This window comes from Pogoniulus pusillus, chromosome 3, assembly GCF_015220805.1.
Source record: "Pogoniulus pusillus isolate bPogPus1 chromosome 3, bPogPus1.pri, whole genome shotgun sequence".
Taxonomy (NCBI): domain Eukaryota; kingdom Metazoa; phylum Chordata; class Aves; order Piciformes; family Lybiidae; genus Pogoniulus; species Pogoniulus pusillus.
This window is the reverse complement of record NC_087266.1, coordinates 5017959-5130517: the sequence shown is the minus strand read 5'-3', so window position 1 is coordinate 5130517 and position 112559 is coordinate 5017959. Positions and strand designations below refer to the sequence as shown.

The 112559-nt window shown below is 42.4% G+C and overlaps 3 protein-coding genes across 8 annotated transcripts; 1 reads left to right on the top strand and 2 right to left on the bottom strand.

Annotated features, from left to right (window-relative positions):
• Positions 1–3535: 3535 nt before the first annotated feature.
• On the bottom strand, positions 3536–7622 carry CREBZF (CREB/ATF bZIP transcription factor). Of its 2 annotated transcripts, XM_064169156.1 has the most exons (3): positions 6634–7622; positions 5910–5987; positions 3536–4579 (listed from the first exon to the last, which is right to left on the bottom strand). In XM_064169156.1, exons 1-2 carry the CDS (start codon positions 7548–7550, stop codon positions 5939–5941), a joined length of 966 nt encoding a protein of 321 aa, XP_064025226.1. In that variant the 5' UTR covers positions 7551–7622; the 3' UTR covers positions 3536–4579; positions 5910–5938. The 2 variants fall into 2 exon arrangements, 1 of the variants encoding a protein (XP_064025226.1); XR_010307935.1 differs by lacking the exon at positions 3536–4579 and having other exon boundaries at positions 5916–5987; positions 6552–7622.
• Positions 7623–10367: 2745 nt separating this feature from the next.
• SYTL2 (synaptotagmin like 2) lies at positions 10368–79625 on the bottom strand. Of its 5 annotated transcripts, none has more exons than XM_064169120.1 (20): positions 78908–79625; positions 59145–59595; positions 47259–47407; positions 42247–42382; positions 35516–35588; positions 34858–34957; positions 32953–33837; positions 32140–32211; positions 26701–26802; positions 24748–24801; positions 23388–23435; positions 22207–22301; positions 18854–18973; positions 17734–17903; positions 16416–16518; positions 15827–15997; positions 14276–14354; positions 12576–12675; positions 11608–11813; positions 10368–11496 (listed from the first exon to the last, which is right to left on the bottom strand). In XM_064169120.1, the coding sequence occupies exons 2-20, from the start codon at positions 59243–59245 to the stop codon at positions 11351–11353; spliced, it is 2910 nt and encodes a 969-aa protein (XP_064025190.1). In that variant the 5' UTR covers positions 59246–59595; positions 78908–79625; the 3' UTR covers positions 10368–11350. The 5 variants fall into 5 exon arrangements, with proteins under 5 accessions (XP_064025190.1, XP_064025180.1, XP_064025197.1 ...); XM_064169110.1 differs by having other exon boundaries at positions 79289–79625; XM_064169127.1 differs by lacking the exon at positions 23388–23435 and having other exon boundaries at positions 79289–79625.
• A 10221-nt stretch (positions 79626–89846) lies between these two features.
• Positions 89847–109445, top strand: CCDC83 (coiled-coil domain containing 83). The gene is made up of 10 exons (XM_064140364.1): positions 89847–89930; positions 92561–92645; positions 94709–94877; positions 95510–95677; positions 99887–99978; positions 101330–101398; positions 103807–103928; positions 104899–104984; positions 106929–107113; positions 109189–109445. Exons 1-10 carry the CDS (start codon positions 89848–89850, stop codon positions 109369–109371), a joined length of 1242 nt encoding a protein of 413 aa, XP_063996434.1. The 5' UTR covers position 89847; the 3' UTR covers positions 109372–109445.
• Positions 109446–112559: the final 3114 nt, after the last annotated feature.

Genomic DNA, 112559 nt, shown 5'->3' with positions numbered 1-112559 from the left:
AATCCCTCTCCAGCCGTCCTGTAAGCCCCCTTCAGATACTGGAAGGCCACTCTAAGACTCCTCCAAGCCTTCTCTTCTTCAGGCTGAAGAGCCTCGACTCTTATAGCCTGTCCTCACAGCAGAGGTGTTCCAGCACCATCCATAATCTCCTTATGTGTGTTCCAGTGTCTCACCCCGCTCAGTGTAAAGAATTTTTTACCATCCAGTCTAAATCTACCCTCTTCAAGCTTCAATCCATTCCCTCTTGTCCCAACACTACAAGGTCTACCAAACAGTCCCTCCCAGCTTTCTTGTAAGCCCTTTTCAGGTACTGGAAAGCCACTATAAGGTCTGCCCAGAGCCTTCTTTTCTCCAGGCTAAACAGCCTCACCTTGCACCCTTTCAAAAATGTAGCGAAGGAGTTTGGAATTTGTGTAGCTACTTTTTCCTAAAAGAAAATTGCTCACAGCTCTGTAATCATGAGCAGTAACCTGATTTGTAGAGGGAGGCAGCAAAGACATACTACCTCTGCAATAGTGGCAATGCCATCTTAGTTTAATTTTACTTAATTCAAAGTGTTGCTGTATCCTGTGGTCTTTCAGTTCTGCTCTAGACATCTTGGCCTTACCTTCTTCACCCTCACTTTAGAGGTGCAAGGATTTTACAACACTTAGAATCCTGGTATCTCAAGACATCACAAGATTTTAACCAACAGAATCACTAAGCTGTGACAATAAAGCCAAGGCTAGTATTTGCAATAGTATCTTTAAGAGAAAAACTGAACAGCTCTGCAATCATTGTGAGCATTTAGCAAGGGAATAGTTAAGATATTGTAAGCAGATTCTTGTGCCTTTTTAAAGTGTCAAGTCAAAACTATCTTCCATTTCATATCTTATTTTCATTTTGGTATCTATTCAAGTGATAATTATTTTCAGAGTAAATCAAAATGCATGCTCTGATATTTAATGATCTGACTTGGACCAATGCCATTTTGTTAGATACTAATTTCTTAAGGTGAAAGGTGGAGATTCTATGCCACAAGAAAAAAAAAAAAGTCACATTCCTCAATGCTTTTTAGTAAGGTGAAAAGACCAATACTTTTTTCCATCCTAACATTAATACTCAAGTTGCCAATACATATTCTAAGTATTTGAGGTGGGCCATGTCAGAGGTCAGTTATGCACAACCTGGGTCAGAGAGGTGTGCTTATAAAAAAGGAATTTGTCAGATGTACTTTGCATACTTATCAAACTGTAGGAGGAAAAAAAAGTTCTTGAAAGTAAGTGAAAGACTGAAACTGCTTCAAAATTCAGTAGGACACCAAGCTGCTGTCAGTAAGTTCCACCAAGCATACACAAGGAGCATCCTGAAGGAAATCTGGAATTGTTACTTCCATTCCCTATTTCTAATGAAGGTACAACATACTTCATACAACTCTCAAAGTCAAACCCCAAACTTTTACCAGTTCTTAGCCCCCTACCAGTAGTAACAAACTCCTTGCAAATGCTGCCTCCCATGTGAAAATCTTAAGTGTTGGTTGTATGCTTTCTTTAACAAAGACAAGCCAGTTTCAGATTGTATATCCCACAGCAAGAGCTTCTGCTGCAGTTATAGAAGAATGCATGAAGGATGGACTTTATATTGCTCCAAGTCTGCCTATGAATAGTGAGACTGGCTACAAAGAATCAACAGAAACACTAAAAACCCACTAGCTTTATCTTCTCTATGTACCATTTCTGATGCTGTATCAGCATTACAACCTATTCCACAGTTCCCTGCAAATGACTCCCTCATGTCCACCAAGTCTGCTCTAGTCCAGCTCCCGCATCCTCCTGGTTAATGAGTAAAGGCAGAAATACTTCTCCAAATCTGCATATTTCACTTAAACTGCGCAAAAAATCCTGTAGAATTGGCTACTGTAAATGTGCAATTTTAAACAGGGTGTTCATTAAACACAGAGCCTATTAGCACAACTGTCATACCTAGCACATCCTTCAGACATTTAGAGTCAAAGTAATAAAAAATAGAACCCTAAAATCAGTGTATTGTTGGTTCTAGCAGAAAACCTCTTTAACTAAAAATTTATATTCTCTGGAACTTTTAAGTATCAGTAAACTTACAAAGGCCTTTGTGTTCCACAAAAGATCTGTGTTTCACAGGGAAAACCGATTACAGTTTTGACAAGAGCCATGAGAAATCTAATCATCTAGAAACACCAAGAGATGCCACGTGTTGGAGAATGGTTCCCTACATTTACTTTGATGTCACATCTCTCTTTGACAGCTAGACTGCACAAACACCAGTTTGATTATTCACCCCAGATGCTGATCAGAGTGGAGTTAATTTACTAACTGTATGGTTTTACAGAGATGGGAGTTAATTTTCTAACTGTATGGTTTTACAGAGATGGCACTTCATTCTGTGGCATGTCCAGTTTAACAAATTTCAGTGCTGAACATGGTGTGTTCTACAACTGGAAGCCAAATTCTTAAGCACTGGGTTTTGTGAAATGCTGCTTTTTATCAAGCTGCAGACTACTTTCACTAGAATGCCTGGATGCTAGAAAGCCAGCTCTATACAAATAATGCATTTCAGAGTAACAGAAAACAAGGAGTATCAAGGATCACTCTGGAGCTTTAAACATGTTCTGTCCTTGCAGCGCCCTCAGAGCTTTCATTATACTCACTCCAATGTTTAGCCTGGAAATAACAATTCCTTATTTCATAGAATCATAGAATCAAGCAGGTTGGAAGAGACCTCCAAGATCAGCCAGGCCAACCTAGCACCCAGCCCTAGCCAGTCAACTAGACCATGGCACTAAGTGCCTCATCCAGTCTTTAACACCTCCAGGGACGGTGCCTCCACCACCTCCCTGGGCAGCCCATTCTAATGGGAAATCACTCTCTGTGAAGAACTTCCTCCTAACATCCAGCCTATACTTTCCCTGGCACAACTTGAGACTGTGTCCCCTTGTTCTGTTGCTGGTTGCCTGGGAGAAGAGGCCAACCCTCACCTGGCTACAATGTCCCTTCAGGTAGTTGTAGACAGTATTTAACAGCTTATTATTAACTAATCATCAAACTTCAGACCCTAAAAAATGTTACAGAAAGGAGGAAGCCAACAGACCATGGAAGCATCTATGTAAGTGTTCCCTAATCAACCACATCCATACTAATAAAATATTAAGAGAAACAACTGCAAAATACAAGGAGGTGATTCTCAGAACAACCCTTTCTCTGGCTCCACAAGCAACACCTTCCTTTTGTCTTCACAAAATTAACTTGTGGTTTGGGTGTTACACACACCCCCACATGAATTCACCACACCAGCCAGCACAACTTGACAGCCGAGTAAGACCACTTCTGCTCCATCCTGATCTTCATCCCTACATACCCTGATCCACTTCTTCTCCAACTGATGACCCACACGGATAGCAGAAGCAGCATTTTCCCTTCTGTTTCCTCATTTTGTGTAACAAACAACTCAACCAAAACAAGGCATTAATGAGAAAAAGAAAAAAAACAAAACAAAACAAAATAACATTTGACCCCATAAATTGAAAGGACAAGTCTGATTTTATTACCATATTGTATTCTCATATGGATGGCACATATAATTACAAAGAAACATTTACAATATATTTTCAAGTATTAAGTTATATCATTTCAAGGCTTCCACTTCAAAAAGCTACATTAACAATACACCATACAGATAGTACAGTCGCTTAGAGTTTCATATAACTTCCTCCCCTCTATTTGGTTTAAGTATGATTCAGTAGGCACTAGAAATGCCTGCAGCCACCTACTTCATTGGGACATGACTTTGTTCTTGTACCAGTACACATCACTTTGCATGTTAGAAAATCAGCTACTCTCAGACAAAGCTCACAGGTAGTTTCATTAGAGCAATGTGTAGGTTGACAACAGAGACCAGAACTACGTTCCTGACCTCTACTGTTTTAGCAGTGATGCAAAAGAAAGAATGCATATTTAACTTAATTCGAAAACCACTTCTACACCAAAGTAACCATAAAAAAACGCCATTGTTACATTCCCATACTTGCTAAATTCATGCTTCTCTTTTCATCAAACATGTTAGACTTCAAAACATAGCCCGTTCAACAAGTCTGAGCTAGGCAGATTGAGCCTAGGCTGAACCTAATTCAGTTATTTCCACATTGAATATAAGTCAGTATGGGTCTGGATGGTTAACTCCGACTCCTGTGGCACTGGTGTAACCCATAAGCTACAAAAGGGTTACACAAAGACAGAACCTTTGAACAGTCTTGTTGATGCCACAGTGGAGGTGTAAAGGTAACACACATCTCGCTACATCTCTTTTGTGCTGCCAATTTACCCTGAACAGGTGGAATTCTGCATACAGTGGAATAAAACCTGTTTGATAGGACACCGTCTTCTAAAAACCATCTTGGGTAACAATAAATGATCCCAGCATTCAACTTCTTTGTTTGTTTTATACCAAAGACAGCAAAAGCCCTGTTACCTCTTTATTCACATCTCTCATACTACCTTTTAAAACAAAGCAGGAAATGTGGCCAGCAGCTGGTCCCGTCTCTTCTGCCCCAACACAGCTGAATCCACTTTAGCATAAAGAAAAACAAGGATGCTAAATACACATATACTTCATCACACAGTGATGTTTCACAAAGAAACTTCAAACTCCTTTTTTACTGATGAACACCTGATGGGGTCTAGCACCAATGCAGCAAATGGCCGTGAGAAAACATCCGTATTAACTTAGCCTTAAACATGAAATTTAAGGCTTTAAGAAACAAGACTTCAGGAACACTGAATACAATCATTTTTTATTTTAAGAAGTTAATCAATGGAACTGTTTTAGAAAAATGTGTTCTTTGTGAAACCTCACTTTACATATTATCATTTTCACAATCCTTCTTCCCCCAACTGACATACATATAAACATACATATAAACATACAACTGAAAAAAACAACCCACTCTTCTGTGATGGGGATAAACACTAACTAGTACAACAAAACACTCTTATCATTTGTCAAACTATTTTTTCTCCTAGCTCACCTAATTATGGAGCATTTTTCAAATCAGTAGCCTCAAGATAAACATTTGCTTATCTCCAAACTGTGCTTAATTATGTAGTTATAGCTTTCTGGATACTGTAAGAGGCTAAATTAACAACTCTACAGTAAAATTAAGCACATGCATATACATGCAATATCTTGAAAAATCAATGCTGCTTTGAAGTAACAGAGAAATTTCAGTGTGCATGGGCACAGAGACTTACATATGGGAAACTAATGTAACAAGTTACTTGGATGCGCTGTGTTCTTCAAACCCCAATTCTCATTAGAGGTCCATGCAAAAAAAATGACTCCTCTACATTAGGACTCCACTGTACAGACAGAACCAATGTTCAGGTTCTGTTTCAACAGGCAAAATGCCACATCATGAGTTAGAGCAAGCTAGAGAAAAACTTTTTAATGGTACCCTGTAACTCTAGCAGTAGACAGTATTTTAGAGCACGTTACAATTTCTCTTTTTTTTTCATTTAAAAGCCATCTACTTACACTTTGGGGACAGTCTATGATAAAAGACTGTAAATGTCACATCCTCCTTATTAGCATATTTCCCCTTTTCAGCTCACAGTTTAATAGGAAATTCCTATTTCAAGGAGCATTTCTTTTTTTAATTCCAAACATAGCTCATGTATCAACCACTACATGCACATCAATTTAAAAAAGGAAAAGAGGAAAACAGCTAAATAGAATGACATGACTGCAATTTTCACTCCAGGATAGCATTCAGAGCTAAACATTTTGGCAGAGTAGGCCAAGGACCAGAGAAATCATTTCCTGAACCAGTCATTACAAAAGACTGGCGTAAGCAAAGCAAGCTGTCTGATACTGCATTATGGGAATATATTGATCCTTACCAGGTTGCGAGGTGGAAAACGACTGTTCTTTAACCCCTACACAACGGAGCCTGGCAGGGCAAGCACCTAAAAGAGAAACTGTCAGAGAGGTTTTAATAGTAATGTATAACTGAGATGCAGTACAATTTTACATGCATGCTTTCTTTTGCCGATCATTACTAGTTTCTTAAGTCTGTCCAGTGACGATGTCTTAATGAAGTTTTTTGTTTGGTTTTCTAAGCAAGCATTTTCGGCTCCTCAGGACAAGCAGGCTAGACATTATCTGACTCAAGACCAGGTAGTCAGCGTTATCTTTACTGGCAACTGCGAAGCAGAACCGAGCACACCTTCATGCGTCAGGTCGGCATGATCTTTTCACCCAAGTGCTGCAAACGGGCTCTGGCGGCACCTCTGCGTTTGTCAGTTTGCACAACTATCGAACTGCCGTACGCAGCTCTGCAAGACTCTTACACCAAACAAGCTGAGACCACTACGTCCACACACCAGATTTACGTGACCTGTAATCAAGGCCACCATCTGGCTCCCAATGTGCCGTTCAAGAGTTTTCTTTGTTACCCTGGTCACTTAAGTGCCAGGTTCCCCTCCTCTGCATATCCCCCAATACCACCCCATCACCACTGTATTTATTCTCTTCCTCCGCACCATCGCCTGCTTCCTCCGCCACGACGCGAGGCCCCTAGGGGCGACAACCCCACGAGTACTTGCAGCAGGTACTTGACCCTACATTTTGAAGGAGGCCGCTGCCCGCCGAGCACAGATGGAGCAAAACTCCACCGACACCTGATCCCGGTCCACGTGGAGGCAGATGCCGCCGGAGGCCGCCCACTCCTCCTCCGTCTCCGTCACCACCGCCGCGTCCTCCAAGCCAGGAGGCCGGGAGCTGGGCAGGGCGTAGTCGTGGTCGCTGCTCTCGCCGGCCGGCTGGAGATGGTGGTGATGGCGGCGAGGGCTGCCCGTGTCCCTGAAGAGGCTAGTGCTGAGCTGCAGCCCGCCGGCGCGAATCCCGGCTAAGCGGCTCAGGAGCTGCCCCAGGGCGCTCTGGTTAGCCAGCACAGCCCGCAGATAGCTGCTTTCCCGCTCCAGCTCTCGCAGGCGGCGACTCAGGCCGCGGTTGCGGTCCCGCAATTGCCGGTTCTCGGCAGCCAGGCCCTGGAGACGGCTTTCCAGCCCCAGTACGTACTGCTTCTTCTTCAGCCGGTTTAGCCGCGCCGCCGCCGCCGCCTTCAGCCGGCTCCCGGTCCCGCCGTTCCTCTGCCCGGGTGCCGCCGGCTTCTGGCCCTGGCCTGGCGCGGGCTCCTCCGGCTCCTCACAGAAGCTCAGCTCTGTGTCCAGGTCCCAGTCCGGCCGGGCGGCCTCTAGTAAGTCTCCCAACTCCAGCCCCGGGAACCAGTCTTCTTGCTCCCACACCTCCAGCGGGCCACCGGGCGCCTCCGGTTCCTTTTCCTGCCGCCGCGACTCCAAGGCGCCCGCTTCCCGCCGCGGCGGCTGTTGTTGTTTGGGCCGCTCGGGGCCCGGGTCCCCTTCCCCGCCGCCATCGCGCCCTCTCGGGGCCTGCCCCGCTCCAGTTAGCGGCCAGACGGCGCCCGATGGGCTCGCTCCGCCGGAGGAGGCCGCCAGCAGCTGCGTGAGGCTATGGCGCATGGCGGCGGCGGTGAGGGGCCCGGCGGGACAGGACGCGGCCCGAGGGCAGCGGCGGCCCGGCGCTCCCGCCGCGCTGCCTGTCGGGAAGCGGCGCCGCGCGCCGGGGCACGCGACTGCGCCCGCGCGCGGGAAAGAGGAGGCTGTGAGGGGGCACGGGAGGGGAGGGGGAGAGGCAGGCGGGAGCGGGTGTGCGGGGGTATGAGGGGAGATGGCGGGAGGAGGGATGGAAGGACGGGGGATGGCGGGAGGGAAGATGTGGGGATGGGAGGAGAGAGCTGTGGGGATGCAGGGAGGGAAGGTGGGATGGGGATCTGAGAGTGGGATGTGACAAGGAGGTGGGTGGGATGCAAGAATCACAGATCACAGGATGTTAGGGGTTGGAAAGGACCCAAGGCGATCATCGAGTCTAACCACCCCTGCCAGAGCAGGACCACAGAGTCTAGCACAGATCACAGAGGAACACATCCAGATACGTGTAATTTAGAGCACCTACACATAGAGGTGTACCCAAAGAGAACCATTCTGGGCCAAAGCAGATAGGAGTCTGTGAAGTGAATGTGAAGGGGCAAAAAGCAGGAAAAAAAGGGTTTCGTCCACTGGTTTCTCTGGGCAAGGACAGATATATACAAAGACATTCTAGGAGTATGGCTGCTTTACTGTAAAGGTGAACTGAAATTAAAAAGCAAAGCATAGCTATTTGGAATCATAGAATCACAGAAGCAGTCAGGGCTGGAAGGGAGCACAAGGATCAGCTAGTTCCAAGCCCCCTGCCACGGGCAGGGACACCCTACCCTAGATCAGACTGGCCACAGCCTCATCCAGCCTGGCCTTAAACACCTCCAGGGACAGGGCCTCAACCACCTCCCTGGGCAACCCATTCCAGGCTCTCACCACTTTCATGGTGAAGAACTTCCTCCTCACATCCAGCCTGAACCTACCCACCTCCATCTTTGCCCCATTCCCTCTACTTCTATCGCTCCCTGATACCCTGAAAAGTCCTTTCCTAGCTTTTTTTGTAGATCCCCTCCAGATACTGGCAGGCCACAAGAAGGTCACCTGGGAGCCTCCTCTTCTGCAGACTGAACAGCCCCAACTCTTTCAGTCTGCCCTCATAGCAGAGCTGCTGCAGCCCTCTGATCAACCCAGTGGCCCTTCTCTGGACACGCTCCAGCAGGTCCACATCCTTCTTGTAATGGGGACTCCAGAACTGGACACAGTACTCTAGGTGGGGTCTCACAAAGCAGAGCAGAGAGGGTCCTGCCGGTCACACTTTTAATGCATCCCAGGGTTGTCTATAAAACTCCATTTTCTGCACACACTGACAATAGGTATTAAAAAAAATGAGGCAAGGCACTGAAATTCCGTACTTCGGGGTCTGGTTGTTACTTGGCTCAGTATCTTGGTTAATCTAGATGAATATATAACCATACCAAGTTTTACCTGCACACTGCGCTTGTAATTAATCTTTATGTTCAGGCACCTTTTCAAAATCTAAACCAAGTTCTGATGTATTCATGTTAGTGGTAAGCAGTGTCTTTGAGACAGTGACAATGCTGTGTCTGTAAGCTGGTACAAGAACAGCAAGACAAAACATGTACTACTTGCTCAAAAGAAGAGGAAATGGACTCTGACAGAAGCCAAACATTTTATTTTGATGCCAATCAAGCTTAACTATCAAAATTTTGCAAGGCACAGCAGGTTACGTGTCGCTTGCAAACCTAGAGCCTCAAGACCCTTGCAATGCATTGGAGCTTCAGAGAAAGTACAGTAACAGCTTCGATACTGTAGGTCAGTTTTTCACCTGAAAAAGTAGTTGCTGTGAATATAAGTCCTATAGGCAGTGACTAGACATAAAGGAGGTACCACTTTGCTTTTCCAGAAGCATTCCTCATTCAGGAGTGTCTGTTTACAGAAGCAAAGCAGCTCCTGTACCACTGAAGTACAAACACATTGTTCTGAAGTGTTGTGCACATGTTGGAGTATCATGCCCAGTTCTGGGCTCCTGAGTTCAAGAGACAAGGAACTACTGGAGGAAGTCTAACAGAGGACTATGAGGATGATGAAGAGAGCAGAAGAGAGGGCTGAGAGGGGATCTGATCAATGCTTATGAATACCTTAAGGGGGGCACCAAGGAGCCAATCTCTTTTCACTAGTGGCCAGTGATAGGATGAAGGGCAGTGGACACAAACTGGAACACAAGAAATTCCACCTCGACATGAGGACGAACTTTTTGTGAGGGTGGCCAAGCACTGGAACAGGCTGCCCAGAGAAGCTGTGGACACTCCTCCTCTTGGAGACTTTTTGAAACCCACCTCCATGCATTCCTCAGTGGCCTACCCTATGTGATGCTGCTTCGGCAGGGAGGCTGGACTCGTATTACCTCCAGAGGTCTCTTCCATCTGTGACTCTGTTATTATTCCCTAGTCATACAGGAATGGTGTTTTGTATGTGTCAAGTACCTGAGGCAATAAGAGATCAGATTGACAGCTTCTTTTGGCATTTGTGAACTCCACAGACTGCCTGCCTAATGAGACAGAGAGTGGGTGCCCAGCAGATTGAATTACACCTTTTCCTTTTTCCATTCATAGCATGTGATAAATACCAAACAGCATTTAAATTTCTATGATTAAATTAAGTAATTTAGTTGGAGCTGTCAAGAAGCCTCTTCTAACTGAGGTGCAACATTTCACCAGCTTTAGGACCTACAAAGTTGGAGCAAATAAATGCATCTACTTTCAGAAATGTTTTCGGTCTGCATTTTATGCTGAGTGCTGGATTACCAGCATAAAGCTCTGGGGTGTAATAAACAAAGTCATATTTAGCTTTAAAAGGCTGCTTTTATTAAAAAAAAAAAAAAAGAAATCATGCATTTTATCTTTCATGCATTTATCTTTAGCATTTCTACAAGTTACAAATTTGAGTCCTGTTTCCTGTGCTGCAAAGCTTTCTGAACCCAGACCACTGTAACCCCACATCCTCTTAATGATGGTGCTGAGGCACAGACAAATTATTCTGCAAAACCTCAAACTAATAAATATAGGTACAGTTGAGTATGTTTCACAGAAGTACTCAACACACTTGTCATGACTAAAACTGACAAGTTTAGATCCTTTAGAGTGGCATTTCAATAAAACAGTTTCTCCTCTGTGCCTTGAACATTTGAGAGCATGGACTGTACACAGCAAGACAGTTAACAGGTACACAAGAAAACTTCATAGCCCTGATTTTTTTTATAGTAAACTGGAACTAAGAGTCCTCTGCACCTTGCAGAACAGGATATCAGCAGTACCACTTCATGTAATGTTTCTTTCATATCCTAAAAATAAAGGAGCTTTTAAAAATATATATTCTTTGTGTTCGTATTCCTCTCTGGAGCTTTACAATGTGGCAAAATAAGGATAAAAATGCATTCTAATCATGATCAATAAAATGCAACCTGTTTCTATAACACTTCATGAACAATCCTAGGAGTGTACTGAGTTGACTTGCTCTTATTTTTTCCTGGAAATTTAGGTTTAAGGGATCAGCAACACTTCTGTTAAGAAACACAGTCATCCTGGTACTACAGCTACCTCTGTCACTGAATTGTCTTGGATGAAGTAACTTTCAGTGAATACAAAATGAAAGAATTCCTTTACATTTACATAATAATCTGCAGTCAGAAGTTTTATTTGAAATACAGTGTGACATTTGACAACACAAAACCAACAAAGTGGAGACTGTCAGAAGAGCTGCTGTGCCCCCTCTCCAGGTTTCATTCCCAGGGTTTGTTTTTTCACACCACCCATTAAAACGCCATCCTATTTTGTTAATTTTGCAACCATCAGCATCCTGAGGGGTAACGTATCCTCTACCCATCGGTTTGGTGACTTCATCATCTTCTCCCAAAGGGCAGTTTCATCTGAAGTAGAATCCATCCAGTCTACTGTAGTTCCATAGCTTTTGCCTAGGAAAATGTCCATTTAAAAGAAACATTACTTACTATGCTACAGAGTTGAGAGCAGACAGTCAAAAATCTGCCGGTCTCCCAAGGATTAAAGTGTCAATTGCCTAGTACCTGTTCCAAGGCCTATCCTGAGGCCTCCCAGAAAGTGATTGGCAAGTTTGTTGTGGTCCCAGACTGTGAGTTCTACACAGGCTTCTTTCAAGTCTTCTGGTCTAAAGCCATCATAGACCATGGTGTGGTTAAATAATGGGTTTGCAGTTTTTGACACTGTTCTTGTTTTCTGGCGGCTTTTTCTGCTGGTATCTGGAAGAATGGTACTTCAGGAAGAAAAGGTATTGTCAGTATGCTCTTGCACAGCACAGCCTGCACTAAGCATACTGAATGGACAAGAAGTACTAATTGTCACCACCCTTTACATGTTAGAATGTGAGTGAAGATAAGATGCTCTAGCATCATGAAGTCAAAGCTTATATTCCCCAGTTTGTTCCAAGCAATACTGCCAGAGTCTGTAAGAGAAGGGGAATTCAGGTAGGGAAGGGGAACAAGTGAGTTTATTTGCTGAGTTACCACTAGTGACACAGAAACCTTTGTTGCTGCTAGAGATTTCCCAGCCATTTTCTTATTGTTGTCTCTACTTACTCTGGGCAACCTGATCTAGGTGAAGATGTCCCTCCTTAGTGCAGAGGGAGCTGGACCTGATGACCTTTAGAGGTCCCTTCCAACACAAAGCATTCTGTGATTCTATGAAATACAGCTGTGTTTCTTACTTCTGCCTTCTCCCACATTCTGCTAAGCTCAACCGTACTTTTACACAGGTGTGCTTTGCTTAAAGGTAAAATCTGGTGCAGCTTTTGGTTAGCTCTTCCACCAGGTGACTAAGCAGACAGAACAAAAGAACAGGATATTCTCCCAGTATACTTAACATGTTCAAGGTGGAAGCTCTGTAGGACAATGTGCACTACAGTAAAAGAGAATCAGGAAGTAATTAGGTGGTTTTTAGTCTGAATGTAGAAAAAAGGAAAATAAGATGACAAAGTACAACAGTCGCATTAATAGTCCATTATTTGATTACTTCTTACCACTTAATAAAGGAGTTAAGCCTGTTGCCTCTCAGGAGAGGAAGGTTATGGCACTCCTTCACCCAGATATGGACCTCACCAGTAGAGAGTGTCTTCTTTCCTGTAAAAAGAAAACATCTGATTAAGGCTTGTAGACCCCTTTTAGAAGGCAGTTTCTCTGATGCAGCAGCACCTGCCCTTTTGTAGAGGTGACATCTGTCCTAGACTCATTACCTCACGTCTTAATTCAAAAATCATCTCCATACTCTTAAAAGCTTCAATTATTATCCCAAAGTAATACATCATATCTGTATTCCTGCAATGACTTTGCTTCTGTTATAACCAAGCTGCTGGTCTTCTCTTTCCAAGCCTCCTAAAGAGATCAGCTTGTCTTCAGTCTACATGACATTAGGAATTATTGCCACTTGTACTTTCAAATAAGCTGCTTTGTGCTCTTTATATTTGTTTTTTATCAACTGACTGGATCAATTAAAGATCTGAATCATGGAATCAACCAGGTTGGAAGAGACCTCCAAGATCACCCAGTCCAACCTATCACCCAGCCCTGTCCAGTCAACTAGACCATGGCACTAAGGGCCTCAGGCAGTTGTTTTTTGAACACCTCCAAGGATGGCAGCTCTATCACATCCCTGGGCAGCCCATTCCAATGCCAATCACTCTCTCTGTGAAGAACTTCCTCCTAACATCCAGCCTAGACCTTCCTCGGCACAACTTGAGTCTGTGTCCCCTTGTTCTGTTGCTGCTTGCCTGGGAGACCAACTCTCACCTGGCTATAGCCTCCCTTCAGGTAGCAGTAGACAGCAATGAGATCACCCTGAGCCTCCTGTTCTCCAGGCTAAACAACCCCAGCTCCCTCAGCCTCAACTGAGCCTGACTTCATATGGGAATGCAATGTAAAAGGGAATAACAACAGGCAGTCTGACCATTTTGACCTTGATTTCTACAGCTTCACGATGCCTCCCACTGGGGAGGAAAGATAGTGGGACACCTGGTTAACAAGAAAAACAAGGCATGATGTATGTAAGAGACTGGATTATGCTTGCCTAGATTATGCTAATGTGTAGGTGTGTGGTCTATGCTCTATACTGAATAAATGGATTCAGAATGAACAGTAAAGGTCTCCAGTGGATTCACATTGAATCACGTGGAGTTGGTGCGGTAACCCTCATTAACAACTTCACTGTCAGATCAGCCAGGTATTAGTTGCCAGACAAGATTAAACCAAATACATTGCTGCTCTCCAAGTATTTATTGCTATTTTTCACTTCTGATTTTGCTTGAGTTCAGGAAACCACAGCACCTGCCTGATGATTTGAAATCTCTAAAATTAATAGCAAGACAGAATTTCATGACACATGTAGACTGCATTACAAATCTATGGTTATGACAGCAAGATAATTCGTTCTGTAACAATGTTAAAAACAGCAAGAGATCCCAATGTGATCTTTAGGTCATGACCAGGGTGATTTGATTTAAATCTCTAGTTAAAAAAAAGGATAAATAACTTCTACTTTCATATTAAAACAACTGGCTGAAAAAACAGTAAAGAGCTTTTCTCAAAAGAAAAACACAAAACTCCCTAACCCAACACACAAACACACCAGCCCAAACAACAAAACAAACAAACAAACAAAAACACAAGAAAAAGAAGGAAAACAACTCCCTCAAAGGCCTGACAAACCCAAAGCCACAATGCTTACCTCCAACAGGGTGTGGCACATACTGGAGGGCTAGTTTCATCTCCCCTCTGTTTTCTGGCGTAAGAGCCATTGCTGAAGTCTGAAATTTAAGGGAAAAAAACCCAGAAATCTGAAAGCCTGAAGTTCATGCATGGTTTTTCACTGAAACAAGTTTCTATGTGAGGCAAGTTTTGTTGTTTTGTTTTTTCTTGTTTCCTTATCCATTGTTCTTCCCTCAGTTTACAGGACATGAGAGATTTTAGTGCATGTTTAACCACTTGATGGCGCTTTCAGTTATATACCTCCTCCACTAAGGCTGAAAGCAAGACCCAGGAGAGGACAAAAGGCTTTGAGGGTGCATCCCGAATTACTAATGATAGGACAAGAGAAAATGGCCTCAAGTTGCGTCAGGAGAGGTTTAGGTTGGATGCTGGGAGGAAGTTCTTTTCTGAGCGGGTGGTCAGGCACTGGAACAGGCTGCACAGGGACGTGGTGGAGTTGCCATCCCTGAAGGTATTTAAAAGAGTGGATGTGGCACTTGAAGCCATGGTCTGGTAATTAAGGATGCTAGGATGAAGGTTGGACTGGATGATGCTGGTGATCCTTTCCAACCATAGCAATTCATAGTGATGAGATGTTGTGCTGAGGGATTTGGTTTAGTCAAGGACTTGTCAGTGTGAAATTAATGATTGGACTCGATAAGCTTGAAGGGCTTTTCCAGTCTAAGAAATTGTGTGATTCTGTGATCTTTTTGACACTGTTGTGCACTTAAAACTAGAGCATATGCCACTCTGTGCCACAGGAAGTACACATTCATAAGTTAGTGCTTTATCTAATTTAATACAAAGATCAAAAAAAATAATCCTCAAGAGGAGTGATTTTTTCAGAAAGGCACAAAAATATGTCACTTCTTCATAGAGAGTCACAGACCATCTGTAGGTGGAGCATGGCACCTGTTAACATTTGGTTACATTTATTTGCCCTGAGCAGTTTTAAAGTCAGCTGAATTAAACTAGTGCTGAAGGCAACCGTGACATTTGTTCCACAAATTATTAAACTTTGATACTGAGCCAAGTTTGGAATGAAGTACATTCAAGGGAAAAAGAAATAAAACAGAAGAAACCAGAACCTCTGGCAGTGGCTTGGCTAGAAGTCTAGATTTCGGCTGACACCCAATTAACAAACAATTGGCATGCAGATTTGTAAGCCATTGTTACAGCTGGTATTAAAACACTGCTGAACCTGCTCCAAATTCTCAAGGATGTTTACATCATATCCATGGAACAAGTAGTTTCAGGTATCTGTTGCAGAAACATGATGTAAGTGAAAAATAACTTGAAATTCCTACTCTTCAGACTATGAGGAAGTTTTTCATCCTATAACAGCTAGCTAATTAGTAGATTAATTGAAGCCTCAGAACCATATGTTCCATTTAGCATAAAGAGGTATATATGGTTATAGCCATCACAAAACCCACAGGGCACACAAGACCAGGCCTAAATCAATAATTACTTGATTTTACACTTACACAGTGGAAAACACAAAGCAGTTAACTCAGCCTTAGTAACTTACCCTTGGCTGGAGTGGAAACCAGTTGATCTGCTTGTTGGATTTATCATTCCAGTCCCAAGTTCCCAAATCCAGCTCCACTTCACCAAGGAAGCTATTCCTCCCAAAAGTATCATTATGCCAGACAGAGATGTTAAGGCTTTGGTTCTTTAGGAGATCCTTCTCAATTTTATACTGCCAGGAAGAAGTAACGAATGAAAAAAATATATACTTAAAAGAAGCTGGATTTGAATCAAGGCTGCGTTTGAAAGTCACAAGGTTAGAAAAAAAACTCTGCAGGTTTATACATCTGTAACTGCCCTCTTCCTCGCTTTAGAATAAAACTCTCACGTTTTACTTATTTCTACCACCTTAAGCTATTACTTAGCTTGTGTTTGCAAGAAGCATGCAACAATTTGTTTTCCCACTGCTGTATCCAGAGCACACTGCAGTTATGCAGAATCACCTATGAATGGAAGGACAGGGTACTTCAACAGAGCAACCCATCCTAACCTCTCTTTTGAGAGCATCCAGGCTACCACCCCCCAAAACTTAAGTATCTTCATACTTCCTGCATGCAGTAATTCATATATAGGATTAGTTTGATAAATACCCTCAGTATTTCATTATAGACTGGATTAAAAGTTTTCTTTTTGACAGAGGTCTTCCGCTTCCCCAGCTTGTACTTCTCTGGAAGTAGGTAGGTCTTTACATACCTAAAATTTAGACAGGCTTGTTAGAAAAGGGTTTAAAAAAAAAAAGAACCACAACAGAAAAACAAAACCACACCAGAAAACAACCCCCCAAAATCAACAAAAAAACTCAAAAACAACAACATAAAGCCAAAAGCAAATACCCAGAGACACACATACACACTTTCCATCTTCCCCTTCCAAAACACGCTTGTATTTCCTTATAAGGTAAATAAATTCACTCAACTAGCCATTACATTGTTCAGCTTCTTACATATAAGAAGTGGAACAACGCAAGTGAAGTCAAACAATAGTTTCCAAAGTGAGACCTTAACCTCCTACTACCAGGGGCAAATCTGTTGAAATGAGTCCTCAACACATACAAATACAGAAGATTTCTAATACAATATTTAGGTATACTGTAGTTAGTTTCTAAGCCTATTGAAAACTTACCAAAGCAAGCCTTACCATCTGGAAAGATCACAGAATCAACCAGGTTGGAAGAGACCTCCAAGATCACCCAATCCAACCTATCACCCAGCCATATCCAATCAACTAGACCATGGCACTAAGTGCCTCAGCCAGGCTTTTCTTCAACACCTCCAGGGACTGTGACTCCACCACCTCCTAGGGCAGCCCATTCCAATGGCAAATCACTCTCTCTGATTTTTAAAAGACAATTTCCTATTCTTCATAGATTCATAGAATAGTTTCAGTTGGACCAGACTTTGAAGATCATCTAAGTTCCAACCACTTTGGCACTGGGGGACACACCTTCCACTAGAATTGGTTCAAGGCCTCATCCAACCTGACCTTGAACCCCTCCAGGAAGGAAGCAGCCACAACCTTCCTGGGCAATCTGTTTCAGTGTCTCACCACCCTTACTGTAAAAAACTTCTTCCTAATATCTAGTCTAATTCTGCCACTCTCAAGTTTCAATCCCTCTTATTCTATCACTACAAGCCCTTGTAGTAAGTCCCTTCCCAGCTATCCTGTAGGGCCCTTTCAGGTACTGAAAGGCCGCTGTAAGTTTTGAGTTTTCTATATTAATTTGTACACCAATTTAGTAGGACAATTCTACATTCAGAGTGGAAAGCCACTAAACATATTAGAGGCTCGTTTATTTATTGGGTTGTTTACTTTAACATGCTGTAGAGAGATTGGAAAAAGCCATCAGTTTTCATTTTCAGGTTAAAGGGAAAACTTCCATTGGGAAAGAAATATATTGTCTGTACTTACGGGTCTGAACGCTGTCGCTTAACATCTGCCACTGCCAAGCCTTTACACTGGCAAATGAAAATGTGGAGCTCGTTCAGCTGTTCTACGTAATCAATAGCAAACTGAATGTTCCCCTTCACATCGACGTTGCCAAAGTCTGCACTATAGATGCTCATTAGGCTTCCACTCACCTGTATCACCCAACAGAAGAAAAAAAAGTTCCAGTCATTGCACTTCACAAGATACAGCAAGATTAGAGTAGAAGTTATGCTTAGAATTCAGACAGTAAAGAAATCAACCACATCTCTTCAGTGCCAACTGTTATACACACTTCGCAGCAAGCAGATTAACAAAAGAAAGTCATTTGTAAACCAAAAGGTGTTAGCCCAAGTTTTCTAGGGAAAAAAAGATGTTGATTGCACTGAGACAAAAGAAATAATACAATGCTGTCGATTTGGAGATCTGTGATCAGTTCCTTGAGATATTACTTATGTATCTTATCAGGTGATCTTCCTTGCAGAAGGCAGAGCTTAAGAGTTCAGGATGAAAAGCCTTCTGAAAGTAGTAACAGTACAATTAGTGATAAAATCTGTATGGTCGAATGATGTGCCCAAATAAAACACTACCAACATAGAGAGAGAAGGTTGTACAATCTTTTTGTTTGTTGTTTTTAAACCTCAAAATTCTCATTTTCCCCAGAAAGTGCATATAAATGAATGACGTTTGGTTAGCCAATTCACTAACTACATCATACACCCCATATGCCAATACTGTCCCTGGCTTTCACTTACTTCTCCCCCTGTTTTTCCTTTTCTAAATATTTAGTTTATACAAATTGTGCCTCATTTTCAGGTACAGAGGTAAAATTCTCACAGTAAAATCCACCTCTTGGTTCAGTATTTATAGAGCATGATGCACAGGGGAGTTTTGAACAGCCTGCAATATATTACTAGAAAACCTTTTAAAAAAGTAAAACTGATTTCATTTTAGCCAATTCCATGCACAGGTTCATGTAACAGACTGAGAAGGAAGGAGATAGAGTATCCAAGGGAGGAAAGGCAAGAGGAGTAAGAAGGAAGCTGAGACAATTCTGAAACAGCAAAAGCAAAGTGCCATTAGAAGAAGGCTTTGGTTTACATACAGAGGATAAGGAGGCCATGCCAGAAGAGCTGCTAAGATTGGTTAGAGAGCTGGGACTCTTCTTGATTCTGCCAATGGAATAACTGCTTTCTGATGCTGTATCTGTCTGTCTGTCATCACTCTACAAAAACACCACAGAAAGAAAGTCTGTGTAGGTTCTTTATAGTCACAAGGAACATTAAAACAAAAACAAGCACACAAAACAAACCCAAACAAAACTATAACACAGACTGAGACTCAGTGGAAGCATGAATTTACATCCCCTTTTAGTGCAACATGAATAATTAATGCTTCTTGAATTAGGTCACACACTTACAGTTGGAAGGGAATTTATCTGATGGAAAGCCTACACTGATTTTTTTTTGTTTTAAGCAGTAATGAAAATCAATCGGGGGTTTTTTGTTTGTTTTAAATCTCAAATAGCAATTGAAAAGTCAATTTTATTGGGACAATTAAATTCAGCTTCCTCCTTATCTCACACAAACTTATGCAAGTGATAAAGTAGCAAATACTGTCGATTCTGTACTCTCTGTCTTGAAAGTAGCTGGCTGGAGGATGACACACACAGCACAACAGCACTGGATGCAGTGAACGGCTCTTGCAAAATGTCTTTCTTGCACAAGGACAAGCAAGGCCCTGCTTTTCCATTAGGGAACTGCAGTTTTGGTTTACTTGGTCATTATGAGGTTCTGAGCTCACAAGCCCTTTCTGTCTCAGTGCTATCCTTCGATGCTTTACCTGCCATGTGTGCCTCGACATCATCTCCCCATTGCATTCCACATGTGAACAATCTACAAACAATCCCCTCTCCTTTACAGACAACAGTTGAGCTGCTGTCACAGATCTTCTACTAACAGGTGCAAGGTTACTACAGCAAATTTCCACACATGTTAATACAGCAAATTTCCACACATGTTAATATATTGAATATTTATAGAAATAAATACCCAGCATGTGAGCATTTTGAGTAAGGCTTTATGAAGTTCCAGTTAATTGCAGCTTCTCTGGCCTGTATCTATACTGCTAAATGACAGCAGGTCAGCATTGTTTCCCAGTTCAGAGGCCAAAAGCTAAGGACTGACTAATATCCTTCCTACCCAGGGCAAGGCTCCTTGAAAGCCACCACTTTCTGGACAGCCTGGGCTTGACAACCCTTCCAGTGAAGATTTTTTTCCTAATCTCCAACTTAAACCTCCCCTGTAACAACTTCAGGCTGTTCCTTCTCTGTGCTGATTTGAGGCTAATTGGAATATTTTACTGAGAGAAATTAAATCCTCAGCTGTGACAAGAAAGAAAATAACATTGACCTGTATCATTCATTCTTCTGCTGAGAGATGCAACTAGTCAAAATATATATAAGGCACTCACTTTTCACACACTTCTCAGTTGTTCTCTTTCTCTGTCAGTCTGTGGCTGGCTGCATCTGCCTTGGCTCCTTTGCATGAGATCTTTGTAACCCAGCCCAACTGTTTGTCCTCTAACCTCCTTGTCTTTCTGATATCTCACCTTGGATCTCTGCACATTTATCATGTGAGCTATATGGGGGTTGATCTGATTATTTCTGAGGGGAGGGAAAGAAGGGAAAGAGAGAGAGGGAGGAGTGGGGAAGGAGGTTGGTCAGAAGCCTCCTGGGTAGTTGACTGTTTAAGGAGGAATTCTGTGTTTCTGTATTACTTTTAACTTGTATATAACTGTAAATATTTTTATATTGTACACATATATGCTTGTAAATTGTGCTGAGCTGTAAATAGAGCTCCCTTAACTTCCATCTGACTGAGTCTAGTCTGGTGAATCGGGGGTGGGGGGCAGGGGGTGCTTAACTCCCAAACCATCCCACTCTCATCCTAATGCTTACTACTTCAGAGAAAAGACCAACACCCACTGTGCTACAACCTCCTGCCAGGTAGTTGTGGAAAAACAGTGAACTCTCACTTCAGCCTCCTCTTCTCCAGGCTAAACAACCCCAGCTCCCTCAGCTGCTCCTCATAAGACATGCTCTAGGCCCTTTGCTAGCTTCATTGATCTTCTTTGGACACACTTCAGTACCTCAATGTCCTTCTTGCAGAGAGGGCTCCAAAACTGAACACAATATTCTAAGTGAACCCTCAGCAATACCAAGTACAGGGGGACAATCATTTCCCAGCTTGTGCTGGTGACACTAGTTCTGACACAAGCCAGGATGCTGCTGGCCTTCTTGGCCACCTCAGCACATGCTAGCTCATATTTACCTGGCTGCCAACCAATACCCTCAGGTGCTTTTCCTCTGGGCAACTTTCTAGCTATAGAAAAAGAACCCAAAATATTGATGCTTACATTTCCATTACAGTGCTAAGGGCTGGGGTAAGCAACAATTTCTTGTTTTAGAGCACAGTCAGATATTTGTTATACCTATGTCCAAAATTCCTGTCTCCCATTTAAGCCTGTGTCCACTCATACACATCCCTCATTGATAGGACCCAGGTGTCTGCATCACCATTTGCCATACAAAGGCACTTGGACACAGAAAATAAAAACAAGAGGGTCTGTGGTGTTATCCACATTCAACAGTAGTGGATCAGGTATTTCCTATTCTCTAGAGCCTCCTGTTTCTTATGTCCAGTGGACTTATCTCTTTTAGGCATTTACAACAGGAGGTTTGTGCTTGGTGTAAAGAGTCTCCACTCGTCTCTTTGCTTACTGTTTGGGGACTCACAGTCCAGAGAGTTCAAATGACCTATCCTTGGTGTCATATTAGGAGATATGGATAAGGCCTCAGAGCCTATTCTGAGGCCCACACCATAAAGATGATGAGAACAACAACAGACTTACAGTCTATTTATTATTACAAGCACAATGTTTTGTTGGAAATTCTGCATTCTTACACAATGTTAACAACCTGGTACCTGAACCTACGTCCCTAAGCAGTGCACCAAGCTAAATATCCCTCTGAGAAGGGTTACCAGATGACAACTTTGTTATGGTCTTACATGTTCATCTTAGATTTCAGACTTTGAAGAAACGAATGTATGTATATTTATGTATGTTCTGAATATACCACCTTTTATAAGCTTAGAGATGCCCTTTTGTGAATAATACCACCAAGCATTCATTATGCTTCAAACTCCTTTATAATAACACATTCTGTAATGTTGAGCAGCATGAATAAAGCTTTGGTTACTGAACTAAGCTTCATAAAGGTTGATTACCCACTGATTGTTTGGGATCATCTCCTGACTGCTATGCCACGAGCTCAACTGCATGCCATTGTCCAACAGTAAACTGACTTGGCAGACCACAGAAAGCAGTACTTCACAAATGCAAACTACCCCAAGTAATCAAAAGTTTTAGGTACAGTATTTCAGAGATTGAATTTACCTCTTCCTGTAGGAATGATGGCACAGACTTGCTCAGTCCTTTCAGTTTGTCAGGATGGGAAAACAGTTCATCAGGCTGTGAAGGCACTGTGGAAACTGAAGAGCAGCAATTCAAAAGGCTTCCAAAATACATTTATGCACCAAAACAGTAAGATTCCATAACAGGACACGGTTAGAAACAAGCAGTTTCAGATTGAACACATGCACAACCAGTTTACAACCGGGATGAAAGGTTTGAGGTTTTCCCCCTCAGGACTCAGAGATGCTATGATTAGGAAAGGTAATTTACTTTGGTCAGCGTTACAGGAGATGTCAAAGAGCTTTGCTTGTAGGAGCAGAGGTATTTACATTGCTTGACAAGATGTACAAGCCTGGGTGCTGCAAGCAAATTCTGATCAAATCTGATGAAGGAAAACATTTTCAGTTTAACTAGAACACAGAGACATGCACTCATGCACTAACTATATCAGCACTGACTTTTAAGTCATTGTAAGGTTCTTAGTAGAAAGTTTGCACATAAGCCAAACTGTTTTATTTACTCCATCTAAATAACTGCAACTGGAATATTCATGTAAATCAAACAAATTTTTAGACCCAAACAAGGAACTTTCAAGTATTCTTAATTAGTTCTAAGATGAGTATCTCAACGCAATTTTTTGCAACCCATCTCTTCAACTTTCATGTAACTGCTGAAAGTTGTTTATGGAATTAAGCTTTTCACAGTGAAAAAGCATAAAGCCAGCCTTGCAAAAGTCAGTTTGCAGTAAGACTACAATTCTCAGGTTGTCTAACCCCACTTATATTTAATAATGCCCTAAAGCACTATATCTTTGGACTGGATACACATTGTGACATGCATCAATACTGAGTATTGCATGACAGGGAATTATTTGGCCACAAACAGCCAGCTAGAGGGGCACAAAATGCACAAAATGAAGCATGGCACACACGGCAGGAGAGTTTGCAAGATGAATCAAGGTTCAAGCTTTGGCTGTTGAAGCTCAAACAGCGCTCAGTGTATTAGCTATTGTCAGTATGCAGCTAGATGCAGTTGCCCCACTGAGCAAATATCTAGCACAGATGTATAATTTGTTAGTCGTTAAATAAAACAGCAATTGTGATGCATTAGTTCAAGTATCAGTGCAGAAGTCTCTGTCTTGTCTGCAGAACCCTATTACTCACTTCCTGCTGCATTTTCATTTCTTTCTCGATGCTGACTTGGCTTCGGACCTGCTCAGTGCAGTATTGACAACAATCACTCAGCAGCACAAACAGCTTTGCAATGTTATAAATAGCAGCAATACATTTTATGTGGGAAGTTTCTGACTTCTCCAGACCCTGTGTTTCTGCGTTTTGCATCACTGAGGAATGCAAAACAGAAGGGGCTATATTAAAACAACAGTAACGTGAGTGTCCAAGCCAAGGAAAATGAAAAGGGGAATAGTGTTTTCAAGAGAGCTTGCCTTATTCTATCTGCACAGCTGTCAGTGTGGTTGTGTTTTAGTTTCAGAACTTCGCTCATAATAAATTTCACTTGACCCACACACACATTTTTCAGATAAGTGTCTACACATTCCATACAGCATGTGAAATGTCTTTTCAGTAGGGGTCTCCATCTGAAAGCTAAGTGCAGTGCTGTGCTTTAGTCCTACTAATTTACTCATGAATCCTATTATGATAAAATGATTCTATTTATACTGTAGGCCACTAGCATGCAAAATGCTTTAAAGTATCCATACCATGATGGAAACAATGCAGCTGTGCCCAACTTTAAAACTGGTAAACACAGCAAATAAAGAAATGTGTGTTATATTCCACTATATTGAATGTTATTTGATTCTTTTCTTTTGTGTTCAGCTTGAAGTTTCATTTTGTTTTGGAATTTCTAAAGGTATATAAACAAATTTAACAGTAAGGCATCTGTAATGTGCTAGTGGGCTGATGATAACAACAGTAGCTGATCTAGCAATTAGCTCATCTATTGCTTAGAGTAATTCTGCTTCACTAAGACAGGGGTTGGAAGAGAGGCTGTCTTTCAAACCGACATAGTCATGGTACTGGTGTTTTGCACTAGGAAACGTCATCTTGTATCTTAAAATGCAACAGATGAAGTTCAGTATTTACTTTGGCCAAGTCTTTCAGAGGAGTTGATGTTCAAAGCTCAGTACCTTTTTCATAGGCTGAATGACCAAAGGCCAAAATACTACAATAAAATGTAGAGTTTCTACAGCTACAGGAGGCCATAACAGAAGAATCACCATCCCTGGAGGTGTTCAAGAAAAGGCTGAATGAGGCATTTAGTGCCATGGTCTAGATGACTGAATAGGGCTGGGTGCTAGGTTGGACTGGATGATCTTGGAGGTCTCTTCCAACCTGGCTGATTCTATGATTCTGTATTCCTTAATACAAAGTTCTACAAAAGCATTTTAGTCACACTGCAATTTATCAAATCTAAAAGTTTGCTTTGAAAAAATCCTTCACTAGGAAACAAAGGCCATTGAAAAAAACAACAATTTTCCATGCAGATGCAAAAGATATTTACCATCTTCAGCACTAAGAGCTAACTCTTCCTTTGGATTATTTATTTTTCCTTTATCTGTGCAGGAAGAAAGTAACACACAGTTAGAAATTTTGCTTTTCAGTGTGGTGAAATGGATGGCAGTGGTAGAGTTAAGAGCAACGATGACAAAAACCAACCCAAAACATAAATAAACCAGCACAGCCATGGTTAAATACAAGAGATGCTTTCTACTTCATGCACTACATCCAAGCAGCAGCTTCATGCTGACCCAGTCTCTCTCAGTGGGCTGTTACAACAGTGTTAGTGACCTGAAACCTAGAAACTAGTTAGAAGCAAGCAATGGCAAAAGTAGTATTAGAAGAATAATTTGCCAACAATAGCCAACATCTTTCAAAATCTACACCTTCATGCTTCAGCTTACAACGACAAGCTCAGTTTATCTCTTCCTCATCAGATGGGAGGTAAACATGAAAACACTCAGGGGCAGGAGGAAGTCAGACAGGAGTAGCAGTATAAAATTAACAAAAAAACCCTATGAGTCTACAGAGGGAAGTCAGGAATGAGCTTTAAGTCCAGTATTGTTTCACTGTAACTCTTAAACATAGATTGGCAGCCAGTCAATAGCAGTGCTGGGCCTAGTCCTGTTCAATATCTTTATTGATGATCTGGACCAGGAGATTCAGTCTAGAATCAGTAAGTTTGGAGATGACACCAAGCTAGGAGCAGGTGTGGATCTGCTGGAGGATAGGAGAGCCCTGCAGAGGGACCCTGACAGGCTGGATGGGTGGGCAGAGGCCAATGGGTTGAGATTTAACAAGGCCAAGTGCAGGGCTCTACACTTTGGCCACAACAACCCCAAGCAGCACTACAGGCTGGGGACTGAGTGGCTGAGAGAAGCCAGGCAGAAAGGGACCTGGGGGTACTGGTGGATAGTAGCTGAACATGAGCCAGCAGTGTGCCCAGGTGGCCAGGAGAGCCAATGGCATCCTGGCCTGGATCAGGAACAGTGTGGCCAGTATGACAATGGATGTTATTCTTCCCCTGTACTCAGCACTGGTCAGGCCACACCTTGAGTACTGTGTCCAGTTCTGGGCTCCTCAATTCAATAGAAATGTTGAGATGCTGGAATGTGTCCAGACGAGGGCAACAAAGCTGGTGAGGGGCCTGGAACACAGCCCTGTGAGGAGAGGCTGAGGGAGCTGGGGGTGTTTAGCCTGGAGAAGAGGAGGCTCAGGGGTAACCTCATTGCTGTCTACAACTACCTGAAGGGAGGCTGTAGCCAGGTGGGAGTTGGTCTCTTCTGCCAGGCAAGCGGCAACAGAACAAGGGGACACAGTCTCAAGTTATGCCAGGGGAGGTTAGGAGGAAGTTCTTCTCAGAGAGAGTGATTTGCCATTGGAATGGGCTGCCCTGGGAGGTGGTGGAGTCACAGTTCCTGAAGGTGTTGAAGAAAAGCCTGGCTGAGGCCCTTAGTGCCATGGTCTAGTTGATTTGCTACGGCTGGGTGCTAGGTTGGACTGGATGAGCTTGGAGGCCTTTTCCAATCTGACTGATTCTATGATTGGCTCTACGAAACACCACTAAACTAGGATGATCTTTTCATATTTTTACTGTCCACTAATTTAACCCAAGCAAGCAGCCAGGATACAACAGCAGTTGTTGCTCTTTACTGGTTTGGGTAGTTGCCAATACTTTCACTATTGAAAAACCAACCAAGAAGGAGTTCATCACTAATTAACACAGTGCATTTTCGGATGATGACTGCTTTGTAAACCAGTGTTGCTTCAAAATTAACACAAAGAAAAAAAATAAACCATATGAGAAAAGGTTTCAGTTCTACAGTACAAGTTCCATACAGCTTAGTGAGAACCAAAGACAAACACACCACTTGGCAAAGCTGTATGGAAGACCAGCATGAACATGCTTAAGCCAAACTGCGGGGTCATGGGAGACACACACAAGCTTTGTGCTCACTTGAGGTGGCTGACGGAATGTCCTCTAGACTTTTGGAAGGCATTTTCCTATCTGCACTCCTTTTCAAAGCCATCAAAACAGGATTTAATTGTTCTTCTGAACCTGTCACGAGACAAAACACATGAACACTGCACACACAGACCTGTCATTTTAAGTGAGTCACTAAAAAGCCAACCGTCGATTTCTCACGAGAATTTATTTGGACTGTTAGCAACAACAATGAACATTCAGTGAAAAGGCAAAGCAAAATTAGATATTTACTTTGTTTAGTTTGAATTTAAATGTCTATTTGCTCTGCCACTTCTCTCAGCCATCAGTAGCAAGAGGCAGACTGGCTCACTTCCTCTGTGTACCTATCTCTGTAGTGACTAAGAAATGGGTTTCGGGCAATTGCAGCACTTTGCTGTCTAAAAGCCACATAGGGCAGGCTCAGACTTCAGGCATTTTGTAGTTACATTGCTATGATTCAGCACAAAAAAGTTAATATCTTTAGATTTTCCCTTGAGTTTGTCAGTTGTGTTTTATTCTCAATGTAATTTTGTGTCAATGCTTGAGTAACAACCACAGAAGTCCCAGCTGTGGAGATACTTAGATTCCTGAAATCACGCAGTTGTCTTCAAAGGCAGAATCAAGACAAACTTAGTTCTCCAGAAACCTTCAAGACCTTTTCTTCTCTCTAACTCACTTCCCTCCCATCAGCCAACCAATCAGGCCTTACAGTGTTGCTGCCTGCAATCACGAGTGAAAACAAATAGTTTCAGTTTTCCTTCCTTTGTTTTGAGTTTTCACTGACTTCCAGGGAGCTGGTGGAGTCACCATCCCTGGAGGTGTTCAAGAGAGGACTGGATGAGGCACTTAGTGCCATGGTCTACTTGACTGGATAGGGCTGGGTGCTAGGTTGGACTGGATGATCTTGGAGGTCTCTTCCAACCTGGTTGATTCTATGATTCTCAAGAGTAATCTGGCGAGCCCTGGAAATTTCAGATTCTTCACTTTGCCCAGGTGAAGAAAACATTCTCAGTACCTCAGGGAGGGATTAAACTTGTTAAATCATCTCCTCTACCCTAAGCTCTTCTACGACTGTCACACTCTCTACATTGACTAGAGTTCACATTCAACCAATTATGGTAAATAAATCCACTTCATTTATATGGCCACTTTCCAAGTGCAACAGGCAGCAATGCTAAACAAAATAGAATAAGGTATTGCTCTTGTCTTTATATTCAGCCATTCCACTGAGAAGCATTTACCTTCAGAAAGTAGCTGGGCAAACTACAGAATGAACTCTCTCAGACACTGATTTTTTTTTTCCCCATCTTTTAATCCAGGATATTTAAAGGAAATACCAGATTTTGAGTGTTACTATGTTAGTAGTTTGAATATGTCACCATTGAGGAGGAAGAAAAAGGTAAATCATGAAGATTGATGTGATTGATTCATGAAGCTAAACTTCTCTTGCTGAGGAGGTTTACTCAAATGTAGTACGTGCTTGCTTTCCTATCCTTCCCAGACAAATATCCATGGCATTCAGTAAAGAAGTATCAGACAGATTTTTGGTTATCATATTTCAGATTGGCTACCAAGATAAAATAAAATAAAGGCAGCCATGTTTAACAACCCAGCACCATGAAATTTAGAAATCAAACAGCTCACGAGTTGAACTTCCAGTTCCAGAGAAGGACTCAGAGTTTTCATCTGAGAACTTGGATCCTGAATTTGAGCCATCCCCTTTCTCTTTGTCATTGCCCTCATGCTCTAAGATTAGGCAGATTTGATTTCCTTTTGGCTGGAGGGAGATGCTCTCATCTTTAATTGGTGTGCTTGCTCTTCTGCATTTCAACAGTGCCTTAAACTCTGAATGAATTTCAGAGACATCCAAGGATGTGCTTTCACCTCTTCTTCCTTTGTCATTTATCTCAAATGGCTTGATTGCAGTCCTATTGGCCTCTCCTTTGAAGGGAAGATGATCAGTTGGAGCCACGTTTCTCTTCTCTATTTTATTAACAGCTCCATTTCTTTTGGGAAGATCAGAAGCTTTAATTTCACTTACTGTAAGATTGTGTATTGAAGTGTTGCTATTTTGTTCTTCAAATGCTTCCTGAAGAAGAGCTTCTAAAGAGCTACTGAATTCACTGAGTTCTGCAATATTTGAAACAGAAGTTTTTTCTATGGTTTCTTCTATTTCTTGTGGAGGATCTCTCTCTTGTTGATGTGGAGCATGCATACTTCCACTAGTCTGCATTTTACCCTGTGGTTTCTCATCTGTATTTTCTAGCACAGAAGCTGGTGTTTCAGAGACCTCGTTCAGTAGCTTCTGCAAATTAATATCAAACATTTTGCCTTCAGCCTTGGACACCACAGACTTTTCTATGGTCTCACTGATTTCCTGCAGCAACACTCCATCATGCTGATAGGGCTTGCTTTTAAGTTTCATCTCAGCAGTTCTCTGCACTGTGCTGTCTGCAGGTTTTGATTTAGGAGGTGGCATTTCAAAGGACTCCATCAGCTTCTCTAAAGCAGAGCTCAAGTCACTGACCTTGGATGGAGCAACAGACCTTTCTACAGTCTCAGTGATCTCCTGTGGTAACTCTCCATCATGCTGATAGGTTCTGCTTTCAAATTCCACCTCAGCAATTTTCTGCACTGTACTATGGGCACGTTTTGGCTTAGGAGGTGGTGTTTCAGATGCCTCCTTCATCAGCTTCTCTAAAGCAGAACTCAAGTCACTGACCTTGGATGGGGCAACAGACTTTTCTATAGTCTCAGTGATCTCCTGTGGTAACTCTCCATCATGCTGATTGGTCCTGCTTTTAACTTCCATCTCAGCAGTTCTCTGTGCTGTGCTGTTGCCACGTTTTGTTCCAGAGGCCTCCTTCATCAGCTTCTCTAAAGCAGAACTCAGGTCACTGACCTTGGATGGGACAACAAACTTTTCTATGGTCTCAGTGATCTCCTGTGGTAACTCTCCATGATGCTCATAAGCTGTGCTACAAGCTTCCATCTCAGCAGGCCTCCATACTATGCTGTCAGCATGCTTTGTTTCAGAGGCCTCCTTTACCAGCCTCTCTAAAGCAGAACTCAAGTCATAGACTTGGGATGGGGCAACAGACTTTTCTATGCTCTCACTGATTTCATCTGGCAACTCTCCATCATGTTGATAGGTCTTGCTTTCAAATTCCACCTCAGCAATTCTTGTTGTTGCGCTATGGAGACGTTTTGGTTCAGGAGGTGGTGTTTCAGAGGCCTCCTTTACCAGCTTCCCTAAAGCAGAATTCAAGTCATTGACCTTGGATGGAGCAACAGATTTTTCTGTGGTCTCACTGAACTCTTCAAGCTGACAAGTACCTTCTTGACAGGTCGATTCTACAGTACAATTAGTCTGTGATATGCTATTTATGTAATCAGATTTTTTAATTCCCACCCTTCTATATTCAGAAGGCTGAGATGTAAATGTTTGTCTGAGCAGGTTCTGCAAAACAGCTTGAGGCCTTCGAGAACCTTCAAGAGTATCATCCCTGTCTGCTGCTTGATGCTGTAGATAAAAAGGTTTGAACTCCCTGAAGAGTCTCCTGAGGCTTTTGTTTGCATGCTCATCTGTTGATGGCACTTCCATTTCTTCTGTGCCTTTTCTTAATTCTTCTTTATGTTCAACAGAAGTGTCATGGCTATGTTCTACTGTTCTTTCAAAGGCCCTGCACTGATCTGAGTGAAAAGTTGTCTCTTTCAAAATGTTTTCTTTTAGATTCAAGATAGATGTCTCAGAGGCTTCCTTTTCTAACTTACTCAGGCCTAACTTGGATACATCAAGATCAGCTTTAGGAAGAACAACCTTATCCACAGTCTCTGCAACTTCCTCTTTAGGAAGACTGACATGTAATGGACTAGTCCTATTCTCCACTTTCTTTACAGGTAAACATAGCCACTCACCTACTGCTGTCTCCTTTGAAGCATCTTTATCCTGTGACTGGAGCAACTGCAAGGAAGCACAATGCTCTACTGATGAAACAGTATTTTTTTCTGTAGAGTCTTTGACTTCTTGCTGTGAGAGACCCATCTTTTCCTGGGGTTTTGAGGTAACTGGTTTTCTGTCCAGCTGAACAGTGTCTGTGTTTTGTGTGTGTGTCACATTCAGAGTAGGTGATCTTTGAGGCAGTTTGTATACTACAGGATCTAATTTCTGTGTTTTTTCTCTCTCAGGTGTTTCGTTTTGTTGTTGAATGAACTCTTGCTTGTTCAATTTATTGTTGCCTTTATCTTCCTTTGATTTTACTTCACAGGTTATTAAATTAGCATTATTTGGCAAAGACAGAGCTCCCCTATTGATGTTATTCTGTAACTTAACTCCGGTATCCCAGAAGTTTCTCAAACTCTGGAACTGTGAAGGATCTGAAATTTGATTCTTGGATTTCTCATTCATTTTTTCTTTTAAGGACAAAACCTGGAAATTTGGCTTCTGTTGGTGATGAGCAGCAGCTTTTTCTTTCAGTATTTCTTTCTCATCTTTGCTGTCTGGGAAATGTAAAGTGGCATCAACTCTTGGCTGCCAGTTATTGGCTTTTGGCAAGTCTGTATATTCATGAACTTTACCACCAGATGGGACTGTTCTTTCTACTTTTTCAGCTGTGTGGTGTGGTCCAAGCTCAGAAGAGTTCTGATGTTCATTTTTTGAAGCCTGGCTTGTATAACTTAGTTCAGAGCTTCTTAATGTATGCTTGTTTTGATCACCTGGTCCACTAGGTAGGTATACACCAGTGGGTCTTATTTTCTCAGTATCTCTGAGACCTTTCAATGCGTCACCACCTGACACATTAGCATTGATACTAATTTCTCTCTCCTTATGACTGGGAACAGATTTGTTCCTTTCCCAGAATTCTCTGATCTCCTTTATTCTTCTTCTTTCTTGCATTGACTTCTCTGATTCATATTTCTGAACTGGTAGCTTGTGCTCTTGATGTTCCAACAAATTTGATTTTTTATTTTCTTGCTTGATTTCTGGAACGTGTTCTACTTCTTTAGCTCTTGTGTAGTCAGATTCAGCTAGGGATTTGTCATTCTGCTCTTGATTCTCTTCCCTCTTCTTAGCTTTCATTCTCTCAGTCAGCTGTGTATCTTCTGAATTAAATGTAGGTGAAATACTATTCTGTGGTTTAATCTTTCCACATGTTAACTCTTTTGTAACTTCTGCTTTTCTATCCATGCTAGGTTCACTGTGTTCTGCAGGAGAAACTGCTGTGGTGGGTGAGATGTTCATTTCATCTTTGGGTTCCCTGTCCTGGGATCTGACTGATGAATGTTTCCTGTCTTCAGTACTAGAACTTCTTTGAAACCAGTCTAAAACTTTTGATACAGATTCATCAGCCACTTGCATGAGTTCATCAGAATTTTTGTCAGGCTTGGAAGTGGTTTTAGCATTGTGATCCTCAACAAGATCAGGCTTACCTTGTTGAAGGCTTGTAGAACTGGTATTTGACACCTCATGCACTTCTGTCTTAGCAGAAAGCTGATGCTCATCTATAACAGAAACAAACTTAAAGTTAGGAATCAAACACACAACTCTACAAATGCTCAATCTATCTTGAAAAGAAAAATCACACTTTTGGGTTTGTTTTTTTTTAAAAGCTGTTGGTGAAGAGTTTTCTGTCCTTGCATTTATGGTAGGAACCATACTGCAAGTAATAAAATAAAAAACAGACTGCTGCAGGGAGATATTATTCTGGAAGATTAATTATATTACTTTTGAAAGTGCAAGCATTTAAGATTGGTTATTCTCATTCTAAAGAAAATGGCTACACTGAAGGGGTGACAGGGCAGGGAAGGACAGCCCAGCATATCTGTGTTTAGTCCCATAAGCAAATCCCCAAGTCACAACAGGATTACTACCAAGAGTAATCGACAGCAGTACACCAAAACTTCTCCAGTTCCTGTACAGACAGATCTACCAGGCCTTATGACAAGAATTTTATCCAAATGCCATCACTTCACCTCCAACATCCATAGTACAGGTGACTGTCCAGGCTCTGATCTGATTGTTAAATCTTAAGAACACAAATAGAAGATAAGCAAAAGAAATACTGGCTACGTTATAACATTCAAATACAGAAAAGGCATTTTGCACTTAGTTCTGCAGTATGTAGCACATTCTTACTATTTCTGCTTCCTCCTTGTTATTTCTTAGACACAAATAATTCAAGCATTAATGAATGTGTGCTGTATGTTATTACATCCTGTTCTCCACTCTTGCTAGTCTCTTACCAGTAAAATTTTCGTGTGACTTAGATCCATGGCTCAAGGTCTGGTTGGATTGATTTTGATGAGTCTCATCACCACTCAGTTCATTATTGCTACTTGGCAGGATATTGTTGGAGATCTTCTGTGAAGTGTGAAGTTGCTTATGAGTAGCTGCCTTTGCCTGCAAGGTTTCACTAGCCAGGAAGCCTGACCTATTAATGTCACAAGGGCCAGATGTTGATGTGCCTTCATGTAAGCCATCTATTGGCTTTATTTGTAAAGCTGATGAATTGGCTCCCAAAGGCTTTACAGCAGAAATTTGCTTATTCCCAAGTGAATCAGATCCAGTATCATCATTTCCACAACTCTTTCCTTTGTCACATTCTAACGATTCAAACTCTCCTGTTTCTCTGCTGTAGTGGACCTGAGGGCATTGCAGAGGTTCTGCTTTACCTATGCTAGATGAGAATCTCACTTGTTTTAGTTTTTCCAGTGAACTTTGTGTGGAGTCTTCTGCTTCTTCTATAAGAGAGTTCTTCTCAGCTTCTCCTTCAAAAATAGTTGCAGTAGGAAGACCATTCTTTTTCTGAACATCGAACATCTGACTAACACGAACTTCTGAGTCAGTGGAACTTGAACTTGAACTGCGCTTCAGAATGCCCCTGGGTGGTGTGGCAGTTCCATTGATCCTCTCGGTCCTTTTGGCTGGTTTTGGAACAACTTCTTCTTCTCTTTGTGACACAGGATCCGTTGCTTTATGAATTAACTTTCTAGCTTTTGGGACAGGACGCTTAATTAGTCCTTGCTGTGATTCATCAGTGGCTTCTACAGAAGGCTTTGTATGTTTCTCTGTTTCATCACTTTGTAAGTGTGGTTTAGGCTGGCTCTCTTCAGAGACTGACACGACTTCTGTAAGATATAGAGAGAGGAAATCATGGGTTTACGTGATGTTCATCTGCATAAACAGAGGGGTATGGCAGTGAAGTTCTCAAATGCAGTGATATTCTCAGGTTTATTCAAAACAGCCACGGTAAAACACAGGCAGAAATTCAGCATGGGTGTTCATTTCATTTGTATACAACAGGGCACTTAAGCAGATTAAAATCCTGCAGGTATTTCTTATGCTAGGAATATTAGCCATTTGATAATTCCAAAAATAGAAAGAACATCCCATTTTTGAGCAGCATTAGCCCTGCAAAGGACAAAGTCTGCAGGGAAAAACAGCTTTTTAATACACACGGATCCCTTCAGGTTCAGAATGTAAACCTTCAAAACCAGAGACAGGCTATTTGCACAATCACATGGAACAATGTAAAATGCATAAATCACCTCCTGGTAGGGAAATAATTGTTTTTATTATTGCTAATGTGCAAGTCTTCAACAAGCTTCATAACAGAGAGAGGAGACTCATTTCCACGTATAAGCCTGTAAATTACAGCTTCAAACTCCTGCATTGTTATATACCATCACTTATCTACTTGCTTGCAGAGAACACTGCAGGAAAGGAAGGATTTGAAAATAAACAGGACTGAGAAAACAAAGGGACAAAAATAAAGATCAAAGAGTTGAACTGCTTCTGTTGAGCCAGTAGCAACAGCGACTGCAAGGTCATAAAGACAACTATGCCAAATTCAAGGAAATTTCTGTTCTCTTAACAGCAGCTGAGGACAAAAGAGACCTCTCAGAGGGAGTATACTGAGTAGAACTATGAGCTAAAAAAAAAAAGGCAGTAAAATCCATTTACTCACATAAACAGAGATTTCCTGAGCATATACACATTTTACACGGGGCTTGAAATGAACTTGGATAACTCCAAGTAGTTAGGATAAAACAGGTTTTAGTCTCCTACAAAAAGTAACAATGAAAGTAAAAAAAAATTCATATAAGCCACCAAAAATTCACAGACATATGCTAAATAAGTATACCTACCCTTCTTTGATAGCTGAGGTAGACTGTCTGCTCTGTTTTCTGAATCCTCACTGTTCAAGTCGTTGTCTGATACAGTGGAATTAAATGGATTTCTCCTTTGCTAAAACAAAATAAAACATAATTGCAGTCAAATTGTTACATCACTACAGCCTTGACAAAATAAATGCAAGTGCAGTGACTTCCTCTGTCTCACTACCCTGACAGCAGTCTGAAAGCACACCTCAGATTGGACACACAACAAAAAATCTGAACAATACAAACGAGGGAACTATCAAAGGTGCCTGTGATAACCTTATCATGCTCCTTTTCTAATTACTAACACCAGAGATAAGCCACCTCTTAAAGACATTTCAAAATCCAAAGCTGTTGCAAGTTAAATAATATTATCTCTAATTCTGTGAATTTGGAGATACTGGAACACAGCAGGACAATTCTTTCCTGTGGCTGAACAGGCTAGAAGCAATGGCAAGCACAGCCAACCACTGATTATAGCCATGCCAACACTTTTGAAACAAACCCATAGTGGTTTCCATTATCTCCTTCCAAAATTATTTTTTTTCAAACTTAGCCATTTTTCTTCTTCAAACTTTAAATTAACTTTACTAGAGAAGCAAAGAAACACAAAGTGTAAAAATATAACATCTGCTATATTCAATACCTTCACTTTTGAGACCACTGTCTTCGTATGTGTTTCCTCTGGTTTGGCTAGCAGAGAGGTTGTTGCTTTAGAACTGCAAAGAAGAAGCATATCCTAGCTTCAGCAAACAAGACACTAATTCCAGAGAGTCATTTATACATGCTTGAATAAAACCTCTTGGCACCTGAACTTCCTGATTTAGTCTGTTCTCATTCGATTTAGAAGCAAGAAAGAGAGATGTTGAGATACTGGAACGTGTCCAGAGAAAGATGATGAAGCTGGTGAGAGGCCTGGAACACAGTCCTGTGAGGAGAGGCTGAGGGAGCTGGGGGTGTGCAGCCTGGAGAAGAGGAGGTTCAGGGGTGACCTCATTGCTGTCTACAACTACCTGAAGGGAGGCTGTAGCCAGGTGGAGATCGGTCTTTTCTGCATGGCAACCAGCAACAGAACAAGGGGACACAGTCTCAAGTTGTGCCAGGGGAGGTCTAGGCTGGATGTTAGGAGGAAGTTCTTCATGGAGAGAGTGATTGGCATTGGAATGGGCTGCCCAGGGAGGTGGTGGAGTCACCAGCCCTGGAGGTGTTCAAGAAAAGCCTGGATGAGGCACTTACTGACATGGCTTAGTTGACTGGATAGGGCTGGGCAATAGGTTGGACTGGTTGATCTTGGAGGACTCTTCCAACTTAGTTGATTTTATGATCCTAAGCCTTCTTCCCACAGCAAAAGGATTTGCAAGCATTTTTCTTTTGGTTGTTGAAGAACTCAGCACAACTTCTGCTTGGCATAACAGAAACTACTTTTGATATCTTTCAGATCTTTGAGCAAGCTTTATGTAAATAAAGCAACTCTCCAAACAATGTCAATGATGCTGTCTCCATCCTAGTCCTACACTTACACTTCTAGGACTGAAATCAAAGTGAAGGAAAGTGCCAAGATCTGATAAAAATAGTTGGGCAAAGTATCCAAGTCATTAAAAAGAAACAATAAAACCAACCAACCAAAAAAAAAACCCCACACCACCAAACACAAAACCTTCCACCACAACAAAAGAACAAGCAGAGGACTTCCTTTGCTGCTACAGCAAAGCTGTGACGTGCCACAGATGACAAATTGAACTATTCTTTCAACTGAGAAACTGAACTATTCTTTCAACTGAGATCTAGAAAATCTGTGGTTTGATAGCATAAGTGAAGCAAGCTACTGCTTGTGATTCTGACTAACTACAGCCTAGGTAAGGAGAAATTAAATCAGAGAGAGGAGATAGTGCCTAGATTATACCAAGAAATATTTCATCTGCTTGCAGACTGATGCTAGGGCTCCCCCTGCAATCAATCAGGTTTTTGTAATTTGAGTTTATCAAAACCTTTCAGATATGGAAAAGTATTTGTGGTTTTGTCTTGAAGATGGAAGTTAAGTGTGGATTTAAACATGGGCTTTATATAACAACCACATCCAGTATCTTAACTTCACACAAAATGCTGGCATTAGCCAATTTATATGCTCATGATTCTGGGGACAGGGAAAACACTCAAGGCAAGACAAAAGGATATTGTCCAAGTAGGAAATATTACCTCAAGCTTGGGTGGAAAGCAACTCCAATGTTGTTGTTGTTTGTTTGTTTTTTTCCCAGTACAGATGTACAAAAAGATTTCAACACAGATTATTTATTTAGTTAGCAATATTTGGCATGGATGAAAAGATTTTGGATAGCTTGGTAAGTAGCAGAGCCATAAGATGATTATTTTGAGGGAGAATGAGGCATCTCAGGACAAGAAAACAGCTCCCAGCTCTCACTGAGTTCCAATTTTGAACAGGAAACTGCCTCCTCACATGGACAAAGATCTCCTATGCACCTGTCCTATGAGGACAGCCTGAAAGAGTTGGGGCTGTTCAGTCTGGAGAAGAGGAGGCTCCCAGGTGACCTTCTTATAGCCTTTCAGTATCTGAAGGGGGCCTACAAATACGCTGGGGAGGGACTTCTCAGGATATCAGGGAGTGACAGGACTAAGGGGAATGGAGCAAAGCTGGAGATGGGTAGGTTCAGACTGGATGTGAGGAGGAAGTTGTTGAGCATGAGAGTGGGGAGAGGCTGGAATGGGTTGCCCAGGGAGGTGGTTGAGGCCCCATCCCTGGAGATGTTTAAGGCCAGGCTGGATGAGGCTGTGGCCAGCCTGATCTAGGGTAGGGTGTCCCTGGGCATGGCAGGGGGGGTTGGAACTAGATGATCCTTGTGGTCCCTTCCAACTCTGACCGATTGTATGAGTAATTAGAGTTGTTAATTTAGCATTACATACTGAAAAGCCTACTCTAAAGAAAACATGAGGCAGAGGGAAAAAAAACATAAACCAAAGCAAACAAACCAACCACACCCAGGGTCTTACAGCTAAGTTTTACAACAAAGGGTCTGGAAATACCAGTTTACCTTCAACCCAGAAGGATGGGAGAGGGGAACAAACAGTTCCCAGATAGGCTGCATTCACAAGGCTAATCTCAGAGAGTGTATGAAGCCAAACTGATAAATACACCCAGATTAAAAGCCTCCTGCACTGCAATTCAGCAAGACAAAATGCTGAGAACCACAACGAAGAACCAAACTCCACACAGACTGGACAGGACTGGACAGGAAACAAGAGGCAACAAGACAAAACCAGTAGCAGTGTGTGCTTGTTTGAGTCTATCTGAAATATTCTAGTGAAAGAAATTAGATTACAGGCTGTGAAAAGCAAACAGTGGTGATGTCTACTTCGCTCATAGGCTTGCTGAGATGCATACAAACAATAACACAAAACATAGATAGCAGAGTTGCAGTGGCTCTCTGTTGCAGCTGGTGCCTGTAATTTTCTCCCTGGCCTGCCTTCTATGTAACTAATCCTTCTGCTTTCTAACACCCCTGGCCAATCCTCCAAACTTACCTTGTACATAAGGCAAAGTCTGGGATAAGGTAGAGGGGTGAAAAGGAGGTGGAAGGGTGGTTGGGAGCCCCTCCTGGAGATTCCAGTTTCTGGGAGGGGTTTTGTGTTTCTGTATTACCTTTACCTTGTATATTGCTGTCTATAGCTGTATATACTGTAAATCTCTGCTTGTATATTGTGCTAAACTGCAAATATAAAGATTCATTTCTTAATTTCCAGCCAGCTGAGTCTAGTCTGAATAATTTCATAAGAGTGGGAAGGGGGCTGGTAACACCCAACCAATCACATAGTGCTAGAGAAAGGTTATAAATTTGCAGTCTACTCCAAAATGGCTCATTCAATACATACTTTACTGAGCTCATCCTGACGGGTAGAGAACCTAGTGTGAATAAAGTTAGCATCACTTCATGATCTCCATAAAAATATCCCTAGCTGGGTGTCTCAGCACCCCTATTACACCAGAAATGGATTCTAAGAATTAGAGCTTTTGTGCACATTTTCACCTTGTGGGTCTCCAGGACCTACACTTGTCAGCTGTTTAACGCAAGCTAAGAGTATTTTCTAGCTTAGGGAAGAAAACAAACTACAAATTTCATAGAACCATAGAATCAACCAGGTTGGAAGAGACCTCCAAGATCAGCCAGTCCAACCTAGCACCCAGCCCTATCCAGTCATCTAGACCATGTCACTAAGTGCCTCATCCAGTCTTCTTTTGAACACCTCCAGGGATGGAGAACCCACCACCTCCCTGGGCAGCCCATTCCAAAGGCAAATCACTCTCCCTGTAAGATAAAAGCCCTTTAACCTTGCCCTTTTTTTGAGAATCAGCATACAGACAGGTGGTATCACTGGACAGAAATAATATTGACAGTCTGAGTCACCCTGTGAAAACTCATTCTGTGCAAGGTTACACCTTGCAAGATACTTCACACACCTGGCCTGTAAGCCTCCAGTATGCAATAAAAATGCCATGGTGATGTAACACTTGAGCAAAAAAATAAGAGCTTAATTACTGAATGTAGATATTTGGGGGTGGGAATGAAGATCACTATGCTAATTTTAACAGTATGACTGTGAGATGATCTCTGTTTTAATAGAGCAGCACGCTGACTCAAAAGCAGTTGAGCTGGCCCCAGGGCTGGATTTGACCCTGAGCATTCTACAAACACAACTACCAGGAATGAACTTTCTTCACTTTCAGTAAGAATTATTTTGGTTCAAGAACAAAAAAAAGTCTAGATAATTTGCAAACACATCTCCTGGACCCAATCCTCAAGTTAGCTGTTGTTCAGTCTATGCAAAGCCTGAAAACTGGTGCTGATTTGAAGCCTGTTCTCAGAAGGGGATACAAACCTCCAGCCAAACCCTAAAACTCACAACTTCTACAAACCTGCCCTTAAAGTAGCACTCTAAAACGTTTTGAAAAGTCTAAGTTCTTAAACTGTGTGTAGCATTTGGACACTAGAAGCTGTGCAGTAATCCCAAACTCCAGAGCGATTCTGTTTCACCTTCAGTTCTAGCCATATTGAGGCCATCAACAGCAAGAGGAAAGTCACCAACTTGTGGCTCTGTTGTCCTAAGAGCCAAATCAAATGTCTGTAGTGTCTAGGCTTCTCCTTCCCACCCCAATGGACGGGGTCATTGCATTCCCAGCATTGTGTTTTCTGCTGCTGCCATGACCATTCAGACCATTTTTTTTCCAGGTCCAGTAGCAAGTAAACAAAAAGGAGTACTTTCAAAGCACATGCTGCCTCCTGAGATTTCATACACACACTCTTCTGTAGATTAATCTCTCACAGGGAAATAAGCCCATGCTGAAATCACAGCAATGAACTGCACATAGAATCATAGAATCAACCAGGTTGGAAGAGACCTCCAAGATCAGCCAGTCCAACCTAGCACCCAGCCCTATCCAGTCATCTAGACCATGGCACTAAGTGCTTCATCCAGTCTTCTTTTGAACACCTCCAGGGATGGTGACTCCACCACCTCCCTGGGCAGCCCATTCCAATGCCAATCACTCTCTCTGCCAACAACTTCCTCCTAACATCCAGCCTAGACCTCCCCTGGCACAACTTGAGACTGTGTTCCTTTGTTCTGTTGCTGCTTGCCTGGAAGAAGAGGCCAACCCCCACCTGGCTACAACCTCCCTTCAGGTAGTTGTAGATAGTAATGAGGTTACCCCTGAGCCTCCTCATCTCCAGGCTAAACAATCCCAGCTCACTCAGCCTCTCCTCATACATTGCACTGTGTGGGAAGGGACTTTTAAAGGTCATCTAATTCAACCTCCCTGCAGTAAGCAGGGACATCCTCAGCTGGAACAGGATGCTCAGCCATATTTGTTTGCTTCAGAGCTATTGACATTTCAGAACCAAATAATAAGAATCAGATAATTGTTTTGGTCAGAAAAGACCTTTAAGATCATCAAGCCCAACCATGTGAGACATCTAACCAAGTATTTATGCAAAGCAAATGCAAGTTAGCATCCAGCTCACACATTATAGAGCACTAAGGGCCACTTGCAACTCTCTCAGAAATCCTGAACTACATGAGCTTGTTTTAGAAGGAGTATCTTGATCTGTTGGTGAGAGTATGAGAAGGCATTCAGGTTGATTAACTTCTGGCACAATTTGAAGACTGGATGACACACTTGGTGCCATGGTCTAATTGACTGGATAGGGCTGGGGGATAGGTTGGACTGGATGAGCTTGGAGGTCTCTTCCAACCTGGTTGATTCTATTCTATTCTATGAAGCAAATGGCAGGAGAGGGTCAATACTATCAAGCTCAAATCACTCAATGGCCTCAAATGAAAGACCACTATCAAGTTAGTCAGATTTTTTTTTTAAAGTCTGTATTTTTTATATTTTTATAATTTGAAAAAACAGGATCTTGTTGGCCCTCTGGGCTGCAAGTGCACACTGCTGGCTCATGTTGAGCTTTTCGTCCACCAGCACCCTCAAGTCCCTCTCATCAGGGCTGCTCTCCAGCCACTCACTACCCAGCCTGGATTTGTGCTTGGGATAGCCTCAACCCGGATGCAGGACAGATGCTTCTCCTTCTTATGGAGAAGACATGTATGTCTCTCTTAAATCTGAGAGGATAATGGAGCTGTTAGAGCCATTTACAGACTTGAGAGAGTGACTTAATACAAAATCCTCTGTAGTTCAGACACTACCTATCATTCCCCAGACTGACTGTCTAGCCTTATTCAGAATGGAAGTCTCTCCTCCAGAAAAAAAAAACTTTTATTTTTCTTTGTGGAATCAGACTAATTTTCCACAAGTATCCCAAGATTTTGATTCTTCCCACCTGAAATGTGTTTGGTCTCCTTAAAAATGTCTCAGAGGTTTTAAACTGTGCATCCAAAAAATCTGGAAAACTCTGAGAGGGCAATTTCTTATTCTCTGATTCTTTGTATGATCCAAGCTTAAAATCAATGCTGAATCAGTAGTCTGCTTTAAGTGACCAAAGAGATGAGGAGGTAATTGCAGAGTCAGTCATAACCAGCTATTCTAACTTGAAAATCCTGCCCTAAATTCTGGGACCCAGATCAAATTGTGAGATGAGAAGATATGTGGGACCATTCTATACATCACTGACACCTTTTTTCCTTGAAGAAATAAGCCAAAGACTGTTTTACATTTGAATGCAAAACAATTAACAATACATAACTACGATTTGTCAGCCTTTCCCATGCATGGATTCCTTGGTTGATTCTAAGGAAATATTTTATGACCTGAGAAATAAGAGGCAAGTCCAACAGTTTGGATGGAACTAAAGAGCTCACAAGCTTCACCAGTCCCCATATATACGTAGTAAGTATGATTAAACAGCTTACCTTGAATTAAATTTCAGTTGTTCTTCTTGATGTTCCCCAATGCCATGTAGTTCTGGTGGTGGCACAAAGACTTCTTTATTAACATTGCTCACCCAGCTGTTCATTGCTTTGCTTGATTTGTTCTGACTCATTTCAGCTAAAACATGAAACAAGGAATACTGTTGTCTCCCATATGTTCTTAGAGAGTTTCTTAAGAAGCAAATGAAAGTATTTGCACTTAGTTCTACAACTACTTTATAAGTCCTCTACAGCTGCATTATGTACAGAAGTGGATCTGGTGTCATCTGAAGAATTTCTTTTCTTTGTTTTTAAATGCTACTATGAAAGTCAGATTCTGAATACTTCACTCTGCTACTCCAGGCACATCTGCTTTAGACCCTGATCTGAAGTGGAATTTTCTATAGCAGCTGTGGAAAAGACTGATCCTGTAGTTTTTGCAGCTAGATAAACATTGAAAAATGTTAAGTGTCCTGAGAAAACAAAAACAATTAAGCCACAGGAAACTGAAAATATGTTGACCTTCGGTTAATAAAGATAATTATTCTCTTCCTACAGCAGTAAACTGCTGGTGTGACCAGCAGGAGTAAGGAGATGATCATGCCCCTGTACTTAGCACTCATGAGACCACACCCCAAATACTGTGTCCAGTTTTGATCACTACAGCATAGGAGGGACATTGAGGTGCTGGAGCGGGTACAGAGAAAGGTGATGAGGCTGGGGAGAGGTCTGGCAAACATGACCTACGAGGAGCTGGGGTTGTTTAGTCCGGAGAAGAGAAGTCTGAGAGGGGACCTTATTGCCCTCTACTACCTAAAAGGAGGTTGTAGTGAGGCTGGAGCTGGTCTCCTCTCCCAGATTACTAATGATAGGACAAAAGGAAATGGCCTCAAGTTGCATCAGGAGAGGTTTAGGTTGGATGTTGGGAAGAAGTTCTTTACTGAGTGGATGGTCAGGCACTGAAACAGGCTGCCCAGGGAGGTGGTGGAGTCACCATCCCTGGAGGTGTTTAAAAGGAGAGTGGATGTGGTGCTTGAGGCTATGGTCTAGTGATTAAGGATGCTGGGATGAAGGTTGGAGTGGATGACACTGGTGGTCCTTTCCAACCATAGCGATTCATAGTGATGAGATGTTGTGCTGAGGGATTTGGTGTAGTTAAGGACTTGTCAGTGTGAAACTAATGATTGGACTCAATGATCTGGATGGTCTTTTCCAGTCTAAGAAATTGTGTGATTCTGTAAACTGGAAGATGGTCATAACTCTCATCTACACAGGTAGCTAATACTTCATGAATAGCATTACCAGAAGAAGTTAAGAAAGTGGAAAAGAAAACCCAGCTAAAGAAAAAGCCTGGCCTCATTCAGCAAATCCACATACATTTGCATTTCCTGTTGGGGTAGGACACAATTCTTTCGGAGTCAAAACAATCTTATTTCCTTTACTACTTTTTGTACTTCAACAGCTTATAAACAAAGAATTCCCTAGTGTGCAAAAATAAGATTTTTATTCCCACTGCAAGTAAAAATATCTTGACATCTAAAAAGTCATTCAAACCAAGCAGTTGCACATAGTTCTGAATGTACTGGTAAGTGCCTTTGTTCTAGTAAGATTAGGAGTAATTAACCTTCCTTTAAGATAATATGGCTTTAAATACTTTCCTTTAAGCTATAAATTACTGTAAAACTTAGCTAGAATTTGACAGCTCATTTTCATAACAAATGTTCAAGTCTAAAACCAGCCAAAACCACAAACATATCGCACTAACCACCTATGAATTCTTGCTTCTTTCCATTTCAGGGCTTTCCTCATTAACTTAAAAACCCAAACCATCACATAGTAACCTCAAACTGACTAAACTGACAGTATTCAAACTTATCTCTGGGAACACAGCAACTGAGGTGGTGTAAAATTGCAGGATTAGCCACTGGAAAACAAGGCAAAGTTGTAGTGATGAAGGCTACAGAAAACAGCAAGCTGTTGTCCATTCTAAGTATCACAGATCACAGGATTTTAGGAGTTGGAAGGGACCCAAGGAGACCATCGAGTCCAACTCACCTGCCACAGCAGGGCCACACAATCTAGCAAAGATCACAGAGGAATGCATCCAGACAGGCCTTGAAAGTCTCCAGAGGAGACTCCACAATCTCTCTGGGGAGCCTGTTCCTGTGCTCTGTGTCCCTTACAGTGAACAAATTCCCCCTTGTGTTCAGGTGAAACCTCCTGTGCTGCTCTTGTACTGAGTATTTTACTTTCTTCCCACAGCAAAATTACTTCATAGAACTCAAAAATAAATAAACAAATCCCCATACACTCAAATTTCACTACAATCTGGTAAGAATGAAGAGTTGTGCCTCTAAGTCAAAAGGATTTAGCAGAACTAGAGGAGGATAAGAGAAGATAGGGCTCATCTCTAACAATAAATGAAAGACAGGAAAGAAAAAAGCCAACCACAAAACCCCCAATTTTCTGTACAAAGAACAATACAATAAACCAAGAATCTTCAGATTAAAAGATCAAATGCTGATACTGATAATAGAAGTCCATAAAATCCTGTATACTATATTATACATGGTTTTGTGAATATAAATTACTCTTCACTTTCTCTCATGAGAGTAATGTTAATAGTGATGGGTTCAAAACCAGTATGGGAAATGGCCACTGCCTATGTGGGAAATTTTCATTTTAAAATGCCTCAAGATACAACATGTTGAGCAATTAGAGGTAAAGGTTTGTGGCTTTAAAGAACTTCCTGAAGTAATTAATGGGTAGAAAAAAGTCCTGAAACTATTTCCTCTATTTCAAAATGGCTTCAGGCTAGTCCTGGCCTTGGAGTCTACACATGTTGCCAGGAACTCTTAGAGGTGAGGTGCTGGGGAGGTTCACAGGATCACAGGATATTAGGGGTTGGAAAAGACTCAAGGAGATCATTGAGTACAACTCCCCAGCCAGAGCAGAACCATACAATCTAGAACAGATCACAGAGGAACCTATCCAGACAGGCCTTGAAAGTCTCCAGTGAAAGAGTCTCCACAACCTCTCTGATGAGCCTATTCCAGTGCTCTGAAACCCTTACAGTAAACAAGTTCCCCCTTATGTGGAGGTGGAACCTCTTGTGCTGCAACTTACACCCATTGCTCCTTGTCCCATCACAGGGAGCAAGTGAGAAGAGCCTGTCAGGCCACATCGGGAGTGCTATGTCCAGGTCTAGGCTCTCCAGCTTGAGACAAGGATCTACTAGACAGAGTCTAGCAGAGGCTATGAATATGATGAGAGTACTGGAGGGGACTTCTTTTACACACAAAAGCTCAGAAACCTAAAGTTCATTAGGCCAGAGAAGAAGATTGAACGGAGATCACATCAATGCTTAACCACTACAATCATCCAGTTGCAATCCCCCTTTCATGGGCAGGGACACCATACACTACATCAGGTTGTCCAGAGCCACATCCAGCCTGGCCTTCAATACCTCCAGGGATGAGGCTTCCACCACCTCCCTGGGCATCTTGTGTCAGTCTCTCACCACCTTCACACTGAGGTACTTCTTCCTAACCTCTAATCCTAATCTTCTCTTCTCCTATCACTACCCAATGCAATAAAAAGTCTCTCCCCAGCTTTCTTGTAGCTCTCTTCAGATACCGGAAGGCCACAATAAGGTCTCTTCAGATTCTTCTCTCCTGACTGAACAGCTTTAACTCTATCAGCCTGTCCACATAGCAGAGCAGCTCCAGCCTTCTGATCACCCTCATGACCCTTCTCTGGACACGCTCCAGTACTTCCAGGTCAATATCAAAAGGATGCGGGTCAAGAGGATGGGGTCAGACTCTTCCTAGTGCTGGTCAGCAACATGACAAGGGACAATCAGCACAAATGAGAACGCAGGAAATTCCACCTAAATGTAAGGTGGAACATTTTTACTTTGAGGGTGACAGAACATTGGAATAGGCTGCCCAGAGAGGTTGTGGAGTCTGCGCTGCTGGAGACTTTCAAAACCCACCTGACACGTTCCTGTGCAACCTGCTCTAGGTGAACTTTCTTTAGTAGGGAGCTTGAACTAGATGATCCCCAGAGCTCCCTTCCATCCTCTAATATTCTGTGAGATAGGCTTCTGGTTTGATCCAGTTGAGTGGCTCTTATATTGTGCTCTTGCTTTGTTTCTCTCCAAACAAAACACTGTTTACTTCTGATGTTGAACAGAACATATTGTCTTACCAAGATAGATTTCTCAAGACAGTCCAGTAAGACTTTTAGAATGTAATAGTTATCAGGAAACACCAAGCTTGTCAACATTACTCAATTTACACACAATATACTACTACCACCTATTTATACAACTAAATTAACATCTGCAACTCTTATCTGGCACATGAACACAACTGGCTTTAACAAACACATCTAGCAGAACATTTGAGGGCACCTACCATGATGTGGGAGACAGTGGGTGCATTTAAAGGTGAAGTGGACACAGAATGTCAGCTCTGGCTCCCAGCACACATATTTCAGTAGTCACAAGCACTAGCTCCAATTCATGGTCCTATCATTTCAAAACAAACTTTGTTCTCCTTGAAAATAAGAAGGAATTCCAGAGGTCTCAAAGCAAGCATCCAAAATCTTGGAAACCCACATGAAAGACCAATTACCTCAGTCTCCAGTTCTTTGCATGTTCTAGAGTAGCTCACAAGACCTCAAAAATTAAAATGAAGTCCAGAAGTGCAGAGGGGTTTTAATCCTAAATATAGACAGAAGAGAGTCTCTCCTCTTGGCAATCATCACAGAATTTTGTCTTTAATCCCTAACATTGAGGGAAAGGAAAGCATACACTAAGCTGCATGGGAAATCATAGAATCAGTCAGGGTTGGGAGGGACAACAAGGTTCATCTAGCTCCAACACCCTACCCTAGATCACGTCTCTTTTTGCATCATTTTGTAGAGATACTGATATTCTTGTATCTCACAGAAATTAGTGTCTGAGATTAAGAGCCAGCCTTTCCAAAACAAAATAGAAACCAAATGCTTACCAAGGGTGGCAGGCTTTCGTCGCATGGAAGCTCTAATAATATCTGCTCCGTGGATCTTATCTCTGTGCCTCTTTGACTTTGCTTCATAAAACCACTGCCCACTCATATTCTTCAGCTGAACATCATCTTTGATTTTTTCTGGTAAATGCCTGTGGAGAGGGAAGAAATAAACAAAATAAGATTATCAGAAAAAAGTTACACACAATCTACTTATTTGTATGAACACAGTGAAAGACTTTCCTGGGAGTGCTGGGGGAGTTGTGTTTTGCTTTTGGTTTTTTGCTACTATTGCAGAGGTTTTTTTCAACCCTGTCTCAGCATACTATGGGTGATTAAATCTCCTTATTTATTTATTAAAGATGACAGCAGGCTGGAAAGGAAAAAAAATCCTCAACCCTCTTACCCTCAGAGCATCAGCTGAAGTAAATTTAAAAATGTTTTTTTACAAACAGTCAATGTTTTGCTATGATAAAACTCTCAAGTAAAGACAGCTGTGGAGAAGTCTCCCATAACTGCAGATCTTGACTTCTTCTCTCCAAAGCCCAGATTATGAAATTAAAATTGACATAAACTAGAAAGACAGGATAAGAAGTCTGTGCCAGAATGAAGTTTGTGGCTATTTGGGGCTCAGAAGATGCCCTTTTAGGCTGTTCACATGCCACTACATTTATGTCCAGATTGCAAAAGTGCACTGGAAAGACAGTGCCATTTTTCCCATGGGTTACACTAAAAATCCTTACTTGAATACACTGAGTTACAGAAGGAAGAAAACATCACATGGAACAAATAACAAAGGAAGTTCATGCAGATTATCTATTGCACAACCTGCAGACATTTTAAATACTGTGAAACAAAATTTTGTTTCCAGGCTTCATGGTCATCCTGCTTTCCTGGAGCACAATTTAACAGAACATGGATTCACTGTGTGTTGTCTAAGAGGTTGCCTTCTTTCCTTATCAGCCATATAACATATTAGTCATATGGTAATACATGGCCTGGAGAACAACCTGCAAACTAGGAAAGCTAATACACAGGTTTGAAGAGTACTTGATTAAGTCAAACCAGACTTCATCTGCTCTCTCCATTTATGGCCTTTACTTCAGCAAACAAGCTAATAAACAGAGCTCAGGAGAGAGATATGAACAAATCAAGTTCCTTAGAGACTTTAAGGATAAATACAGACTCATGCACAGAATGCCAGGTTGGAGGTGTTCAAGAAAAGCCTGGATGAGACACTTAGTGCCATGGTGTAGTTGATTGGCTAGGGCTGGGTGCTAGGTTGGACTGGATGATCTTGGAGGTCTCTTCCAACCTGGTTGATTCTATGATTCTGTGTATGTACCCCAAGGATCATCTGCTCCAACCTTTCTAGGTGATAGTGTAGCTTAAAGGAGATGACCCACACCCTGTCAACCCAAGCCTTAAAACAGTTCAGCGTAGGGGAATCCACTGCTTCTCTTGGGAGATTATTTCAATGCATAACTGTTCTCGTGGTGAAAAAAAATCTTCTGAATTCCAATAGGAATCTCCCCATGAGGAATTTGTACCCATTATCTCTTATCTTTTCCATGTGACTCCTTGTAAAAAGGGAGTCTCCATCCTCCTGGTAGCCACCCTTTGTGTACTGTGGGATGGTGCTATCTGCCACAGCTGTGATGGGCCATCACACAATCATAATCCCTCATGGATTGGAAGGAACCTTTAAAGGTCATCTAGTCCAATCCCAAGGAGAGTCATGTTAGTTTTATACTGATGATGAATTTAGATGAAGGAACTTGTAGTGTGATCAAGCAGCTATGATTGACAATCACTTTTTTATACATTATCACTTAGACTGTCAAGTACAGATAATCATAGACAGCTGCAAACAGGCATGGAGCCAGTCCAACCTCCACACTAAGACAGAACATTCTCACCTATCATTCAGCTTCTTCATCCTTGTGTGGCCAGAAATGAAAAGATTTATTTGAATGCATCAACTACATTACAATATGAATGTCTAAACTTAGTTTTGAAAGTACTGTCAACAGCCAGTCCCTTCTAGGAGAGTAAACCACTTCTCTGTCTCAAATTAGCTACACACAGTCAAGGCTGCCAGGAGTTGAGGTCACCACCAGCATTTTTAATGCCAATATTCAACAGTCCATAACATTGCAGGACCATTTAATATTTGGCTCTCCCTCTTGCTTATAACCCTATGTCTTTCCAAGAGTCAAAATATATACTTGATCTATGCTGCAGGTCATCCAATTTGGAACAGAAACACAGCAGTAGCTTCCCTCTGTTCTCAAGCAAATATATTACTCAGGTATGAGCCAACTCCTCATTCCTCAGCCAGTTTATGAGCACAGTGTGCTGGTTTGAGGCTAATTGGAATATTTTAGTGAGAAAAACTAGATTATAGGCTGTGAAAAGCAAACAATGGTGATGTCTACTTCAGTCATAGGCTTCCTGAGATGTATAAAATCAGGATCACATACATAAGACAGTGTGAGAGTCTCTATCTGCCTGGGCCAGTGTCTGTGCTTTCCTCCCTAGGCTTTTGCTGTGTAACACAACTAATTCTGCTTCTAAACCCCCTGGATGATCCTCCAAACTCACCTTGCATGTAAGGCATACTCTGGGATAAGGTAGAGGGGCAGAAAGAAGATGGAAGGGTGGTTGAGAGGCCCTCCTGGGGACTCTGATTTCTGGGAGGGGTATTGTGATTCTGTATTACTTTTAACTTGGATATTTCTGTATACAGCTGCATATATTTGTAATATATTGTAAATATCTGTTTGTATATTGTGCTAAGCTGTCAGTATAAAGCTTCAGTCCTTAAATTCTAGCAGGTTGAGTCTAGTCTGGGTGATTTCATAAGGGGGGGGAGTAACTCCCAAACCATCACACACAGCCAGCAGGAATAGTGAAAATATGGCATGCAAGAACGTTTTACACAGATAATTGCATCTCCCTTTCACCTCCTTTCCCATGTGTTGTTTGCCCTTTCAGAACAGATGCTCCTTAGGGCTAGGGACTGGCTTTTCAGTTGTTTGTACAGCCTGCAGGGCAGCAGAGCTCTGACCACAGCAAGTGCTTCAGGGTAGTACAGCAACACGTGTCAAGGGAGGTTCTCTAGGGAGAAGGTACTGAGTCACAGGACAAGTATTCAATGTCCTCACCCTTTCTTGGTTCAATCCTTTTACCCTAAACACTGCCCACCCCTTCTCCTTTTTGTATTCAACCAGTGAAACTAGGGTGTGTTAGGAGAGCTTTACAAGTCAGCTCACCTCAGTAAGTCACTGCAGAAGCAAACAGGATCACAGGCCTGTGTCAGCCTTACTACCTGCTTGCTGGACTCTCAGGTCTGCAGCTGAATAACAACACAAGCAGGATGGAGACAGAGGCATGGGTCTATAGTGGCTCTAGACTCATTAAAAGTGTCACCCATGGCCAATGCAGCTGGAAGTGAATGCCAGACACCTTGCTCCCCACTCTATTTGCTTCCTATGGAAATTAGCATACCTTAGTTTCACCACCTCAACAGACCTCCTAGGCTTTGAAGATAATTATGCTTACTAACAAAGATATATATGTGCTCCAACTTTATCCAGTACTCTCTTTTTGGATCACCTGTCTCCTGATAGACCTTATATGATAAGAAGTGGCAGAAGGTCATAGCAGCTGGCTTACAAATTACTTTTGCCTTCTCACCTTGGCATCACTTTACCTTTGTTAGCTTGGCTTACTTCCCTCTTTAAGAGAAGCAGTTAGTCTCTCAATCCCGTATTTTGAGGGACATAAGCATTAAAGCTATTCCCTAGCATTTACCAGCCACAAATAAAGCAGCAGATTTCTACTGCCAGAGAGGCAATTAGCTCTGGGTCTTGGCAGGAAAAAAATGCTTTTAAGAACCTGCATTCATTAACACATCACAGACCTGTTGCAAAAACAGCTGCTGAGGTTATGTACGCAATTTTTACACAGCAGAGCTTGAGAATTCAAGCAGCAATGAGCAAGCCTTAGCAGCAATATCAAACTGAATCACAGAATATATTTGATAAGAGACCTGCAAGATCATCTTCAACCCAGCACTGCAAGATCACCACCAAACCATGTCCTTAAGTGCCAAGTCCACACATTCTTTAAACACCACCACGGATGGGTGACTCCACTACTGCCCTGGGCAAACTATTCCAATGGTTGATAACCCTTTCAGTGAAGAAACACTTCCTAATATCCAGCCTAAAACTACTTACACTGTCTAGGCTTGTTTCCTTGCTAAGCATTAGATTTAGATTGTGGTTCACCTCGAGAGGAATTGTGGAGAAAGACTGCAGCCTTCCACTGGTACATGTGCCTCCCAGCACACCCTAACAGGACTAAAAGTCAACAGTTGATTCTATACCAGTTCTCCCAGTCAGCAGAAAGGCACATCAAATTGTCATTACATTCTTGGTGACCAAAGAACTAGTAAACATCCAGACTGAGATTCAGATTGCAGGCTCTGTTGCCAAGGTTGCAATTAGAGAAAATGCAATAACAGCTTTACATATGATGTAAGCATGGATCCTGGAGTCCCTCAGTGGTCTGTTAAAGTACCAGTTAGATTATGTTATAGTTTTCAGAGTGAAACAGCCTAAAGTTATAATAAAGCTAGAGCCTGTTTCTTCTACAGGAACATTAAACTCAAGAAAACCAAGGTACACAGTAAAGAGGAACTCACTCTAAAATCCTCTTTAAAATAAGCCTGCCTTCCCTCATTACTTAATATGATTTTTCTACTATGTCTAGGTTAAATATTTTTGATGGCAAGGTGACAAATTTTTCATCCCATTAGGGCGTTAAGTACATGCAGAATTACACTGAATTGGGCACAGAAAGCGACTGTCTGGCACACTGCTAGCAAAGAGAAAATCTACACACATATTAATTGGGTTGTTTTTTTTCCCCCATTTGAAACATCTGATAGTGGACTAAATCACATGGTAGCACTCTAAGGCAGGAAATCTGCTCTGGTATAATCAGTCCCTGTCAACTTTCCTATCACCAAATCCAGAACAGCTTATCTTATATTTTTTAAGCCAGTCAACTGGTTCCTTGCATGTTAGTGTGAAGTGATTATGGCTTCTGTTTATTTTTTTTAACTGGCATCTAGCAATATATACCTGTACCTAAAACTGCCCAGCTACACCTCTCCTCAGTGTCTCTTAACTCACTGCCATGCACCCAACTTATTCATAGTCCATATTACAAACCACCACAGAATTTACAAGATGTGACAAGTGTTGTGGTAGGCCTGATAGGCTTATGCATGCCTTACCATGTTTTTCTGCTCCACCAGAGACAAGCACAGGAAAAGGACACAAAAAAACCTGTAGCCACTGAGTCTGGCCTGCCCAGGGTCCTGTGGTAAACAAGGTACACACACTTAGCTTGTGCCTGCCTAGTGCAAAGCCTGTGCTTTTCCCAAATTAGGGAAAAGTGAGCCTATGGCTTTGCCTAATATGGTAAGGTTTGGCTAACTGCCATCCTGAGTGGCTATTCTGTGTCCAAAGGGCAATTAATCTTGGCCCGCGTTGATAAAAGGAGATATGCAGGTAAACAACCTGCTTCTGCTTCCCTGCTTTTCTGCTGTGCTCTGATGTTGCCTACTGCCATTGCACACTGCCTTATTGCTTGCCTGCTAAACTCCACTGCCGCAAGTTACCAGGAGCAGACCCTGGATGCCTGCATGTGATCGGCCTGTGTGGCCAGTGTGACATCGTGCCGAGACTGCACAACATCTGCCTTCTGCACCTGAAAGTCCTGCTTAGCAGTCCTGGACATATACACAAATCATCCAGAAGAAGCCAGGAGAACAAGGTCAGAGATTGTCTGCCTCTTTCCCCGGAAGCTGGGAAGAATTAAGTCTCAATGTCCGACAAGACAGAGTCCCCTGAAAGCATCTGGGCACTGCCTGGACTGCAGCTAAGCCTCACAAGTCGGGTAACAATAATCTGTGAGTAAATGCTTAAATGCCTCTTTGTAATTCCCCACTGCCTTCTGCCATAAGCAGAAAGAGCTCCTTGAGACCATCTACTGAGCAGGCAGCACATTGACCACAAGCAGCATTTGACTGCAGGAATCTTCTCTTCCAGTTCAATTAATGTTTATATATTTTGCTGGTTGTTACTAGATCTAGATATTATCCATGGAAGGTTTCCATGACCGTGTAAGAACTGAAATATTATGAATATTAGTGGTCAGAGATGGTGAAAGTTCTGAATAATATTGTTTATTAATTTTGATAATTTTGGGAAAATATCATCTCACAACAACTAATTTCCCCTCCACAACAGAAGAGAGCCTATGTGGTGTTAGCCCATTCCAGGATTTTTTGGCAAACTAAGTAGTATTTGAGTCAGATTAATTACCTTCTCACACACCTGTTCTGAACCCATGGAAAAAGAACCCCAATAAAGGCAGTGAAATAAAGGCTTTTAAGAGCCAGATACCACCACCCTATCTACAAACTAACTTCAAAAGCTCCCTCCTGAAAATGAAATTCCAAATCAGTGGAGAAGGGAAAAGGAGAGAGACTTCTGAGGAATTTATCCTCAGTTTCATTTGCTCCAAACCAACACAAATATTACAGGTTATTTAGGTTCTGGGTCACCTTCCAAACACTGACCAGATAAACCTTTTGTAGTATCACTCACACAAGAGTAGGAGTAAAAAGATATTAGATAAGGCAATATAAGTGTCAGACTTGCAGATTAGATTGTTATTTTTCTGTCTTCATTGAGAGTGGGAAACAGCCACTGAAATTTTACAAGGCAAAACTCCACTTTGTGTGACTTTTAAGGTGCCTTCCAATGCAAACCATTCTATTACACTCTTTGTATGGAGGTTCCCCAATCCTCCCCTTCTTCATACACAACCCAAGTATATCTGCTGTGGAAAAGAAACAACAAAAACACCACAATGAAGGTACAGCTATCCTGGGACAATACACCCTTGGTATTAGAGTCAGCCTGGACAACAGTACAGGATGACCTAAATGCAGGGAGCAGAGGCTGCTAGAAAGTGCAAGTGCATGCATTCACTTACAGGTTCTGCCAAATAGCATTCCCAGCACTAAGACTTCTCCAAATTCTCAGTGTGTGCTGGTTTAAGGCTAATTGGAATATTTGAATGAGAGAAACTACATCATTGGCTGTGAGAAGATAATAATAGTGATGTCTGTATCACTCATTTGTTCTGCTGAGGGACATAAATAGGCAAAACATAAGACAGGACACTCACTTCTCACTGCTTCTGCTTTGGTCTGTGTGTCTGGTTGCATCTTGCCTTAACTCCTTTGCATGAAGCCTGTGTAACACAATCTAACCATTTCCTCTAACCTCCTTGTCAGCTTTTGACATCTCACCTCAGATCTCTGCAGAACTATCACATGAGCAATACGAAGATTTATCTGTTTGTTTCTGAGATCAGGGGTGGGGTGGAAAGGTGTGGGGCAATCTGGCTGTTCAGGAGGGGTTTTAAATTTCTGTATTACTTTTAACTTGAATGTAATTGTAAATATCTGCATATGTTATGCTTGTATATTTGTGCACGCTGTAAATACAGCTTCATTCTTTAACTCCCAGCTGGCTGAGTCTGGTTAACCTAGTGTGTGTGGGGAACTCCCAAACCACGATACAGTGAAAGCATTCAAGACACTTAATTCTTAGTCTCTTAAAATAACCTATGCAGATTCTATCATCACTAAGGTTAGACTTTATTTCAGTTTAAAAAGCTTAGCTCCATTGTAAGCAAGATCCTTGTTGACACACATATGACCTAAAAACTACAAGAATTATGCTGAAAAGTGAGCTCAGGGTTTATAAATGTACTTTAGTAATCATCTCCACAGGAACTGTTGACTTTGTTATCTTATTAGTTGCATTTTGCTTATTACTAATCTGAATCCGCTAATGATTAAGGGTAACATCAGAAACCTGAGAACTTCAGAATCACATTGCTAGAGGGGATTCTGACAGAATCTTAACATATCCTTAGGTCTACATTTAAACAAAGTCATTGTGGCATCCCTGATACAGAGCCTAAGCAAGCTTTCAGAAAAATGCAGTGTGGATCAGAAGGGATGATGGTCAGCCCAGGAGACCTCAATTAGACACACAAAGTGCCATTCTGCCTATTGATCAAAACAGAACACAGAGCACATAGATGTATACTGTGCTCTTGCCTTGCCTGTAAGCCCGTATTATTTTTTCATTCATTCACAGATATCCAAACTTCTATCATGAAGTAGTGCAAATTTATACATAAAAAGGTATTTATAAAGATTGAGGTGGCAAAAAAATCAGTATTTGGGGCAGAAATTTAGCTTTAGATGAGTCCCCAGGTATTGTATGGCAATGAGAAAGAATGATACTTCATAATTACAAAGTTGCTATGGGTGCCTAACTATGCAGGCATTATCAAGCTTCTACAATAATTTGAATGGATGCTGAGGATTAATTTTGAAAGTTGCTAGAACTTTTGGAAAAAAATACCCTAGGGGCTGAGTATGAAAATTTTCAGAAGCTAGAAGGGTAGTTTTCACAGCATCTCTAAGCTCTATCTTCGCTGGCCCTTTAAACTTGGGCTGGCACCCACGTGCAAAACTATCTCCACCAAGAACCTTGTCATTGTTAAGCTCACTTTGTTATATCTATCAGAAAAGTATTTTTTGAGGATTTTTAGAAGTATTCTGGTCAGTCAGTGAATATGATTTTCACTGACTGGTTAAGTCTGGTTCCCCAATACAAATATTCATCTCACCTCAATACCTAAAATATATTCCATCTGAAGAAACAAAAAAGAGCCTTCCTTATGACAGTACACAGAAAATTCATTGTAAAGTGACTTTAAAGGATATCTGTAAAGTTGACCAGAATCAAAACACTATTTTCACCAGGGTTTCAAGAGCCAAGCACTCCCACTGAACACTGACATAGTTTAGAATACGTAGCATAGAGCAGAATCAGAGCCCTGAAGCTTTCTTTTTTCGGCAGTGCCACACCAATGTATGTATTAAAAGGGTTTGGCACATGGTCACCACCCACCACACAAACAACTCCACATCAGAATTTCCTTATCATCACTCTCCTTCAATTTACACAGTGAGCAAACAGTCCCAAAGACAGCCCAGGATAGCATTGTCAGGAGGTTCTGCTGGGAAGGGTCCACAGCCACAGCAGGGACCCTGTGGCAAAGGTGACCACAACAGCTTTCTGCCTCAGACACGCTGGTGCCAGGGGCCACTCACTCCACCACAGACAGTCACCCAACCACAATCCAAAACTTTCCAAGCAGATACATTTCTGTTCCACATTACTATTTCCAGAAAGGGCCTGAAACTGCAAACTTCTAAACTACAAAACAGTTAAGAGTTAAGAAAACCCAAACTCATCTGGAGCAGAGTATATCAGAGATTCCTGGACAAGAAGAAGGACAACAACAAAAGCAATAAGTAGTATGCAAAAAAATAGCTTGTAGTCCAGACAAGCTCCTCCATTTTCTACCAGTTTTCCCCTCCTCAGCAACACTGCAATTCAGGGGCTGACAGCAGCTCCTGGGATAATGGAGCAAAGGGAGGCATCTTCCTGCACTAGGAATAAAATAGGATGCATTTCTTTGCATTGCACTCTCTTGTCATCCAAACTGTCATCACCCTTTTGCCCATTAGAAGAAAAGGACCCTATCTACTTTCCTTTGAGACACTGTTCACAAAACTATCCTGTTCTTAAATCTCTCAGCCTGATTCAGACCAACAAAAATGGGCCCGCAGTATAGGGCAAGAACTAAAGCAGGGTGCTGGGCTAGTCTAATCAGCACAGCTTTACCACAACTAAGCAACATTAGGAGCTGTCAGCAGCAAAGGGATTCCACCAGGTGATTTGTAAAATTCCACTAGGAAGTTGCTCAAAGATGATTTTTTCACATTGCCAGTTTGTCCACACTCCATGAACATGGCATAATTAGAACATTCTTTAAACCTCAGAATTTATTCTAGAAGAAAAGAGATCACATTAAAAAGCTTCCATTACATACACATACAAACAACACTTTGTCAGGGTGTGATGTTTGTGCAATCAAAGCTCTTGGGATCTGTCAAGCCTGCAAAGCTGTAGAACTCAAACTAAAACATATTGCATCTCCTTAGCTGGAAATACAATACAGGTACTATTTTAATATATAATATGTAAGATCCATGTGCCACATGTATACAGAAAAATCAGTTTCAGATGTAAACTTCCAGTTCTCAGAAGTTGTAATATTCAAAAACCAGAAGAGACATTTCCTTGTAGAAACAAACATGATGATTACAGGCTGCTACAACCTGCAGTCCCTCATATTTTCCACCACACCCTCCTGAACTAGAATTATAGAGTTATTCAGACAAAAATACTTGTTGACAGCTCTTTCAGACCATGACTGAGAGTGGCTTTTTTGATTTTCTGTTCCAGAAAGGATTCCTTTCCCCAGATACTGTTTTCAAACTCACATCTACAATTACTTTCTCAGAGCACTTTCAGACTTGGCACTGATACAACATTCTATGACTAAAACTAGTATTTTTCTGTCTACAGTAAAGAAAATGCCCATTCTCTTACAGCAAACTCACTTTTCTGCCTTTTGAAGCAAGACACAAAACTACATGGAGAAAATATCTTCTCCTCAAGTTGAATTAAAACAGTGGGAAGAGGGAAAAAAAAAAAGGAACATTGCTTGTAACCATTTTACCTTAAGTCTTCTGTGAAGCAAATGTCTTCAGAAAAGAAGCCTTTCTAACCAGGGAAAGCTACTGGCTTGGCCTTAGATTTAAAAGAGCAAGAGGAATAAAACTCGGAAACATGCTGACCAAACAACTTCAAGTGGCAGGCTGCTGTTTCATTTGCAGGATAGGGTATGCCTACCCAGAAGGCATTTGTCAGCAGAAGAGAAGCATCACAGATGCATCACAGTTGGAATAATTTCAGAACACTTAAATAGGAAATGTATCTTCAGGAGGAAGATTGCAATGAGAAAGAATCCTAGAGAAGATTACTTAAAGAGACCTGTAAATATTTAATTTTGCTAGATACTTTCCTTCACAGCAAAAAAAAGCCTAACTACTAAAATCCTCACTCTTGAGCATGGAGCTATCTATATTAGCTGAAACTAATATTCAATTTGCTTCTTATGCCTGTGTAGATGGCTTTCTCAAAGTCACCTGGCCAGTGGTGCTTCCCATGAGTGCATTTCTGTGCTTCAAGAAAACCTTCCAGCATGCTAAACACTCCAGAATAACAGCACAATGCTCCATCTGCCACACTACAAAGAAAAGAAAGCAGTCTGCTGCTTTAACCATGGAGTTTAAGGACTTCTCTTGGCAATGGAGCATAGTGCTGGTACCTCCTCCAGGCTGCAGCTTCAATGCTCCACATGTGTGAGGTATACCCTTATTTAGACATATTGCTGACTGAATCCATACAGACTTTATTTGGGGTGCTAGTGCTCCTTTTGAATCAACTCACCCCACTTACTACACTCAGTTCAATTTGCAGACATTTTGATACCTGGAGATTGAATGTGTCTCTGAGGAAATCAAGCCAGATTCACATCAGGCATGCTTGGTTCCTTAGGGAATTGTAAGAGTCCAAATCAGCAGTTAGTCTTCTGGCCAGTAATGCACCATTTGTGTGGTAGAGGCATTTCATCCAGAGACTATGCTAAATCTAATTCAGAGTAAAAATCTCCAATTCACCTATACAGTGGGGGCCTATAAATGAGGCCCTCAGCAACAACTGTTTTTATCTACACTTTGCTCTGAATAACTCAGCATGTTAACTGTGTGGGTCTTCCCAGGACAACCCAGGGCACTAGATCCCTTACCTGACTCTTTCTTCTTCAGTTCTTTTAAGCTCTGCATCCCTTTGCAGCACCTTCATTATTGCCTCTTGTTCCTCCTCCGTTAGGAAGCTTAAGTCAAGCATCTTGTTACGTGTGTAGAGGTTGGCAAAGTGTCAAGGAAATTCCTAATTCCTGAGGAAGAGGAGAGTCTTGTAGTCTGCTTTAAACGTATGGAAAAAAGAGAAGCCTTTTTCAGCAGGCACTGAGAAGATTGGTCCAGGTTATAGTTGGTAGTTTAAGCAGCCTCAGATGTTGCTTTTTTTAGCAGTAGCATATGTGCATGCTTCTCTAGATGAGAGACTCTTGGGCAAGTGTTGCATTTCTTCTTGCCATGGTAATACTGTCTTCTCAGGTTGTTTTCTCAGCTTTGCTTCCTGGAGTAACAGTTCAGTGACCCAGCAGATCCAGTGTTCAAGAACAAACAAAACATCCCCTAAAAAGAGACAAGGAAGAACAAGCTGTAATATGAGGAAAGTAGATTATGTATGCATTTTTAATTAAAAGAAACAAGTTTCTCAGTGTGATTAAACTACTTTGTGAAGTTCAAATGGTCACTTTGAGTCAAACCTGTTTTGCAGGCCTCCTAAACAAAGTGGCCATGAAAATATATTCCTTTCAACTATGAAAACTCACACTCTAAAACACAGAACAAGATCACATTCAAATGACAACATTTTAAAATAAATTAATTTTGAGTTGTTTTTTACAATCAGAAGAACAATTTGGAGTAGAGGGAAGTGGAAAGAAAAAAAAAATACAACCAAATTTCTAAACCAAGAATACTTATCACATGCATTTAAAGTTTTAAACAACAGTGCAGTCACAAGTTGACAGTGCATGCAAAGGCACACAAGAAATCTGTGTCTGTCTCTCATACACAGATAGACAAGAGTCAAGTGTCTCAGAAGAAAAATCCACTGCTACTTGCAGCTCTGAGTCACATCAATGCAGCTGACAGAATGAGGCAGCCCAGTGTGCATCCATGGTGTTCACTTTCTGTCAGCATTGGTTTAGATCAAAGCCAAGAACAGAAGACTTCAAGGAAAAACCCCACAACCAGTTAAGCTAAAACTCATGAGCTCGCCATGCTGCTTTACTTATCCTAGCACATTTCTAGGACACCTTTTTTTGGCAAGTCACCAATCAAACAAAACAACCATCCCATCAGGAAAAAAACGTTGAACTTTTGGACCCTATTGCACTCCTACCAAACTGTGTGCCTTGCCCTCCACACCTCCAAGCCTTCAAAGACTCCTTTCCCCTTCCAGGAGATCAGAAAGTCAGCAGGTAGCACAAGCCCTGAGGAAAAGCCCTGAGGAAGACCTCAGAACCCTGACAATTGTAACATGTTGCAGCAATGAGCTGAAGGGAGGCTGAGAATGTTAGAAGGATTTGCATGCTCCAGTTCAAGACTAGGGAATGTCTACAAATGGTGCAACGTCTCTTCCTGGAGAACTTCATGTTCTGTCTGCAAAAAAAAAATGGTCATAAAAGATTCTCACATGGTATTCAGACTAAAAACAAGTTTAAGAGCTTATTTCCTCAGAACCTCTTCACATGGAAATTCTGTAACAGACTTTTAAGCAAAATAGTCTCTCCACCAACTCTCCTCAGTGAAAGGTCATGCACCAGTAAACCTTTTAAAGTGACTGGAGTCAGAACTGCTAAATCGTTCTGACTAAAGTCACCTTGAGGCCAAGCGGAAGGTAACCATTTGAGTCATTTCCCTTTCCTTTGTACTAGCCCCTGCTTTTGGAAGGGAAGTCAAAGGGTCTACGGTCACCACAGGCTGCAATGCAACTAAGTTCACAAGATATAAATGTAACTTTTACTTGTAACATTTTGCCACTAATAGTATATAATTATGTCAGGAATGCAACCCCATATATCAAAATCAACATCCTACAGAACATACTGGATGAGGCGCTTAGTGCCATGGTCTAGTTGATTGGACAGGGCTGGGGGATAAGTTAGACTGGATGATCTTGGAGGTCTCTTCCAAGCTGGTTGGTTCTTTATGGAATAAATGTGAATTCTACATAGCCATCTGGAGTACATGGAATTAGTAGTCAAGTGGCAACATGAACTTCACTGCTTTATCCAAACCAAACTGCATTTACAAACAGCAATTTAAAATAATGGTTTACCTCTGCCCTTTATAGGCCATGATTCTAGAGGAATATGCACTTTGAAGGCAATCTCAGCTGTCAAAGACAAATCTTTCTTTCAAAAAAGCCTCAGAGGAATAAAGAGGTGGAGGGGGTTGGGGAGTCAGTTCTATCTGTGGTAAAGTCAGTTCCTCAGGGTTACAGCAAAATGGATAACATAAAGCCAGAGAAAAATAAATCAATAACTTGAATTTAAATGCAATCCTCAGAAGTGACAAGAGAGACAGAAGAGCATTTGGAGGTGTTCAAGCAAAGCCTGGCTGAGGCACTTAGGCCATGGTCTTAACTGACTGGCTAGGGCTGGGTGCTAGGTTAGACTGGATGATCCTGGAGGTCTCTTCCAACATGGTTGATTCTATGATTCGATGGTGACATTGTACTGATCTAATCACTAAAGTAGTCATTGTGCTCATTCCCCTGGCCTCAAAGTCCAGTTAGGAGATCAAAACTAGGTATTGCAAGTGGCATTAGTCAAGGGCAAGCTTCATCTAAACATAACACCATTTCTTGCAGATGTGCAAAGCAGCTGGAGGGAAGCTAACGAGTAACACCTGCACTACCCTAACACCCAGCAACCTTTGGCACATGGTTACATTTGGCTGCCATATATCTTCTCCACCATTCTCATTGTGATTTCATTCCACGAGGTTGCTGTATCAGTATCTCAAACAGTCTGCCAACTTTATTTGTTTGGGTTTTTTTAATTAAAAGTTTTATGATCAAACAGAAGTAAAAAGTGCTTACTATAAGGCTACCAACAAACATAAACTTGTTGAAGATCTACAACAGCACTCTATCTTATGAAAAGCTATGGATCTCCATTTTGACAATCACATGGTAACCTTTCACATCATCTGATACACCAGTCAACATCCACAGCACTAATCTAAGCCCTGGAGGCTGACTGGATGGCATGTGTGCTACTGCCAGCAGGCAGAGAAGCTTATGTTGCAACCACAAAACCTAGACAGCTCTGAACTGGAATTATCAAGATCTATTCATGGTAAATCAGGTGAGTCTTTTGCATCAGGTCAACCTAGTCTTAAGAAAGTTGCTGTAAGAATGATATCTTACCCTGCCCTTGTGTTTAAAGAATGAAAGGAGTGCTACACTACTAGGTTCATTTTAAAAAGTCTAAAATAAATACTTGGACACCATTTACAAAACCAGCTGAAAGCTTCAAAGTCTCACAACATATAAACTAATATAACTAGTTCCCTAAACCAGTCATCCCCAAAAGAACAGTTTGCAATTGCTCAGCATCCACACACACTGTGGAAGTTCATAGCAAGCTGCACTACTGCTAAATTTCCTGGCTACCATAATGTGCTAGTTTGAGGCAAATTGGAATATTTTAATGAGAAATTAGATTATAGGCTGTGAAAATGAAACAATGGTGATGTTTACTTCACTCATAGGCTTGCTGAGATGTATAAAAACAAGAACACAAAACATAGATAATACAGAGCAGGAGAGTCAGTGCACACGAGTCTCTGTTGCACAGTAGTCTTCTGTGTAACTAATCCTGCTTTCTAACTCCCCCTTGCTGATCCTCCAACCTCACCTTGAACATAAGGCAAACTCTGGGATAAGGTAGAGGGGTGGAAAGGAGGTGGAAGGGTGGTTGGGAGCCAACTCAGGTTTCTGGGAGGGCTGTTGTGTTTCTGTATTACCTTTAACTTCTATATTTCTGTATATAGCCATATATATTTGTGCTATATTGTAAATACCTGTGTGTATATTGTGGTAGCTGTGAATATAAAGCATCATTCCTTAACTTCCAGTCTCATCTGGGTGATTTCATAAGAGCAAAGGGGCGAATAAGTCCCAAACCATCACAGTAACTTCAAGAGCAGTTTCTGCGACTCAGGTTGCACTTCCACCTTGTTTTCAATCAGGTACAAGATGCCACCTATAGAATCATAGAAGCATTTAGGCTGGAAAATACCCTCAAGAACATCAAGTCCAACCATTAACCTGCCACTAGCAAGTCTGTTGCTAAACCACGTTTCTCAGCACCACGTCTGTCTTTCAGCTACCTCCAGGGATGATGACTCAACCACCTCCTCAGGCAGCCTGTTCTAGTGCTTGACAACCCTTTCAGTAAAGAAATTTTTCCTAATGTCCAACCTAAGCCTCCCCAGCACCATTTGAGGCCATTTATCTTGTCCTACATCTTGTCACACCACCTTATTAAAATCTTGTTTCAGGTAATTGTAAAGAGTGATAAAGTTTCCTTTCTGCTTCCTTTTCCTCATGCTGAACAACCCAAGTTCCCTCAGCTGCTTCTCACAGGACTTGTTCTCTACACTCTTTGCCAGCTCTGTTGCCCTTCTATCCTGGCAGACTCTTAACAGTTTGGTTTTTAAATTTTGGTATATATCATACAGTATGGTTCCACAGTTCATAAAGTTATGTTTTGACATGTTTATTATACATAGTATGACTGTCTTAGCTGGAGTAAATTATCCTCCTGGCTCTCAGAGGAGAGCCCTACCTGACTTTGTTCTGCCAATCCATTTGCACACATCCCACATTCAGATTTACATGCTATCATACTGGTTTTCCTCCCACTTTAGGTTATGATCTAAAGCTTCTTCAGTCATAAGCAGCACAGCTGAGACTCTAGGTTCATTGCAAAGCTAACAATTGTGTCAAGGCACATCCGAGTACCTGAAAAACTGGCCCCTCATCTCACTGGACAAGCAGCTGAGAAAAAATCTAGCAATAATCAGTTGGGTTCCTCCACTTCCTTTTAATGTTTACCATCCATATAGAGCTGGGAGAAGAGGCGGCTCAGGGAAGACTTTATTGCACTCTACAACTACCTGAAAGGAGGTTGTAGGCACGTAGGGGTTGGTCTCTTCTCCCAGGTGACCCAGCAACAGAACAAGAGGACACAGTCTCCAGCCGCACCAGGAGGCTGGAGGGAGACTGGAGTCTTCACAGAAAGAGTGATTTGCCATTGGAATGGGCTGCCAAGGGAGGTAGTGGAGCCAGTGTCCCTGGAAGTGTTTAGAAAGAGACTGGATGTGATGCTTAGTGCCATGGTTTAGTTGATTAGATAGTGTTGGGTAACAAGTTGGACTTGATGATCTCAAAGGTGTTGTCCAACCTGATTAATTCTGTGAAACTGAATCACTTTTCACTGATATACCAAGTGTTTAGTCACTGAAACTATGCAAGTGACAAACTGAAACTGGAGTCATTTTCAGTCTGCAAAAGCAAGAATAAATCTCTTTCTGTGTGTAGTAGGCTTGGCCAACCTCATAAGACATGCTGACAGACATTACTGCAAGGCTAGCTTTCTGCACAAGACAGCACTAATTCCAAGAACAGAAGGTAAAAAAGTGCTGGCCTGGAGTATAGCACCTGATATAACACTAAGGCTAATTTAAAAATTATTAAAAGGTTAATAAATGAAATAAAGACCCCCAAACAAACAAAAACCACCGACACACCACCACACCAAACAAATCAATACCTTCCTCCATGTGACTCACTACTCAGGGGTGACCTCATTGCTGTCTACAACTACTTGAAGGGACGTTTTAGCCAGGTGGGTGGTAGCCTCTTCTTCCAGGCAACCACCAATAGAACAAGGGGACACAGTCTCAAGTTGTGCTGGGGAAAGTATAGGCTGGATGTTAGGAGGAAGTTCTTGTCAGAGAGAGTGATTGCCTTTGGAATGGGCTGCCCAGGGAGGTGGTGGAGTCACCATCCCTGGACATGTTGAAGAAAAGACTGGATGAGGCACTTAGTGCCATGGTCTAGTTGACTGGATAGGGCTGGGTGCCAGGTTGGATTGGATGATCTTGGAGGTCTCTTCCAACCTGGTTAAGTCTATAAACTTCTACTACCTCTCCAATCTCAAAAGAATTGATTTCTTTTTTTATATTTTTTTGCCTTTCTTAAAGGCTCCTTTTCATTGAACAAAAAGCTGAGAGGTCTCATCAGCTTCTTTGGTGCCCCTGGAGGTTCAGTGGGAAGTTTGCCAGGAAAGTTTTTCGACCCAAGCTTCAAAATAGGACTGAAAAATTCATATCAGGCTGATTAAATCACGAAATCAGCAGAAAAACCACATTGGCTGATTTCTGGAGAAAGGCTGTCATGTGCTGTTGGCTCACATTTGCGAGTCTTGGCATATTTGGTCTTTTTTTAATTCCCTTAAACCTTAAATTCAAGTGAAACCATGCAAAAATGTTCCCTTTCATTAAAAGCTTCTAATCTCTGTAATAAACAGGAATCAGAAATTGTTTTATGTAACTCATCACTATGTTTTGGTAATAAAAGAAACAGAAAACAGATCCAAAATGTAGTTTCCACACACATTAAGTCACTCAACCTCCAAATGGAAGTTGTGGAGCAAAGCTGAAGGTGGGAAAGATTCAGACTGGATGTGAGGAGGAAGTTCTTCAGCTTGAGAGTGGTGAGAGCCTAGAATGAGTTGCCGAGGGAGGTAGTTGAGGCCCCATCCCTGGAGATGTTTAAGGCCAGGCTGGATGAGGCTGTGGGCAGCCTGATCTAGGGTAGGATGTCCCTGCTCATGGCAGGGAGGTTGAACTAGATGATCCTTGTGGTCCCTTCCAACTCTGACTCATTCTATGATTCAAATGCTTTAGGATAAGCACTCACCCAGAAATTTTATCTTATGCAATTTCTCAAAACCTCTCAGGCAGTTACACACCTCAATGCCTTTAAGGAAGACTTTACAGTTTACTAGAACAGAAGTCTTAACAGAACGAGAACCTTGTCCACAAACTGGTTTACCCTACAGAGAGCTTTGTTTGCCCCACCTGCTGCTTTCTCTCAAGTACAAGAGGGGAATATTAATTCAAATGCTGCATTCCAAACATTATGAGACATCACATTAGGAGGTACTAAAAGCATAGTTTAGATTTTCAGGTTTTTATGCAGTGTATATAGATGGAATGTAATAAGGGAAAGGCAAGGAAGAGGTTGGAGTAGTGTGCTGTGGCTGACATTAAGTTTATCAACAGGATCAGAAAACAAACAGCAAATCCTCAGTCAAGCTGTTCCATCCAAATTAACAAGATTTCCTTTTGCATGCAAAAAAAAAAAAAAAAAAATCAAAATGGGCAAAATTTACATTGCTAAATTACTTTTCAAGTGTTCCTTGCACAGTAGATTTACTACAGAGAACCTTCTGCAGGCAGCATTTTCTAGAAGGGACAGAAGGTGACAATTCCACACTTTTGGCGGCTACTTACACATTTTCCCAGTTCCTTCAGCTGAACCTGTAGGTCTGGGTGATCAAGTGGCTCTCATCTGTATACATCATCATCCCATAAAGCATTCATTCACTTACAAGTAACCTTTCTGCTCTTAAAAGTGAGTTTGGGGGTATGCATTTGAATGCTATGTATTTTCTTAACTGTTTCTCCACTGCTATGACATGATCTGTGTCAGCAATGAGGATGAGTTGGAAGCCCAAACATAAGGAAATAGGAAGCTGAGGAAGACAGATAAATGAAATTGTGTAATACAATAATATGTCTCTGCAAAGAAACTCATACTCAGAAGAGAAGTAATTAAGTTTGGCCTACAACCATGCTCAGGAAATAATAAACCTTTATTTTGAAGCAAGGAATCCATGACCAAGAGCAGTAATGGCTTCAGAGAATTGGCCTCTGCCACCCTGTAAGGTGACATTAGGCAATAATGGTACCTCTGACTACAAGTTTTACAAGCTACAGCTTTGTAACAGCTAAATCATCATGCTCCTCTAAACAAACTTAATTCCCCACTGACAGTTAAGCAGTACAGTCACAGGTAATTCAGCACCATCCTAGGCTTAGAGAGAAGAGGAGGCTCAGGGGTGACCTTATTGCTGTCTACAACTACCTGAGGGGTGGTTGTGGCCAGGAGGAGGTTGCTCTCTTCTCTCAGGTGGCCAGCACCAGAACGAGAGGACACAGCCTCAGGCTGCGCCAGGGGAAATTTAGGCTGGAGGTGAGGAGAAAGTTCTTCACTGAGAGAGTCATTGGACACTGGAATGGGCTGCCCGGGGAGGTGGTGGAGTCGCCATCGCTGGAGCTGTTCAAGGCAAGGTTGGACGTGGCACTTGGTGCCATGGTCTAGCCTTGAGCTCTGTGGTAAAGGGTTGGACTTGATGATCTGTGAGGTCTCTTCCAACCTTGTTGATACTGTGTGATACTGAAATTAATTTCTCTGTAAATATGAGGCAAATCATGTGAAGAAACAGCAGCTAACAAAGCTAAATGCCAGTGCTGGCACAAGTGCACATAGTTTAAGATGCTCATTCAGCACATTCACGCAGAAAATCAGAAGATTATAGATTTTAGTTTGAGTAGTGGAGAAAGAAAGAAAGCCGTTATCAGCCAAGAGAGGCTTAAGTCATCATTCAAGAGTGTTATACATGGTTGCCCTCCAATTAAGGACTGGTAAAGTGACATGGACAGAGGTATTGAGTGGACCCTCAGCAAGTTTGCTAATGACACCAAGCTTTGTGCTGCAGCAGACATGCTGGAGGGCAGGGATGCCATCCAGAGGGACCTGGACAGGCTGGAGAGGTGGGCACAAGCCAACCTCATGAGGTTCAACAAGACCAAGTGCAAAGTCCTGCATCTGGGCCAAGGCAATCCTAAGCACAAATGCAGGCTGGGCAGGGACTGGCTGGAGAGCAGCCCTGACAAGAGGGACTTGGGGGTGCTGCTGGACAAGAAGCTCAACATGAGCCAGCAGTGTGCACTTGAAGCTCAGAAAGCCAACCAGAGCCTGGGCTACATCAGAAGTGTGGCCAGCAGGTGGAGGGAGGTGACTCTCCCCCTCTATTCTGCTCTGCTGAGACCCCACCTGGAGTACTGCATCCAGTTCTGCAGCCCCTATTACAAGAAGGATGTGGACATGCTGAAGCATGTCCAGAGAAGGGCCATGAGGATGCTCAGAGGGCTGGAGCAGTCCTGCTATGAGGACAGACTGAAAGAGTTGGGGCTGTTCAGTCTAGAGAAGAGAAGGCTCCAAGGTGACCTTCTTGTGGCCTTCCAGTATCTGACGGGGGCCTACAAAAAAGCTAGGGAACAACTTTTTAGGCTATCAGGGAGTGACAGGGCTTGGGGGAATGGAGCAAAGCTGGAGGTGGGGAGATTCAGACTGGACATGAGGAGGAAGTTTTTCAGCATGAGAGTGGTGAGAGCCTGGAATGGGCTGCCAAGGAAGGTGGTTGAGGCCCCATCCTTGGAGTTGTTTAAGGCCAGGCTGAATGAGGCTGTGGCCAGCCTGATCTAGGATAGGGTGTCCCTGCTCATGGCAGGGGAGTTGGAACTAGATGATCTTTGTGGTCACTTCCAACCCTGACTGATTCTATGACTTGCTTCAAGCAAACACCAGGCAGCCTGTTGTCACTTTAATTCTTCACGGGGCAGAAGGGGAGAGATCATCAATTAAGATATGTCTACCTGTAGCAAATCCAGCTACTCTTTCAAGGAGTGCTATCAGAGCACATTCAAAATGATGATGGCTACATGCACACAGCTTATCATATCTCCAACAGTCCTGATGATTTACAGGGAGTAGCATTTGCCAACCTGTATGTTCATTCAGTAGAAAGTAGAGCCTCTAATTAGCTGGTTGTGGAGAGTGTTGGAAGAACAAGAACCTCTGTAGAAATGGAAGACATCTATATAAGACAACATTGAACTTGCTCTTACCAACATAAGAACGCTTCATTTTATTCCAGTAATAAATCTACATGCTCTCCTGTGCAATATTCATCACAACACAGTTAAGGGGAAAAAAAATATTATACATCAGGTAACTGCTCAATACAGCCACAACAGGAGGAAAAAAATACCCTGAAAATATGATACACAAGTCTTGCTCACACCTTACCCCTGCTCAATCAAAATAATATTTTTTCTTTTTAACCTGCAAATAGTCACAATCTTAAAATGCTCTCACCAACAGCCTTATGTAGTGATATTCAGTCAGCTAGAAGATGTGCAGCTAAAGTAACACAAGCACTTGAGAAAGATTCCACATTCCTCCAGGAACATCTGCTTTGCTGGTCCACGTGGCTCTGCCTGTGATTTAATTTTACACTTGTTTGGTAAGAAGTCAAGACCTTCACCTCTTTGAAGGCCATACAGGCAATTATTCTTTTTTTACACAAAATTTACTTTGAGGAGGAAAGAAAAATGTTACTGACACAAAGAATACAAGTTAACAACTGAAAATTAGAAGAGAAAAAGAATGAGTTGGTTTGATTGCAGCCTAATCCCTCTAATCAGGCATGGCAGCTTGCCCTTTCTTTCATAGGACTTGGATATTGGCAGCAGTACCTAAGGATGTCAAGCCTATCTATTATGGCATACAACTGGTAGGGCAGTGGTTTCAGGAGTTTTGCAGAACAAGAGGTTCATGAATTAAAGAGCATCCTCAGAGAAAGACACACAAGTATTTATTTTGCCTGTGACCACTGTCAGATACAAAGCCATTTATTTCACATCACTCTAAGTTTAAAAACATCTTTAAAAAGTAAGGCAGATTCAAAATTAAAAAGATGCCTGCAAATTAGTATCAACAGCATCAGAATATCTCATTATAAATTTCAGGGTTCTTCAAATCCTCCTGCGTTTCCTTGAACACCACATCACTGCCACTTTGCTGTGGTTAAATCTCGATAGGCACACTGTTGAAATCAAGAACACTTTGGTGGCAATAACTTCATTCTTCTCATAGACTCATAGAATCAACCAGGTTGGAAGAGACCTCTGATGAAATGAGTTACAATACAAAATACTTTATTTAAGGTAAGTGACTTCAAATATGAAGGCAACTCACAGGATCACAGGATGTTAGGGGTTGGAAGGGACCCAAGGAGATCATCAAGTCCAACCCCCCTGCCAGAGCAGGGCAATACTATCTAACACTGATCACAGAGAAACACATCCAGACAGACCTTCAAAGCCTCCAGAGAAGGAGACTCCACAACATCTCTGGGGAGCCTGTTCCAGTGCTCTGGGACCCTTGTGTTGAGACGGAACCTCCTGTGCTGCAATTTACACCCATTGCTCCCTGTCCTATCCCAGGGAGCAGCGAGCAGAGCCTGTCCCTCCCCTCCTGACCAGCCCTCAGATACTTACAAACATTTATCAAATCCCCTCTCAGTCTTCTTTTCTCCAGCCTAAAAAGCCCCAGGTCCCTCAGCCTCTCCACATAAGCCAAGCCCTTCAGTCCCCCCTGTAGCCCTTCACTGGACCCTCTCCAGCCCTCCCTGTCCCTCTTCAACTGGAGAGCCCAAAACTGAACACAGTATTCAAGATGAGGTCTCAGCAGGGCAGAGTAGAGGAGGAGGAGAACCTCCCTTGATATGCTGGACACACTCTTCCTAACACACCCCAGGATCCCATTGGCCTTGTTGGCCACAAGGGCACATTACTGTGCCATGGGTAACTTGTTATCCACCAGGACCCCAGGTCCCTCTCCACAGGACTGCTCTCCAGCAGATCACCTCCCAGCCTGTACTGGTGCAGTTTATTATTCCTCTCCAGATGCAGGACTCTGCACTTGTCCTTGTTGAACTTGATCTGGTTCCTCTGTTGACCCTCTAGATTTCTGAAGGCAAAGCACTGCTCATTGTGTTAACAATTATTCTCAGTTCTCTTTTGAGAGGGACTAGACTCCCTCCAACAAAAGGGGGTTGGAGAGGTGTCCTAAGTGACAATATCACATTGTCACTTTCACATTCTTCATGTCAGTATTTGGCATTAGACCCATAGAGGGTCCATCTTAAGAGAAACTTTTATGTCTTATTTGGAAATGGATTTAAGTAACACTAACACATCTAAGAGATGTTGGAATCCATTTCCCCTCCATGTGATTGGTTTATTTCCTGACCATGCACAGGATTATCCAATGTACTTCTGCATTTAATGGCTAACTCTTTCTGAATGCTTCCCAATGGAATTACAGGACATTCAAATCCCAGCAAGGAAGTTACATAAGAAATGACCCAAAAACTACCTCCCAAACCCCTTGAAACTCGCAATGGAAATACTAAAACACATTTTAAGGAATTAGTCAAAGGTGCCAGTGGCTTCCTTTCATTTTATGGGAAAGAAGCACTCACCCTTTTCTGGAGACTTGCCACCTAGGCGTACAGATTCAGTACAGAAGATAAAAGTGAGAATGGGCCACCAACACCTCCACTCTCTTCTCACAAACATTTGTTGCAGGTTAGAAAACATGCCTGCTTTTCCTCTCACCTGCAGCGTTCCATCGGGAATATCTGTACTCTTCCAGAAGCTGCCAAGTCTCTTTCCTTCTCTTCCCTTGCCTCATTTCTCCAATAAATATATCTATTCTCTCCCTTGTTTAGCTTAGCTTTTCCTTCATTTAGTAGCTTGTACACATAAGGAATCTCAGCCTAGTTTCTAATTTTTCCTGGCTATTGGAATTTCAAAAAGGCAACCCTCCTCTTTGCTTAAAAAAGTCCCACATTCCATGAGCAGTTATCATATAACTGTAAATTATTTAACTAGTCATTTGTTTTACCGTTTCCTTCCCAGATAGGTGATCACAAAATCTTAATTGTACTTGTAGTATGTTTCCTGCATTAATTCCCTTGGTATGGATGGTGAAAGAGTAGTGATGTGGAATTGAGAAAACCCCCAATCATTAAACATATTGTTCTTGGTTTTGATAAATTTTAGTCTTAACCAAATCAAAGTCTCAATGATACACCTAATGTAAAGGTGTCTACAAGTTCAGATACTGGAAACTTCAGAGGAACTCTCTCCTACCTCTATCCTGCTTTCTCAGTCACCTGCTGTTCAGCAGATTCTTAGGTCTGCTCTGGAAATCGTACCTCTCAAGAACAGAAGCGTGCAAAACAGTGCAACTAATTAACAAGTATTTCCTATCACTGGCTATGGGGAAGTGACACACTTCCTGCACCTTGGTTGGATAATCCCTTTTATGTGAAAGCAAAGAACTGAGCAGCAGCTTCCACAGCTACTATGTGGCTCTGATTCTGCTAATGCAGGCTTTCTAAAGAGGGTACCTCAGCAAGGGATTAGCAGTGCTGATGCAGAGAAATTCACATTACAAAGAGCACGTAAATACTTAGACTCACTCAGTAATCATCCAGCAGTTGTAGAACAGTATCAGCCTTGGACACCCACTGGAAGACACTTAAGCATGCAGTTTCTGAAGAAACTTTGAAAATGGTTTATTTCAAAGCCTGTCCATGTGACTTTGCAGATGATTTTTGTCTCATTGTTATGGGAATGCATTAGTTCATACCTGGTACATTCCTGTGTACATACACTTCCTCCTATGAATTGTGGCAATGAGCTAGCTGAACAAGGACAGCCACCGACTGAATTTCATCTACTATGTTGCAGAATCCCATGGGTTAAATAGGTTGCCCCTTTCATGCATCACCTTGATCTGCTCTAAAGCACCGTCACAGCCAAATGTTGGGATCCCGGGGTGGTAGCACATTCCCTTTGTAGCAGAGTGCAACACAGCCTTGTGCTACAGGCTGAGCACAAAACTGCCACATCAAGAGGGCCCTCCTTCCTGCATCAACTTTGCCTCCCCTGAGGAAGGCCACCGATCTCAGCCTCACCAGAGAAGTTTTGCCTGCAGACCAACACAAAGCCAAGATCATCCTGAACGTTGTAAAAGCTACTCCATCGTTCTCAGACATGATTATCTGTGGGAAACAAAATCATCCCTTACTGACCTGAATCACTCTAATTTGCCACTGCAGACCCCCTTACTTATCAGTCAATAACTTTGTTATTTTAACTGCAGCTCTGTTTCATTGGTTACTAATGTGTACAAAGAGCCAGTGAACAAAACAAGCCCTTTGGCTATTCTTTCTCATAAAATGGTTACTGACCTTAGACACTCATGCAAGGTTTTAAGGTTAAAATTACCCACCTAACAATTGATGTAATTTGCAGGTTACTAAGCAAGCTTGAGTCAATTAATCTGGCCCTTGCTACTGTAACCAAGGCAGATAACTATCCTAGAATAGGGCCTTACACAGAATCTAATTACCAGCAGAAATCAGGTGCCAGAGGGGGAAAAAATAGTTAAAAGATATTCTTTGGGAGCCCTGCAGTGATAAGTAAACTAAGGAGGGAGGTAGGAAAGCTAGAACTTTGGATACACTTCCAGACAAAAATATTCCATCTGCCTACAGTCTGCAGATAGAACAGTCAGAATCAGACCTCAACTCTGTCAATAAAAATTAGCCCTTGCAATTAACTTTGTATTTCAGAGTTACTGTTGGTTAATAGATTATTTTTAAAGAATCTTTTTGCTCCCTATGTAGAGGAAAATCACTCCTCTACCTGTGCACAATGATGTTTTAGAATCATAGAATGAGTCAGGGTTGGGACCACAAGGACCACCTAGTTCCAACCCCCCTGCCATTGGCAGAGACATCTAGATCAGGCTGCCCACAGCCTCATCCAGCCTGGCCTTAAACATCTCCAGGGATGGGGGCTCAACCACCTCCCTGGGCAACCCATTCCAGCCTCTCACCACTCTCATGCTGAGCAACTTCCTCCTCATGTCCAGTCTGAATCTCCCCACCTCCAGCTTTCCTCCATTCCCCCTAGTCCTGTCACAATGTTTTAATGGATAGACCCATAATATGAACATTCCTTTTGCTAGCAAGTTCATTCTGGCCATGTTGGAACCAGCTAGCAGCAGTATCAGTCCTCCTTAATGGTGATACTAAATTGCAAGAATAACAGGAAGTCTATCAGCCATGAAAACTTCACGCACCAGGTTATTTGCACTGTTGGGCTGGGTCGTGCCATACCAAACCCAGTCTTTTCCCTGACTAACACCAGGTCTGAAGAGAGCACTTGGACACTCAAAAAGCAAGGCAGCTGTCTCTGAGCACAGAGTAAATGCTACCATGCAAGGAGCCTAAAAAGGCATGAGGGCTAACCCCAGCTGCTACACCTCAGAAGTGAAGAGCAGTGAACAGTTTCTGAGGCAGGCTACAGCTGCACTAGATGAGGTATGGTGTCAAATCACACTGTGTGGATGGGATTTGCCCTGCAAACACTGCTGAACAGCACAGGGATGGGAAAGAGGGAGATAAAGACTGTAATTGGAATTGTTTCTCAGGCACAGCTAGCAAAATCAGGAGTTCAGAGCTAGCGAGGCAGGCGTTTGGAGTGTAATGCCTGGACAGGTATGTAGTTTTGCAGGAATGGCTCATTCTTTAAGAGCATAGCTGTGCAAGGTGTTAGCTCTATCTTGCCCAAGAGCATTCAAATTTACAGCCCTAAATTCAATTCCATCTCTGCAGATCTCAGTTGCTTCACTTTTAACCTTTCCTAGTACCACACTACTATGGATTAAACCACCCAGCTCACAAAATGAGTATTACAGTGCTATCACAATGCTGCAAGCAGAAACAGGAGTCCAGATCCCCTTTCTGTCAGTCAGCCCAAAATATCACAAATTGAATTGCCTCCTGACTTCCCTCTTTGTCCAGGGAGCTCTGTATTCCTGGCTACATAGCAGCTGAGCTCTAACAGAGGAGAAGCAATCAGAAAATAGCCCAAGGGCATTAATTTTCCACACAGGTCTCTTAATCTCCAGAGAAGTACTGTAATCACTTTGAAACAAATCAAAATTCATGACATTTCCACTAACAAATTATCCCAAACCTAAAAAAAAGAACAAAACCCCATGAACCAGAAACAAACAAACCAACAAACCCAAAACAACCACCATCAAATAAAAAAAAAACCAAAACAACCCACAACTCAAAGAGCTACATACCCATGCAATATCTATGTGCAATATAGGCAACCTGCAAATTCAGCATGCTTACAAGGAAGACACTGGCAGTTTTGTGCTGGGAGAATCAGAATAAGATCAAGGGCTCACTACTTCTGGAGCTCCTATTACAAGAGGGATGTAGACATGCTGGAGCATGTCCAGAGAAAGGCCATGAGGATGCTCAGAGGGCTGGATCAGCTCTGCTATGAGGACAGACTGAAAGAGTTGGGGCTGTTCAGTCTGGAGAAGAAGAGGCTCCCAGGTAATCTTCTTGTGGCCTTCCAGGATCTGAAGGGGGCCTACAAAAAAAGCTAGGGAAGGACTTTTTAGGTTCTCAGGGAGTGACAGGGCTAGAGGGAATGGAGGTGGGGAGATTTAGAGGCTGGAGATGCGGAGATTCAGACTGCATGTGAGGACGAAGTTCTTCAGCATAAGAGCGGCAAAAGCCTGGAACGGGTTGCCCAGGGAGGTGGTTGAGGCCCCATTTGTGGAGGTGTTTAAGGCCAGGCTGGATGGGGCTCTGGCCAGCCTGATCTGGGGTAGGGTGTCTCTGCCAATGGCAGGGGGGTTGGAACTAGATGATCCTTGTGGTCCCTTCCAACCCTGACTGATTCTATGGTTACTCAATACATTCCTGCCTAAGACTTAGACACATACCTTTAGTTTATGTTTAGAGTGCAATTACACAGGATATTTGCTCTTCACCCTTAATTTTTCACAGCCAATATTCAATTTCTAAGCTATTTCTGAATCACATAAGTCACTTGAATTCATCAGAGAAGAAAAACACGGGGATAGATATTAATGGCTAAAAAACTGATGATCTAAAACCATTTCTAACCTTGAGGTTGTTGAATATGCTGATCTCCTTCTGCAGCTCTAATTAAATGGCTAAGATTAGATTGTCTAGCTATAGTCCACCCAGCCTGTACATCAGTAAATCACTAACTTATCAGACACTAGGCAGGTAATACCATAAAGAAATTACCTATATTCAGTTTGATTCCTTTACAGCATCTGTCAACAATATTGTTACTCTGCAAATAAGCATCCCCTTTGTTTTTACCATTATTTTTATCAGTGCACACACATTATGGACAGACAGAAATGCAGAATTTCCTTGACTGGGAGAGAGAGTTAAAAGGGAAAAAATTACTTTTAGATTTATATTCCAGAGGAAAAGGAGCATAGCAAGATGCAAGAAAACAGAATTGTCAAACCATTCATTAGTTTGTTGTAAATGCACAGGATACTAAGTAGGATTTAGATAAAAAATAATCTGGCATCACCATCCAGATAAAAAGATACAAATCGAGAAGAGGGCAAAGCTATCTTTTCTTCCTTCTCACACACATGTTGTACATATTCCTGCTGCTACTCTCAATGCAATAGTGTCTTTACACATAGGAAACATTATACCACGAAGTAAGAAACTAGCCCAGCCACTTGCTGTACCTAGGTGAATTGGAATGACTCCTTACCACAAGAATGAATCATGAATAACCCTGCTAAAACCAGGTGTCACTTTATGTCCAAAGAAGCTAAAGAACTGGAGACTGCTAATAAGGCAAATGCAGCATCACTGGCTTGACATACCACAAGATCAAACTAAGGAGCCTTATCAAATTGACTCATGAGCAACCCAAAAAAGCTGACTTCAAGTGTAACAGGTAATGCATTTTAAGCACCAGGAGACTACCTACTGCTTTTAGCAGTTGTCTGTTAGTCAGCAGCCAGATTGGATGAAGAGAACTTTCTGTGCAGAGAAAACAATTTGTTACTACAGTTCAGAACAAGTCACTGCTGAGTAAAGACTGACTGCCTCAGGACAGAACCACCACTTTTAATTAAAAACATAATTAAACTTTTTTCCTATGAATTACTTTCATGTTTCCCTGGAAATAATGTTTTCATTTGAAGTCTGTTCTACTCATGAGCACCGGGAACAATACAGGATAGAAACCAAGTCATTCCTTGGACTTCATCATGCTGTTTAGCTTCCCAGTTGTCTTTCTTCTAGATGCAACGGTTAAAATCTCAGCTTCGGGACAAGCATCTAATTTTTCCTTCAAGTACTAAATTGGAGCAGTATTTCCAGCTGAGAACCTGGCAAGTGCCTCCTGCAGAATAATAGGAGTTTACTGCAGAGAATACCTGTCCACAGTCTCTACTCGTTGCTTTAAAGACAAAATCACCTTTCTGTCATTCTTTTGCGGGGGGGAATTGATTGTTGTTTTCCCTGGCCTTAGGCAGCATTTAAAAGAACATAAAGAACTACTTCACTGAATTTTAGACATCTGACAACGTAACTGATAATGTTATTCTAGACTGCAAGAGATGCTAGAAATTCCTTTAACATCAGACAGGTCCAATGACAGCTTCAGAAAACTCAAGAACATGCATTGCAACCAAAGCAGAAGCTGCTGCACCTCTGACCTGTTCTAGTGGGAGGTGCCCCTGCCTATGGTGGGGGGTTGGAACAAGATCTTTGAGGTCCCTTCCAGCCTAAGCCATTCTATGATTCTATTCTATGAGTAGGAAGCAGAGTAAGCAAGATACTTGCCTTAAACCTAGGTACAGGCACCTAAAACTATGCTAAGTCTTAAGGGTGCATAAGCATTTTCCAACACTGTAAATTACTAGCAGCATTTTATAGCACTTCTATGAATACATACATTGGTAACACACAAGTGCAAATGGACTGAGACTTGTGGCATACTTGTCTGAAGAGTGCACAGGAAAATCTGCCCATATTAAAATCTACAACATAAGTGCAAATGATACAGAGTGGGCAGGTGAGAACAAAATAAACTTGCAGACCAAAGAGGAGATACATCTGATGGAACCGCATAATCCTGCAAAATAAGTAAGACAGGTGCCTAGCAAAACTTGAGTGAGTTTTATTCCCCTAAATAATATGAACTATGTCTCTTCCAGGGAAATGGCAAGGTGCACACAGTGCTAACAATGAGCAAAGAAGGATGGTAATTAATGAAAAGCACAAAATGCTCCCTTTGATTCCTTTTGTCAAAAGGCTCTCCAGAACTTTTCACTCTGGCAAGAGAGACCATAAGGAACTGTAGTCATAAATGCACCAACTTTACTGCCCTGAGCACTCCCAGGTTTACTGCCACTTAGAAATGTGGTATTCAAGAAACACTTGGAGAACATAGTGATAATGATGGGTGCTAATCACAGAATCACAGACTGAGAAGTAATGACTGGAAATCTATTAGTGTTGTATATCAGTTTAGTAAAGCACTTTTATTTATCAGTCTTTTAAACACCTCCTCCCCAGTCCATCTGGAGACATCTCAAATTCTCTGATGCACACACAAACAGAAATATTGTGTTGCACCACTCTAATTGCTTCATTTACCATTAGAGTTTCAGAGCATCCCATCGAACACGTTTTAACTCCCCTCCCCTTACACTTCTGAGAAAATTCTTAAGTATTTCTCTTGCCACTTAACGATCTGCCCCCAGATCTAAGTGATCTTTATCCTGCAAAGGCAAACACAGAAACACAGATCCTTCTGCTACAGACACAACAAAGTGTATTAGACTGTAGCGCCAGGTCTGTCATTCCAGACACAGCGTGGAAGATGCAACTAATTCAGCGTCTTAGAATTAAAACGTTTGTTATTTATACAAAGGTCATTAACATCTCCCAGCTGAGATCTAAGCATCATTTTTAAATATAGAGAGCTCTTTCATTAAAGTAGACCTCTGCAGAAACAAAGTGCAGGAAAGTTTTTACAGTTACTCAGCTCTCACCACCAGACAGGATCCCTCCAGCAGAACAGGAGCGTCGCAGGCCACGGCCCCGTTGCGGTAAGGAGGCAGCAGTTCTTCACGCTGTCTCTCAAGAAGGGTTCTGAGGAAAAGTCGCTGGCGAGCAGCGTATTCCTCTAGCCTTAGTGACAGAGTCTGGGCGGGAGAGACACCTCTGAGACCTTCTCCATCCTCAGGCAAAACCCCGGCAGCGCGGAGCTGAGCGGCACGGCTGCCGGCGGCAGGACTCCTCAGCTGACAACAGCCCTTCCTCACGCTGTCCCAGCACTACGGGTGGTGCATGGGTCTGCGGGCTTTTTTGTCTCCCGGTCACTCCGTTAGCAAGACACCCCCACTCCCCGAAGCCCTTCAGGGTAGCCTCACCTCTCCCGCTGTTTCAGCGGGCTGGGGCAACGCGACGCCCTGCCAGCTCAACGCCGCAGGACCCCTCCGCGACTCGCCCAGTCGTTCCCCTCCGTTGAGAGACAGCCTCAGCGAGCTCGTCCCAGCTAGCAGCCCCTGCCCACGACACCTCCCCGCTTGCCGGAGTGGAAGTGAGGCGGTGGCGCAGGGCGAGGCAGCCCCGGGCCGCCGCCGGGCCAATGGCGGCGCCGCGTCCCTCAGAGCAGGGCGGGTCCCCGCACCTCTGGCCTGCCGGAGCCACTCCCGATGGAGCCGCCCTCCGGTTCGTGTCACCTGTGGCACCGAGAGGGCGTTCCGAGGGCCCGGGGCGGGCGGATCGGCGTGACTTTGTCTCAGGTGTAGTAGGAGCCCTCGGGGTGCATTTGCGTGGCACCTGTGCGGCAGGAGCTCGCGGAGGCGCGTTCGGCCCACGGCTGAGGGTACCCCACGAGGGAAACTGCGCGAAGTTAAATTGAACGCTCAAGTTTTACGTGAAGGCCAGGCAGAGTATGTCCACCGGAGTCGAGTAGCCTTCCTGCGGTAAAACAATCAGCATTTCACTTTATCGGGCGCAAACATACGCCCCTGTTTGCAGGAAAGACACGGGCAGCGATAAGGGAGGTTTCAGTCATTAATCCAGGAAGCTGCTGCAAGTGCTTTGCTGTTTAATTAGTGGCACAGAATACACAAGAGGCCGTTTCATAGGAGGTTTCAGCAGGACGTCCCTCTTGAAGCCAAGGCACGGGCATGATTCCGGAGTCACTCTGGGAGCTGGGCGACAGCACCGAACCCCTGCCGTGAGGAGAGCTGGTGTGGTGGCATTTCCTGTCACCCATGTGCTCCTCATGGCCCCTGCTTTGTGTTTTAATTGTGTTTTGGGGTGGCTGGTTTTCAGTGAGGCCTGCTGTGCCTTGTGGGCACTCTCAGCAGCTTGGTTTTAAATTGATTCCTCAATATGTTCCCATCCTGGATCCATTCACTCCATAAATCCTAGATCACTTGCATGGCTTTCCTGCTGTGAGAAATATACGTTTGGTCCGATCAGTTTGTGGCAAGAGGCTACAGACAGGGAGGAAGGGGGACTTTGAATGGAGCTGCACAACCATCACAGGAGTATACACTTGGCTTAAGATAACAGCAATAAATAATTAGAAACTAGAAAGGTTGGTGGAGGAGGGAGGCAGGTGGAAGAGACAGCCTTTGCGCATGAGCAAACAGAGGAAGAGTCATACAAAGGACACTACTAGTTTGGAGTTCATGGAAAGGACACTTGAGGAAGGCCCCTTACTTCATCACTGAAGACCAGAGGGACCAAAGAGACATGCGTGGAAGAGACACCTCCCAATCTTAAAACTGATAAGGAAAACCCAACCTTTTCCTAGAATTATAATGAATATGTAATAGAATAGGGTATAAAAAGAGAAAACTGAAAACAAAGGAGTGTGCATTAGGGTAGAGCAGAGTCTCCCTGCGGACCCAGGCCTGTACATTGCTTGATTCCTGCAACTCTATTCAAGCCTTATTTTGCATGAACACAAGTTTATGCCTGTTACTTATGACACTGCTAACCATAAATTCTTGTTTCACCTTCTACTCAATCTTGGATATGTTGAAACTATTTGATGCTTTTTAAAATAAAGGCTTGGCAAATCACTTGTCTTTTCAGTTGTTTGTATTCTACATTCCTGATGACAAAATTAGGGACTAGAGCTTGCTTTATTCACTATCCAGTAAAATTCTGCCTTAATAAGCCCCTGACAAGTCTTAAATTCAGTTTGCATGGATCAAAATGAGTCACAGACCTTGCAAAAGCTTTAAACTTGGTCTCTCCCCACAATTTTCATTCAGGAATCTCTTAGCCTAATGCAGTGTACTAAGCTGTATCTAGTCAACTATCAAGAAACATCACTTGGTAGATTCATTAGAAGTGGAGGCTTTTTTGGCACTCTTGGTGAGTGAAGTGTATTCTTCTGTCCTCACATAGCAGTCCCAAAGAAGGAGAAGGAAGGTGGGGTAAAGCTGAGCTTTTCTAGACCACACAGTATATCAGCAGACTGGTGTGGATATGTATGGCCCCTGCTGGAACTGATGGGCCTGGTGTACCCATTTCCCATACCAGTCACCCTTTTAAGCACAGACTTTGGACACAAGTTTAGAGAAGATCAGCTCCTTGCTATCAGAAGCTCCAGGTCATAGAGGCTACCAGCATTGTGACAAGTGACAGCTGAGAAACTGTGTGTGGAACTATGTATGTAAGGGCTGCCTCTCCATAAAGAAGCAATTTCTTTATGTCTTTAAAAAGCAAGTCTTCAAAAAACTCTTTTAATAATAATTTTTAAATCCTTTTAAAACATAACCAGAAAATATATACCAGCAGTGTAATCTGTGAAAGGAAACTGTGGGTGCTTTAGCTGTATATGGTGCCCTCTGTGGTAAGAAAAAGATTGGCTTGAAAATAATGATCATGAAAGAGATAGCTTTAAAGGACCAGTGTGCAGAAGCAGGGCCTGATTATTTTTCTGTTCTTTTGCTGCCACCAACCAGTGTGTCTTTAAATGTGAACTATTTTGTAGCATTGCTAGAGATCAGAATCATAGAATCAACCAGGTTGGAAGAGACCTCCAAGGTCATCCAGTCTAACCTATCACCCTGCCTTATTCGATCACTAGACCATGGCTCTAAGTGCCCCATCCAGGCTTTTCTTGAACAGCTCCAAGGATGGCGACTCCACCACCTCCCTGGGCAGCCCATTGATTGCTTTCAAACACCAGTTGAGGAATAGATAAAAAAACCTTAATTTGCTGTTTGATGATCACTAAAAGGTGAGAAGCAGTCTACGAATAACTGTAGTTTTTCTCAAGGATCACTCAAGACAGTTTCTGCTTTTGATATGTTTCTTCATGCTTAATTAAATAGTACTTTGCCACTTAACTCTTTATAGTAGGTGCTTTCTGTTCCTTACCATATATAGCTTTAGTCCATGACAGTTGTCCCATGTGTGCACATGTGTGTAAAAGGGTGAGTTTTCAGTTTTAAAATTGATCAGAACATGAAGCCAAACCAAATTCCATACATAAAAGGTGGCTCTGGCATTTAGTATGGAAATTTCCAGTCTCACTGTGGCTTTGCCCTCTCTTATCACATTTCCAATGTTAAAAAAAAAAAAAAGAGAGAGAGGGAGAGAAAATGTTTACAGAGGCAGTCTCACCAGAGCTGTTTGTTTCTCTATCAGGAACAGCCTATCCCCTTCACCCCATCTCAGGCTTCAGAAAGAAATAACTGCTAAAAGCAGAACAAGGCTTCCAATGTTCACTGGAGTACTTGAACACCTCTTGCGTATTTTGCAACAGAAGAAACAGCAATTTTCATTCCCTCTTCAGATTTTCCTCAGACTCTTCTTGGACAAACTCCCACTAAGTGTTAGGCAACATAAAAAACAGAGCTGAAAGTCCCAAAAATAGCCCAAGACTGCACCTCCAGACAAGGTCTTGCTGAGACACACAGGTCTGAAGGAAGAACCCTGGATTTTGTTCAACATGTGATGCTTTATTCTTCTCTGCTGATGGCACTGGCTCCATGCTAACACCATCAGTCAACTCTTTGTTGCCTGGTTGCTATTTCCTTGACTGTGTGGTCTCCCTGTTCTTCACTTTACTGTGGGAGGTACTTTGTGATGACTTCTTCCTTGTTCTGAAGCTTTTGCAGGTCTTCCCAGTTGTTCTTCAAGACCTGAGCTTCTGCCTGCTGCACAGTAGGATACTTGTCTTACTGCAGTCAGTGGAGGGATGAAATAACACAGGAAGATGCATCAATGACTGTGAAATCCCAGGTCAAAACAGTTCTGTGCTCTCTGGCTTTCTGATCAGAGCAACATTTGAGAAAGCTTGAAAGCCTTTCCTGGGTTCGGTTTCATGTGCAGCATGGAGTTTGGGACAGGACAACAGAGAAAGGAAGCAGTGTAGGAGAGGAGGTGACATACTTCCACAGTTAAGGAGACAATTTTAAAGAGGTGAGGCAACTTTAACCTACATATCCTCCTAAAACTAATTCTCTACTCAGTCAGCTGTGACATCTGGCCAAATGCATGCCTCTGAAACTCTTCTTTGTGAAGAAAGAAGCCCATAGCCACCACAGCTCCAATGACGGTCTGGTTGTGCTGTAGAAAAGGGAGAAGTTTGCTCTAAGTGAAGCTTACCAAACTCAGCATCTCTCAGCTGCTTCTTCCCAAAAGTAGTTACTTCTCTTATTCCTCTGGAGGAAAAGACCTTGCCCAAAAGTACAGAGAGTATTTTGCTTCTTTTGTACCCACCACTGTTTTGGCTGAAAGGCCACTGATATTCAGCCTGTTGTCAGCAGGAATTCTCCAGGCTGAGCTCATGGGAGACATAGGAAGGTAGAATTCATTTCACAGTTCAGTCAGTTTCTGACCATATTTCTGACCACATAGCAGAATAAAGGGTAAGTCCTGTCACAAAACACATCTTCCTCTACTTGAGGGAAGGAACATCTTCCCCACTACTGTAAGTTGAAATTTCTGCCTTTTGATCACTTTTCCAAAACTACCAAAAGAAAGAGGACAAGGTTCCTTTATAAGGTATGTGCCAATGAACATACATTAGCAGCCAGCTCTGCCTCAAATGGCAGTCTCAAGCTCATCAGCATTCAGTTCTGAAAGAGGTTCAGTTTCAGGGACACATGTTGAGTTTTCAGTGGTCCTTCTGTGAAATGAGAAGCTATTTCTCTCCTCTGTCTTTTCCTAGTTCCCTTTAGGTAACTTCTTTATACATATGTATTTGTGTATATATGCATATGTTATATGTATATATATAAATATATATGTATGTATGTTATATATATAGTATATATCATATATATTGGTTCATGATGATTAAAAGACAAACGTTATACCCATTTGCAAGGGCAAGAAGAATATTCCAGGGGACTACAGAGCACTCAACCTAATTTCAGGCTCCAGGAAGTTTATGGATCAGATCTTTCTGGTCTCAATGTTCAAGCTTGTTTCCAACAGGTCAAAGAAGAGCTGAAAGCACTGTCTGATCCTGACAATACTGTTCACCTGCAAAGCAGGGCTTCAGGCTTATCATAGTATTTTTTTTTTCTTTCTAGATATAAGATTTTCTGAAAGATGTAAACATTTCCTGGTCATGCAGATAGAAAAAAAGCAAAGGTTGCCCACAGGTGAGTTTAAGCCCTGTCACTTTTTGGCATAGTACCATTTAAATATGTCCAAGTTAAAGATCTTGTGCTACAAAGTACAAAGGTGAAGGGTGTGTCTATCTTTGCCAGGTGGCTTAAGATGCTGTTCTTTCTTATTCTCTGTTTTCTATTTAATGCCTGGCTTGTGTGTCAGCTGGCTACTGTGTTTTAACAGCACCATTAAATTCATAGTATCGGAGAAGAATATTAAAACCACTATTTTTTAATGACTTAGGGTTTTTTTGTTTGTTTCTTTTTTTTTTTTTATTTCTCATTCCTTATCATACGTGAGACCACTGAATAAACATAAATAGCATTTTCCTACTGTCTTCAATACAGATGCATTACAAATTAAGATCTCAGTCACAGTATCATAGTATCACAGTATTATCAGGGTTGGAAGAGACCTCACAGATCATCAAGTCCAACCCTTTACCACAGAGCTCAAGGCTAGACCACGGCACCAAGTGCCACGTCCACCCTTGCCTTGAACAGCCCCAGGGACGGCGACTCCACCACCTCCCCAGGCAGCCCATTCCAGTGTCCAATGACTCTCTCAGTGAAGAACTTTCTCCTCACCTCCAGCCTAAATCTCCCCTGGTGCAGCCTGAGGCTGTGTCCTCTCGTTCTGGTGCTGGCCACCTGAGAGAAGAGAGCAACCTCCTCCTGGCCACAACCACCCCTCAGGTAGTTGTAGACAGCAATAAGGTCACCCCTGAGCCTCCTCTTCTCCAGGCTAACCAATCCCAGCTCCCTCAGCCTCTCCTCGTAGGGCTGTGCTCAAGGCCTCTCCCCAGCCTCGTCGCCCTTCTCTGGACACACTCAAGCATCTCGATGTCCCTTCTAAACTGGGGGGCCCAGAACTGAACACAGTACTCAAGATGTGGTCTAACCAGTGCAGAGTACAGGGGCAGAATGACCTCCCTGCTCCTGCTGACCACACCATTCTTGATGCAGGCCAGACTGAAAGTGCTCTGTCCTTGCTTTAATGAAAATGTCTTAATTACAGAGGCTGGTGTACTTTGTCAAACAAGAGTTATCACAGAATAACAAAAGTTCCCACAGGACTGCCCGAAAACTCTGAACAAAGTAGGCAAATACAGATTTCACCCAGGAATGAGGGCGAAGGCATTTATTAGAGTGATTTACAATTTAATTTTGTGGTGAAGTGTGGTTCCCAGGGTTATGTGGCTCAGATACCAACATCTGATGAAGGAAGAAAAAACAGTGGAAGTCTGCTGGCTGCAGAAGTAATGCAGAAGTAATTTGGGATAAGTCTCCATCTCTCCCATCTTTTAATGCCATGTTCCCAATTGTTGGGGCACAGCTTTTTGCAAACACTGCTGTACGGAGCGAAGGGAGTTACAGATAGTAGTGCATGGCTGCCTGTTACTGCAAGTGTAGGGGCTCGCTCCAGCGCAGTGCTTTGGACAGCTTATGGAGCTTGTCCAGCTTTTCTCAGAATTGTAGAATCATTTTGGTTGAAAAAGACCTTTACGATTATTGAGTCCAACCATTACCTAATGCTACCAATTCTGGTGCTAAACTCCACGTTTGTGCATCTTACAAACATCTCCAGGGATAGTGATTCAAGGCCCTTCCTGGGGAGTTTATTCTTAAGAACCTTTTCAGCGATGAAATTTCTTCTAATATCCAACCTAAACCTTTCCTGGCACTATGTGAGGCTGTTTGCCCTTGTCCTATCACTTGTTGCTAGGGAGAAGAAACGATCACCCACCTCACTACACCCTCCTTGCAGGTAGTTGCAGAGAGTCTGCTCTCGGCCTCCTTTTCTCCAGACTCAGCAGCTCCAGCTCCGTCCGCTGCTCCTCCTAAGATGCGTTCTCCAGACCCTTCACCAGCTTCCTTGCCTTTCTCTGGATATGTTCCAGGACCGCAGTCTCTTTCTTGTATCGAGGGGTCCAAAACCAGTGGGGGCCCCACCAGTGCTGAGTACAGGGGGACGATTACTTCAGTGATACTGCTTGTCACACTGTTTCCGACAGGAGCCAGGATGCTGTTTGCTATCTCAGGTTCAGCCGGCTGTCAGCTGGCACCCCTACGTCCTTTCCAGCCACTCTGCCCCCAACCTGTAAGTTTGCGTGGGTTTTTCACGCACCAGTACCCCCAAGTCCTGCTCTGCAGACTGTTTCCTGAGCTGGGGTGCCGGCAGAGGGCTCAGGGCGGCACCAGTGCTCCTGACAGCGCCCGCAGCCGCGGTACCTCACGGCGCGGGGCGGGCCGCTTTGCGCGGGCTTTTCCTCAGCCGCGTCCCCCTCGCGTTGCCGCCAGAGGGCGCCGCCGCCCTTCGGGAGGCCAGGAGAGGCGGCTCAGCTCCGGTTGCTTTGGTGACCGGTAGGCTTCTGGCGATCGCGGTGGCGCCGGGTGGCTCCTGCTTTACCACCGCCCGCTCCTTTCTGACCGTCTGCTCCCGGATCGGCTAGGGAGCAGAAACAGCATGTGGGTGCAGCAGGGCGCTGGGTGCTGACTGGGTGTCGGGAGCAGGGCGGGCTGTTGCGACCGTGTAGGCCTTGGGAACGCAGGTGCCCAGGGCCCTTGCGGATTGAGGGTGGCAGAGTTCGGCCCTGTAGGGACTTCTTTGGTGGTCGTGGGTGCTCAGAGGTGGTGAGGGACAGAATGGGGTGGCGGGGCTTAGATATACAGTGCCAGTAAGGTTTAGTGGCAGGGGACAGGCAGTGCCAGGCCACTGTGAGTGGTGGCTCAACTGTGTCTACAGAAGTATCTAATTGTGAAGGGCCGGGCAGGGGGGGAATGCGTGCTAGGGACATGCAGAAAGGCATTGAGGGTGAAGGTCAAGAGGATGAGGTCAGACTCTGCAGTGGTGGCCTGTGACAGGACAAGGTGCAGTGGAGACAAACTAGAACACAGAAGGTTTCACCTGAACATAAGGAAAAACTGCTTTGAGAGTCACAGGGCTCTGGCACAGGCTGCCCAGAGAGGTCATGGGCTGGAACTTTCCAAGGGGTCTAAGGGAGCTGAGTACCTAACTTGCTGTTGCAGTGAGATTTTTTTGAATTCACCTGTTCTTTTAAAACTCCTTTTAAAAGTTTCATGAAAAATATTTTATTGAATTGTTATCTGCAAAGGTTGTGTACGAATATTAAGGACTTGATATGGTTTCAGGTGCAAGTGGATGCTGTGGTACAAGAATTTTTTCCTGGATGGTAAATGTCAGTAAGGCTTACTGCCATCAGAGTGATACTGTGATACAGGCATGATTGTTCTGCAAGTTCTACAGTAGAAATAGTTTATTAATGTGTAGCGATCATTAAAACTTAAATCTGGGACATTTCAGGGCTTCCAGGTATTGCTGATGGCAGTCAAAGTTGTACAGGTTTCTGTGAATGGAATTAGCTGTATCTGTGACATGATTAATCAGACAGTGCAAAGATGGTGATTGAAAGCTCTAGGCAATTGTCAGCATGAGTGTGAACTTCAGCAGCCCAACAGACAAAATCTGCACAAACAGGTTTGCAACACAGTGGGAGGAAAATTATTTTGAATCAAACATTGTAAGAAATGCATTCCAAGGTCTAGGGAGCTGTATGGGAACAGAGTCCAGTGTATGCTTACTCTTCCTCTAGCTTACTTTGTAGAGCTGCCATACAGTGAGAATACCTTTTACATGTCTTTCTGCACTGGCTGCCTTCAGCACCCTTGCTTGTTTCATCAGCAGGTGTTAGCTACTCATCTATGGTAGTCTTTTTCTGCACAGAGAGCTGACATTGCCTTGCTTCAGGGTATGGTGAGTGCAGCAAGAAGCCATGCGCCAGCGTATGGATTGGAGTGCATCTGTCAATAGTTGGTTTAACTTCATTCTCTTGGTTTCGCATTGATTTGGCTGTGTGGTTTTCTATTGATATTTTTATTCTGTTCCCTTGTGCCCATTTAAATACAGCAGGCTGAATACTTTTCTTACTAAGTCACAAGAAGTTGTTACCCAATTTAGCTTTTAGAATGGTAATTGTTAGAATTCAGAACTTCAGAAAAGTAGCTTAATAGGAGAACAAGCTTTACAGAATGTTTATACTCATTCAGTATTAAACCCCGCTGTGTCATTTGAGCTAATCATAGAATCATTTTAGTTGGAAAAGACCTTTAAGATCACTAAGTCCAACCATCAACCTAACACCACTATGACCATTAAACCATGTCCCAATTATGATACTCCTGAGTACACTTAAGTGTGTTGCATTTGCTTGTGTTGCTTTGCAGTGGTGACCTTTTACTATACCAAACAACAACAACAAAAAAAAAAAAACTGTATACTTCATATACTGGATTACTGGGATGGTTAAATGTGAAATCAGAGGTGTGTTCTCTTTTGCCCAATCAAATAGTTTTATTTTAATCTCTCCCCCTACACTAGGCTTCCTTCTGCTAGCTGACTGGGATTAGAAAGATGGCATCTGTGGTTCTTTAAATTCTATCCAGGCACAAGTAAGATGGATTCTGTAAACCAAAGAGAAACATAAACCTTACTTTTTGTCTCTCCTTTTGTAAGAAAAAGGGGGGGAAGTATTCATTCTACAAGTTTGTTATACTGAGGTCTTAGCCCATCTTGGGTCCCAGGCTCTGATGGATATGCTAGTAAGTTGTAGATGCCAGTAATCTGCTTATGGCATTTCATTATGCAACCACTAGAAGTGAGAAATCTTCCTAAGTGCCATTTTCTTGTGACTTGAAATTTGTATATAATATATGCTGCCACTACAGAACTATTCATTGTCATTCGAATTCTGAGGTTGGTAGCTGTGACAACATGCCTAGGGAGAATACTGCTGACATGCATATCCCTTCAGAGAGTGGTTTTGTTCCAGCTCCAACAATGAAAACTGATATCAGTCTTTCAGTGAAAGGGAAATATTCGTCATGCTAGGAGAACAGAAGGAGAGGGAAAGAGATGCATATTAACAAGTGGACTCGATAAAACAAGCCTGAAAAAGAAACAAAGGACTGGAAAAGAAACAACTGCTTATTTCGTTTGCAGGAATGGAAGACACAGCCTGCAGCAAGAGATGCAGTAAGTAACTGGTGATAAAGGCCACATATCTTTATTCAAGAGAACACTTCAGGATGTCCCAAAACCAGAGAACTGAGTGCTATCCTGAGCAGGATTACTGTTGTCTTGTTTTGTTTATTTCAGAACCGTTGGGAACTTGTCACAAGTGACAAAGGCTGGTGAATATAGGACATTCTGTAAATGATTCTTCTTTTGTTTGTTTTTCTTTTTTTTTCCCTTGCCATTTCCTCTCTTTAGATCTGAACTTCTAGCACAAGTACAGTAAAAAAAAAAAAAAAGGATGGAAGGAAATAAAGAAGAGAAATCAGAAGAGCAACTTACAGAACCTGAATCAGCTTTTCCAGAAGTCTTACTGGAATTTCAGTAGGTTTAATATATCAAACTTTTCACTTGTACAGAATACTCTGGCATACTCTGAAGTTGCAAGATCACACTTGATTGTAATTTTTTAGGGTTCCTTGGTGTTTTCAGAGGTATGTAGTTACTAGTCAGACCCTTAAGACCTACAGTTTGCTCTCTTGATGCCTCCGAGAGTGAAGCACAAAGGAAATTGGTTTATTTTGGTAATAATGGAGGGATGACTTCAAGGTCTCTTAAAATCAAAGAAAAATAAACGCCAAATAGGCAATATCTGAAGTAGCTACAAAATAGTTAGATTTATTTGATCTCCAGTCTTTTGAGGGGATGATTAAAAGGAGAAAAAATAAAATTGGTGACTTTAACAGAATCACAGAATTGGCAGGGATGGAATGGACCTCAAGGATCACCTAATTCCATACATTTTCTACTAGATCAGGTTGCCCTGAGGCCCATCCATCTTAGCCTTAAAAAATCCCAAGGATGGGACTTCTACCACCTCTTTGGGCAACCTGTTCCAGTATCTCACTACCTTCCTGGTGAAGTATGTCTTCCTAATGTCTAAATCCTCTAGTTTGGATCCATCCCCACTAATTCTGTCACTACCTGACATCCTAAAAAGTCATTCACCAGCTTTCTTGTAGGCCCCCTTCAAATACAGGAATACAAGCCACAATAAGGTCTCCTTGAAGCCTCTTCTCCATACTGAACAGCCCAAACTCTCTCAGGCTTCGTAGGAGAGTTGCTCTAGCTCTCTGATCATCCTTGTGGCCCTTCTCTAGACACGTTCCAGCATGTACATAGCCTTCTTATAGTGGGGGCTCCAGAACCAGATACAGTATTCCAGGTGGGGTCTCAAAAGAGTAGGGTAGAGGGAGAGAATCACCTCCCTCAACCTACTGGTCACACTTCTCTTTATGCAGCCCAGGATACGGTTGGCTTTCTGGGCTGCAAGTGCACACTGCTGGCTTGTGTTGAACTTCTCATCCACCAGCAACCTCTTCAGGGCTGCTGTCAAGCAAGCCAGTGCATGGCCTATATTGAGGGCTGGAATTTCCTTGTCCCAGATGCAGGACCCTGCACTTGGTCTTGTTGAACCTCGTGGGGTTGACATGGGCCCACCTTTCTATCCTGTCCAGGTCTCTCTGGATGGCATCCCTTCCCTCCAGCATGTCAGCTGCACCACACATCTCTTGATAAAAAAGAGCTTAAAAGGGAAAAATCCCAGCAGTGTCCAATATTGAACCAGTATTTAGGGAGCAAGGAGTACCACCACCTTGGTGTAAAAACTGAAGAGCAACCATATATAGTTTGGAGACATCTATAAGACTTTACAGGAGTTGAGTGGGATTTCCTATTTCATTTTACAAAGAACAGAGCAAAGCAAGCTGGATTTAGCTGAATTTCATCACAAATAAATGCCATCTAAAAAGTCAACAAACCAACCCATCTATTTTGCTAAGAAACAACTGAACTGAATTAGTTGCCTAAGACAAAACCAACAATGCTTTCTGATGAAAATATTTGTATGCATATTCAAACAGCCAAGCAAACTCATTTGCCTGAAGAGCCTTCCACTGAAATGGGTGCTCTATTAACACAGGATGTTTAGTTTCTACAGCAACAGGAGAAGAAAAGGGGGGAAAAATACTGCTTCTCTCTTTGTCTTTTCCCCTCTCTCCTCTCTTTCACTCCTCCCTCTCACTTTTCACCTCTGTGATCCATAACTTGATTGAACAAAGCAGCATGGAGGGAAGTGTTGTTTCTAGATTATTAAATTATCTCTCTGAAACCTAATATACAGAGAATAATATCAGGAAATATCAGTCAAGCTGCTTTGTAGCTTTAATCTGACAAATACCATAGAAAAGTAATCTAAAGAGGAGAATTCCAATATGTATCAGGCAAAATAGCAAATTTTACTCATACATTTTTGACATTAACAAAGTGACAGATAGACTACCACTTCATGGAAAATCTTAAAGCAGCAGAAACTGTGTCCAGTTCTGGGCTCCTCAATTCAGGAGAGATGCTGAGATACTGGAGCATGTCCAGAGCAGGGTAATAAAGCTAGCGAGGGGCCTGGAACACAGCCCTGTGAGGAGAGGCTGAGGGAGCTGGGGTTGTGCAGCCTGGAGAAGAGGAGGCTCAGGGGTGATCTCATTGCTGTCTACAAGTACCTGAAGGGAGGCTATAGCCAGGTGGGGTTTGGCCTCTCGCAGGCAACCAGCAACAGAACAAGGAGACACAGTCTCAAGTTGTGGCAGGGAAGGTCTAGGCTGGATGTTAGGAGGAAGTTGTTGCCAGAGAGAGTGATTGGCATTGGAATGGGCTGCCCAGGGAGGTGGTGGAGTCACCGTCCTTGGAGATGCTCAGAAAATGCCTCAAGAAAAGACTGGATGAGGCACTTAGTGCCATGGTCTGGTTGATTGGATGGGGCTGGGTGCTAGGTTGTACTGGATGATCTTGGAGGTCACCTCCAACCTGGTTGAGTCTATGATTCTATATCTATTCAAATGAGCCAAGCAATATGATGTAAAGAGAATCATTTCAGTAGTATTTGTGCCTAGTTTAAATAGCATTCCTCTATCTTTTGTTCTTGTAAGAATATCTCTTTCTTTACTCTTTCTCCGCAGAGTTGAGACAAAAGAAGCAGCAATTGATGAGCTTTTGTTTTCTCTGAAACATGTGGAAAAAAAGAACAAAGAATATCGTGAAAGAGTGAGTGACCATGCATCCTTCTCCCACATTTGATATGTGGTATTCCAACCCACAGAATTAATTTTATTCTTTTAGTCCTCATACTAGGTTCACTGGAACTAGTCATTCCTGTGAATTACTTACAGACAATGAAACTACAGTTAGTGAGTCTATACATACTAAAAGTTGGTGTTACCTGAATTAAATGTGACACAAAGCATAATTGTTCTAACCATGCAAGAAAAGGAGCTGCAGAAGCAGAACATTGCAGAATAGGAGTCAGCAGTAAGGCAGAGAGAGTTCAGTGAAGGTGTTTTCCAATGCACAAGGGATCCTCAGTAGCCAAGTATTTAATCAATAACAAATCAATAACAAATTTAATCTTACTCAGCAACAAACAGGACAGTAAGCTCCCTTCCAGTAGGTAACTACTGCAACACATTCCTTTTAAACTGTCATAGAATCATAGAATCAATGAGGTTGGAAGAGACCTCCAAGATCATCCAGTCCAACCTAGCACCCAGACCTAGCCAATCAACTAGACCATGGCACTAAGTGCCTCAGCCAGACTTTTCTTCAACACCTCCAGGGATGGTGACTCCACCACCTCCCTGGGCAGCCCATTCCAATGCCAATCACTCTCTCTGCCAACAACTTCCTCCTAACATCCAGCCTATACTTCCGCTGGCACAACTTGAGACTGTGTCGCCTTGTTCTATTGCTGGTTGTCTGGGAGAAAAGACCAACCCCCACCTGACTACAACCTCCAACATCAATAAAGATGTTGAACAGCACTGGGCCCAGCACTGATCCTTGGGGAACACTGCTTAGTTGCAGTGAAAATTGAACAAAGAAGACAGAGCATCACATAACTATCTAGGTGCAACTTTTAGCACTGCTTGATTAAGACTCACTTTCTTAGGGTTTAAGAGTTGTGTTGGGTAATTTTCAGAACAAGGTTTTACAACTACTGCACTTGAGAGATACTTTAAAGAGCTGTATATAAAGAATTGTAATATGGCACCTGGTGATGACAGAGTGAACTGTGGAAGTGGATATATGTACAGACACCTAATAAAATTGGTTCAAATCACTCAATCCTGAAACTGGATCGTGGTAAAACAGTGCTGCACCCTGCACTTCCTGTAGCAGCAAAACATTGAAATAAACAATGTCCTTCCCATACCTGGTGCTCCTCTGCTTTTCTAAGCATCTGTTTAGCTTTCCTTGGTGTCCCTTTCAGTCTTGAAGCCTGCATGGTGTTTCATTTGTGACCTTACCTATCAGTGGAAGTGACATTTGACTCTTTGCAGACATATGAAGTCTCTTACGGTTGTTCCCCCAGTTTGCTGCTATTTCATATTCTCTCAAAGAGTCCTTCATATTTTAGACCGCAGGATACTTCAGGGCATACTTGAAGTGCTACTTCCTTAATTTACCCATGTTTTGACAGTTTTTGGAGTTCATACCTTTGTTTTCTGTTTACATTTCTGAGTGGCTTAGAGTTTTGTCTTTCTGGAGGTCAGGAATGCTTGAAAGTCTCTACTGTGTAGTTACTGTTACTGTTTGGCTGGTGTGGTTATTTGCACCTTTGTGGTCCCCTTTGGGAGCAAACATACACAATCAGTAATTTCAGATCATGGTAGATAGAACTATCCCAGCTCTGACAACACTCTCTACTGTAGTTATATGCAAATGACCTGACTGTCTGATGACATTTCTATATGCAGGTGCTATGTTCCTAGGAAGGATGTTGATGTGATGTAAATAACTCCTACCAAAAAAGTACTGTTATTAAATTGATCCACAAGGAACTTTCTTTTCAGGCAATGGAAGGCTACTGATGTATTGCACCAAGTGCTGCAGTTGTTTGTCTCTCATTTCCTTCTAATGGTCTTCTGAGACTTGCAAACCCTCTCTTCAGCTCCATCCTTTCCAAATATGAAGACTAGGTGTTCTGCTGAGTATTTTTGCAGTGCATCCTGGCACTAGGGCAGGCTTTACTTTTTATCATCACTTGTTACTTTGAAAAGTGATTTGAAACTGTTTTAATACATTCCTTGTCTTCTGTTGTTCTTTCATAGAATGACCTTCTGAAGAAAGAACGTGAGACACAGATCAAGAGGATACTAAGACAGCTGGAAGATGAGGAGAGAGAACAAGATGAAAAGGAGGTTGTAACTAGCGATGATGTAGAAGAGTCACTGAAAACAAAATGTCAGTATGTTAAGGACAAAGAGCAACTTCTGAAAGGTATGTTGTGAGTTAGGGAAGTGGGGATTGTAGCTGATGCAGCCAGGATTGACTACTTCTTTTTAGTATTTTAAATAGAGACCAAATTTCCTTGTTGCATGAAAAGCATAAGGCTTTTCCTTCCTAAAATTAAGCTCTCTCAACGTGGTGTGCGATTTTGGAGGGCTTATACATAAGTAACTGTTTCTTCTGTGTGATATATATTGCTCTACCAGTACAGAGGCTTGATTTTTTTTCCTGTAAGATTGAAACTTATGAAAGCCCTGTGTAGTAATTCTACTGGAGGATTTGTAAAGAAAACATATTGATGGCAGCAAAAATGACCAGTTTTGATTGTTGGAAGTTTTGGCTGCCATCCCTGTGATGTTCTGTGGGGATACTTGTGTCTTTGGTTACAACATTTCAGTGGGAACTGTTGTCTTTCCTTGGCAGAGTAGGGTCAAGCTGTGTTCAGCAGCAATGGTGACCCCCAACACTATGCAAGGCTATCATGTTGTAATGTAATATAGAAGAATCATCCTTTGTTGTCCAATCCTAATGAAAGTTCCTTTATTAAAACATTTGATGAAGTTGTAATGATTACGAAGTATCAGTTCAAGAAATCGATAATTAAATTGTTCTTATTTTAATAGATCTGCACTCCCAAATTGAAGAAACTGAACAAAGACTTTTAGCAAAGCAGAAAGAAAGAGATTACTGGTTGGAGTACAAAAATGTGGAAAGAAAAGTACAGGCCATGAGGATTATAAATCTGGGAAAAGACATTAAAGAAGTGAAAGATCACCTTAACAGAGCTAAAGGTCAGTTTATAACTGGTGTATCATAGAATCAAAGAATCAACCAGGTTGGAAGAGACCTCCAAGATCATCCAGTCCAACCTATCACCCAGCCCTGTCCAGTCAGCTAGACCATGGCACTAAGGCCTCAGCCAGGCTTTTCTTGAACACCTCCAGAGATATCGACTCCACCACCTCCCTGGGCAGCTCATTGCAATGCCAATCTCTCTCTCTGGCAACAACTTCCTCCTAACATCCAGCCTATACCTCCCCCAGCACAACTTGAGACTGTGTCCCCTTCTTTTGTTGCTGGTTGCCTGGGAGAGGAGGCTGACTCCCAGCTGGCTACAGCCTCCCTTCAGGTAGTTGTAGACAGTAATGACGTCACCCCTGAGCCTCCTCTTCTCCAGGCTAATCACCCCCAGCTCCCTCAGCCTCTCCTCACAGGGCTGTGTTCCAGGCCTCCAGTATCTCAGCATCTCTCTTGAATTGAGGAGCCCAGAACTGTACACAGGACTCAAGGTGTGGCCTGACCAATGTTGAGTACAGGGAAGGAATAACCTCCCTTGTCCTACTGGCCACACTGTTCCTGATCGAGGCCAGGATGCCATTGGCTCTCTTGCCCACCTGGGCACACTGCTGGCTCATGTTCAGCTGCAATCTACCAGTACCCCAAGGTCCCTTTCTGCCTGGCTGCTCTCCAGCCACTCTGTTCCTAGCCTGTAGCACTGCTTGGGGTTGTAATTCAAGTCTTACAGGCTCTTTGTGCATGTATTGCTTGCAGGAATTAATTACATTATGAAGTCAATTTGAGGTGAAGTTGTAGTCATTTCTGTCAAACGTTCCAAGAAAATACACCCAAGCTGGGCTTCATACTGCTGGAGGAAGTCTTTTTTGCTCTGTCTATGTGGAACTGATAAAGTTACAGAATATATAAGCATTTAAAGAAACAGATGAGCTTGTCTTCCAATATTTTTTTAACAGCAGTTTTCTAAAAACAAGTCTACATCTATTTAGGTCACCTACACATCACACTCCACTAGCAGTTGTGGCTGAAAATGTTGACTCCACTCTTGTTTCTCATCATGCTATAAGCACATTACATGTTGCAAACTCCTTTGACAGGAAAGCAGCATGAGCTCATTCTTGGAACAGTAACAGTCTTTTCAGCTGAGCATACAGATTTAAATGCAGAATTAGGGGGAGCTGTTTAACCAGTGTTCTGAACTTTGCTACCTAGTTGCATAGTGTGGTGTATGAGGCACTGCAAAATTGCGAGTACAGCCATATGCAAACATTGGAAAGTGTTTATAGTGACACTACAGGGGAATTAAAATTTGAGAGCTTATGTATTCTGGTACTGAGTGCTTTACAATGACATCTTTACTACTGCATTATTTTAAAATAATCTAACTATTTTTGCTGGTGCATAACCCATATTTCTAATGGGAGAGGGATGTCTTGGTTTTCTTTCTTGATGTCCCTCTCAGTATGCATGACTGCAGCCAAGCAGCTGGTAGTAACAGGCAGTGACACTGCTCGAAGGGTCTCTGTATATTCTGTGCCAACCATTACCAGGCATCAACTACTGTGGATAAGAGCCAGCTTAGCTATCTTTTTGTCCCTCAATACATATTTTATCACAATTAAGGTCTGCACTGTTTTCTGCATTGATAGGCAGCTTGTCAGATACCCATCTCTGCATTCAGGAGAGGCTGATGTTTTTCACCGTGTGTTTTCCACATTCTTAATCAGTTTTGAACTTTGCTATACAGCTGCTGAAATAGGAAATGAAAACAAGAATGGGCTTTTACATAGAATGCCAGAATGAGCCAGTAGGAACATTCAGCCTGACCTCCTTCATGTCACAGGGTGCAGAGTCAAAAATGTGTGGTTGGATGGCAGTGTATTTATAGAAAGACTGTTACAGAGGTGCATATATCAGTTGCCTAATTAATATACTGCAAATAATGCTGCTAGTACTGAATGCTAACATTCTACTTTAATCACCTTCTGAAAATCAAACTTAGAAAGTGGCTGGGGAGTGGAGTCTTTCAACATACTGAGAAAAATTGAAACTTAACAACGTTCCAGAGTGATGCAGGAGCAAACTGGCTTTGTTCACTCCTCAGATATTAGGGAATAACCACAGGTAAAGAGACTTCTGCCTCTGTAGGTACCACTGAAGGGCTTGACACCTGTGCAGTTCTCGTGGTCTGGAGATGACATTTTAAACAAAATTGCTGGAAGAGAGAGGAAGCAAAAGAGATCCATATGTCTTACCTGAGGTGTAGAGAAAACTGTTGCAGTGAGAGAGTTAGGGAAAACAGCCTCCCTAGAAGCAGCAGATATGCCTGAACAGTTCTCCTTTTTCTTCATTCTCTCTGGTTGTGTGGCTGTCAGAAAGAATGAAGAGATTAATTAATTATACTGTGTAAGTAATTCCATTCCATTTCATTCTGCCAAGTCTAGGTGGTGGATTGATTAAGGCAAGCCAACTTCCACAGTGTTAAATTAAAAACTAATGCACAGCTAATGCAGCTTTCATATTTGACTGCCTTTGTCGGTGAGGCCATGACCACATACTCATTGAGAGCCAGATCAGCAGTAGGCTACATCCAACATAAGTGCAGAGCTAGGCTGAATTTCAAGCCTCCAGAATAAGTGTGAAATGCCTTCCTTTGAAGAAAATTACTGCAGTCTCCTTCATTCCTTTAGAAAGGAGAAAGTACCAGACAGCAACAGGCTGTTTAGGGTAGCACAAAAACAACAGGAGGGAAGGATGAAATAATTACATAGCAAGTGGCTAGAATCTGAAGCCAAACAAATTCTGTTTGATGGAAGACACACTTTCAGAATAATGGCCAGAAGTAATGTTGGAAGCAAATCACTGAGGCAATTGCCACATTCTACCTTTTTGTCCTGTTGTCAACTCAGAATCCCCCGATAGGATTAGATAGGTCAGAAAATTTATTAGGCTCTTTATAATAACTGATTAAAAAAATTGCTAAACAAATCTCTCACGACTCCAGCAGCTCTGCTATTGACAGAGACAACATTTAGCATTAAGATACCACTATGAATATTTTAGCAGAGAATTGCTCATTTAGCAGTGAAATGCTCAGCTGTTGTACATATTGAGAGACATGTGTAAAGCACTTCAGGTTTTTAGTTTTATAGATAGCATTACTGTCCTTTGGGTTCAGCAGGACAATTTATATGGAGAAGAATGTTTGAATCCCTTTCTGTGGAGCACCTATGCATGTGGTGCTGGCTGTGAAGTCTACAGGATCACAGGATGTTAGGGGTTAGAAAGGACCGCCATAGATCATCGAGTCCAACCCTCCGGCCAGATCAGGACCATAGAATCTAGCACAGGTTGCACAGGAATGCATCTAGATGGGTCTTGAAAGTCTCCAGAGAAGAAGACTCCACAACATCTCTGGGGAGCCTGTTCCAGTGCTCCATGACCCATACAGTAAAGAAATTCTTCCTCATGTTGAGGTGGAACTTCTTGTGCTGTAGTTTATAACCATGACCCCCTGTTGTATCACAGGGCACAACTGAGAAGAGCCTGTCCACTCCCTCTTGACACCCAGCCCTTGGATATTTGTAAACATTTGTTAGATCCCCTCTAATTCTTCTCTTCACCAGACCAAAAAGCCCCAGATCCCTCAGCTTCTCCTATAAAGGCACATGCTCCAGCCCCTTAATTATCTTCGTCGCCCTCTGTTGGACTCCTTTGGGTAGATCCCTGTCCCTCCTGAAGAGGGGAGCCCAGAACTGGATGCAGTATTCCAGGTGAGGTCTCACCAGGGCAGAGTAGAGGGGAAGGAGAACCTCCCTCGATCTTCTGGACACTCTTCTTGGTGCCGTCTTGGCCACAAGGACACATTGCTGTCCCATGGATAGCTTGTTGTCCACCAGGACTCCTAGGTCCTTCTCCACAGGGCTGCTTTCCAGCAGATCACCTCCCAGTCTTGTTCTGGTGCATTTTCTTGTTCCGGTGCATTTTCTTGTTCCCTCCCAGGTGCAGGACTCTGCACTGACCCCTGTCACTGGGTTCCACTTTGCCCAACTCTCCAATCTGTCCAAGTCTCACTGAATGGCCACACAGCCTTCAGGTGTGTCAGCCAAGCCAAGTTCCAGCTTAGGAACAACAATTATCCATTTGTTGTCAGGAGAAATTGATGTCAAATAAATATTTCTGATTTGTGTCTCTTTGTTTTGAAGAACATTATAGAAGAGCTTTAGAAGCTGTGGAAGAAGAAAAGGACAGAGTGCTTGAGAGGCATGTGGAGTTAAGCAAGGAACAGGCTCCTGAGGTATTCCTTCTGCCTTTTTTAAAAGTACTAACTGTCATTGTTAGGATTTATTTTAACTTGGAAATATTCTAATAAATGGAGAGTAAAATTAACTGGAAATAATCTTATTAAATATAGCATTGGCTACTATTAAACACACATGTACTTTTTGTTTCCCTTACATCAGACCAACAGTGAGTGTATGTGAAGATGTTTCACAAATGAGCTATGGAAAACTGGGGCCACCATTCACTGAAATGACTTGTTCAAGAATGTGTTCATTCTGCTGTGACTTAGGTTTTGGTGTTTGCATTGATTTTGAAAACCAGTGACACACTAAGAGATTGTCTGCTGGATGTTAGGAGGAAGCTGTTGGCAGAGAGAGTGATTGGCATTGGAATGGGCTGCCCAGGGAGGTGGTGGAGTCACTGTCCTTGGAGATGCTCAGAAAATGCCTGGCTGAGGCACTTAGTGCCATGGTCTAGTTGACTGGCTAGGGCTGGGGGATAGGTTGGACTGGATGATCTTGGAGGTCTCTTCCAACCTGGTTGATTCTATGATTCTATGAAATGTGCATCCATTTGAAAAAAATGTTCTTTTTCTTCTACTTGTAAATTACATTTTTAAAATACCAAACTAGTGCAATCTACAGTAAAGTTTAAGGTTCTTGATACATACATATTTTTAGTCATCCCTGCTAGCTCTGATTTGCAGACATGATTGACCCAGTGTTTCTAGTGATGACTCCTCACAAAACTCTAAGCATACTTCAGTATGATCACTGGCTGATCCCATTAGATATTTAAACTCCCTGACTTCAGTGCTGGAATTCAGTCACATGAGAACATAATCCAAAGGACTGTGATTATGGTGATCTACAGAGGCATCTTCCCTCCCAGATGTTCCTCTCCACTTACTGACAATAATTAAATTGTAACCTTGGCTGATTAGCATAGACCTCTATGTCTGTGCTTAAGTCACTTGTCATAGATCACTGCTGCCTCAGCTGTGATTTTTCTTGGGTTTTTTTTAGTAACTAAAGGTTTGGTTTCCTGAAAACAGGAAGATCTGAGCAGTAGTGGGAACACAGCAAAACTTGTTGGGCAAAAAGGAAATATCCTATTTTCATATGGGAAATTATAATATACTGGTAAATTGATTGACATATGAACTGTCCTGAGCAGGGTGATGGGGGAGAAACAGCTGGCATGGAGCTCTAAATCCCCTTGTAATCCCTCAGGGGATGTTACAGCCTGTTGTGTGGATGTTTCTTAATTATTTCCTGCTAAACAGCAGAAGGTTCTTTTTACAGTACGCAGCACTGTAAAAGTCCTGCTTTCATCTGAGATTATCTTAAATTGTGTTTTCTCAGAATGCTGTAAGATACTTAGACAAAAACATTTGCAGAGAAATTGAAGAGAATGCATGGCTAAAAGAAGAGGTAAGAGGATCACTTGTGTATAGTTTACCCTGGCTATTCATGTTTGAAATGCCACGGTCTCAGCCATAACCATTTTTCAGTGATGGGCCCCTGAAGACCTGCTTAGAAAAAGGAGAGCAATTTTCTTGCAATTAATCCATAAGCCTGAGTAGCATACAGTGTATGTGGTGAATAAAGGTAAAGATGAACATCTGCTTTCACAAAAGAAGGGCTCCTTTTCTTGCCTAAACAGTAAAGATGAACATCTGTTTTCACAAAAGGAGGAGTAATTTTCTTGCCCAAATAGTTATATGAAGGACTACAACGTTCCATACAATTAAGTATTGGTATCTGTGGAGACTGAAATATGATGTAGAATAAAGGCTCAACCATGTAAGAATTTGATGAGTGTGGGTTTGTCTTGCATTAAAGTTCTAGTGCTGCTGTGTTGAAAGAAAATGGATATGGATGTTGGAAACATTTCTGGAGAAAGCTTGAGAGCTTTAAATAGATATCCTGGAGATTAGTACACTGAAGAGAGGAAAATCAAAATTGTGTATAATTGTAATTTGTTACTTATTAGGTTTTATACTGTCCTTTGATGGGAAATCAGAGCTAGCTATTCTTGTCAAGAGAGAACTTATTTGTGAGCCAAATTTAAGGAACTATTTTTTTCCACAGTGGAAGTTGGGTTGTGCTTGTTCCAATCAATACAGGTTCTTTGTTGCCATCAGGTCTAAGCAAGAGACTGGAGGGAGGAAATATCCTTTCAGAGCTTTACAACCTCACAGTTTAAAACTGAGCAAAAGGGTTTGGGAAATTAATAAATGAACTCACTATTTTTCAGTGCCACATCAACAAACCTGGCAGAGATTTCTCTGTTTTACTTACTGGATTAAGATACTTGCCAGTATGCAGGGATACAGCTTTCCTTCTTCCTTTTAATGAGCTCTGAGCCCTACATCTTTAACTTTCCAGGGAGGTTATCCAAACCACAACTTCTGAGGCAATCAGGTAGGGGCCAGTAGGAAAGAGAATTAGTGTTTCAATCTGTAAAAAGCAAAGAGGAGCTTGAATCTATGTATCCTTATCACCAAATGAGCATGAATTCCCTTCCCATCTCTCTCTTTTACTGAACACAGAGAAATTTACACAGGTAGTATCAACAGGCCCTCACTTTAGAGTTGAGGGGTTTGGGTTTCTTTCCTCTCGACTAGAATTTTCCTAGGATGTGAATTAGTTTTCTGTGTTACTAGTTTCCTGTGTTATGAATTAGTGCTTTGGATTATTGTGGAAAACAAAGCTATTACCACTAACTTATCCAGGTCCTCTGAATTCAGTCATTCATTGTCTCTGCTTTTCTTACATGGATTAAATATTTTCTTTCAGGCTCATGTTTCTATGTTGCTGACAGCCTCTTTTGATATATTCTCTTGAGGAGATAACTCAAAAATTGAAGTTTTGTTCCTGTTAAAAATCTATCATTTCTTCAGTTTGGCCACTGAACTTGCCAAAACAGCCCTGAACTAGTTACCCCCAAACTTCAACAGATCTGGAGACTTCCGTCACATTTTTCCATGGCTACTGTGTCAAACCATGACAGTGTAAAGCTGCATCACTTCATCATGCCAAGCTGCATCCTGTTACTCGTTAATGTCTTCTTATTTTCACCTTTTTCAATCCCTGGCAGTAATAGGAAATACTTTTTAGCTGCAGTTCTGGATGATTATAGCTGGGTTCACTTTATTTTACTGAGAACAGAGGCATTCAGATCACTAAGTACTGCTTTGAACTGTGTGCGCAAGGCTAAGATTTCTGGGAAGATGTCTGTCCCATAGTACATTGCCCTTCCCAGCACTTGTACTTCAGGAAAAGTAAGTGGAATAGTGAGATCTGAATAACTGTCATTCTTTGGTTAATATAACTTCATGACCGGTCCAAGAGAAACTAGAACTTGGGGTGTAGTCCATGTCATGGCCAACTTAGACTGAAAGCTTCGCCAGTTCTGTGAAGGAAGGTTTTGTGCGTGGGCAGGAATTAGAAAAGCAACACTTGCTGAGAAGGAACCTGAAATTAACTCTGCAAAGAATTTTTTTCAGAGCTCTGATCTGATAGCAAAAATGAAAAAAATAACAAAGTTTACATCTCCTGGACCTGCTTGGCTACTGAGAAGGTTCTGCTGTCAGGGTTGCATCACCCAACTGTGTGGCTGTGACTGACAGAGTTGTGCCAGTAAAGGGTTCTAAAGAAAGATGTGAAAGAAACAGAGAGGCCATCCCTGTGCCTGAAAAGGTGTCTTTATGTTTCTCCACAAAATGCACAGTCTTGGGCAATTCAGCTGCATCCTTTTTAGGTGTGTGCTCTTAAGATAGTTACTATGAATGCTTTCCAGAATGTTAAGAGGATCCTTTTTCTTGAACTGTCAAAAGGTTAAGATATACCAAAAGGAAGTAAGTGATTTGAAAGCCTCTATTCAGCTCCTGGAAGAAGAAAATATCCGTTTAGTGACAAAACTGATTGACAGCAGACTTCAGAATCTGAGAGTACCCAGGTAAAATGATGTCTTTACAGACTCAGAAGTGATTTATGTGTTTTAAAAAAAGATGCTCCCTTCTCCTACCTCTAGAACCATTGAGGCTCTACCACAACCAAGTCAAGGTAGTTTTTTAGTTCATGGAAGGCAGGATTGGACTATGTGTGAGGTTTGTGACTCTGAAGGATGACAGTGACATTGTAAGCTCCTAAATTTTAAGACCTAGGGACACTCACTTTCTTTTAATGGGGATAATGTTGGATGATGCTTAGAAATATTTTCTTCCTGCTGTAATTGTCTCAGACCCAGCTGCTCAGACCAAGTGCTGAATAATAGATTTTTCCTTTACTGTTGGCAAAATGTTTAAGGATGTGAAGATTAATGTACAAATTTGCAATCTGAAGTAAAACAGAAGATCTGGTACTGAGTGAGGAAGAGACCTTGAGGCGGATGTAGTATTAGTATCTTTATATTGAAATTATTTAACTTATTCCCTAGAGGAAGATTAATTTAGCTGCAAAATGTCAACACAAGTGGTATCAAAAGCACAGTGTAACAATGGGGATGATCCATCTTCATTTTCCAATCCCAGCTCAGTGATTCCAGCCACACTGCATAAAAAAAGTTCCAAGTCTTAAGAAGTGACCATTTTTCTGTGCAAACTTTGGTCTGCTTTTAAGTGAGAGCTGCCAGCTGTGGTTTGAGTCTTGGACTGACTGGAGACTGTAACATTTGTTTCCTTTTAGTCTCATGGACATAGTTTAACTTGGGCAGTAAGAATAAAAAGGAAGAACTTATTAGCTGCTAAGCTACCTGGCTGCCTCCATTGCATTTTTAAACCATTCTGCTGTTCTGCATTTGTGGTTAAGCAGCAAATGGCTTTCAGAAAGGGTGTCCTCACCCTCACCCCAACAGATTGTACAGGACAACTTAAAGAAGAAGTTCAGACTTCTAATGCGAGTTTCACTTTATCTTCTTAATGTTATAGGCATTCGTTCCTCACCCAGGCAACTGGTCTGCAAGATGAATTTCCTAAGGATGAAGTGAAGAAAGTAGAGTGTAAAGAATATGCAGGTAATGCACATTCCAGCACCTTGTGAGATCTGATAAGTTAATGAACATTTTCCTACTTTTTGTTTCTTATTTTTTTAATCAAACTGTCTGTTTGACAGGGTGAACATTTTAATTTCCACTTAATTACAGCCATCACAGCAGTAATAGCTCACACTTGGCATTAAGAGGACAAACTACAATCTACCTGTAATACAGTTTTGGAATTGATGTTTAAATTGCTGAATGCAATTATTTTTATAGAGCTAGCCTGGGATTTGATTAACAGCATCAGTCGTCCTTTGTGTAGATGTGATTCATATCTTCATCAGTTCTTTACTGGTCCATATCATCATAACTTCATTGTATCTTGTCCCTGAGAGGACACTCTTGAACTCTGGCTTTCACTTGAAATGAATCTGATCTTGCATTCAGCTCATAGAGGTACACTGGAGTTAAACTATAAATAAATCCCTAGCTACAGCAGATGAAGATTCATGGAGCTCAGGCTGAATTGAAAATCTTGGTAAGCAGTACTGACTTTTGGGCAGATCTCAGAGTCACAGAAACATTCACGTTGGAAAAGACCCTCAGGACCACCAAGTCTAACTGATATCCCTACCCTACAAGTTTCACCCTAAACCATATCCCCAAGCACCACATCCAAATGACTTTTAAACACATGCAGGGTTGGTGACTCAACCACTTCCCTGGGCAGCCCATTCCAATGCCTGACCTCTCTTTCTGTGATAATGTCCAGTCTAAATCTACCCAATCAGAGCTTGAGGCTATTCGCTCTTGTTCTATCACTATTTACCTGTGAGAAGAGACCAGCAGCAGCCTCTCCACAACATCCTTTCAGGTAGCTGTAGACAGCCATGAGGTCTCCCCTCAGCTTGCTCTTTTTCAAACTCCATCTATTCTGGTACAAGTGCTCAGGAAAATAGTTATTTCATTAGTCAAGAAGGACTGAGTGTGCTTATTCATTCAGGGTGGTTTGTGTGGATTGCTTAGCATCTTGTCTTATGTATTTACTCTGTGTGAGTAAAGGCAAGAGGAGGAAAAAAAGAACAAAATTGATGAGTTGTGTTCCAAAAATTGAAGCCATTCAGTTATGAATACATGAACAAGTCTGTTGAAGTTCTGATCACTTCCAAACATAGCTGGACCTTTCTGGAACCATCAGGCAACAGCAAATATAGAACCACAGAATTGTGGAAGGCACCTCAAGGATCACCTAGTTCCACCCCCTGTGCCATGGGCTGGGACGCCTCACACTAGATCAGGTTGCTCAGAGCTTCTTTTAGCCTGGTCTTAAAAGACCTCCAGGGATGAGGCTTCCACCGCCTCCCTGGGCAACCTGTTCAAATGTCTCACCACCATCATGAAGAGCTTCTTCCTTACTGGGGGGAGCAGGTTTTATTCCAATAAGATGGGCTTGAATCACTGTCTCAGGCAAATGTAGCTTTGCAGTCTGTGTCTAGAATTGTCTATTACCATGACAATTGATCAGCTATAGATGTGAGCTCTTCAGAGAGTTACAAGTGTTTCAGGTACTTGTATATAAGTACATATAAAGATACATAAATTGTTACAGGAAAGATTGTACTTGGTTTTGCTGCCTTTCATGTTTTTTAACTATTCATGGCTATATAGAACTTAACTTGAACTGATAAAGGCTCATTTTTCCTCCTGGCCTGTCCCACAGACCCCTTACTTCTAACTTCCAATCAATTTCAGTCCCTGATCTTGATGAGAAATTGCAAACAGAAATAAATACAGAAAAATCAGTGTGCAATATCAACAGTTGGCTTGGATTGCCAATTAAAAATCTTATCAAGCTGTTCATTACACCACACTGGCCAACCCACATTAAAGATTGCAGGCTAGTGCCCATACTGAATACTAATTCTGATCTTCATAAAGCTTAACAGTTACATACACAGAATTGTTCATTTCTTTAAATAGCAAAAGCAGATGGAGAGGAAAGCCTCAGAAATGCCTCGGTCCCCTGTCAGGAAAAGAAGACCTTTTTAGAGATTGAATCTAAAATAGAGAATAAGAAGCCTCAAGACAGTGATGAGGAGCTGCAGGAAAAGCCTTTCCTTCCAACTCGTGACAGCTTGTTGTATGAAGATGAAAAAGATCTCCAGGTATGAGTTAAAGTAATTGAGTTTTTCACCGGCACGAAGTATTTCAGTGTAGAGCATGAGCTACTGCCAGCTTTCTGCTCCCAGTGGCGGTACAACAGGGAACCTCCCATGTCTTTTACCTGCTGTACAATCCAGATGCTTAATCATAGGCACCTAGTCCTGTTTGAGATGGTGAAGACCCTCGCTGTCCTCCAGATGTTAATCCAGAGGAGCACTTAGCTTCTGCCATACAGGCCAGCTTCACACGGATGTTTTTGATGCCTTAGGGCATTTCTGATAGCAAGAAACACAAGAAACACATTGAATGGTGTCCCAGGAGTCAGCATACATTGAGTTTCAGATCCTTTTTCCCCCCCAAGATTGCACATATTCTTGTCTGCTTAGATACTGGTCCTTTTAAAGCTTCTGTTGCATAGTGACATTAAAGGATTAACAAGTCCTTTTATCCTTCAGTGGAATGGTAGGATGAAGGTGTTCCTGAGTGCAAACATGAGGATGAGAGGATGGAATAGTAATGGTTATGTGTCAATAGGCAGAGTTTGTGTGGTTCTTGAAAGAGGTGGTGGCACCTATTTCAGGAGATCCTCCATCATAGGCTGTGAAAAGATGTTTCCTGGGTGCCCTTCAAACTACACTCTTGGGTTATGAAAACTTGAATGCATTTCTAAATGAACTAATTACTCTCAGAAAATGTCACACTACATCATCAATTTCTCCTGCAAATTAAAAAAGATCTGGACATGGTGCAGACTGCAAAGCCTGCTATGTACAAACACTTCTGTGTAGTGTTGCTTTACTTTCAAAAATTCTATTCAAACTTGCTCAATAATGATTTCAAAGGAAGACATCCCCCAAAAACCCTTAAAAAAACCCAACAGCTCTTTTATTTTCTAGAAATATGACATTAGCTTGATTAATACCCTGCAACATGTAATCAGAGAAATCATCCTGCTGCCTTGACCAGACACTAAACTTAAGTGTCTGAGGGGTGGGTGTCAAATGGATGAGGCCAATCTCTTTTTGCTGGCCACCAGCAATAGGACAAGGAGCAGCAGCTACAAACTGGAACATAGAAGGTTTCTCCTCAATGTAAGGAGGAACTTCTTTACAGTGAGGGTGACAGAGCACTGGAATGGGCTGCCCAGAGAGGTTGTGGAGCCTCCTTCTCTTGAGACTTTCAAAACCTGCCTGGATGCATTCCTGTGCAGACTACCCTAGGGGATCCTGCTCTCATGAGGTCCCTACCAACATCTAATATTCTGTGATTCTGATTCCTTGAGTGCCTCTGTCCTGAAGACTCATCACCCAGAAAATCTGAAGATTTAACAAAAAACTGTCCAGGTGTTTATTTCCTTGCAGTTGTTGGAGTCACTGTCCCTGGAGGTGTTAAAAAAAAAGACTGAATGAGGCACTCAGTGTCATGGTCTAGTTGATTGGACAGAGTTTGGTGATAGGTTGGATTGGATGATCTTGGAAGTCTCTTCCAACCTGGTTGATTCAGGTTGGATTCTACTTTCTTCCTGCTTTATTAAATAGAGGTGGTTCAAGAGCTTGCACTGCAAGGTTCCTGCTTTGACCTCCCTGGCCATATGGCCCTGCTCCTGCCCTAAGTGGACCTGTAGTGCACACTGGCAGATTGACTCTCTAACCCAGCAGAAAAATTGCCTTTTTTCCCTCCTCATGAATCAGTTTTATGTTGGGTTAGTCAACCAAATTGAGTCAGAGGTTTGGAGAAGCCCAAAGCCAGCAGAGACATGGTGGAAGCACATGGCTGGATTTGGGCCTCTCTCTTGGCAGACGTGAGCTGTTGGATTAGCTTAATTCTTCTCAAACACTAAACTTGGGAACAGAACTTGGTTTGGAAAGAAAGTAGGCTGCAGTCTCCTAGGATGAGCTGGCTTGTAAACCAAGCCCATTAACACTGACACTGCTGAACACAGCAACACCAGGACAGCATCTTCATAGCTCCTTTTGAAAAGAAAGCTGCTGGACTGATTTTTTTTTTGTTGTGATTTGTTTTGGTTAAGAATGGCCACTTTTCACATAATTGCAGAAGAATATTCTTTCTTCTTAAGGGATACGTAAACCTGGATCCTTTGGAGACAAACCTGATGTGTGTGGTTGGAAAAACAATGCCTATTCATAAAGAACCAGAAGAAATGTTAAGCATGGGCCAGAGAGATGATGCTGCTGGTAAATCAGATGGGCACATCACAGCTCAGATGATAAGGGCCCTATGTCAAGAAAAGGTTCAGTGAAGAAGAGAGGAACTGGACTGCTCCCATGGAAATGTAACATTCTTAGTTCATTAAATATCTGCTCTGTTCTGCAAGTACTGTATGGCACTGGGCTTTATGGAAACTGTTTCTGAGTGTCCAAATCATGATTTATATACAGGGGTTTAATGAGAGGTCTATCTGTGTGCACATGGCTAACTGAAAGGCTGCTTGCCTTGGCACTTTCAAAACTCCTGTGTACTTCTTGGGCTTCTGCATCCAAGTAGCTGCACAGATACCTAATAACTTGGATCCTTAAATATTTAGCTTTTGTGGCTCCCACTTGCAGTCAATCAGATGTAGAAGTCTCCTCTTGATCACCCACTGAAGGGGTAAATGCAGGCTGCCATAGAAGATAGAACTGTCACAAAATGCTTAATACTCTGCTAGAGCAGAATCTAATTTATACAAGCATGAGTCAACTCTTGCTAGAAGTTGAACATTCAAATGCATTTTTCTGTCTGCATAAACCTCCTACAGAAATATATTGAAATTACCAAAAATATAGGGAAAAAACCCCTCATAAACCCAAGAAACAAACAAAAAAAAATCCCACCCCACACCCAAAAACCAAACCAAACCCATAAGCATGAAAATATTCAAAGTTTTAAATATTCTGCTTATTAGACTTGGCTAAATGTGTTGTGTAACCCTGTAGCTGTAGTTTGTGGCTGGTCTCTCTGGACTTTAGTGCATTGACTTGCTGGGGATTGTTCCACTCTCACTGCACACCCTATCATGTATACACAGCAGAGTTCCTAACCACAGCCACAAGCAAGCCTCTGACCTGTGCATTTCCTATTTGTAGACTTGAGAAAGCATGGAAGAATCCAATTTCAACCCCTGTCAGGTTAACCAGCTGTTTGGAGTAAGACTTTTAAGAAAGTTAAGCATTTTAAGCAAGCTGGATCTATGCAGTGCCTCATCTTGTCTGGTACTTCAGTGCAAACAGTTCTCATTCTTCAAGCTAGCTAAGCTGTTCCTGCCCAGCAGCATCTCCTCGACTTGCAGGTGAGTTGAACTGTTCTTTGGGCTCCACTGAACGCACGTCCTCAGAAATTCAGCTCACAAAGAGACATAGAAAGGTTGGAGCCTTAATCTCAGACCGAATCTTTCTTGCATTGCCATGTAGTAAACAGTTAAATAAGTTTAGATGTGTCCCTGCTCTAACCCAGCTGAGCTACTCAGCAGTGGTCAGGCCACACCTTGAGTCCTGTGTCCAGTTCCAGGCTCCTCAATTCAAGAGAGATGTTGAGATGCTGGAACATGTCCAGAGAACGACACCAAGGCTGATGAGGGGCCTGGAACACAAACCCCATGAGGAAAGGCAGAGGGAGGTGGGAGTGTTTAGCCTGGAGAAGAGGAGGCTCAGGGGTGACCTCATTGCTGCCTACAACTACCTGAAGGGAGGCTGTAGCCAGGTGGGGGTTGGTCTCTTCTGCCAGGCAACCAGAAACAGAAGAAGGGGACACAGCCTCAAGTCATGCTGGGGAGGTCTAGGCTGGATGTTAGGAGGAAGTTCTTGGCAGAGAGAGTGATTGGCATTGGAATGGGCTGCCCAGGGAGATGGTGGAGTTGTAATGCCTGGAGGTGTTCAAGAAAAGCCTGTCTGAGGCACTTAGTGCCATGGTCTAGTTGACTGGCTAGGGCTGGGTGCTAGGTTGGACTGGCTGATCTTGGAGGTCTCTTCCAACCTGGTTGATTCTCTTCTGTTCTACTGCAGAGGCTGAGGTCACTCCTAGTGGTCCAGTGTCCAGAGAATGGGGATCTGTAGCTAGGAGGTAATGTTTTCAGCTATACTGGCTTTCTTTGGGTGAAGTGCAAGCTCCATGAAATGGTTTATGTGAAAGAGAGATTAGTTCTGCTTGGTGATTAACTTAGCTTTTCTTTTAGGTACAGAATTAGAATAAGGCTTATGTTGAACAGCTTTTCAGTTAATGAAAGGCCTCTCCTTCCCACTGCTCCTCAAAGGACATTTACATGTCCTAGTGATGTAATGGTAGGACCCATCTCTAGGCTTCTCTTTGCTTATGCCTGTAACATGTACCACCACGTGTAGGACATGTGGCTGGACAACACAACCTTGTACTGTGGAAAATAAAACCTGCCTCCTGAAGTCACTGTTTAGTCTTTCACCATCATGCCTGTGTGAGCCAGAGGGAGTTGCAAAACCATGTGAAACGTGCTCATTAGGGTACAAGCCACAGGCAGCCTGCACAAGCCAGAAGCAACAGCCTGTAGCAAAACATATTCAGTGAAGTGTCCCAAATCCCCTTGATTTCTATAGGATTAACGTTAAGGACAGCATGAGGCTTTTATATGGAGAAAGCCAGGCCCTCAGCAAAGGAGGCATCTGGATTTGATAAATCTCTTGCTGGCAAAATCTCTCAGAAATGAGCAACATGTTGTAATGCAGAGGGCTGATCAGCCTGGGCTTCCAACTCCTGTTTAAGCATTGGGAGTCAGGGCTCACTGCTCCAGTTAGGACAAAGCTTGCAGGAGTCACCCTTAAATCCCCAGCATTATGAAATACCTTTTCTTTAACATGTTTCTGCTGCATATAACAACTACAGGACACTAGGTTAAGCTACAAGATGCAGAAAAGTGTCCATGTGGCCCCAGAACTCTAACCCAGGCAAAGCCTCAGTTGAGCTGGAGTTACATAGTTTACTGGCAGATGGCTATAAGAAATTTGCAGTTTTAAGAGGAAAAAAGAAAACCTCAAACACCTCACCAGTGTGTGCTGGAAATGTGACATTAAAGAAATGTGAGCATTACCCAAGTTGCACATAAGCCATTTTAGTAGAACTGAAGTCTATGTGTTGAAACTGAGAGCCATCAGTCCACCACATGCCTAACAAGCACAGTGGTGCGTGGTGGGGTGTATTGAGAACTTGTATCCACCCAAGTGATGAAAGGAGCTGCTTGCCTCAGCACACTGCTGGTGTGAACCCAGTCTGAGCAATTTCCATGTAGTGCCAAGCAACTGGACGATGCTGCTTTACAGCCCGACTGTGCAAGCGTGATCTCTCCCCAGCCTGAGCTGTGGGGAATGTAGGTTACTTGTGGTCTGCATTTTTGAGAGGTCTGCAGCCTCCACTACAGCTGGGTTATATAACAAGGCAACCTTTCCACAGGTTCAGACCTCTGTGTTTTGGGAAATGAGGCTA

Bases quoted from the DNA above. Each gene is read 5' to 3' on its own strand.
- CREBZF (XM_064169156.1), bottom strand. From the start codon at position 7,550: ATGCGCCATAGCCTCACGCAGCTGCTGGCGGCCTCCTCCGGCGGAGCG. The intron at 5,988-6,633 runs GTAGGGTCAAGT...CCTCTCTGACAG, and splicing joins GCAGCGGCCTCCTTCAAAAT to TTTCTCTTTTAGGTGCTTGC.
- SYTL2 (XM_064169120.1), bottom strand. From the start codon at position 59,245: ATGCTTGACTTAAGCTTCCTAACGGAGGAGGAACAAGAGGCAATAATG. The intron at 33,838-34,857 runs GTAGGTATACTT...TATATCTTACAG, and splicing joins ACCTCAGCTATCAAAGAAGG to AAGTCGTGTCAGTCTCTGAA. The intron at 11,814-12,575 runs GTAAGAAGTAAT...TTCTTCCTGAAG, and splicing joins CTTAACTCCTTTATTAAGTG to TACCATTCTTCCAGATACCA.
- CCDC83 (XM_064140364.1), top strand. From the start codon at position 89,848: ATGGAAGGAAATAAAGAAGAGAAATCAGAAGAGCAACTTACAGAACCT. The intron at 92,646-94,708 runs GTGAGTGACCAT...GTTCTTTCATAG, and splicing joins ACAAAGAATATCGTGAAAGA to AATGACCTTCTGAAGAAAGA. The intron at 103,929-104,898 runs GTAAAATGATGT...TTAATGTTATAG, and splicing joins CAGAATCTGAGAGTACCCAG to GCATTCGTTCCTCACCCAGG.